Source organism: Bubalus kerabau, chromosome 17, assembly GCF_029407905.1.
Source record: "Bubalus kerabau isolate K-KA32 ecotype Philippines breed swamp buffalo chromosome 17, PCC_UOA_SB_1v2, whole genome shotgun sequence".
Classification (NCBI taxonomy): domain Eukaryota; kingdom Metazoa; phylum Chordata; class Mammalia; order Artiodactyla; family Bovidae; genus Bubalus; species Bubalus kerabau.
This window is the reverse complement of record NC_073640.1, coordinates 62,401,772-62,545,950: the sequence shown is the minus strand read 5'-3', so window position 1 is coordinate 62,545,950 and position 144,179 is coordinate 62,401,772. Positions and strand designations below refer to the sequence as shown.

The window sequence follows — 144,179 nt, the reverse complement described above, 5'->3', positions numbered from 1 at the left end:
CTTCCTGAGACGCCTTGTTTCGCAACTCTTTGCTGCTTAAACCAATTTTTGATCTCAGTGACTCCTCTGCCCTTCCTGCACCGCGTGAATTCTCTTGGGCGATGTGGGTTTATTCGCTCTGCGGTCCCCAGGCTCGCGCTCTCGCTCCCAGGAGGCCGCGCCGGCTCCCGCTGCCGGAGAGTCCCGGTTCTCTCCCAGGTACCGGGATTCTGGAGAGCCCGCCCCACTCCTGAGACTCCCAGCCACTCAGTCGTCGCGTCTCATCTGGCCGGTAGTTCTGTCCCTCAGGCATTCATTTCTTAGACCGTTTCCCCTGACCCCCTGTGGGGAGGTTCCTGGGCCAGCCACGTGACACCCATGGTTCTGTGTCCCAAATACAACCCGCTGGAATTTGGCTCTTGCGGGAGGGGGCTTCTTATTCAGTCGCCATCCTTGCAAATAGGAGGGCAGGAGGGTCAGGAGAAGCAGAGACAGCGACCTCGAGAGAAATAGAAAATTGAAAATATCATGAGGGAAAAGCGATGGCAATGAAGAGGATTGGTGAGGAACTTGCGAAGAGATAGCAACATGAAAGAGCCTTGAAGGTAACGGTGGGTAAAGGAGAGAAGTTTAAAGAAAAGCAGAATCTCCAGAAAGTTAAAGGTGAGCAACATATGGAGGTGGTGGTGTTGAGTGTGAGTCTTTGCGACCCCTGTATCTCCCAGTGAAGTGAAGTCGCTCAGTCATGTCCGACTCTTTTGGGATCCTGTGGACTGTAGCCCACCAGGTTTCTCTGTCCATGGGATTCTCCAGGCAAGAATACTGGAGTGGGTTGCCATTTCTTTCTCCAGGGGATCTTCCCAACCCAGGGATCGAACCCAGGTCTCCTGCATTGCAGGCAGACGCTTTAACCTTTGAGCCACCAGGGAAGCCCAAGTCTGCTCAAATTCATGTCCAGGGATGCTATGTAACCATCTGACCCTCTGCCGGCCCCTTCTATATCCTTCAAGGGAGACAGGCTGTAAATCACAGGTGCCAAAGAGGGCGACAGGGGAGACGCAGTTCACACAGAGAGCCGGAAAAGGGGATACAAGAGTTGGAACCTTGACCTACAGACAGGATCATGCTGGCAGAGAAAGGGGAGTACTAGTGAACAGCAACAGTGACAGACTTTATTTTCCTGGGCTCCAAAATCACTGTAGATGGTGACTGCAACTGTGAAATTAAAAGATGCTTGCTCCTTGATAGAAAAACTATGACCAACCTGGACAGCGTATTAAAAAGCAGAGACATTATTTTGCAGACAAAAGTCTATAGTCAAAGCTGTGGTTTTTCCAATAGTTAGGTGTGCATGTGAGAGTTGGACCATAAAGAAAGCTGAGCACCGAAGAGTTGATGGTTTTGAACTGTGGTGTTGGAGAAGACTCTCGAGAGTCCTTTAGACTGCAAGGAGACCAAATGGCTCAATCCTAATGGAAATGTGTCCTGAATATTCATTGGAAGGGCTGATGCTCAAGCTGAAGGTTCAATACTTTGGGCCCCTGATGAGAAGAACTGAGTCATTGGAAAAGACTGTTGCTGGATAAGATTGAAGGTGGGAGGAGAAAGGGCCAGCATCACTGACTGGATGGACATGAGTTTGAGCAAACTCCGGGAGTTGGTGATGGACAGGGAAGCCTGGCATGCTGCAGTCCGTGGTATCCCAAAGAGTCCGACTCGACTGAGCAACTGAACTGAGTGATTGGAGGAGCTGAGAAAGAAAGTGAGCTGAAAGGAAGCATTGCACTTGGAGGTGCCAGAGAGTTGGGAGGAAGAGAGGGCAGACGTGGAGGAAGAAAGGCAGAAATACAAGGAGATTTTGGATTATCAAGGAGGATGGAGAAAAAGGATCTTTATGAGGAACAGATGGCAGACAGGCCAGATGGGAGTCAGGGAAGAAGTAGAGAGGAGGACAGGCACAGCAGGAGAACCGAGGAGAAGACAAAGGGAGACAGAGAAAGAAGTAGGGAAACAGATAAATCAAATGAAGTGGAAACAAGTAGTGTGCAGGTGGTGGTGTGGACTAAATCCAGAAGAGTGCTGAATCGATTGGATAAAGAATTAAGTCATGATATATTAATGAAAGATGAAAGATGATGATGAAGATGAAAGAAGAAAGATGATGCTGTGAAAGTGCTGCACTCAACATGCCAGCAAATTTGGAAAACTCAGCAGTGGCAACAGGACTGGAAAAGGTCCGTTTTCATTCCAATCCCAAAGAAAGGCAGTGCCAAAGAATGCTCAAACTACCGCACAATTGCACTCATCTCACACACTAGTAAAGTAATGCTCAAAATTCTCCAAGCCAGGCTTCAGCAATATGTGAACCGTGAACTTCCTGATGTTCAAGCTGGTTTCAGAAAAGGCAGAGGAACCAGAGATCAAATTGCCAACATCCTCTGGATCATGGAAAAAGCAAGAAGAGTTTCAGAAAAACATCTATTTCTGCTTTATTGACTATGCCAAAGCCTTTGACTGTGTGGATCACAATAAACTGTGGAAAATTCTGAAAGAGATGGGAATACCAGACCACCTGATCTGCCTCTTGAAATATTTGTATGCAGGTCAGGAAGCAACAGTTAGAACTGGACATGGAACAACAGACTGGTTCCAAATAGGAAAAGGAGTACGTCAAGGCTGTATATTGTCACCCTGTTTATTTAACCTATATGCAAAGTACATCATGAGAAACGCTGGGCTGGAAGAAGCACAAGCTGGAATCAAGATTGCCGGGAGAAATATCAATAACCTCTGATATGCAGATGACACCACCCTTATGGCAGAAAATGAAGAGGAACTCAAAAGCCTCTTGATGAAAGTGAAAGTGGAGAGTGAAAAAGTTGGCTTGAAGCTCAACATTCAGAAAACGAAGATCACGGCATCTGGTCCCATCACTTCATGGGAAATAGATGGGGAAACAGTGTCAGACTTTATTTTTCTGGGCTCCAAAGTCACTGCAGATGGTGACTGCAGCCATGAAATTAAAAGACGCTTACTCCTTGGAAGGAAAGTTATGACCAACCTAGATAGCATATTCAAAAGCAGAGACATTACTTTGCCAACAAAGGTTCGTCTAGTCAAGGCTATGGTTTTTCCTGTGGTCATGTATGGATGTGAGAGTTGGACTGTGAAGAAGGCTGAGTGCCGAAGAATTGATGCTTTTGAACTGTGGTGTTGGAGAAGCCTCTTGAGAGTGCCTGGACTGCAAGGAGATCCAGCCAGTCCATTCTGAAGGAGATCAGCCCTGGGATTTCTTTGGAGGGAATGATGCTAAAGCTGAGACTCCAGTACTTTGGCCACCTCATGCGAAGAGTTGACTCATTGGAAAAGACTCTGATGCTGGGAGGGATTGGGGGCAAGAGGAGAAGGGGACGACAGAGGATGAGATGGCTGGATGGCATCACTGACTCAATGGACGTGAGTCTCAGTGAACTCTGGGAGTTGGTGATGGACAGGGAGGCCTGGCGTGCTGGGATTCATGGGGTCGCAAAGAATCAGACACGACTGAGCGACTGATCTGATCTGATCTGATATTGGTTTTTTGCTTTGCAATCTAATAAATTTAAATCTTGCTCCTTTAAATTATACAGAGGAGGATGGGAATTGCAATACTTCTGTCTGTAAGGCTTGTGGTTGTTGTAATTATTTGTATTAAAAGAAAACATCCATGTGCATAGTCTGTTGAATTGGGGAGTAAGGCAGTGACTTGACTCACAAAGGTGGGTCACCCGCTTCCCTTTTCCTGGCATTGAGTAGCAGTTGTGGGAGAGGAGAAGTGGTTGAAGAATTGACAGACTGTTACTTCATGGTACCTTTTCAAGGAACTTTAAACATGTTCTTAGTGATGGCTTTCCTTTTTGCTTTCTCCTTTGTTTACATTTAATTCTTTTTTTAGCTTGGCATTTGTAAACAACTATTGACATCTGAAAAGATTTGGTGGTCTCTTGAAATTAGTTCATGTTATCCTTTTGTAAATATGCTGTCTTGTCAATTGGTTTTTATTGTTTTCCACTTTCCACCAGAGTTTTTCAATGAAAAAAATTTTAATAAGCTGATTAACTTTGGTTTGTTTCCCATTTATTTGAAGCTCATTTCCTGTGTTCTCTTTACGTTATATCTTGGAAACATTTTTTTTGGTAACTAGTAAATAGTTATAAACTATTATGGTAAGTACTTAGCAAGGATGTCAGTCATCTTTTTTCTTGAAACAGAACCAGATTTAACCAGTTAGTATGATGGTCCATTTCCCTCTCTTTCATGTGGTCTGGTGACTAGTGAGCTATGAGTTAATCTGATGATGCTTCCTCAGGTCCAGAAGCTGAGCAAAAGTGACTCCTGAAATGATTGGCCAAATTGGGTGTGTGACTGTGTGTGGCAGTTTTTCTTGGAGGGAGTTCCCACTTGTTATTAGAATTTGAAATGAATCCCAGTTTTCCACAATGCAAAGGACAACTGTAGGATGGAGGTGGGAGCATAGGCTCAGAGTCAGAGAGACTTATGAGCTGTCTTCTGTGAATTAAGGTCAATGTGAAGGGAGGCCTCCCACCTCCACTGGCTTCCCTGTGTCCTCAGGGAAGCATCTTGACTCCTCAGGTGGCTCCACAGCCCTTTGTCATCCTCAGGTCGCTGCCAGGGTCTCCAGCCTCATCCTGGGAGCTGACCCCGTCCTATGGTCAGTCTGTTCTGGTCACATTTACTTAGTCCTTGTTCATAGACACCAAAACCTTCTCTGTCTCTGATCTTAGGTTTTTCTCCTACCTTTGGTCATTAAATTGTGACCGTGGCTCGCTCTCTCTCTCTGTTCCTTCAGCTCTAGGCTAGCGAGGTCTCCGCATCTCCTTCTGATATTCGCTGTTAAGTTAGCCATATTTACTGCCTCTGTATCACCCTCATCAGACATGCCTTTCTCCTTTAATTATTTGGGGTGGTTCCTGTTTTCCCTTCATGGAGGGTGCACCGTGTTCCTGTTCTTCCCAGGATGCTTTCAGCATTTCACTCTCGGGGTGAGGACTAGGACTGTGCGATGGGCACTAGGACTGTAGGCTCGGCACACACTTCTTGTTCTAGCTCCACCTTACTGCAGCAGGAGTCAAAATAAAGTCTTCCCTGAATTTCTCCTTTGGTCTCTTAACTAATGCAGTTGATTAAAAAGCCCAGGTTCCAGGTCAGTAACATACATACAAGCGCACACACACATATATAATGACGTATTGTGCACCCATAAAAATGATGATTTTTGTCACTTGGGACAATTGGGTGAATGTAGAAAACATTGTGTTAAGTGAATTAAGACAGACAGGAAAAGCCTGATTCTGTATGTGCTTCCACTATGTGGAATGTGAAAAAGTGAAAATCACTAGTAGCAGACAGGTGGATGGTGGTTATCTGGGGCTGGGAGGTTGGGAAGAAGGGGAGATGTTGGTCAAAAGGTACAGATTTGAGCTGTAAAATGAATGCATCCTGGGGAGGTGTGTGCAGCATGCTGACCGAAGTTAATCCTGTGTTACTGGAAATTTGACAGGAGAATAAATCGTCAGTGTTGTCACCACACGCAAAGCACGGGAATTTGGAGGTGATGGATGTGCTGGTTAGTGATCTGTGATAAATATTTCAAAGTGTATACATGTGTCACATGGTCACAACATGCATGGAATATATACACAACGCCTTCTTGATAGGCCGTTCTATGTCAGTAAAGCTGGTAAAGAAGAAAGTGGCATGTAGGCTGGACTTGAATCCTTGAGTGGTGTTCAACCCAGGCTTCACATGAGATCATGAAGCATTTTGCCTGGGCATGTTTTGTCCCCTTCCCCCATCAGACACACTCCTCAGGTTCTCGTGTGGGGCCTCGCCCCAGGAATGTGCACAGGCTGCAGATGATTTCGATCTACATTGAGCCCAGGACTCTTAGCCTCCACTTCTGAGACTGAGATCAGGCCCTGGGGGAGGGGAGAGCGCTCTGCTCTGAGTGGGGCTGGACCAGGGCCTGCTGTGTGGTCTGAGGGGATTGTGGGGTCAGCAGAGGTGCCCCCTGCTGCTGTGTACATGAGGCCTCACCAGGAGGGGAGTGTGATCCAAGGGAAAGCGTGGGAAAGTCCTGTGTTGGACTCTGTGTGGGAGTTGCCTGTCCTGAGTCCCTCATGAGACAGTGGGCACAGAGGACTGTCTGTTCCTCATGGTGAGGGCTTCCCTGTGTGTGGGGTTGGAGCTCAGGAAGGGAGTGTGTTGACTCTAAGCATTAAGCACCAGGTTTTCCACCTTTTTTGATACGCCTTGAAGATTCGTGTTACCTGAGGGTGAAGCCCAGAAGAAGAAGAAGATGAAAGAAAACAAGTCAGGCATGGCTCTTTCTCAGGTAAGGTCATATTCTCAGTTGATTCGCAATCTGTCCCTTCTGAAATACCTGTCTTTGGACTGGCTAATCTTCTCTGACTGCATACAGGTTTCTCAAGACGCAAGTCAGGTAGTCTGGTATTCCCATCTCCTTCAGAATTTTCCACAGTTTATTGTGATCCACACAGTCAAAGGCTTTATTTGGCATAGTCAATAAAGCAGAAATAGATGTTTTTCTGAAACTCTTCTTGCTTTTTCCATGATCCAGAGGATGTTGGCAATTTGATCTCTGGTTCCTCTGCCTTTTCTAAAACCAGCTTGAACATCTGGAAGTTCACGGTTCACGTATTGCTGAAGCCTAGCTTGGAGAATTTTGAGCATTACTTTACTAGCGTGTGAGATGAGTGCAATTGTGCGGTAGTTTGAGCATTCTTTGGCATTACCATTCTTTGGGATTGGAATGAAAACGGACCTTTTCCAGTCCTGTGGCCACTGCTGAGTTTTCCAAATTTGCTGGCATGTTGAGTGCAGAACTTTCACAGCATCATCTTTCAGGATTTGAAATAGCTCAACTGGAATTCCATCACCTCCACTAGCTTTGTTCGTAGTGATGCTTTCTAAGGCCCACTTGACTTCACATTCCAGGATGTCTGGCTCTAGGTGAGTGATCACACTATCGTGATTATCTGGGTCGTGAAGATCTTTTTTGTATAGTTCTTGTGTGTATTCTTGCCACCTCTTCTTAATATCTTCTGCTTCTGTCAGATCCATACGATTTCTGTCCTTTATCGAGCCCATCTTTGCATGAAATGTTCCCTTGGTATCTCTAATTTTCTTGAAGAGATCTCTAGTCTTTCCCATTCTATTGTTTTCCTCTATTTCTTTGTATTGATGGCTGATGAACGATTTCTTATCTCTTCTTGCTATTCTTTGGGACTCTGCATTCAGATGCTTATGTCTTTCCTTTTCTCCTTTGCTTTTCGCTTCTCTCCTTTTCACAGCTATTTGTAAGGCCTCCCCAGACAGCCGTTTTGCTTTTTTGCATTTCTTTTCCATGGGGATGGTGTTGATCCCTGTCTCCTGTAGAATGTCATGAACCTCAGTCCATAGTTCATCAGGCACTCTATCTATCAGATCTAGTCCCTTAAATCTATTTCTCACTTCCACTGTATAATCATAAGGAATTTGATTTAGGTCGTACCTGAACGGTCTAGTGGTTTTCCCTACTTTCTTAAATTTAAATCTGAATTTGGCAATAAGGAGTTCATGATCTTAGCCACAGTCAGCTCCTGGTCTTGTTTTTGCTGACTGTATAAAGCTTCTCCATCTTTGGCTGCAAAGAATATAATCAGTCTGATTTCAGTGTTGACCATCTGGTGATGTCCATGTGTAGAGTCTTCTCTTGTATTGTTGGAAGAAGGTGTTTGCTGTGACCAGTGTGTTCTCTTGGCAGAACTCTGTTAGGCTTTGCCCTGCTTCATTCTGTACTCCAAGGCCAAATTTGCCTGTTACTCCAGGTGTTTCTTGACTTCCTACTTTTGCATTCCAGTCCCCTATAATGAAAAGAACATCTTTTTTGGGTGTTAGTTCAACCAGGCTTCAGCAATATGTGAACCATGAACTTCCTGATGTTCAAGCTGGTTTTAGTAAAGGCAGAAGAACCAGAGATCAAATTGCCAACATCTGCTGGATCATAGAAAAAGCAAGAGAGTTCCAGAAAAACATCTATTTCTGCTTTATTGACTATGCCAAAGCCTTTGACTGTGTGGATCACACTAAAATGTGGAAAATTCTGAAAGAGATGGGAATACCAGACCACCTGATCTGCCTCTTGAGAAATTTGTATGCAGGTCAAGAAGCAACAGTTAGAACTGGACATGGAACAACAGACTGGTTCCAAATAGGAAAAGGAGTTCGTCAAGGCTGTATATTGTCACCCTGTTTATTTAACTTATATGCAGAGTACATCATGAGAAACACTGGACTGGAAGAAACACAAACTGGAATGAAGATTGCCAGGAGAAATATCAATAACCTCAGATATGCAGATGACACCACCCTTATGGCAGAAAGTGAAGAGGAACTCAAAAGCCTCTTGATGAAAATGAAAGTGGAGAGTGAAAAAGTTGGCTTAAAGCTCAACATTCAGAAAACGAAGATCATGGCATCCGGTCCCACCACTTCATGGGTAATAGATAGGGAAACAGTGGAAACAGTGTCAGACTTTATTTTTCTGGCCTCCAAAATCACTGCAGATGGTGACTGCAGCCATGAAATTAAAAGATGCTTACTCCTTGGAAGGAAAGTTATGACCAACCTAGATAGCATATTCAAAAGCAGAGACATTACTTTGCCAACAAAGGTTCCTCTATTCAAGGCTGTGGTTTTTCCTGTGGTCATGTATGGATGTGAGAGTTGGACTGTGAAAAAGGCTGAGCGCTGAAGAGTTGATGCTTTTGAACTGTGGTGTTGGAGAAGCCTCCTTAGAGTCCCTTGGACTGCAAGGAGATCCAACCAGTCCATTCTGAAGGAGATCAGCCCTGGGATTTCTTTGGAAGGAATGATGCTAAAGCTGAAACTGCAGTACTTTGGCCACCTCATGTGAAGAGTTGACTCATTAGAAAAGACTCTGATGCTGGGAGGAATTGGGGGCAGGAGGAGAAGGGGACAACAGAGGATGAGATGGCTGGATGGCATCACTGACTCAATGGACGTGAGTCTCAGTGAACTCTGGGAGTTGGTGATGGACAGGGAGACCTGGCGTGCTGCGATTCATGGGATTGCAAAGAGTCAGACGCGACTGAGCGACTGATCTGATCTGATCTGATCTGATCTAAAAGGTCTTATAGGTCTTCATAGAACCGTTCAGCTTCTTCAGTGTTACTATTTGAGGCATAGACTTGGATTACTGTGATATTGAATGGTTTGCCTTGGAAACGAACAGAGATCATTCTGTCATTTTTGAGATTGCATCCAAGTACTGCATTTCGGACTCTTGTTGACCATGATGGCTACTCCATTTCATCTGAGATTCCTGCCCACAGTAGTAGATATAATGGTCATCTGAGTTAAATTCACCCATTCCAGTCCATTTTAGTTCTCTGATTCCTAGAATGTCGACGTTCACTCTTGTCATCTCTTGTTTGACCACTTCCAATTTGCCTTGATTCATGGACCTGACATTCCAGGTTCCTATGCAATATTGCTCTTTACAGCATCAGACCTTGCTTCTATTACCAGTCACATCCACAACTGGGTGTTGTTTTTGCTTTGGCTCCATCCCTTCATTCTTTCTGGAGTTATTTCTCCACTTATCTCCAGTAGCATATTGGGCACCTACCGACCTGTGGAGTTCCTCTTTCAGTATCCTATCATTTTGCCATTTCATACTGTTCATAGGGTTCTCAAGGCAAGAATACTGAAGTGGTTTGCCATTCCCTTCTCCAGTGGACCACCTTCTGTCAGACCTCTCCACCATGACCCGCCCATCTTGGGTTGCCCCACGGGCATGGCTTAGTTTCATTGAGTTAGACAAGGCTGTGGTCCTAGTGTGATTAGATTGACTAGTTTCTGTGAGTAAGGTTTCAGTGTGTCTGCCCTCTGATGCCCTGTTGCAAAACCTACTGTCTTACTTGGGTTTCTCTTACTTTGGACGTGGGATATCTCTTCACGGCTGCTCCAGCAAAGCACAGCTGTTGCTCCTACCTTGGACGAGGGGTATCTCCTCACTGCCGCTCCTCCTGACCTTGAGCGTGGAATAGCTCCTCTAGGCCCTCCTGCGCCTGCGCAGCCACTGTTCCTTGGACATGGGGTTGCCCCTCCCGGCCATCGCTGGCCTTGGATGCTGGAAAGACCTTTATTTGCAAACAAAGCCATTCACTTCATCAGATCCTTCATACTGGAGAAAAACCATATAAATGTGATATGTGTGGCCATAGATATACTCGAAAGTCACGACTTGCAATTCATCACGGAGTTCATACTGGAGAGAACCCTTATAAATGAGATGTATGTGGCTGTGATGTGACTGGAAAGAGACAACAGAGAATTCATCGGAGAATTCATAGTGAAGTGAAATCTTACAAATGTAACAGCTGTGGCAAACGTTTTTTTGCACTGTCATCCTTAAATAAACATCAGGCAGCTCAAACAGATGAGAAAGCATGTAAATGTAATTTGTGTGGCAAAATGTTCAGTTCCAGGTGTTATTTAGCAGTTCATCAGAGAACTCATACTGGAGAGAAACCATATAAATGTGATGTGTGTGGCTGTGGCTATACTCGAAAGTCACAACTTGGAATTCATCAGAAAGTTCATACTGGAGAGAAGCCATATAAATGTGATGTATGTGGCTGTGACTTTACCGGATGGAGACAACTTAGAAATCATCAGAGAATTCATACTGAAGTGAAATCTTACAAGTGTAACAGCTGTGGCAAACTTTTTTTTGCACTGTCATCATTAAATAAACATTAGGCAGTTCAATCAAATAAGAAAGCATGTAAATGTAATTTGTGTGCAAAATGTTCAGTTCTAAGTGTTGTCTAGCAGTTCATCAGAGAACTCATACTGGAGAGAAACCATATAAATGTGATGTGTGTGGAAAGGCCTTTACTCACAAAGAAAGCTGTGCACTTCATCAGATCCTTCATACTGGAGAGAAACGATATAAATGGGATGTATGTGGCCATGGCTATACTCGAAAGTCACAACTTGAAATTCATCAGAGAGTTCATACTGGAGAGAACCCATATAAATGTGATGTGTGTGGAAAGGCCTTTACTCGCAAAGAAAGCTGTATACTTCATCAGATCCTTCATACTGGAGAGAAACCATAAAAATGTGATGTATGTGGCCATGGCTGTATTCGAAAGTCAAAGCTTGGAATTCATCAGAGAATTCATACTGGAGAGAATTTGTATAAATGTGATGTATGTGGCTGTGGCTTAACCGGAAACAGACAACTTGGAATTCATTGGAGAATTCATACTGAAGTGAAACCTTTCAAATGTAACAGCTGTGACAAAAGTTTTTTCACTCGGGCGTCCTTAAAAATACATGAAGTAGTTCATACATGGAGAAGGCACAGACACCGCATTCCAGTACTCTTACCTGGAAAATCCCATGGACGAAGGAGTCTAGTAGGCTGCAGTTCATGGGGTCGCTAAGAGTCATGTCATTTTCCCTTTTCCCTTTTATGCATTGGGGAAGGAAGTGGCAACCCACTCCAGTGTTCTTGCCTGGAGAATCCCAGGGATGGAGGAGCCTGGTGGGCTGCCATCTGTGGGGTCGCACAGAGTCAGACATGACTGAAGCGACTTAGAAGCAGCAGTTCATACAGATGAGAAAGCACATAAATGTACTTTATGTGTCAAAGTCTTCAGTTCCAGGTGTTACCTTGCAGTTCATCAGAGAACTCATACTGGAGAGAAACTATATAAATGTGACATGTGTGGACAGGCGTTTACTCGAAAAGAAAATCATGCAGTTCATCAGATCCTTCATACTGGAGAGAAACCATATAAATGTGATGTATGTGGCTGTGTCTATACTTGAAGCACGCAACTTGCAGTTCATCATAGGGTTCATACTGGAGAGAAACACTATAAATGTGATGTATGTGGCAAGGCCTTTAGAGTAAATGGCAGCCTTACATCTCATCAGAAAATTCATTGCTGAGAGAAACCATATAAATGTGATGTATGTGGCAAGGCCTTTAGAGTAAACAGAACCCCTACATTGCATCAGAAAATACATACTGGAGAGAAACCATATAAATGCGATGTATGTGGCAAGGCCTTTAGAGTAAATGGAACCCTTACATCGCATCAGAAAATTCATACTGGAGAGAAACCATATAAATATGTTGCATGTGGTAAGGCCTTTACTATAAATGGAAGCCTTGCAACTCATTGGAAAATTCATTCTGGAGGGAAACCATATAAATGTGATATATGTGGCAAGGCCTTTAGTTTAAATGGAAGCCTCATATATCAGAAAATTCATTCAGACGAGAAACCATACAAATGTGATGTATGTGGCAAGGCCTTTAGAGTAAAAGGAAGCCTTACATCTCATCAGAAAATTCATACTGGATAGAAAGCATATAAATGTGATGTATGTGGCAAGGTCTTTAGTTTCAATTCAGCCCTTGCATTTCATCAAAGAATTCATATTGCAGAGAAACATTACAAATTAGCAATGGTGACAGAGGTTTTAGTGCACAGTCATTCTTATCTCTCTATCAGGCAGTTCATACAAGAGAAAAGCATAGAAATGTATCTATGGGGCAGAGTCTTCAATTACAGCTGTTACTTTGCTGTTCATTGGAGAACTAATATTTGAGAGAAACCATATAAATGTGATGTATGTGGCAAGGCCTTTAGTCAAACTGCAAACCTTGCAATTCATCGGGGAATTCATATTGGAGAGAAAGCATATGAATGTGTTGTCTGTGGCAAGGCCTTTAGTCATATTGGTAAGCTTGCAGTTTATCCAAAATTCATACTGGAGAGAAACCATATAAATGTTTGTGGCTGATGCTTTACTTGATGTGCACAACTTGGGATTCATCTGGAGATGAATTCATACTGGAGAGAAAACACATAAATATGATCTCAATGTCAAGGCTTGTAATCTAAATGCAAACCTTACGGTTCATCAGAAAATTCATGTTGGAGAGAAACCTTACAATTGAAACAATGGTGACAAACGTTTTAATGGACAGTCAGTCTTACTTAGCTCACCATCAGGCTGTTCGTACAGGAGAGAAAGCATAGAAATGTGATGTATGTGCTTTACTTGAAATGACCATCATAAGAAGTATCAGATAATTCATAGTGGAGAAAACTGTTACAAATGGAAGAATTGTGAGAAACATTTTAGTGCAAATGTAATGAGTATGGCAAAGCCTTTAATCTTAGTTCAGGCCTTATAATTCATCAGAGAATTCATACTCTATTGAAAGCATAAAAATGAACATGGCAAAGTTTCTAGTTCACGTTCAGCCACAACTGACCATTCGGCCGTTCATACAGGAGAGAAGCCACATAAATGGGATTTATATGACAAAGCCTGCAGTCACAAGGAATGACTTTGCAGATCATCTGAGAGTCAGTAGTGCAGTGAAAACTTACAAATGTAGTGAATGAAGTAAAGTATATGAAGTTTTAGGCCTTCAGGAAAGTCAAACTGGAGGAAAACTGCATGAATGTGGTAGATGTGGTAAAGTTTTGATTTTTGTATTCAGACCTAACTGATCCTCAGGTAATTAATGTGAATTGAAATCTTATGCACGTAGTGCATGTGGTAAGTCTTTTGGAAGGTGTTCAGTTTTTTACAAAACATGAGAAAATACCTACTGGCAAGAATCCGTACATTCAGAGCACAATCAATCCCTCCACTGGAGGAAATCATATGTCTGTGGCCAGGATTTCAGTAATGGGCTGATCATTCCCTTCATCAGGAAAATTCATTATTCCTTCAGGTGCCATTCAGGCCTAAAGATATCAGGCGATGCATACTCGAGAGACCTTCCAAATGTTATCAGTGTGGCCAGGCCTTTTGTTTTACACCTTAAGCTTCTTGAGAATATTCACACTAGATAAAAACTGTATCAATGTAATAATAAATGTGTCAGGGTTTTTAGGCAACAGTCTGAAGTCAGGTTTCAGTAAAGAACTAATTTTGTACAGAACGCTGACAAGTGACATGAGTATGTAAACCTTAACTTGGGATCACATCTCACCATTCATCAGTTTATCCATACTAGAGAGAACCTTACCAGTGTAGAATATGTGGCAAGGCTTTTAGGTACTCTCTGTATCTCGGTTTTCACCAAATATTTTATACTTGGAAATGCAAATTTTATGGCAGTTGTGATAATTATTGCTCACTCTTTAGGTATCTAAGAACATATACCCTGGAGATAAACCACTAATACAATATTTGTGGAAAGCTATTTTGAAGAAACTTGAGTCAAAAGAACCAGAAAAATATGTGTGTGTATCTGTTTTATCATTGATAGCTGCCATTTCTGTTGTACCGTTGTTTTCTTCAGAATGTATCATAAGTCTTGTGCTCTAATAAAATTTGTGTAATTTTCCCCATAACCCTGAATGGATCCTGTTTCTTCCAACAACACAGTTTTCGCCATCTCAGTACTTCATAACAGAAACTAGCAACACACCAAAGGCTCTCAAGGTTGAAAGAATGTAGAAGAATTTCTTTTCATGATTAAATCAAACAATAGCCAATTTTGGGATTATAGTCTAATAATTTTCACTTGAGTTATTCTTTCCACACTCTGAACATAACAGTGCAGTTATATTTCCTGAGTCCTCTTGTGCTAAAATGAAACTAATGGCATGTGCCTAATTTACATGAAGTGAAAATAGGAATAATAACTGTGCAAAAATTAGGAAATAAAAAACTTTGGCAATAAGGTTAAAAGTGAGCTGGGAGCATTCTGAAATATTTTTTTATTATTCACTTGTTATTGGTCATATAGTTGTGGCTCATGGGATATCTACAAAACATGTAGGAATTTCCCAGACCAGGGATTTGTCCCATGTTTCCTCCTTGGCAGGCAGATTCCTTACCACTGAGCACCAGGGAAGATTCGGAAATACTTTACAATCCACACTATATGATGGGAATTTTTTTTGTTAACTAGAAATTTCATATATTCAGTTCCCAACATGTTGGTTCTTGTTACTTTGCAGTCACTGAAAAAAGAAGGTGGAATCACACCCAAAGTTTGGTTTGGATGTTGAGACAGATGAAGCCATACGCTGAAGTCTTATGAAAATGTTTAACTGCTGAAGCTTTCTAGTTGAATCATGGTAGACTTCCAAGTTGTTCAGTTTAGTCACTCAGTAGTGTCCGACTCTTTCCGACCCCATGGACTGCAGCATGCCAGGCTTCCCTGTCCATCATCAACTCTTGGAGCTTGTCAAACTCATGGCCATCAAGTCGGTGGTGCCATCCAACCTCTCATCCTCTGACATCCCCTCCTCCTCCTGCCTTCGATCGTTCCCAGCATCAGAGTCTCTTCAAATGAGTCAGTTCTTCTCATCAGGTAGCCACAGTATTGGAGTTTCAGCTTCAGCATCAATCCTTCCAATGAATATTCAGGTCTGATTTCCTTTAGAATGGACTCTTTGGATCTCCTTGCATTCCAAGGGACTCACAAGAGTCTTCTTCAACACCACAGTTCAAAAGCATGAATTCTTTGGTACTCAGTGTTCTTTATAGTCCAAATCTCACATCCATACATGACTACTGGAAAAACCATAGCTTTGACTAGACAGATCTTTGTTGGCAAAGAAATGTCTCTGCTTTTTAATGTGCTGTTTAGGCTAGTCATAACTTTTCTTCTAGGAAGCAAGCGTCTTTTAATTTCATGGCTGCAGTCACCATCTGCAGTGATGTTGGAGACCAGGAAAATAAAGTCTGCCACTGTTTGCAATGTTTCCCCATCTATTTGCCATGAAGTGATGGGACCAGATGCCATGATCTTAGTTTTCAGAATGTTGAGTTTAAGCCAACTTTTTCACTCTCCTCTTTCACTTTCATCAAAAGGCTCTTCAGTTCTTCGCTTTCTGACATAAGGCTGGTGTCATCTGCATATCTGAGATTATTGACATTTCTCCTGGCAATCGGAGAAGGCAATGGCAATGCACTCAAGTACTCTTGGCTCGAAAATCCCATGGACAGAGGAGCCTGGTAGGCTGCAGTCCATGGGGTTGCTAAGAGCCGGACACGACTGAGTGACTTCACTTTCACTTTTCATTTTCACACATTGGAAAAGGAAATGGCTATCCACTCCAGTGTTCTTGCCTGGAGAATCCCAGGGACGGTGGAGCCTGGTGGGCTGCCATCTGTGGGGTCACACAGAGTCAGACAGGACTGAAGCAACTTAGCAGCAGCAGCAGCTCCTGGCAATCTTGATTCCAGCTTGTGCTTCATGCAGTCCAGCATTTCTCATGATGTAGTCTTCATATAAGTTAAGTAAGCAGGGTGATAAAATACAGTCTTCGTGTACTCCTTTCCCTATTTGCAACCAGTCTGGTGTTCCATATCCAGTTCTAACTGTTGCTTCCTGACCTGCATACAGCTGTCTCAAGAGGCAGGTCAGGTGGTCTGGTATTCCCATCTCTTGAAGAATTTTCCTGAGATTGTTGTGATCCACGCAATCAAAGGCTTTGGCATAGTCAATAAAGCAGAAGTAGATAGTTTTCTGGAACTCTTTTGCTTTTACAATGATCCAACAGTTTGGTTCAGTCGCTCAGTCATGTCCGACTCTTTGTGACCCCATGAACCGCAGCTTGCAAGGCCTCCCTTTCCATCACCAACTCCCGGAGTCTACCCAAACTCATGTCTATGAGTCGGTGATGCCATCCAACCATCTCATCCTCTGTGGTCCCCTTCTCCTCCTGTGCTCAATCTTTCCCAGCATCAGGGTCTTTTCAAATGAGTCAGCTCTCCGCATCAGATGGCCCAAGTATTGGGAGTTTCAGCTTCAATATCAGTCCTTCCAATGAACACCCAGTACTGAACTCCTCGCAGTCCAAGGGACTGTCAAAATTCTTCTCTATCCCCACAATCCAAAAGCACCAATTCTTTGCTCTTCTTTGTTTTTGGACCTACTCTCACATCTGTATCTGCTACTGGAAAAACAATAGCTTTGACATTAGGGACCCTCGTTTGCAAAGTGATGCCTTTGCTTTAAAATACACTGTCTACTTTTATGATACCTTCCCTCTCAAGGAGCAGGCCGTCTTTTCATTTACTGACTGCAGTGAGACCCCGGCCGCCTCACCATCCCACTGGCCTCACGCAGGCCTGATTTCTCTCCAGCCCGCGCCCCGCCTCCAGGCCGCTACGGCTTTTCACTGCGCGTGCGCACAGCGTCACACACCCGTAATCGGAGAGTAGAGAGCGGAGGTCTCAGCCAAAATTGAGTTTCTGTCTTTCCTTTTAAATTTTCTTCTGGTTGTTAGCTTTCCTCTGTAATGTGAGTTGAGGGTCGCTACTGAACCTAAATTCCCGCGGCCGTCCCACCACCCCAAGCAAATTCAGATGTCCCTGTGTGGCGAAGAGGCGCCTCCATTTTGCTTTCAACTCGCTCTGAAACGGATGCCTGCGTTTGGTCTGAGACGCTTCGTTTCCCACCTCTTTCCTGCTTAAAACCAATTTCTGAGTTCAGTGACCCCTCTACCCTTCCTGCACCACGTGAAATTCTTTTGGACGATGTGGGTTTATTCGCTCGGCTGTCCCCAGGCTCGCCCTCTCGACCCCTGGAGGCCGCGCCGGCCCCCGCTACCGGAGAGGCCGGGTTCTTTCCCCGGTCCTGGGATTCTGGAGAGCCCGTCCCGCTCATGAGCCCCACGCGCTCCCAGCCGTTCAGTCATCGCGTCTCATCAGGCCGGTAATTCTGCCCCTCAGTCATTCCTTAGCGCGTTACCTCGACTCCGTGTGGGGGGAGGTGGCCTGGGCCAGCCATGTGACACCTATGGTTCTGTGTCCCAAATACAACCCGCTGGAATGTGTCTCTTGCGGGTGGGTGCTTCTTAATCAGTCGCCATCCCTGCAAATAGGAGGCCAGGAGGGTTAGGAGGAGCAGAGAGAGCGACTCCGAGAGAATTAGAAATTGAAAAAAACATGATGGAGAAACGATGGCAGCAAAGCGGATTGGTGAGGAACTTGGGAAGAGATAGCAACATGATACAGCATAAGCCTTGAAGGTAACGGTGGGTAAAGGAGAGAAGCTTAGAGAACAGCAGGGTCTCCGTTTAGTTAAAGATGTGCAACATAGGGAGGTAGTGTTGAGTCTGCTGCTGCTACTGCTAAGTCGCGTCAGTCATGTCTGACTCTCTGCGACCCCATAGATGGCAGCCCACCAGGCTCCTCTGTCCCTGGGATTCTCCAGGCAAGAATACTGGAGTGGGTTGCCATTTCCTTCTACAATGCATGAAAGTGAAAGTGAAGTCGCTCAGTCTTGTCCGACCCTTAGCGACCCCATGGACTGTAGCCTACCAGGCTCCTCCGTCCATGGGATTCTCCAGGCAAGAGTACTGGAGTGGTTCGCCATTGCCTTCTCCAGGTGTTGAGTCTAGGGATGCTATCTAATCATCTTATCCTCTGCCGCCCTCTTCTATAGCCTTCAAGGGAGAAGGGCTGTAAATCAGCGTTCCCAAAGAGGGCAACAGTGGAGAGGCAGTTCACACAGAGACCCCGCAAAGGGGATACAAGATTTGGAACCTTGACCTACAGACAATATCCTGCTGGCAGAGAAAGGGGACTACTAGTGAATGGAATCAGCGATGCACTTTATATTCCTGGGCTCCAAAATCACTGCAGACGGTGACTGCAGCCATGAAACTAAAAGACACTTGCTCCTTGAAAGAAAAGCTATGACCAACCTAGACAGCATATTAAAACGTAGAGATATTAATTTGCAGATGAAGGTTTATATAGTCAAAGCTATGATTTTTCCAGTAGTTATGTATGGATGTGAGAGTTGGACTGTGAAGAAAGCTGAGCACCAAAGAACTGATGCTTTTGAAGTCTGGTGTTGGAGAAGACTCTTGAGAGTCCCTTGGACTGCAAGGAGATAAAACCACTTAATCCTAATGGAAATCAGTCCTGAATATTCATTTGAAGAATTGATGCTGAAGCTGAAGCTCCAATACTTTAGCCAGTTGTTGCAAAGAGCTGACTCTTTAGAAAAGACCCTGATGCTGGGAAAGACTGAAGGCGGGAGGAGAAGGGGATGACAGAGGATGCGATGGTTGGATGGCATCACCGAGTTGGGGTGCATGTGAGTTTGAGCAGACTGTGGAAGTTGGTGAAGTGAAGCCGCTCAGAAGTATCCGACTCTTTGTGACCCCACGGACTGTAGCCTACCAGGCTTCTCCATCCATGGGATTTTCCAAGCAAGGGTACTGGAGTGGGTTGCCATTTCTTTCTCCAGGGGATCTTCCTGACCCAGGAATCGAACCTGGGTCTCCTGCATTGCAGGCAGACGCTTAACCCTCTGAGCCACCAGGGAAGCCCAGGGAGTTAATGATGGACAGGGAAGTCTGGCATGCTGCAGTCTATGGGGTCGCAAAGAGTCCGACACGACTGAGCAATTGAACTGAACTGAATGATTCGAGGAGCTGAGAAAGAAATTGAGCTGAACTGAAGCATTGCACTTGGAGGTACCAGAGAGTTCGGAGAAAGGGAGGGCAGAGATGGAGAAAGAAAGGCAGAAATACAGGGAGATTTTGGATTATCAGGGAGGTTGGAGAGTAAGCATCTTTATGGGGAACAAATGGCAGAGAGAGGCAGGATGGGAGTCAGGGAAGAAGTAGAGAGGAGGACAGGCACAGCCGGAGGGCAGAGGGGAAGAGGAAGGGAGACAGATAAAGAAATAGGGAAACAGATAAACCAAATGAGGTGGAAACAACTAGTGTGCAGGTGGGGGAGGGGACTAGATCCAGACGAGTGCTGAATTGGTTGGATAAAGAATTAAGACGTGATACATTGATTTTTTTAGCTTTACAGTCTAATAAATTTATATCTTCCTTTAAATTATACAGAGGAGGATGAGAATTTCTAAACTTTCTGTAAGGCTTGTGGGTGTTATCATTATTTGTATTGAAAGATAACATCCATGTGCAGAGTCTGTTGAGGTGGGGGCTAAGGCAGTGACTTGACTCTCAGAGGTGGGTCACCCACTTCCCTTTTCCTGGTGTGGAGTAGAGGTTGTGGGAGAGGAGAAGTGGTCTTAGAATTGACAGACTCTGTTACTACATGGTACCTTTTCAAGGAACTTTAAACATGCTCTTAGTGATGGTTTTCCTTTTTGCTTTCTCCTTTGTTTACATTTAATTCTTTTTGTAGCTTGGGTTAACAGTTAGTTCATTTGGTACCTACTTTCTTTTCAACAACTATTTGCTTCTGATAAGATTTCATGGTCTCCTATAATTAGTTCAAGTCATTCTTTTCTAAATATATGCTATATTAACAGTTTTTTTTTTTTCACTTTGCACCAGAATTATTCAAGGAAAAAATTTTAATAAGCTGATTAACTTTAGGTTTGTTTCATGTTTATTTGAGGCCCTTTTGCTGTCTTCTCTTTATGTTATATTTTGGAAATGTTTTTTGGTAACTAATAAATAGTTATAGACTATTTTGATGAGCACTTAGTAAGGATGTCAGTGATAATTTTTATTGAATCAAGACCTAATTTCAGCAGGCAGTATGATGGTCCATTTTCCTCTCTTTTATGTGGTCTGGTGACTAGTGAGCTATGAGTTGATCTGATGATGTTTCCTCAAGTCCAGAAGGTGAGCAGCAGTGACCCCTGAAATGATGGCCAAAATGGGTGTGTGACTGTGTGTGGCAGTTCTTGGAGGGAGTTGCCGCTTGTCCTTAGAATTTGAAATACATCAGTTTTCCACAATGCAACAAGGACAACAGTAGGATGGAGGCAGGAACATAGGCTCAGAGTCAGAGAGACAATCGTGAGCCGCCTTCTGTGAATAGAGGTCAATATGAAGTGGTGCCTCCCACCTCCACTGGCTTCCCCGTGTCCTCAGGGCAGCATCCTGACTCCTCAGGTGGCTCTACAGCCCTTTGTCACCCTCAGGTCTCTGCCAGTGTCTCCAGCCTCATCGTGGAAGCTGACCCTGTTTTCATGGTCTGTCTGTCCTGGTCACATTCACTTAATCCTTGTTCATAGACAACAAAACCTTCTCTGTCTCAGATTTTAGTTTTTTTCTTCTACCCTTGGTCATTACATCACCGTGGCTCTTGCTCTTTATGTTCCTTCAGGTCTAGGCCAGAGAGGTCTCCCCATTTCCTTCTGATATTTGCTGTCACATTAACCAGATTTACTGCTTCTATATCACATTCATCAGAGATGCCCTTCTTCCTTAATTATTTGTAATCTTTCCTCTTTTCCCTTCACTGAAGGATGCCCCATATTCCTCTTCCTCGCAGCATGCTTGCAGCATCTCACTCTGGGGGTGAGGACTGGGAATGTGGGTTCGGCTGAAGAATTCTCAGAGGAGACAGAGGAGATAGGGTAGGTGATGATGGTTGCTATATCTGTTCTAGACATTTCAAGTCTAATTGATCCTTACCCCATGTGTTCACTTAATTACTCAATAAAAAACAGATGTGAGGAATCCTGAAAAGCCTGATAGATCTAGTGTCTTGAAGTGCCACCTTGTTTTAGTCTGCTGTGTCTACTCACTGCAGCCCCCAGGTCTTCCAACCTCTGTCCATCCAGGGACCGTTTGCCATCTTGGACAGCAGCTTTGCTTTCTAGCAGTTCATCTACTCAGAGCAGGGGATGCTGAGTTTACTACTGTGGCTAGAGCGGCCAGAAGATATGGAAGTTAAATGCATATGAAGGAGACATCTCCCCATCCAACAACGGCACACCCCCTTAATGACCTGAAGTATCTGGCAGTGAGCTGTGAGCACGGAGAAGAGGAGCCAGTGAGATGGGACCTTTCTCTTGTGACTTCTTTACCAACCATCCCTCATTCGCCATTGCTGCCAGGTTTTCCCAAGAGGACCAGGTTCTTGGTCTCCATTCTGAATGCTCAGTGTTCTTGGATTTACAGCTTGGGTGTGTTTCTGTTGTGATGCCCACGCCCAGTAGTCTCTGCTCTTTAGCCCTCTTGTTCAGCTGTACTGGAGAAGAGGCAGTGAAAAGGGTTTCAGGTCAGCTGAGGTGCCCCCTGCTGCTGTGTACATGAGGTCTCACCAGGAGGGTAGTGTGATGCCAGGGAAAGTGTGGGAAAGTGCCTGTGTTGGATTCTGTGCCAGAGTTGACTGTCCTGTGTCCCTCCTGAGACAGCGCGTGACAGAGAACTGTCTGTTCCACATGGTGAGGTCCTCCCTGTGTGTGTGGTTGGGACACAGGAAGGGGCTGTGTTGACTCTAAGCATTAAACAGCATGTTTTCCACTTTCTTGACACCCCCTCTGAAGCTTCCTGTTGCCCCAGGATGCCCAGAAGAGGAGGAAGAGGAAAAAACAGTCAGGAATGGCTATTTCTCAGGTAAGAAGTATTTCTTACTGTATTTTCAGTTGATTCTCAGTCTGTCCTTCCTGAAATACCCGTCTTTGGACTCGCTAATCTTGTCTGACTCTGGAGTATCCTGTCTCACACCTTTACATGCACACTCAACCAGACACCTTCCGTCAGGGTCTGTCGTCCTCACTTAGATCCCATCTCCCCATGACCCTGTGACCTGGACCCTGTGAGGAGGCTCCCCTGGGCACCACCCTGGGCAGGGCTTCACACCCACGGGTTGGAGACAGGGTCTCAGTGCTGTTGGGCAGCAAGGATTGCTAGGGCCCATCTGGATGTGCTGTCTGCTCTCTGTCAACCAGGGTAAGGAAGCTGCAGGTGGATGTCAGGTATTAACATGCACAGTATGTTGTAAAATATGGATAGAGACCACTAAGGGGAAATCAGTTCTGACTTTGTGTAGTACATTTAAAAGTAATTGAGCCTCCTTGAAAATCTTAAGGATTTGGGAATGGAATGGAAAATTCAGAAAGGGACTTCGGGGCTAGGGTATGTTTCATTATACCATCTAATTGAAACTATGAAATAAACATTTTTTGTTTTTGTTTTTTTACTTTATTTTCTGGCCACATGATGCAGCTAGTGGAGTCTTAGTTCCCTGAGTAGGAATTGCACCTGAAACCCTGCAATAAAATATGAGTACTTAACCACTTGACCTCCAGGAAATTCCCCAACTTTCCTAATTTCAATGCAATATTTTGTTCATGGAATAAAAAGATAAACTTTGGCTTTGTTAATAACTGAATACCTAACATTAAGGATTAAATCATATCACTGTGTTTTAAATATTTTTATTGGCTGTACTGGCTCTTCATTGCTGCAGTGGCTTTTATCTAGTTCTGTGTGGTGGCCACTCTCTAGTTGCAGTGTGTGGGCATTGTTGGGGCTTCTCTTTTCTTGCAGCATAGGCTCTAGAGGAGGCTGGCTTCAGTGGTTTCACCTTCTGGGCTCTAGAGCCTGGCTCAGAAATTGAGGCTCATGGGTTTAGTTACCCTTGGCATATGGGATCGTACCGGAGCAGTGATCAAAGCCATGTCTCTTGCACTGACCAATGGATCCTTTACCACTTTGCTACCAGGGAAGCCCTCATATTATTTTTAAATATAGGTATTTTATAGAGATTGTAGTTAAAGTCTTTTGTATGTTACTTTATGCTTACACTACTTTTTATTTTTTTGAACTAGTATAAAATAATGTTGAGGACTCCTCCTAGTACAGTGGAGAAGAATGTGCCTGCCAATGTAGGGTGCACGGTTCCACCCCAGGTCCAGGAAGATCCCTCAAAGCAACTAAGCCCATGCGGCACAACTACTGAGCCTGTGCTCTAGAGCCCGGGACCATCACTCCTGAAGCCTGCACACTCCAGAGCCTGTGCTCCAAAACAAGAGAAGGCGCTGCAGTGAGAAGCCCGTGCACTGCAGCCTCAACTGGAGAAAACCCACTCATAGCAACGTTCTGTGTGGCAAGGGCTTTAATCAAACTGCAAAGTTTGCAGTTCATCAGAGATATCATACTGGGGAGAAACCATGTAAATGTGTGTGTGGAAGGACTTCAGTCAAACTTCAAGCTGTGCAGTTCATGGAAGAATTCATACTGGAGAGAAACCTGACAAACGTAACAATTGTGACAAACGTTTTATTGCACAGTCATCCTTAACTCCGCATCAGGCAGTTCCTATAGGAGAGAAAGCATAGAAATGTAATTTGGTGGAGGAGTCTTCAGTTCCAGCTCTTACTTTGCATTTCATCAGAGAATTCATACCAGAGAGAAACCATGTAAATGTGATATCTGTTGCAAGGGTTTTAGTCATATTGGAAAACTTGTAGTTTATTGAGGAAGTCATACTGGAGAGAAAGCATATAAATGAGATCTCAGCGGCAAGTCCTTTAATCTAAATGCAAACCTTGCAGTTCATTGTAGAATTCATACTGGGGAGAAACCTTAGAAAGGTAACAATTGTGCCAAACATATTAGTGAACAGTCAGCTTTAACTCACTGCCATGCAGTTCATATAGGAGAGAAAGCGTAGAGATGTGATGTATATGGGCAGTGTTATATTTGAAGTGACCATGTAGAAATCATAGATAATTCATAGTGGAGAAAAATGTTAAGAATGGAACAATTGTGAGACATTTAGTGCAAATGTAATGAGTATGGCAGAGCCTTTTATCTGAGTTCAGGCCTTATAATTCATCAGAGAATTCATACTGTATAGAAAGCATTCAAATTTGGCAGAGCTTCTAGTGCTTGCTCAGCCTTAACTGACCGTTAGGCGGTTCCTAGAGGAGAGAAACCACATAAATGTAATTTATGTGACAAACCCTTCAGTCACAAGGAATGACTTTGCAGATCATCTGAGAATCCATATGGCAATGAAAACTTACAAGTGTAGTAAATGCAGTTAAGTATATCTACTTTTTGACTCTCAGAAAAGTCAAACTGGAGGAAAACCACATGAAATGTGCTAGGTGTGGCAAAGCTTTGATTCTGTGTTCAGATGTAACTAACCATCAGATAATTAATTAGAATTGAAGTCTTACTCACCTAGTGCCTGTGTTATGTGTTTCGGAAGCCATTTGGTTTTTACAAAATTCATGCTGGTGAGAAGCCATACATTTAGAGCGCAGTCAATCCCTCCAGTCTAGATTGGAGGGAATCATAAATATAATGTGTGTGGTCAGAGCTTCAGTAATAGGCTGATCATTCCCACCATCAGATTATTCATAATATAGAGAGACTTTACAAGTGTACGAGGGTGGCAAATCCTTCAGTTGGCATTCAGGCCTGAAAAGACATCAGGTGATCCATACTGCAGAGACCATACGAATGCAATCAATGTGGCCAGGCTTTTCAGGTGTTTACACCTTCGGCTTCTTGAGAATATTCCCTAGGTAGAAGCTATATCACTGAAATGAGTGCATCAGGGGTTTTAGACAACAGTCTGAAGTCAGGATTCAGTAAAGAACTCATTCTGGAGAGAAAGCGTACATGTGACATGAGTGTGTAGAACCTTTACCTCAGGGTCACACCTTACCAACCATCAGATGATCCATCCTAGCGAGAACCTTGCTAGTGTACAGAATGTGGCAAGGCCTTCAGGTACTGCTTCAAACTCATGGTTCACCAAACACTTTATACTTAGAAATGCAACGACTATGATAGCTTTCAAAATTGCGTTTCACTCTTTAGGTATTCTGGAATTATATATGCCTTTTCCATACAATGTCTGGGTTTATCATAACTTTCCTTGCAAGGAGCAGACCTGTTTTAATATTCCGGCTACAGTCACCTTCAGAGGTGATTGCAGTAATGAATTGTTTCTCCCCGCCGCCCCGCCCCGCCCACTGCGCCCGGAGGCCCGGCCCCCCCATGCCCCGAAGCTGCTCCTAACACTTCCGCTGTCCCCACGCGTCTTCTGCTTCGCTCAATGCCCCGCCCCCCGGCGACCAGGTTCGGCTGAGTCCCCGCCCCCAGGCCGCTCCGCCCTTTCAAGGCGCGTGCGGGCAGCGTCCCACAAACCAGGAAGCGGAGCGCGGCGAGTGGCGGTCTCTCAGGTCAGCGTGAGTTTCTCTCTTTCTAATTAAACCTGCGGCCTGCTGCCTCCTTTCCTCGGTACCACGAGCCTCAGGTTCGCTAGTGACTCTCAATCCCCGCGCCCGTCCCACCATCCCCAGCAAGTTCAGACGTCTTGGTGAGCAGCAAAGGAGCGCCTCCATTTTGCTTTAAAGTCGCTTCCAGCTTTTGGTCCACAGCGACGCTTCGTTTCGCAGCTCTTGCCTGCTTCAAACCATTTACTGACCTCACTGACCCCTCTGCCCTTCCTACACCGCATACGGTGGGTTTATTAGCTCCGCGGTCCCCAGCCTCGTCCTCTCGGCCCCTGGCCGCCCCGACCACCCCGCTCCCCGGTTCTGGGATTTTGGAGAGCCGGCCCCGCTGCTGAGACCGCTTCCCTCCCAGTCCCTCTCACCTCAAGTCTCCTCAGGCCGGCCCTTCCGCCCCGCAGGCCATGCCTTCATAGTGACGTTGCCCTGTCCCGTGTCGGGGAGGTGACCTGCGCCAGTCACGTGACACCCGAGGTTCTTCCGTTCCAAATTCCACCCGTTGCGATTTGGCTTTTGCGGGAACCGGGCTTCTTATTCAGTCGCCATCCCTGCATATTTGGAGGCCGGGGGGTTAGAAGCAGCAGAGACAGCGACTCCTAGAGAAATATTGAATTGAGAAAAGGATGACGGATAAGCGATGGCAATGAAGAGTATTGGTGAGGGACTTGTGAAGAGACAACAGCATGAAAAAGAATCGGCCTTGAAGGTAGCGGTTAGGGAAAAAGTTTAGAGAAAAGCAGAATTTCCTGAGAATTAAAGGTGAGCAAGATAGGGAGGTAGTGGTGTTCATTCCGAGTCTTTACGACCCCTCTATTTCTCAGAGTTTGCTCAGATTCATGTCTGTTGAGTCCAGGGATGGTATCTAACCATCTCATCCTCTGTCGCCCCCTTGTATAGCCTTCAAGGGAGAGGGGCTGTAAATCACAGGTCCCAAAGAGGGCAACAGTGGAGAGGCAGTTCACACAGAGAGCCCGCAAAGGGGACACAAGAGTTGGGATCTTGGCTTACAGAGCAATATCCTGCTGAGAGACAAAGGGGACTCCTAGTGATTGGAGAAGGAAATGGCAACCCACTCCAATGTTCCTGCCTGGAGAATCCCAGGGACGGCGGTGCCTGGTGGGCTGCCGTCTAGGGGGTCACACAGAGTCGGACACGACTGAAGCGACTTAGCAGTGATTGGAGGAGCTGAGAAAAGGAAGCTGAGAGGAAGCATAGCCGCTTGGGGGTGCCAGGGGAGGAAGGGAGGGCAGAGATTCTTGGAGATTTAGGATCATCAAGGAGGTTGGATTAAAAGCATTTTACAGGGAACAGATGGCAGAGAGAGGCCGGATGGGAGTCAGGGAAGAAGTAGAGAGGAGGACAGGCACAGCAGGAGCGCAGAGGGGAAGAGAAAGGGAGACGGAGAAAAAAGTAGGGAAACATAAACTAAATAAAGTGGAAACAAGTAGTGTGCAGGTTTGGGAGCGGATTAGATCTAGATGAGTGCTGAATTGATTTGATCAGGATTTTTAAGTCGTGATACATTGATTTTTGGCTTTAGAATCTACTAAGTTTAAAACTTTCTTTTTTAAATTATACAGATGAAAATGAGAATTGCAAAACTTCTGTCTTTAAGGCTTGTGCGTGTTGTAATTTTCTGTATTAAAAGATAACATCCACGTGCAGAAGCTATAGAGGTGGGGGTTGCGGCAATGACTTGACTCTCTTAGAGGTGAGTCACCCCCTTCCCTTTTCCTGGTGCAGAGTAGAGGTTATGGAGAGAGGTGGGGCAAGAACTGACTCTCTTACTACATGATGCCTTTTCCAGGCACAGTAAAAATATTCTTTGTGATGGTTTTACTTTTTGCTTTCTCCTTTCTGATGATGAAATTTCATTATTTTGTATCTTGGATTAGTTCATTGAATTAGTTCATTGAATAGTTCATTGAATACCCATCTTCTTATAAACAATCATTCATTTGTGAAATAAGATTTGGTGGACTCCTATAACTAATTCATGTCATTCTTTTCTAAATACTCTATATTCTGAAAAATTTTTTAAACTTTACACTGGAATTCTTCAATGAAAAAAATTTTAATAAGCTGATTCACTTTAGGTTTGTTTCACATTTATTAGAGGCCCATTTGCTGTTTCTTGTTTATGTTTTATTTTGAAAACATTTTTTGGTAACAAATAGTTATAGACCATTTTGATAAATGTTTGGTAAGGGTGTCAGTGATCTTTTATATTAAGAGTCACAACCTAATTTAAGCAGTTAGTCTGATACTCCATTTTCCTCTCTTTTATGTGATCTAGTAACTAGTGAGCTATGATTTGGTCTGATGATGCTTCCTCAGGTCCAGAAGCTGAGCAACACTGACCCCTGAAATGATTGGCCAAATTGGGTGTGTGACTGTGTGTGTGGCAGTTCTGCTTGTAAGGAGAGCCCACGTGTTATTAGAATTTGAAATAGGTCCCAGTCTTCCAAAATGAAAAGACAACAGTAGGGTGGAGGTGGGAACATAGCCTCAGAGCCTGAGAGGAAATCATGAGCCATCTTCTGTGAATAAAGCTCAGTCTGTAGGGAGGCCTCCCACCTCTTGCCAGGGTCTCCAGCCTCATGGTCAGTCTGTCTTGGTCGCATTCATTTAGCCCTTGTTCATAAACACCAAAACCTTCTCTGTCTTGGATCTTAGTTTCTACTCCTACCTTTGGTCATTATATCACTGTTGCCCTAGCGCTTTCTGTTCCTTCAGGTCTAGGCCAGAGAGGTCTCCCCATCTCTTTCTGATATTCTCTGTCATGTTAACCAGGTTTATTGCTTCTGTATTAATTACCCTGATCAGATATGCCCTTCTCCTTTAATTATTTGGAGTCTTTCCTCTTTTCCCTTCATTGAAGGGTTCACCGTATTCCTCTTCCTCCCAGGATGCTTGCAGCATCTCACTCTGGGGGTGAGGACTGGGACTGTGGGCTGGGCTGAAGAATCCTCAGGGATGATGGAGGTTATAGGCTTGGTGGTTATGGCTCCCATATTTGTTCTGGACATTTCAACTCTGATTGATCCTTACCCCATGTGGAGACTGAATTACTCAAAAGCTAAAGGATGTTGGAGTCCTAAAAGGCCTGGCAGATCCAGTGTCTTGAGGTGTCCCCATGTTTTAGTCTGCAGTGTCACTGCTCACTGCAGCCCCCAGGTCTTCTAAGCTCTGTCCATGCAGGGACCAGTTGCCATCTTGGACAGCAGCTTTGCCTTCTAGCAGTTCATCTGCTCAGTGGCAGATGCTGAGTTTCCTGTGATTAGACTGGTCAGTATCTTAGGGGAGTATGTAGGAGACGACACCTCCCTATCCCCAAACCACCTTCCCCTGGGGTATCTTCCAGTTAGCTATGAGCAGGGAAAACAGGAGCCGGTGAGATTGGGGCCACTCTCTCTTTGTGACTTCTTTACTGAACTCAGTCCAACCATCCCTCAACTACATAACGTCCTTGTTGCTAAGTGGTTTCCCCAAGAGGACCAGCTTCTTGGTCTCCATACTGAGTGTCCAGTGTCCTTGGATTTGCAGCTAGGGTGCATTTCTTTTGCAATGCCCACGCCTAGAGGTCTCTGTTCTTGTTCAGCTGTGCACAGAGAAGGGATGGAAAAATAGGAGAAAGTGAGGGGGAGCGTGTTGGGGTTTCCAGGAGGGTTGTGGGAGCAGGAGTGCACCTTTTAATGAACCCAATGAATGGTGTGTTTGTGTGTGTGAGAGAGAGAGACAAGCATAGTTGTGGGATCACGGAGCATGTGGACCTGTTGACAAAGGGGGTCCCAGTTCTGGCTGGAGGTCCTGGACGTGGGCTCATGGCTAATTGTGGGCTGCGTGGAATGGTGGGCGTGCCAGTGTCTTAGCTCAGTTTTCCGGGGACACAGATGCTGTGACTGAGGTTTGCATGACTGGGTTTAATTGGGAATCTCGTGATCACACCTGTGGAGGAAGAAAGGCTGTGGGATTGGGAAGAAGAATGTTATCCTGCAGTGTGTTAGAAGCAAGGGCTGAGCTGAGCCCACAGGGAGGTCTGGGTGCAGGAGGATGGGGACAGTGGTCCCAGAGAAGGGGGGCGGGATCCAGGAGGTGCCTCACAGCACCCCCTCCACACTGGATTTTTTGTGGTCTTTAGGGAGGGTGAGAATTAAGTATGCAACCCATAGCATAACTGCCGGTAAAACTCCAGAGATCACTTCGTGTGTTACCTTTGGTATTTCTGTTATTTTGAGTTGCTCATAAAGTTTCAGATGCATTTGGAAGTTAAAAAAAACACAAAACTTGCAGTGTTTCTGTGGAAGATATTGAAGTCGCATTGAGATATGTGCATCAGCCTACACATCTGTCTTTTATTATTAGAATTTGGAGATAACAGTTTGGGGACGGGCTGGGATCACTCATTTCTGACTCTTGTAACCCCTTGGCCTGTAGCCTGCAGGCTCCTCTCCATAGAATTCTCCAGGCAGGAATACTGGAGTGAGCTGCCATTCTCTTCTCCAGGGCGTCTTCCCAACCGAGGGATCGAACCCGGGTCTCCAACATTGGCAGCGGATTCTTTAACGTCTGAGCTACCAGAAAAGTCCTGGTAGGTAGCATACACTCAGAGAAACACAAACACGTATATAATGACATGCACCCATAAAAATGGCGATTTTTGTCACTTGGGACCACTTGGATGAATGTAGAGAATATTATGCTAAGTGAATTAAGGCAGGTAGGAAAAGACTGATTGTGTGTGCTCGCTTCTATGTGGAATGTAAAAATCTGAAACCACTAGTAGCAGACAGTGGGATGGTGGTTATCTGGGGCTGGGAGGTGGGGAAGATGGGGAGATGTTGGTCAAAAGGTAGAGACTTTTGAGTTGTAAAATGAGTGCGTCCTGGGGAGGTGTGTGCAGCATGCTGACCGTAGTTAATCCCGTTCTGTTACTGCCTGCTGGGAATGTGTCAGGAGAGTATGTCTTGAGTGTTATCACCATACACAGAACATGGGAATTTGGAGGTGATGGATGTGTTGGTTCGTGGATTGTGATAAATATTTCAGTGTAGACATGTGTCACATGGTCACATCGTGCATGGTATGTGTACACATCCCTTCTTGTTAGTCCGTTCAATGTCAGTCAGGCTGGAAAAGAAGAAAGTGGGAGGTAGGCTGGACTTGACCCCTTGAGTGTTATTCAGCCCAGGCTTCACATGAGATCATGAGGCATTTTGCCCGGGCATGTATTGTACCCCTCCCCCAACAGACACGCTCCTCAGGTTCTCATGTGGGGCCTTGCCCCAGGAATGTGCACAGAGCCACAGATGATTCTGGATCCTGCATTGAGCACCAGGGCTCTTAACCTCCACTTCTGAGACTGAGATCAGGCCCTGGGGGAGGGGAGGGTGCTCTGCTCTGAGTGGGGCTGGACCAGGGCCTGCTGTGTGACCTGAACGGCATCATGGGTCAGCGGAGGTGCCCCCTGCTGCTGTGTACATGAGGCCTCACCAGGAGGGGAGTGTGATCCGAGGGAAAGTGTGGAAAAGTCCCGTGTTGGACTCTGTGCTGCAGTTGACTGTCCTGAGTTCCTCCTGAGACAGTGGCCATAGAGGACTGTCTGTTCCACATGGTGAGGGCTTCCCTGTGTCTGTGGTTGGGGCTCAGGAAGGGGATGTGTTGACCCTAAGCATTAAATACCATGTTTTCCACCTTCTTGACACTCCTCTGAAGACTTGTGTTAGCTGAGGAATAAGCCCAGAACAGGAGGAAGATGAAAGAAAACGTGTCAGGAATGGCTCTTTCTCAGGTAAGGTCATATTCTCAGTGGATTCTCAATCTGTCCTGCCTGAAGTATCCATATTTGGACTCACTAATCTTGTCTGACTCTGCAGTGCCTTGTCTGACTCCTGTACATTCACACTCACCCGGGGCTTTCCCTCAGGGTCTGTCGTCCTCATTTAAATCCTGTCTCCCCGTGACCCGGTGACCTGGCCCTTTTGAGGAGGTTCCCCTGGGCACCGTGTTGGGCAGGGCTTCTCACCCACGGGTTGGAGACGGGGTCTCAGTGCTGTTGGGCAGCAGGGATTGCTTAGGGCCCATCTGGATGCACTGTCTGCTCTCTGTCAACCGGGGTAAAGAAGCTGCATATAGATGTGAGATATTAAAATGCATAATACGTGCCAAAATCTGAAAAAGAGTCCAATAAGGGGAAATCAGTCCTACTTTTTATAGTACATTTAAAACTAAGTGAGGACCTCCTTGAAAATCTTAAATGTTTGGGAGTGAAATGAAAAGTTCAGAAAGAGACCTCAGGGCTAGAGAGTGTTTCATTAGAGCATCTAATTTAAACTATGAAATATAGTTTGCTAATTATTTATTCTTCCTTTTTGGCCACACGATGCAGCTTGCAGGGTCTTAGTTCCTTGAGGAGGACTTGAACCTGAAATGCTGTGGTGTAAGTGCAAGATCTTAAACCCTGGACTGACAGGGAATTCCCCCAACTTTCCTAATCTTGATGCAATATTTGGTCATGGAATGAAAAGATAAACTTTGGGTTTTGTTAATAACTACATACCTAACAATAAGAAGATAACATTACTATATTTAAATATACTTTTCTGCTGTACTGGCTCTTCATTGCTTCACTGGCTTTATCCAGTTCTGGTGAGTGATGGCCACTCTCTAGTTGTGGTGTGTGGGCTCCTCATTATGGTGGCTTCTCTTTTCTTGCAGCCCAGGCTCTAGAGCATGCTGGCTTCAGTAGTTTCACCTGCTGGGCTCTAGAGCTCTGGCTCAGAAATTGAGGCTCACAGGCTTAGATGCCCTTTGGCATGTGGAATCTTTATCGACCAGGTATCACACCTGTGTCTCTTGCACTGCCCAGTGGATTCTTTACCACTGAGCCTCCAGGAAAGCCCTCATATTATTTTTAAATATAGCTATTATATACAGATTAGAATAAGTCTTCTGTATATTACTTTCTGCTTGTATTTTCATTTTTTTGAACTAGTATAAGATAATGTTGAGGACTTCCCTGGTGGTACAGTGGATAAGAATGTGCCTGCCAATGTAGGGTGCATGGGTCCCATCCCAGGTCCAGGAAGATGCCTCAGAGCAACGACGCCCAGGCGCCATAACTACTTAAACCCACACACTCTAGATTCTGTGCTCCAAAACAAGAGAAGCCACTGTAATGAGAAGCCCGTGCACTGCAGCTGCACATACAGAAAGCTTCCTCATAGCAAGAAAGACTCGGCAAAACCAAAATAAATAACTTGAAAAAGACATAGAATGCAGACAAATTACTGGAGTACAAACTGATGCATTTTTAATGTCCTAAAGATGCTGAAATACACGTGAATAAAAGAAAACGAGAGTATCATCCCAGAATGTGTCAAAAGGCATCACCTTGGAGTAGGAGATGGCCACTCACTCCAGTATTCTTGCCTGAAAATCCCATGAACAGAGGAGCATGGCGGGCTACCATGAGGTCGCAAAGATCTGACCCGACTGAGCAACAAAGCAACAACAACCTCCACACACAGCAGAGTGAGCTCTGAAAAACAAATCTAAACCTCTGCTTTACCTCCTGCAGATTCTTCAGTGACTTCCAGTTACTTTTGGAATAAAGTCCTAAATCCAAAGACCTTGTAGAAAGCGGCCTCTACCTGGCATCACCCCTCTTTGTTCCCTGTGTCCCAGTTAGACTGACTGACTTGCTGTTCACTAAATACCTTCCTGCCTCAGAGCCAGCACTCAGGCTGTTCTCTCTGCTTGCAACACTCTTCCATTTCCCACCTTGCCAGTCCTAAGTGCTTCCTCCTCATGGAGACCTTGTGTGATTTCTTGATGTACGTCAAGACTTTCTGATAAATCTTCTCTTAGCACCAGGCCTGTTTCAGAGCACATGTTGCAATAGTAACTTTAAAATTATGGATGTAATTGGGTGGCTGGCTGCTAGACTGCAAGCTCCATTATGTTCACTGCTGTACTCCCAGTTTGGGGCCCATGTTGGCACTCTGTAAATTTGGATTGAAAGAAAAAATAGGTCTTCCTTGTTTCAACCAGTTGTGTGTTTACATTTGCATGTGTGAGTGCATGGATCTGTAATTCCATGGTTTTATTACAGAACATCATCTCATAAACATGTTTTATGCTTTGTAGCAGTTGAAATTGTATCTTAAGTGTTTTCCATTCCTTTAAGTTTTTTCTACCTCATTACGTGAATGATGGAAACAGTAGTAAGAGTATTGACATTGTGTGGTTGGTGGGAAGAGCGGGTGACCCTGTACAGTGACCATTTGTCCTATAGTCGTGTCCGACTCTTTGTGATCCAATGGGCCATAACCCTTCAGGCTCCTCTGTCCCTGGAATTCTCCAGGCAAGAATACGGGAGTGGGTTGCCATGCCCTCCTCCTCCAGGGGGATCTTCCCCCTGGAGATATGAACACCATGTCCCCTGCATTGCAGGCAGATTCTTTACCGCTGAGCCTTAGGGCAACCCAGATACCTACATATGATACTGCATATTATAATGTTCCCTGTGCATTCAGAAGGAGGTAGATAGTAAATTAATTTGTGAATATTTTTCTGTCCATCTATCATGTCTGTCTTTCCTTGGCTGACAAAAGATCTGGGATTCTACACCTCCATTGCACTTCAGCTTTCTTGAACTTGTTTCAGGTATTCTTGGAACTCTCTCTGGATATACTTTGCTGCTCTGGTATTTCTGTTGCCAGTCCCAACCACCTGACCTCAGGTGCTGTTGTCTCATTTCTTAACTGTTTCATCTGCGAACATTCTTAGAATGACAGAGTTTTCATGGTAAGATGGACCCAGATCTTCCTCTAATGTGCTGTTATGTTGACGATAAGTTCATCTGTGTAAAGTCTTAGAGTAATGCTTAGTGTGTCGGAAGTGTTGAGATACCTGTCATCAGTGTGATGATGTCATAATCAAAACAATGTGTGTTCTTTAAAGCCGCTGTGGACTTTGTCGTCTCTGAAGACACCAGTCTTGTAACTCATCTAGATGGTGAATGTCCCTCGGTGTGTATAGTGTAACACTTATGCATAAAGAACTCACTGGTTGAATTTATTTTTATATTCTGCATGTATTGTCCATACGAGTGACAAATTCATGCTTATTGAAAGATGTCATAGTCTTATGAAAGAACAGGAAAATTACCTGAATTGATCATTACCCCTCTAACCTCTTCTCATTTTGTGTGAAAATAAGAATCCTCCCGAGCGCCTGTTAGTGAAATGTGCTTTCATTTCAGACACAGTTGACCGTTGAGGATGTGGACATCAAGTTCACTCCAGAGGAGTGGGAATGCCTGGACCCTGCTCAGAGGGCCTTGTACCGGGATGTGATGGTGGAGACCTACAAGAACCTGCTGTCTGTGGGTGAGGATCACTTCCCTGTGAAGTTGGATTCTGGTTTGGGGGTATCTCTGTGTTTTCCCTCTGTGTCTCTTGCCAGCCCCCGTTTTGCTTGACTGAGTTCATAGCCTTGTCCTTTCTTTGGGTGATCTGCCCACTGTGTGATACACAAACTTGTACACAGCTTAAGTATTTATAAAGCTGATTTCGAACTTTAAAATATCCAATTCCCTGTTTTCTACCCTTGTATTCTTGGTTCAGTAGTTCTTGGAAAGAACTAGATACATGGATGCCTGTGTGCTCAGTTGGTACAGTTGTGTCTGACTCTGCAACCCAGTAGACCGTAGCCCTCCAGGCTGCTCTATCCATGGGATTCTCCTGGCAAGACTACTGGAGTAGGTTCCCATGCCCTGGTCCAGGGGCTTTTCCCTCGCAGGGATTGAAGCCGTGTCTCCTGCGTGGCAGGTGGATACTTTACCTTTGAGCCCCAAGGAAGTCCAGGTATCTGCATATTATACTGTATATTATACTGTTTCCTGTGCATTCAGAAGGACACAGATATTAAATTAATTTGTGAATGTTTTTCTGTCTGTCTATAATGGCCATCACTTCTTGGCTGACAAAAGAAGTTGGATTTTACACCTGGCAATGCAGGAGGCACAGGGTCTAGGTCCTCTCTAAAGCAGGCTGCCAGGAGCCGGCATATTGCATATTGAGTGCATATTGCATATTGAGTGCAGCACTTTCCACAGCATCATCTTTCAGGATCTGGAATAGCTCAACTGGAATTCTATCACTGCCGGGAGCCAGCGTGAGGCACTCCGCCCATGACAAAGGTCATGAGGAAGGAGGCTCGGCATACGCAAAGGCGGGATCGAGCCTCAGGAGTCCCCCTGGAAATTCTCGAGCATCTACCCCCAAAACCAGAGTCTGCCTACTTTCTGCTTTGTGCTTTCACCTACACCTCTGACTTTACAGGGGGCTGTCCTCCACTACCTCTCTCTGAAAAAAGAGTTAGCTTACAGCTCCAGTTAATAATTCTTGGATGTGACAGTGTTTCAACCTACAAACTCCTTTGGAAAAAATCTAGCCTGCCTGAATAGGTTTTTCCGGCCACATGTGATTGTTCAGAGCCTCCCAACTGTGAGAGGCAGGAGATGTTCTAAACTGCCTAAACACAGATTCCTTTGAGTAGTTAAAAGATTGATTAGAAAATGTATTGGTGAAGGGTTTTTCACTTGTTGGGCCAATGTTTGCTGCTAAGTCTCCATACTCCTTACCTACTGTGTCCTTGGCAGTGTATTGATTGATATAATGGGTGTATAGAAATGTAAAATGCCGCTTTGTCCAATGCTTTTTGGAAGGCTGGCGCCTGACTTTGGAATAATCACCTTTAGAGAAAGATAAGTTTCTTAAAATGTTAACAGGCCTCCGGGCCAGAAGATGATGTCAATCACCTGAACTTTTGCATATGATAAGTTTGCAGGAAGAAAGCCTGGCTTGCTGCATGACTCTACCCCTTCCCCCATTATCCTCTATGCATACCTTAAGGTATAAAAACTACTTTGGAAAATAAAGTGCGGGCCTTGTTCACTGAAACTTGGTCTCCCCATGTCACTCTCTCTCCCAAATTCCAGCTGAGCGTCCATCTGGAGCGCGGATGTCCTCTGCGACCATTTATTTGCCTGGGCTTCTAAGACCCACTCGAGAAGGTGTCTAAGGCGGGGCACCTTCCGCTATTCGAGAGGGCGCCTGCGGCCTCCGTGGTCAGAGCTAACCTGGTGTCACGGGTTATATTGATTTTCCGCGTAAACCAAGCCACTCAGCTTCTTTTCTCCACTGAATTTTCCTACTGAGCTATCCTTATTTCAGCCGCTTTTCTCCACTGAATTTCCTCACTGAGCTATCCTTATTCTATTACTCTTTGTATCCTTAATTAAAGTGTAATTAAACAGTTATTCCCTGACCCTCGCCTAGCCGTCTGTCCTTCGAATACCCTGGATCAGCCGGGGCTGGTCCCCGGCAGCAGGCCTGTGAGCTTGCTTCTAACCTGGCTGGACACTGCCCTGACTGTGAGTGCCCTGACTGCTTGCTGTGAGTGCAAAGCTTGCAGCACCAGAGATAGATCGGGGACAACTCTTGAGATTGTTGAGCCCTTGGAGGTGCCCTGGCCTACTCAGCTGTAGGCTTAGCAACATTATAAGTTTTGTAAGACAAACAAATAGTATTAACATGCAACCAAAGCTGCTATTTGCTCACAGATTGCTGATGATATCAATTAGCGTCCTGGGATTATAAGGGCGAACCCAAAACTGCAATCTTTGAAGTCTCACCCATGACTGTAACATGCTGCCTGGGACCTTTTCCCCACTAGGGCTCCAGATGGGCTGTGTCCCGATACTTCCCAGCACTGTTTGAGTCTGGATGTTGGTCAGAACCCAATTTGGTTATGTATCTTCTGCTGTTTCTACTTTGCTTTTCTTTTATTGTTAGCATATTGAAAGTCAGCTTGATAATTCTATAATAAGTATTTGTATTATTTATTTCTACAGAACAAGTGGCTTATTTTGTTAACAAATCTTTGAACTTGAGGTGAAAGTGACAACATTTGGCAAAACTTTAATTGGCCCTGTGAGCAGTATTTGTGAGACAAAATGCCACTCTGTAAGAAAAAAGAGGTTAAGGTTGATGAAGTTTTTATTTCCTAATAGGAAGATTTGCGTTACTACTAGTTCGCTGATACCGGAGAAGGCAATGGCACCCCACTCCAGTATTGTAGCCTGGAAAATCCCATGGACGGAGGAGCCTGGTGGGCTGCAGTCCATGGGGTTGCTAAGAGTCGGACACGACTGAGCGACCTTTCTTTCACTTTTCACTTTCATGCATTGGAGAAGGAAATGGCAACCCACTCCAGTGTTCTTGCCTGGAGAATCCCAGGGACGGGGGACCCTAGTGGGCTGCTGTCTATGGGGTTGCACAGAGTTAGACACGACTGAAGCGACTTAGCAGCAGCAGCAGCAGCAGTTAGCTGATACATGGGATGTTTTCACTGGATAGTGTGAAAATTGGAACCTTAAAGAGGGCTGTACCCTTAGAAGTTACTGAATATTTGTGACTCTCACCCATTGAGAAAGGATAAGAATGCCATGCTGGATGAGAGGCTGGATCCTTCTCTCTCCTACTGTGAGGTACATAAAATGAAAGGGAAACTCACTCAGTCATGTCAGAGTCTTTGCGACCCCATGGACTATAGAGTCCATGGGATTCTCCAGGCCAGAATTCTGCAGTGAGTAGCCTTTCCCTTCTTCAAGGGATCTTCCCAACCCAGGTATTGAACCCAGGTCTCCCCTTTATTGCTGGAGGATTCTTTACCAGCTGAGCCACCAGGGAAGTACAGGAGGTACATAAAATGATTTTAAAATTGTCTGAAGAGAAGTTACAACTGGAAACAGAATTATGCGATTAGTGATAATGGTTGTCCATATTACAATGTCAAATTATATATTAGCTGATCAAATTCTCACATTTTAAGTGGGCGCTCTCCTGTGCTGGCCCACATCTCTTAACAGTGTCCCCCACTGCCTTTCTGTCTCCATTATCTTTGTCCTGTTGTGGCCTTTCACCCCTCCTACCTCTCTGTCTCCCTCTCCATCAGCTAGTCCCCTTCTAACTTACCCTGTCTCTCAGTGGGGAGGGGGAGCCCAGCTTCCCCCACTCCTGCCCCCACTCTAACAAATGTCTTTACCCCTTCAGATTCTTCTGATCAAGAGAGGAGCCCCATTTCCCAAGATGGACAATCTATGATTTTTATCATCCATCTGCCCCGGTTAATCACAGTCAATTTGAACACTGTTTACTCTGTATTTTAGATATAAGACTGTGACTATTGAAAAGGAAGATAAGTTTTTTGACACAGGGATTGCTGTGATATTCTTTAGACTCTGGAGAAAACTGGTTAAAATGATTTTTCCTTTTTTCTTTTGAAACTAAAAAACCATTTCTTTTTGCATATGGAATAAAAACAGCTAGCTTCTTAAAAAGCCCTGCCTACAGAAAAGCTTGAAGTTAACCTTTACCAGGGATCCCAGATGACTAGTGGTAAAGAAGCTGCCTGCCAGTGTGGGAGACACTGGAGATGAACCCACAGGAGATGTGGGTTCAATTGCTGGCTTGGGAAGATCCCCAGGAGGAGGATACCAACTCCAATAGAGTCAGAGAGACATTTTAAATCTGTCTGGATTTATGCATGTCTCAGTGTGTGTCTTTGATTTTGGATAATATTGCTGAGGTTTATTTGTAAATGAGCTCTTACTCAATTGGCTTTAAAAGAAAGGAAGCACTTGGGCTTCCCTGGTGGCTCAATGGTAAAGAATCCACCTGCCAGTGCAAAGCACAGGTTCTATCCCTGGTCCAGGGAGACTCCACATGCTGCAGAGCAGCTAAGCCCATACACCACCACCACTGAAGCCCACGTGCTCTAGAGCTCATGGTCCACAAGAGAAGTAGCTACAATGAGAAGCTCATTCACCACAACTAGAGAGTAGTCCCCGCTTGACACAACGAGAGAAAGACAGAGCAGTGATGATGACCCAGTGAAGCCAAAAATAATAAATGAATTAAAAAAAAAACAAACAGTAAGTGCATACAAATCAATTAGAAGGGACATTAACCTAAATGAATTTCAGGTTCATGTGAACTGGGAAATATTCAATATTAAATATCTAGTATTAATGTTTACTCATCTAATTATGACTTATCTTGAGTCATCCACATTGTGTAATACTTCTGTTGTGTTACATTGAGAGATTTAGGACTATTGATGAATATGTTTGGTGCTACTCTGAGATGCTCTCTATAAGAAAGCAAATGTTTTTAGAAGTTATCGGTAGTATTTATGTTCACTAATCTAGAAAATGCAATATAAAGCACAGTTCATGGTTGCTTAAGGAAGGTAAGATGTGTGTTTTCAGTGAGAAAGGTGTGAGAAATGAAATTGAGTTTGGATGCTCATAGCAATGAGTGGAAGCTGGAAGGAAGGTCTTCATTTCCCAGGCCAAGAGTCCTGACCATTGGACCACAGCAGCCAACAATTAGGGCTAAGGTCCCTAGTGTTGCCTAGTCAATAATGTTGTTGCTTATTGTCCCTAGTCAATAAAGAATTCAGATGAAGAAGCACAAGGTAAAGAGTAAAGGAAAATGTTTATTAAAAGGAAAAGTACATGCAGAAAGGCGCATGGGCTAGATCAGAGAGAGCGCCCCACCTTTGGTAAATGTCAATTCTTTTTATTTATTTTTTTTATTTATTTTTTTTTTCTCTTGCTCTGCGTTATTTATTTCTTAAGTTAGAGTATACACCGAGTCCAGCCAGGATATAACAGGCACGCAGCTCCACCTGTCGTTACACCACATTAAGAAAATAGCTTTTCATATTGCATTCCAACCGGAAACACCATTCTGGAAGGAGACAGTCCCCTTGAGCAAAGCTGTCTACATAAGAGAGAGGTTTAGAGGGAGTGTCCCGAAAAGATCCTTTGTTCTTTGTTAAGTGACCCCTTGATGCAAGGAGTGATTCTGGGGGGGACTCGCAGCCAGAGGACAGGGATTCAACACACTCAGACTTAAGGGAGACAGAGTTCTTGTCTCATGTGATGCCAAACTGACTGTCCTGAGCAAATCCAAGCCGCGGTTGCCACAGAGAGTCCCCAGCACAGGACAGCCGGCGCTCTGTCTCTGGTTTCCCTCTTCCTCGTGGCAAGGGGTGCCCATGGGTTCTGGCACCGGGTCGTGAGCACAGCTGCACTCGCCCTTCCACGCCCACTAGGCAGCATGGCACACCTCTTATAACGGCCTTAGGGGAAGGAACAGCTGCACACGCGAAGCCACAGTGATGCAGTGTGGCCACAGAAGCTCCGTGACCGAGGGCTGCCCCGGCACCCGGCCCTCACCTGCTCGGCCCCAACGTCCTGCCTCTCACCCGAGGCTCGAGGACTGCAGAGGAGAGCGCGGGACATCCAGCAGCACACCGTGCGGGAGCTGGTACACACGGCAGGACATCAAGTCACGGTCTCCCCGGATCCCTTCCCCCATAATAAAATAATCTTAATAAAAACATAATTTAAAGGAAGTGTCAAAAGCTGAGTGTAAAATCAAAGCTGTAAACTCCTGAAGTCCAAAGGCTCTCTTCAAGAATTATCCCATCAGTCATGGTTTATTGAAGGAAACTTCAGTTCAGTGATTTCAGAGTCAGGGGAGCTGCTTCCACTTCTGTCACTGTAGGTGTCCCTGGGCGAGAGCCTGCAGCCTTTCTGGAGGTAATGCGGGAGCCTTCCCACGGAGGCTAGGAGGAGACCAAAGTACGGTGGGGAAGGCTTGATAGGTCTGGACAGAAACTCAGGGTGATACTGCACTCCGACGAAAAAGGGATGATCTTCCAACTCCACAATTTCCATTCTCTCTCCTTCAACATCTTGGCCAACGAACTTCAAGCCTTGCTCCTCCAAACACTTTTTCAAGACTGGATTCACCTCAAACCTGTGGCGGTGCCTCTCCTCCAGGTAATCTGGATCTCCGTAGAGTTTCCTCATGACGGAGTTCTTGGTCTGGAACAGAGTTCTCCTCTTGCCCAGCCGCATGGTTCCACCCATCTGGCCAGGGTTGTGTTCCGGCATGTCTATGACCACGGGATGATTGGTGTTGGGGTCAAACTCTGTAGAATTGGCATCTTGCCATCCCAGCACATTTCTTGAAAATTCAACCACTGCCAACTGCATTCCTAAGCACACACCCAAAAAAGGCTTCTTCTGTTTCCGAGCCCAGGAGATGGCTTGGATTTTTCCTTCAGTCCCTCGTACACCAAATCCTCCTGGAACCAGCACGCCATGAGCGCTACAGAGCTTCTGCCAGGCCTCGTGGTAGCGCACTGGCTCCTCCTGCAAGGTGCTGGGCTCCAGGTCCGTGGAATCTACGTACTTGATTTCCAGTTTGTGGTTGATGGCCAGTGCAGAATGCTCCAGAGCTTTAATGACAGAAGCGTACGAGTCTGAGAACTTGGTGTATTTTCCCACGAGGGCAATAGAACAGGTCTCCAGCAAGCGATCATATCTGTCGGCCATCTCTTTCCACTTCATCAGCATTTTTCGTGGCTGCCTCTCAATAGGAAGGTCAAGTCTCCGGAGGAAATAATCTACAACCCCCTGCTCCTCTAACAATAAGGGGACTCGGTAGATGGACGAGACATCATGGACACAGATCACTTGTTCAGGTTCCACATGGCAGAACATCGATATTTTCTCTTTCACTGACGTGTCAAGAGGATTTGAGCACCTGCGCACAACCAGATCTGGGGAAAGCCCAAGCCCTCTGAGTTCCCGAACACTGTTCTGGGTGGGTTTAGTCTTCTGTTCCCCTGTTGAACTTGGCTGCGGCACGAGGCTGACGTGAATATTACAGAAGTTCTCTCTTTTGACCTTGAACTGGAATTGACGGAAGGCCTCAATAAAGGGCATGCTTTCTATATCTCCTACTGTCCCACCGAGCTCGATAACACACACTTGAGGTTCCAGACCATCTTCATCCACAGGTATTAAGGCCTGTCTCATTACCCACTCCTGGATCGCATCTGTGATGTGCGGGACCACTTGGACGGTTTTCCCCAAATAATCTCCTTTGCGTTCCTTGTTAATGACGTACTGATAGATCTTGCCAGTGGTCAGATTATTGTCCTTGGTGAGGCGGATATCAAGGAAACGTTCATAGTTACCCAGGTCAAGGTCTACTTCCCCACCATCATCCAGCACAAAAACCTCACCATGCTCATAAGGAGAGAATGTGCCAGCATCAATGTTAATATACGGGTCAATTTTAATGGAGGTCACATGTAAGCCACATGACTTAAGTATCGTGCCCACGCTGCTGGCAATGATTCCTTTTCCAATTCCTGATATGACACCGCCAGTAACTAGAATGTACTTCATTTTACTTGTTGACCAGCAATCTCTTCCAGGTATGTCATAAGGAGAGACTGTACATACTGGAGGAAAAGGACATCAGATAATAAACCAGTCTGAAGCACATACTGGGCAGAAGACTCAGAGAGGGAAGAGAAGATTAAATCTTAAGAGCAGGGGTGGCAAGGAACAGAAGATTCAGACTTGGTGAGAGAAAAAGGGGTGGATAGATGCAAGAACTGCAGAGGAGAGAGGTGAGCAGACAAACAGCGACAGGCTCACCAGGGAGAATTTACCACTGGCTCCGGCTTCAGAGGCTCAGAAATGTCACTGGGTCAGTAAACCCGAATGTGATCAAAACAAGAAACACAATCACAAGTAGAATGTTTTGGCATGGTCCAGGACATTTTCCTCCTCTGGAAACACTTCCATGTGAAGCCAAATTATAATAAAAATAAGCTAAGAAAGGAACAAGGAAACTGGGGAGTTCTGCTTGAAACATTCCCCTGCCCCGCTGTGTTCCTCCCCAAGGCAGGAATGAACATACTTGGCAAAGAGATGAGAATGCTTAGAATGTCCTCCCTACTTGGACAGCAAGAAAGACACCCAACCATGTCCTGCTCTTTCTATTCTGTTGCAGCATTCCCAAAAGCATGCTCCTTGGTTTTGTCAAAATGTACACAGGACTCCCAAAAAGGGCTTTATGGACAGATAAATCAGAGAAATGCTGGTTAAGCAGTCAACTGGCTTCTTTAATGCAAGACCCATGGGAGCCTTTAATAAGTCAATGTGTACTGTGATTTCCCAAAGGGATATACAGTCTGCAGTTTCTCCAAACATGTTTGACTCCAAGTCCCTAGTATTTGAGAGACACCCTGCTCTCACTTCACACCTGAACAGTGCCTTACTGACGTGTGAGTATGGCACCCCACTCCAGTACTCTTGCCTGGAAAATCCCATGGACGGAGGAGCCTGGTAGGCTGCAGTCCATGGGGTCGCTAAGAGTCGGACACGACTGAGCGACTTCACTTTCACTTTTCACTTTCATGCATTGGAGGAGGAAATGGCACTCCACTCCAGTGTTCTTGCCTGGAGAATCCCAGGGACGGAGGGGCCTGGTGGGCTGCCGTCTATGGGGTCGCACAGAGTCGGACACGACTGAAGCGACTTAGCAGCAGCAGTAGCAGCCAGGCTATGGTCTAGTCTCACTGATTAAATTTTGGATGTTCCTAGAAATTCCTCAACCATTCTGAGTGGGTACAGAGTGGATTACTTCTATAGAAGACTCATCTCATCCATTTGCATTTAATTGGCCTTGATTTTACTCACAGAGGATAACACCTCTCTTTAGGGGAGATTCCTGTAGCCCTTAACAGTGCCTGACAATAAATATCCCAACGTACTCAGAGACCAGGCAGGAGATGCTGATGGGAGATACTGACGGGTTAGTCACTCCCATGGATGGCCTACCCAATAGCTAAGTGCTACTGTGCTAGACACTTTAGGGACCACAAAAATTACTCAGATTTGGGCCCACAGCTCAATTTGCAGTCCAGTTAGAGAGACAGAACCATTTACAAATAAATGAGTAATCTAGTGATGGCAGGTAGCAGAGGGATGATATGTGACAGGTATAAATGGGGAAGACAGAGCAGAAAGCTGTCAATAGCAAGACAAGAGTAAGTACCATGGACATCACAAAAAGGTGGACGTAGCGAAGAGAGGATCCAGACACCTCCTGCTACGTGGACCTGACAATGGCTTTGAAGGGCAAGGGAACAGAGTGGACAGGAAGGTGACAGCTATCTACAGAACACAGACGCAGGGCCAAGAAAAGAGACTGAGAGTGAGGGGGGTCTGGGGATGGTGGGAAATAAATTGCAAATTTAGACAAGGGCCTAAACCATGTGGCAACTTTGAGTGCTCAATCTGAGCTTCAGTCGGAAGGTGAGGAGACACGGGAAGATTTTCAAGCACAGAAGTAACATATATCAAGATGCATCAGAGGAATTCAACAAAGATGAAACAGCAACAAAGATGTTGTTGGTAAATGTTGAGATCCAGCTGCAGCTCCACCGGTCATGTACTGGGACCTGTCAAGTCACGGAAGCCGCCTGAAGCCCGAATCCTTACATCTGTTAAACCGGGCTGAGAATCTCCGCATCGCCCGTGTCACAGGACTGCTGAGGCCGGCTTTAAATCCTGCCGTCGGCTAAGAAGCTAAAAGAGCGACGCTCACACTGAGCCCCGGCAGCCAGTCCAATTCTTTTTAAAGGTACAGTTTTCCAGGTCTTCGTCTCCCCTTGGGCCAGTCACCTTCCTTTGTCCCCTCTGGTTAATTTGTCTCAGGACCTCCCCCTGGGGTGTGAACGCACACCCTAACCAAGATGTATCTCGAAGTGAAGGCTTCTGGGAGAAGCAAGACTCATTATGGCCTGAATTATCCTCTGACTTGACCTCAAGCGACCTTTCTGCACATGTGTAGTATCTCCGTTAATAGGGTTTTTTCCTTTCTTTGTCATTGCCATGATTATTCCCTTGAGGTAAGAGACAAAGACTGGCTATTTACCCTGTATTTGTTAGCTATAGATTCCTCAAGTGGAGCCCAGCTATCTCTTGTCTCAGGGAATGCAGAGAGAAGGGTGACTGATTGTAGATATCCAATCTGGAGCACATCTGTCTCCTACGTAAAAATTACATTTTATTAGGGAAGAAGAAATTCAGTCTGACTTACAGGTGGCTGTTTACAAATGAAAAAAGTGATTTAAAAAAAAAAAGGAGAGAAAGGTTTATGGAAAGTGGACCCCAAGAAAAGAGGTGTCAAAGGGTAGGTCTTTTTATGATCTGTAGCAGTGTGTCATTTGACTCCTGTCAATGTTATTGCTTGATTTTGGGGAGCATGTGATGAGGTGTTTCAAAGGGATCTAATTCCTCTCTTTCCCCCTTCTGTGCTGGATTCCGTGGGATGTCCACTTTTTGGTCCATGTAGAGCAATAGTAATACCTCCAGAGCTGTAATCCCTGGAGCCAGCCTGATTCTCTTCCTATTCGCTGCACTTGGGAGACCTCATTGGAAGAAGGGAAGAGAATGGCCAATCTTTGATTGCATTTGGTATCTCAGATCCTACACAGAGCTGCCTTCAACCTGTTTTCCTGTTCAGAACCCTCAGCTATTCCTTTTGTTACTGCTTTTGCCACAACCTTCAGCGGTATGTGTGGGAGAAGGCAATGGCATCCCACTCCAGTACTCTTGCCTGGCAAGTCCCATGGACAGAGGAGCCTGGTAGGCTGCAGTCCATGGGGTCGCTAGGAGTCGGACACTACTGAGCGACTTCCCTTTCACTTTTCACTTTCATGCATTGGAGAAGGAAATGGCAACCCACTCCAGTGTTCTTGCCTGGAGAATCCCAGGGACGGGGGAGCCTGGTGGGCTGCCGTCTCTGGGGTCGCACAGAGTCGGACACGACTGAAGTGACTTAGCAGTAGCAGTAGCAGTCAGTGGTATGTGTAACAGGAATGTGGTTTTTATCTTCTGTTGTTGTAACTCAGGAAGCCTGTAAGAACGATGGACTCTGAGATCTTCTCTTCGATCCCCAGTCTTGCATATGTGAATCATGCTCCAGGTTCCTTCCGTCCATGCTCATACTGTACAAAATGACCCGTGCTCATCCACTGAACCACATTTTCAGGACATGGATTGATATGTGGGGGAGTGGTACTTGAGAAACCATTTATAGGTGAGATGGCTGAGTAAGGCTGTTTGTTACGCAGATCAGTTCTTGTGTCTCACTTGACCTTATCTTTTTAAAGTCATGAAGTTTGTTGTAACCTTTTGTAATCTGTTCTGCCCAAATGGGTCCTGGTGGTTAAGAACATGTATGAATCTGTAAGTCTGGGTTTCAGTCCTGCTTTGCTCATTACTTTCATGTGCCATAGAATTATGTTCATGAACCCTGGGAATCTACTACTTTTATTTGAAAAATTGAGGTAATTCATGCTTTTAGGTGTCATAGAATTTTGACTGTTTTACTGAAAAGGTCAGAAGTTACTTTTTATTTTTTTCCTGATCCATGTGGCTGATGGGATTTTAGTACTCCACTCAGGGATGGAATCTGTACCCCCTACAGTGTAATCATGTAATGCTATCCACTAGACCATCAGGAAATTTGCCTCAAAGGTTACTTATGCTTAAAATGCATACTTACTTCATGTCATGGTTATTGTGACATATCTTTTTGTCTGCATTACATCCTGTATATTGTTAATTTACATTTCGTTCTGAAGAGTTTGTCTCTGACTCTAGTTAATAAGTTTTCAAATAACATTCCTCTTTTATAGCGTATTCTTTACCTCTCAGCCATAAGGAACGCCCCAAAGCTTGTTCCTTTACATGTATCTTAGAGCCGATGAACCGAGTAAGTGAAGGATACTGTATAGATAGGCAATTGCTATATTGAGGGGCTGTTATTTAAGTAGAGATTTTTTCATTTATTAATTCTTTGTCATTTAAAGATGACAGTATTTTTTACACAGTATAACTCACACGAACCACTTGTTATAAAATGCCGTATGTCTGTCTAGTTATTGATTTATAAGAAGTATTTAGAAAAGTGTTCTTTCTTTTTTGTAAAAATTATTTTAGGGAATTCCCTGACAGTCCAGTGGATAGGATTCAGCACTTTCACTGCAGTGTCCTGGGTTTAATCCATGGTTAGAGAACTAAGATCTCATAAGCCCTAATGGGGAGGGGGGCTGTTTTACTAAATTCTTTATTTTCACTATGCAGTGTTTGTTGAACTGTTGTCAACTACCATTTATGTTTTACAGTTTTCGTTAGAATGCTTCCTTTGGATTATTTACCATTACAGTGTATTGCCTTGTTGATCCTTTCTTACTTAGTTGCTCAGTCCTTTCTGACACTGTGGTGTCATGGACTGTAGCCCGCCAATCTCCCCATCCATGGAATTTTTACTATTTTTTTATCCTCAATTATGAGACAGAAGTGTGTTTCTATCAAGTAGAATGAGCTTTGAGATAATCGTGGGAAAAGATCTTTTCCTTTGAGAATTGACATGGGTTTGCATAAAATGAATGTTTTCCTGATTGTGTCTTTCAAACTTGGGTACCCTAAAATTAATTTGAATTCTGTGTGATTGCTCTTTTCTTTTTTAAGGAGTTCTATTCCTTTAGTGTTCCTTATATTTTTAGTTCATCATTGGGAAGATTCAAAATACTGTTCAGGATGGGTATGACTTTTGGTATATCATGTGTTCAACAGGAAAAAATTTATTTATGAATTGTAATTAATACGATACCTGTGGTTCTTTATATCTTGTAGATGTGTCTCGTATAGATATGACCATGAAATTACAAGCAAAAGGAAACAGTGGAAAAGGAGAAATTTTTCAAAGAGTGATATTTGGGAGAGCTGAAACTTCTGAAATTAAAGATTTTTTCCTCGGGAAGATACAGGAAACTGTGGATGGTTTTGAGAGTCTGTGGACCGATAATGAAAGAAGAGACTACGGAATATCTATATCCTATAACAAAAATCTCACTGATGGAAGAGATCATCAGAGTAGAAATGATGCAGGAGATAAGCCTGTTGAAAGGCAGGGATCAAACTTTCATGATGAATTGCAGATGCTTCAGTCTGAAGGGACGATTTTTGAATGTAGTCAAGTCGTGATGCATATGAACAGTGGTGCTTCAGTTTTGCCAACTCATAGTGTCCACAAAGGCAATTCTCATAATAATGAGTGTGCTGTTATGCATCCCTCAGAACAGGCCCCAGACCCAGGACACAAGAAAAAATCTTACAAAAGTAATGAGTGTGGCATAACCATGCTTCAGGACTCAGAACTCACTAGACATCAAAGAATCCATATAGGAAGATTACCATATAAAGCTGACGTATGTGGCAAGGCATTTAATGATAATGTGAGGCTTGCAGTTCATCAGAGAAATCATACTGGAGAGAAACCGTATAAATGTGATGTATTTGGCCACTGCTTTAAGCACAATGCACACCTTCAAAACCATGGGAGAACTCATACTGGAGAGAAACCATATAAATGTAATGTGTGTGCAAAAGCCTTTACTTGCAAAGAAAGTCGGGCACTTCATCCGATCCTTCATACTGGAGAAAAACCATATAAATGTGATATATGTGGCCGTGGCTATACTCGAAAGTCAGACCTTGGAATTCATCAGAGAGTTCATACTGGAGAGAAGCCATATACATGTGATGTGTGTGGCCGTGGCTATACTCGAAAGTCAGACCTTGGAATTCATCAGAGAGTTCATACTGGAGAGAAGCCATATAAGTGTGATCTCTGTGGACAGGCCTTTACTCGCAAAGAAAGCTACACAGTTCATCAGAGCCTTCATACTGGAGAGAAACCATATAAATGTGATGTGTGTGGCTGTGGCTATACTCGAAAGTCACGCCTTGGAATTCATCAGAGAGTTCATTCTGGAGAGAAGCCATATAAGTGTGATCTCTGTGGACAGGCCTTTACTCACAAAGAAAGCCACACAGTTCATCAGATCCTTCATACTGGAGAGAAACCATATAAATGTGATGTGTGTGGCCGTGGCTATACTCAAAAAGCACAACTTGTAATTCATCAGAGAGTTCATTCTGGAGAGAAGCCATATAAGTGTGATCTGTGTGAACAGGCCTTTACTCGCAAAGAAAGCCACACAGTTCATCAGATCCTTCATACTGGAGAGAAACCATATAAATGTGATGTATGTGGCCGTGGCTATACTCGAAGCAGACAACTTGCAATTCATTGGAGGCTTCATACTGGAGAGAAGCCATATAAATGTGATATATGTGGCAAGGCCTTTAGTGTAAATAGAAGCCTTAGAACTCATCGGAAAATTCATACCGAAGAGAAACCATAAAAATGTGATGTATGTGGCAAGGCCTTTAGAGTAAAAGGAAGCCTTACATCTCATCAGAAAATTCATACTGGACAGAAGGCATATCAATGTGATGTATGTGGCAAGGTCTTTAGTTTCAAATCAGCCTTAACTCTCCATCAGGCAGTTCATACAGGAGAGAAAGCACAGAAATGTATCTATGGGGCAAAGTCTTCAATTCCAGCTGTTACTTTGCAGTTCATTGGAGAACTCATTTTCAAGAGATGTTTGTGGCAAGCCCTTTAGTCAAACTGCAAACCTTGCAATTAATCGGAGAATTCATACTGGAGAGAAAGCATATGAATGTGTTGTCTGTGGCAAGGCCTTTAGTCATATTGGTAAGCTTGCAGTTTATCCAAAATTCATACTGGAGAATAACCATATAAATGTGTTGCGTGTAGCTGATCCTTTACTTGAAGTGCACAACATGGAATTCATCAGAGAATTAATACTGGAGAGAAAACAAATGTGATCTCAATGTCAAGGCTTGTAATCTAAACACAAACCTTGCAGTTCGTCAGAGAATTCATATTAGAAACCTTACAATTGAAACAATGGTTACAAACTTTAGTGCTCAGTCAGCCTTAACTCACCATCAGGTAGTTCATATAGGAGAGAAAGCATAGAAATATAATGTATGTGGCCAGTTTTTTACTTGAAATGACTGTCATAGGAAGCATCAGATAATTCATAGTGGAGAAAACTGTTACAAATGAAACAATTGTGAGAAGCATTTTAGTGCAACTGTGATGAGTGTGGCGGAGCGTTTAATCTGAGTTCAGGCCTTATGATTCACCAGAGAATTTGTACTGTATAGAAAGCATACAAATGAAATGAATGTGGCAAAGCTTCTAGTTCATGTTCAGCCTTAACTGACCATTCGGCAGTTCATACAGGAGAGAAGCCACATAAATGGGACTTATATGACAAAGCCTGCAGTCACAAGGAATGACTTTGCAGATCATCTGAGAATCAGTACTGCAGTGAAAACATACAAATGACTACATTTGTATGTAAATATAGTAAACAACTGCAGTAAACTACGTGAAGTTTTTGACCTTCCGAAAAGTCAAACTGGAGGAAACTGCACAAATGTGGTCGATGTGGCAAAGGCTTGATTCTGTGTTCAGATCTAACTAATCCTCAGGTAATTAATTCTGAATTGAAATCTTACCCACGTAGTGCAAGTGGTAAGTCTTTTGCATGGCATTCAGTTTTTTACAAAACATGAGAAAATGCTTCCCGGCAAGAATCCATACATTCAGAGCACAGTCAATCCCTCCAGTGGAGGAAATCATGTAAATGTCTGCAGCCAGGATTTCAATAATGGGCTGATGATTCCCATCATCAAAGAATTCATAATGCAAAGAAATCTTAGAAATATGAGTGTGGAAAATCCTTCAGGTGGCATTCAGGCCTAAAAAGACATCAGGTGACCCATACTCCAGAGGACTTCCAAAGATAATCAATGTGGCCAGGCTTTTTCTTTATACCTTAGGCTTCTTGAGCATATTCACACTAGGTAAAAACTGTATCAATGTAATAAGTGTCGGGTTTTTAGGCAACAATCCAACTTTAGGCTTCATTAAAGAAGTCATTTTGCAGAGAAAGCTTACAAGGGACATGAGTATGTAAAACCTTTACTCGGGGGTCACATCTCACCAACTATCAGATCTTCCATGCTACAGAGAAGCTTACTAGTGCAGAATATGTGGCAAGGCTTTTAGGTGCTCCCTGTATCTCAGTGTTCAGCAAATACTTTATACTTAGAAATGCAACTTTTATGGCAGTTGTCACAATTACTGCTCCCTCTTTAGGTATCTAAAAACATATATCCTATAGATAAACCACACAAATACAATATCTGGAAAGAATTTTACCCAAACATCGAAGTTGGGAAACATTCTGGAGCAGTGCTTTACAAATGCAATGGAGGTGGAGAAAGTTTCAGCTTGAGTTGAAGTATTAGACAACAAGACTCCATAGTAAAGAGGAGTCTTGGAATTGGATGGCAAAGGCCTTTCTGCAGGCTTCAGAGTGCACTAGGCTTCAGAATATATGTTTCAGAGAAACCACACAAGTAATGTGCTCACTAAATCCTTAAGGCAAAGATCAAAATGATGGAACCTGAGGGCAAGCTTACGGAAGTAATGAATTTTTTCATGAGATATTCACACCTTGGGTGTGATTTATGCAGGTCAGAAACTACAGATAAACTGAATTTGGAAATACATTTAAGAAAATTTATTTCCTCAAGATTCTCCCCAAGATTCATATCGGGGCGAATCCTTAGAATTGTAATGACTTTCATAAAATTTTGGGACAGTTCTTACAACAGATCACATGAGAAGATTCATTTTAGGATTAAATCTTTAGTTTTCCAACAATGAACCTCCTGTGTTATGGCAGTATAATTATGTTAAGTATGTTGAAACTTCCTGATCTGTTGAAATGATCACTAATCTTCAGTGTATATTTAATTACTTGAGTTTTCTTGAAAAGGTGATGTTATTTTTTAATGACATTTCTGCAAGGTTTGAAAGCTTTTATAGCTTTCTTAGGGAGTTTCATGATGGTTTCTGCAGAGAAATCAGTAAGATGAAGGAGCAGACTTCATTAGGTGTGCTTCATTAATATCCATCTTTCGTGGGTAAACAGGGACACTAAAATATCGAATTCAGTGGTGTGTGAATTAGGATCAGCAAGGGACAGAGAAGCATGTCAAACCATGACAGGACTCAGCATGCTCATTATGTTCAGGATGCCCTTCTGTACACAGGCCACCGTGATTATAGGACTGAATGATGTACCATCTGCCTATGCAAAGAGCAACCTGGACATTAAGGGACTTGGGCTTTTCATGGGAGGGGAGTTGACAGGTTACTGAAGACTGATTATGTGGGAGAACTTATAGCAGGGGAATGCTGGTCATTTTCTCCCTTAACTGGCTGTTTCCATTGCATATAAATGATTAATGGAAACTTCTTGGAAATTGAAGAAAATGGGATCAAAAGAACCAGAAAAGTATGCGTGTGTATCTGTTTCATCACTGATTGCTGCAATTTGTGTTGTACTTCTGTTTTCTTCAGAATATTTCCTAAGTCTTGTAATCTAATAAAATTTGTATCATTTTCCCCATAACCCTGAATGGATCATGTTTCTTCCAACAACACAGTTTTTCACCACCTCAACTTCATAACAGAAACTAGGAATGCACCAAAGGCACTCCAGGTAGAAAAAATGTAGAATTTCTTTTCATGATGACATCAAACAATAGACAATTTTGGGATTATATACTTATAATTTGCACTTCAGTTATTACAGCACACTCTGTCCATAACGGAACAATTAATATTTCCGATGTCTGCTTGTGCCAAAATGAAACTCATAGCATGTGCCTAATTTACATGAAGTGAAAATATGAATAATAAATGTGCAAAAACTAGGAAACAAAACACTTTCGAAATAAGGTTAAAGGTGATAGCTCTTTTTGAGCTGGGAGGATCCTGAAATAAATTATATTTTGTTATTCATTTGTTATTGGTCGTATAGTTGTGGCTTATAGGATATCTCCAAAGCATGTAGGAATTTCCCAGACCAGGGCTCTCTCCCATGTCTCTATTTGGCAGGTGGAGTCCTTACCACTGAGCACCAGGGAAGACCCAGAAATAGTTTAGAGTCCACACTATATTATGGGAATATTTTTGTTTGATAAACTAGAAATTTCATATATTCAGTCCCCAATATGTTGGATCTTGTTACTTTGCAGTCACTGAAAGAACAAGATGCAACGAAACCCAAAGTTTGGTTTGGACTTTGAGACAAATGAAGCCATATGTTGAACTCTTATGAGAATGTTAACTGCTGAAGCTTTCTAGTGGAAGCATGGTAGCCTGCCAAACTGTTCGGTTCAGTTCAGTCGCTCAGTCGTGTCCGACTCTGCGATCTCATGGACTGCAGCATGCCAGGCTTCCCTGTCCATCACCAACTCCTGGAGCTTGTCAAACTCATGGCCATCGAGTCAGTGATACGATCCAACCATCTCATCGTCTGCCGTCCATTTCTCCTGTGCTCAATCTTTGCCAGCACCAGGGTCTCTTCAAATGAGACCGTTCTTTTCATCGGGGGGCCAAAGTATTGGAGTTTCAGCTTCAGCATCAGTCCTTCCAATGAATATTAGGACTGATTTCCTTTAGGATAGACTGGTTGGATCTCCTTGCAGCGCAAGGGACTGTCAAGATTCTCCAACACCACGGTTCAAAATAATCAGTTCTTTGGCGCTCAGCTTTCTTTATAGTCCAACTCTCAAATCCATACATTAATACTGGAAAAACCATACGTTTGATCAGACAGATCTCTGTTGGCAAATAATGTCTCTGCTTTTTAATATGCTGTCTAGATTGGTCATAACTTTTCTTCCAAGGAGGAAGTGTCTTTTAATTTCATGGATGCAGTCATGATCTGCAGTGATTTGGGAGCCCAAGAAAATAGTCTGCCACTGTTTCCACTGTTTCCCCTTTAATTTTCCTTGAAATGATGGGACCAGATGCCATCATCTTAGTTTTCTAAATGTTGAGTTTCAAACCAACGTTTTCACTCTCGTCTTTCACTTTTCTCAAAAGGCTCTAGTTCTTCACTTTCTGCCATAAACGTGGTGTCATCTGCATATCTGAGGTTATTGACATTTCTCCCGGAAATCTCGATTCCAGCTTGTGTTTCCTTCAGCCCAGCATTTCTCTTAATGTATTTTGCATATAAGTTAAATAAGCAGGGTGACAATATACAGTCTTCACATAACCCTTTCCCTATTTGGAACCAGTCTGTTGATGTCCAGTTCTAACTGTTGCTTCCTGACCTGCACACAGATTTCTCAAGAGGCAGGTCAGGTGGTCTGGTATTCCCATCTGAAGAATTTTCTAGAGTTTGTTGTGGTCCACACAATCAAAGGCATTGGCATAGTCAATAAAGCAGAAGTAGATACTTTTCTGGAACTGTCTTGCTTTTTTGATGATTCAACTGATGTGGGCAATTTGATCTCTGGTTCCTCTGCCTTTTCTAAATCCAGGTTGAAGATCTGGAAGTTCATGGTTCACATCCTGTTGAAGCCTGGCTTGGAGAATTTTGAGCATTACTTTACTAGTGTGTGAGATGAGTGCGACTCTGCAGTAGTTTAGCATTCTTTGGCATTGCCTTTCGTTGGGATTGGAATGAAAACGGACCTTTTCCAGTCCTGTGGCCACTGCTGAGTTTTCCAAATTTGCTGGCCTATTGAGTGCAGCACATCCACAGCATCTTTTAGGATTTGAAATAGCTCAACTGGAATTCCATCACTTCTACTGGCTTTGTTCATAGTAATGCTTCCTAAGGCCCACTTGACTTCACATTCCAGAATTTCTGGCTCTAGGTTGGTGATCACACCATTGTGTTTATCTGGGTCATGAAGATATTTTGTGTATAGTTCTTCTGTGTGTTCTTACCACTTCTTCTTAATACCTTCTGCTGCTTTTTGGCCCATACCATTTCTGTACTTTATTGTGCCTGTCTTTGCATGAAATATTCCCTTGGAATCTCTAATTTTCTTGAAGAGATCTCTAGTCTTTCCCATTCTATGTTCCTCTATGTCTTTGCATTGATCCCGAGGAAGGCTTTCTTATCTCTCCTTGCTATTCTTTGGAACTCTGCATTCAAATAGTATATCGTTCCTTTTCTCTTCCATGCTTTTGGGAAAAGCATACTTAAAAAGGAATGGTGACATTCTTGGAGTGTTAAGATGATTACTGGATGGCAAGGAGGGGAGAGTTTTTGCTCTGGTGAACTACTAGTTGGTATCAAAGGAAGGAGGCCTTAAATTTTTTTCTCAGCCTGCCCAGAGAGGCAGCACAGGAAGTGGTTGTTTTTAAAGTCTAAAGGAGTCAGTAGTCAAACATTGGAAAACCACAGTGAGACTGTTTAAGAAAACAATGAATGTTTACACATGCTATGAATTTATAACATTCCTGTATGGTACACATATGTTCCATTGTTCATATGGTTGAAGATGATCATAGCTTACTATTTATGTTACTAAACGGATAAATTACTAAACGAAGATCATGGCATCTGGTCCCACCACTTCATGGGAAATAGATGGGGAAACGGTGGAAACAGTGTCAGACTTTATTTTTCTGGGCTCCAAAATCACTACAGATAGTGACTGCAGCCATGAAATTAAAAGACACTTGCTCCTTAGAAGGAAAGTTATGACCAACCTAGATAGCATATTCAAAAGCAGAGACATTACTTTGCCAACAAAGGTTTGTCTAGTTAAGGCTATGGTTTTTCCTGTGGTCATGTATGGATGTGAGAGTTGGACTGTGAAGAAGGCTGAGCGCCGAAGAATTGATGCTTTTGAACTGTGGTGTTGGAGAAGACTCTTGAGAGTGCCTTGGACTGCAAGGAGATCCAACCAGTCCATTCTGAAGGAGATCAGCCCTGGGGTTTCTTTGGAAGGAATGATGCTAAAGCTGAAACTCCAGTACTTTGCCACCTCATGCGAAGAGTTGACTCATTGGAAAAGACTCTGATGCTGGGAGGGATTGGGGGCAGAAGGAGAAGGGGACGACAGAGGATGAGATGGCTGGATGGCATCACTGACTCGATGGACGTGAGTCTGAGTGAACTCCGGGAGTTGGTGATGGACACGGAGGCCTGGCGTGCTGCGATTCATGGGGTCACAAAGAGTCGGACATGACTGAGCGACTGATCTGATCTGATCTTTTACCTAAGGTATTTTTACAGTAGCCTAATGAACATTACATATCTATACAAAAAAGATCTTCATGACCCAGATAACCGTGATGGTGTGATCACTCACTTAGTTGAAGTATTGCAAATCCTTAAAGTGTTGCACTCAACATTCCAGCAATTTTGGAAAACTCAGGGGTGGCAATAGGACTGCAAAAAGTCAGTTTTCATTCCAACCCCCTAAAAAAGCAATGCCAAATAATCTTCAAACTACCTCGCATTTGTACTCATCTCACATGCCTGCTCAAAATTCTCCAACCCAGGCTTCAACAGGTTGTGAACCATGAACTACCAGATGTTTGAGCTGGATTTAGTAAAGGCAGAGGAACCAGAGATCAAATTGCCCATATCCATTGGATCATTGAAAAATCAAGATAGTTCCCCAAAAATAGCTACTTCTGCTTAATTGACTATGCCAAAGCCTTTGATTGTGTGGATCACAACAAATTCTGGAACGTTCTTCCAGAAATGGGAATACCAGACCACTTACCTGCCTCTTGAGAAATCTGTGTGCAGGTCAGAAAGCAACAGTTAGAACTGGACATCAACAAGAGACTGGTTCCAAATAGGGTAAGGATTACGTGAAGACTGTATATTGTCACCCTGCTTATTTAACTTAAATGCAGAATACATTAAGAGAAATGCTGGGCTGGAGGAAGCCCAAGCTGGAATCGAGATTGCCGGAGAAAATGTCAATAACCTCAGATATGCAGATGACACCACCCTTATGGCTGAAAGTGAAGAACTAAAGAGCCTCTTGAGGAAAGTGAAAGATGAGTGTGAAAAAGTTGGCTTAAAACTGAACATTCAGAAAACTACGACCATGGCATCCATGGTAAATAGGTAGGGAAACAATGAAACAAGTGAAAGATTTTATTTTCTAGGGCTCCCAGATCACTGCAAATGGTGACTGCATGCATGAAATTAAAAGATGCTTGCTCATTGGAAGAAAAGCTATGACCAACCTAGACAGCATATTAAAAAGCAGAGACATTACTTGGCCAACAAAGGCTTGTCTAGTCAAAGGTATGTTTTCTCTAGTAGTCATATATGGATATAAAGAAAGCTGAGGGCCAAAGAATTGATTGTTTTGAACTGTGGTGTTGGAGGAGACTCTTGAGAGTCCCTTGGACTGCAAGGAGATCCAACCAGTCCATCCTAAAGGAACTCGGTCCTGAATATTCATTGGAAAGGCTGATGCTGAAGCTGAAACTCCAATACTTTGACCACCTGAGGCAAAGAAGTGAGTCATTTGAAGAGACCCTGATGCTGGGAAAGATTGAAGGTGGGAGTAGAAGGGGACGACAGAGGATGAGATGGTTGAATGCCATCAACAACTCGATGTACCTGAGTTTGAATAAGCTCTGGGAGTTGGTGATGGATGGCAGGGAGTCCTCCCGTGCTGCAGTCCATGGGGTCACAAAGAGTCAGACATGACTGAGTGACTGAACTGAACTGAATGAACATTATATGATTGGAAATATTTATTAGATTGAATACTAAATAGAAGTTCTGTTTTCCAGAGGATATTAAACTGTTGATGTCACATTATAGAAATAAGTAATATGCTCCATGGTTCAGTGTCAGCTGTAGTAAAATTTCTGTGTTTTTTTTTTTTTTTTTTTTAACAATATTGTGATGGTTTCTGCAGTACACCAACATGAATAGGCTATAGTCATACATATATTCCCTCCCTCCTGAACCCACTTCCCTACCCACCCTATCCCTCCAGGTCTTCAGAGAGCAGTAAGTCTGGGTGCCTTGTCATACATCAAACTCCCATTGGCTATTTTACACATGGTAATATGTAAGTTTCAATGATTTTCTCTCAAATAGTGCCACCCTATTTTGTTTTTTTCAGTAGGTTTTCCTTACCTTTTTTTTTTTTGGTCCACATGTGATTTAGACTTAGTGTCTAGTTTACATTTCTTCCCTGCCTTACACTATCAAATACATTTGTGGGTTATTTTGAGATGTTTAAGATTAAAATGCACATAAGACAATGAGAGGGGACATAGTAAATGCCCTAAAAATATGAAGAAATTTCCTTTAGGACTTGAGCTCTGTACATTAATACATATGGAAATATTTTTAAGTGGTGCAAAGCTGATAATTTTGGTGAAAATAAACTGTCTTCTGAAGACTTTATATTTTACATTCTGCTTTGTTGTCCACATCTGACAGAGCTTCCTGAAACAACAAAGAAAAGGAAGAAAATGCATTCAAATTTTGAAACAAAAAATAAACTGCCTAATTACCATCAAATGATCATCTAGTAATTTTGACTTTCCATTTCATTGAGAAGTATAGACTTAAGTATTATATATTTTGATGTAAACAAGTTTATCTCAAACATATTTGAAGCTAAGTCATCACAAGCATAGAATAGAAACACTTTTTATAAAGAAGAATGCAGTTTTCATTACAGGAAATTTTTTCTCTCTTTAACAATTTTTAAAATTTACTTTTGCCTGTAGATCTCCATTGTTGCACTGGCTTTTTTCTCTTTGCGGCGACCAGGGGCTATGAATTCTGTACATAAAATACATAAACCTGGCTGGGGCTTGCTTGGAGACAGGAGTGCTGACCCTCCTTGTTTTGGTCAGTGCACAGCACTCAATGTATTTTCTTTTCCTGCTGTGCTGATTTGGTTTTGCTGCACATGGTCTTTCTCTAGTTAGAGAGCAGGAGCTACTCTCTAGTTGCTGTGTGCAGGCTTACTGCTGTAGCTACTCTTGTTGCAGAACACAAGCTTTAGAGCACAGGCTCAGTACTTGTGTTGCATAGGCTTGTTGCTCCAAGACACGTGGTATCCTCACAGACTAGGGATCAAACCCTTGTCCAATGCATTGGCAGGTGGATTCTTTACCACTGGACCACCAGGGAGGTACCACTAAGTGTCTTTCAACTGAGGAAATCCCAGTATCTTTCAACCAGGATCCTCATGTATCTTTTCACTGGGGCCTATGTATGTTAATGCATTGCCATATAAAGTTTGGTGTCCTCAACCAATAACTGGGTGATCTGAAACCAGGAGAGAATCGCCCAAATTTATCTAGACTTCCTGAGGAGGAGGATGGGCCCAAGCAGCCCTTCCTGAAATACCAAGGCCAGAATTTCCAAAGCATTGAACGGTGCCTGATTTTCTCCATCCTGCATTCCCCTCAGGGTGCACTGTCGCTGGGCCACTTCAGTGACTAATAAGCTTGATCCTTGAAGAAGTGGAATGTCAAGACATTTTTCACCTTAGAACTGTTAGTATGAAGTAGTGCATTCTAAGAGTTGTGTGTTCTATATTCTAGCCTGTCATTCCCACACAAAGTTAGTTCTTATTTACTTAAACTGCTAAATAATTCTAATTCCTGGAATATTCCTGGGTCCAGCCACCGCCCTACATTAATCCCCACCCCACTCCCACCTACCCCCAGCCCAGTGGCCACACCTGGTTTTAGTTCCCAGGCCTCTGGATTGCTTCAGCCTCATCAGCAGGAAACCTTACTTTTGACAGTTATTATCCCACAGAATTCCAGCTTTTATTTTGAAACTGTTACAGTAGTGTTCGGCTCTTGGCGACCTCATGGACTAAAGCAGCCAGGCTTCCCATCCTGCATCTCCTGGAGCGTGCTGAAACTTGTCCATCCAGTCGGTGATGCCATCCAACCATCTCGTCCTCTGTTGTCCCCCTTCTCTTCCTGCCTTCAGTCTTTTCCAGCCTCAGGGACTTTTCTGATGTCAGGTTTTCCTATCAGGTGGCCAAAAGTACTGGAGCTCCAGCTTCAGCCTCACTCCTTCCAATGAACATTCAGGACTGATTTCCTTTAGGATTGACTGGTTTGATCTCCGTGCAGTCCAAGGGACCCTCAAGACTCTTCTCCAGCACCACAATCCAAAAGCACCCGTTCTTCTATGCTGAGCCTTCTTTATGGACCAACTCTCACATCCCTACCTGACTACTGGAAGAACCATAGTTTTGAGTATAGGGACCCTTGTTGGCATAGTAATGCCATTTCTTTTTAACACTTTCTGGTTTTATCATAACTTTCCTTGCAAGGAGCAGGCCTGTTTTAATATTCTGGCTGCAGTCAGCTTCAGAGGTGATTACAGTAATGAATTGTTTCTCCGCGCCGCGCCCGCACCGCTCTACCCACTGCGCCCGGAGGCCCGTCCCAGAACGCCTCGAAGCCCCTCCTCACACTCCCGATGTCCCCACGCGTGTTCGGCTTAGCTCAACGCCCCGCCCTCCGACGACCCGGCTCCGCTGAGTCCCCGCCCCCAGGCCGCTCCGCCCTTTCACTGCGCGTGAGCGCAGATTCGTGCAAACCCGGAAGCGGTGCGCGGCAAGTGGAGGTCTCTCAGCTCAGCGTGAGTTTTTCTGTCTAATCAAACCTGCGCCTTCAGTCTCCTTTCCTCGTTACCCCGAGTCTCAGGTTCGCTAGTGACTCTAAATCCCTGCGCCCGTCCCACCATCCCCAGCAAGATCAGATGTCTTGCTGCTGCTGCTAAGTCGCTTCAGTCGTGTCCGACTCTGTGCGACCCCATAGACGGCAGCCCACCAGGCTCCTCCGTCCCTGGGATTCTCCAGGCAAGAACACTGGAGTGGGTTGACATTTCCTTCTCCAGGCGTCTTGGTGAGCGCCAAAGGGGCGCCGCCATTTTGCTTTAAAGTTGCTCTGAAGCCGCTTCCAGCTTTTGGTCCATAGAGACGCTGCGTTTCGCACCTGTTTCCTACTTCAAACCATTTACTGACCTCACTGACCCCTCTGCCCTTCCTACACCGCATACAATTCTCTTCGGCGAGGTGGGTTTATTAGCTCCGCGGCCCCTAGCCACGCCGACCGCCCCGACCTGTCCGCTGCCGGAGAGGCCGCGTTGTCTCCCGGGTCCTGGGATTCTGGAGAGCCCGCCCCGCTGCTGAGACCCCTTCCCTCCCAACCCGTCTGTCCTCGCATCTCCTCAGGCCGGTGTTTCTGCCCCGTAGGCTTTCTCTTCATAGTGACGTTGCCTTGACCGGTGTCGGGGGAGGTGACCTGCGCCAGCCACGTGGCACCCGAGGTACCGTCCCAAATTCCACCCGTTGCTGGTTGGCTTTTGCGGGAACCGGGCTTCTTAATCAGTCACCATCCCTGTAAATAGTGGGCGAGGGGTTGTCAGGAGAAGCAGAGACAGCGACTCCTAGAGAAATAGAAAATAAAGAGAAACATGAGGAAAAAGCGATGGCAATGAAGAGGATTGTGAGGAACTTGTGAAGAGACAACAGCATGAAAAAGAATGAGCCTTGAAGGTAGAGGTTAGGGAAAAAAGTTTAGAGAAAAACAGGATTTCCTGAGAGTTAAAGGTGAGCAAGATAGGGAGGTGTTGTTCGGTCCCAGTCTTTTCCAACCCTGTTTCTCCCAGAGTTTGCCTGATCAGATTCGTGTCCGTTGAGTCAGGGATGCTATCTAACCATCTCATCCTCTGCCGCCCCCTTCTATAGTCTTCAGGGGAGAGGGGTTGTAAATCAGGGGTCCCAAAGAAGGCGACAGTGGAGAGGCAGTTCACACAGAGAGCCCTCAAAGGGGATACAAGACTTGGGACCTTGACCTACAAACAATATCCTGCTGGGAGAGAAAGGGGGTTCCTAGTGGTTGGAGGAGCTGAGAAAGGAAGCTGAAAGGAAGCACAGCCACTTGAGGATGCCAGAGAGTTGGGAGGAAGGGAGGGCAGAGATGGAGGAAGAAAGGCGGGAGATTGAGGATCACCAGGGAGGATGGAGAGAACGCATCTTGATGGGGAACAAATGGCAGAGAGAGGCTGGATGGGAGTCAGGGAAGAAGTAGAGAGGAGGACAGGCACAGCAGGAGAGCAGAGGGGAAGAGAAAGGGAGACGGAGAAAGAAGTAGGGAAACAGATAAACCTGATGAAGTGGAAACAACTATTGTGCAGGTGTGGCAGGGGACTAGATCCAGACGAGTGCTGAATCGATTGTATAATAATTATTAAGTTGTGATACATTGATTTTTGGCTTTAAAATCTACTAAGTTTAAGACATTCTTTTTTAAATTATACAGATGAAAATGAGAATTGCAAAACTTCTGTCTGTAAGGCTTGTGCATTTTGTAATTATCTGTATTAAAAGATAACATCCATGTGCAGAGGTTATAGAAGTTTAAACTGCGGCAGTGTCTTGATTGTCTCAGAGGTGGGTCAGCCCCTTCCCTTTTCCTGGTGTGGAGTAGAGGTTAAGAGTCACGACGTAATGTAAGCAGTTAGTCTGATACTCCAATTTCCTCTCTTTTATGTGATCTCACATCTAGTGAGCTGAGTTGATCTGATGATGTTTCCCTCAGGTCCAGAAGCTGAGGAACAGTGACCCCTGAGATGATTGGCCAAATTGGGTGTGTGGCAGTTCTTGGAGGGACTGCCCAGTTAGTATTAGAATTTGAAATGGATCCCAGTCTTGCAACATGAAAAAGGACAATAGTAGGATGGAGGTGAGAGCATAGGCTCAGAGAGAGAATCATGAACCGTCTTCTGTGAATAAAGGTCGATGTGAAGGGAGGACTCCCACCTCTGCTGGCTTCCCTGTGTCCTCAGGGCAGCATCCTGACTCCTCAGGTGGCTCCACAGCCCTTTGTCATCCTCAGGTCTCTGCCAGTGTCTCCAGCCTCATCCTGGGAGCTGACCCCTTTCTCATGGTCAGTCTGTCCTGGTCACATTCACTTAGTCCTTGTTCATATAACCAAAACCTTCTCTGTCTCTGATCTTAGTTGCTACATCTACCTTTGGCCATTATATCATTGTTGCCCTTGCTCTTTCTCTTCCTTCAGGTCTAGGCCAGCAAGGTCTCCCCATCTCCTTCTGATATTTGCTGTCATGTTAACCAGATTTACTGCCTCTATATTAATCACCTTCATCAGAGATGGCCTTCTCCTTTGATTATTTGGAATGTTTCCTCTTTTCCCTTCATTGAAGGATGCCCCATTTTCCTCTTCCTTCCAGGATGTGTGCAACATCTCTTACAACATCTCACAGACTATGAATGTGTGTTTGGCTGAAGAATTCTCAGGGGAGATGGAGGTTACAGGGTAGGTGATGATGGTTCCCATGTCTGTTCTGGACATTTCAACTCTAATTGATCCTTACCCCACGTGGAGACTTATTACCCAAAGCAAAAAGATGTGAGAGTCCTAAGAAGCCTGACAGATCTAGTGTCTTGATGCTATGCTATGCTATGCTAAGTCACTTCAGTTGTGTCTGACTCTGTGTGACCCCATAGATGGCAGCCTACCAGGCTCCCCTGTCCCTGGGATTCTCCAGGCAAGAACACTGGAGTGGGTTGCCATTTCCTTCTCCAATGCATGAAAGTGAAAAGTGAAAGTGAAGTCGCTCAGTCGTGTCTGACTCTTAGCGACCCAATAGACTGCAGCCTACCAGGCTCCTCCGTCCATGGGATTTTCCAGGCAAGAGTACTGGAGTGGGGTGCCATTGCCTTCTCCGAGTGTCTTGAGGCGTCCCCATATTTTAGTCTGCAGAGTCACTGCTCACTGCAGCCCCCAAGTCTTCTAAGCTCTGTCCATCCAGGGGCCAGTTTCCATCTTGGACAGCAGCTTTGCCTTCCAGCAGCTCATCTGCCCATTGCAGCAGATGCTGAGTTTACTGTGGTTATCTTGCATTTAGCTGTGAGCAGGGAGAACATGAGCCAGTGAGATTGGGGGCTCTCTCATCTTGTGACTTCTTTATTGAACTCACTCTGTGTATTTTTCAGCTACATAATGTCCACAGTCGCTGATAGGTTTTCCCAAGAGGACCAGGTTCTTTTTCTCCATATTCAGTCCCAGTGTCCTTGGATTTGCAGCTTGGGCAGATTTCTGTTGCACTATGCATGCCTAGTGGTCTCTGCTCTTTTTCAACCATGCACGGAGAAGAGGTAGAAAAATGGGAGAAGCTGAAGGGAAGCTTCATTGAGGTCTCCAGGAGGATTGTGAGAGCAAGAGTGGACCTTTTGATGAACCAAGTGAATGGGTGTGTGTGTGTGTGAGAGAGAGAGAGACAAGCGTTGTTGTGGGAGATGTTGGTCAAAAAGTACAGACTATGTGTTGTAAAGTGAGTAAGTCCTGGGGAGGTATGTGCAGCATGCTGACCATAGTTAATCCTATTCTATTACTGCACAGTGGGAATATGTCAGGAGAGTGCATCGTCAGTGTTTTCACCACACACAAAACATGAGATTTTGGAGATGATGGATGTGTTGGTTCGTGGATTGTGATAAATATTTCATGGTGTACACATGTCACATGGTCACATGGTGTATGGTATGTATACACATACCCCTTTGGTTAGTCGATTCTCCCCCATCAGGCACGCTCCTCAGGTTCTCCTGTGGGGCCTTGTCCCAGGAATGTGCACAGAGGCGTAGATGATTCCGATTTGGATCCTGCATTGAGCACCAGGGCTCTTAGCCTCCACTTCTGAGACTAAGATCAGGCCCTGGGGGAGGGGAGGGCACTCTGCCCTGAGTGGGGCTGGACCAGGGCCTGCTGTGTGACCTGAAGGGCATCGTGGGGTCAGTGGAGGTGCCCCCTGCTGCTGTGTGCATGAGGCCTCACCAGGAGGGAAGTGTGATCCGAATGAAAGTGTGGGAAAGTTCCATGTTGGACTTCGTGCGGGAGTTGACCATCCTGAGTCCCTCCTGAGACCGTGGGCACAGAGGACTGTCTGTTCCACATGGTGAGGGCTTCTCTGTGTGGGGGATTGGGGCTCAGGAAGTGGGTGTGTTGACTCTAAGCATTAAACAGCATGCTTTCCACTTTCATTATAGACCTTTGAAGACTTGTGTTGCCTGAGAAAGAAGCCGAGAAGATGAAAGAAAATGTGTAAAGAATTGCTGTTTCTCAGGTAAGGTCATATTCTCAGTGGGTTCTCAGTCTGTCCTTCCTGAAATGCCCTTCTCTGGACTTTCTAATTGTGTCTGACTCTGAAGTGTCCTGTCTGACTCCTGTACATGCACACTCACCCGGGGCCTTCCCTCAGGGCCTATCATCTCCACTTAGATCCCGTCTCCCCATGATCTGGTAACCAAGCCCTTGTGAGGAGGCTCCCTTGGGCACCGTCCTAGGCAGGGCTTCACACCCACGGGTTGGAGACGGGGTCTCAGTGCTGTTGGGCAGCAGGGATTGCTTAGGGCCCATCTGGATGTGCTGTCTGCTCTCTGTCAACGAGGGTAAAGAAGCTGCATGTGGAAGTCAGGTATTAGTGTGCACAATACTTGTTAAAATCTGGAAAAGAGGGGGAATCAGATCTGACTTTTTATAGTACATAAATGCTGGAGAGGGTGTGGAGAAAAGGGGACCCTCTTACACTGTTGGTGGGAATGCAAACTAGTACAGCCACTATGGAGAACAGTGTGGAGATTCCTTAAAAAATTGGAAGTAGAACTGCCATATGACCCAGAAACCCCTCTGCTGGGCATACACACCGAGGAAACCAGAATTGAAAAAGACACATGTACCCCAATGTTCATCGCAGCACTGTTTATAATAGCCAGGACATGGAAGCAACCTAGATGTCCATCAGCAGACACATGGGTAAGAAAGCTGTGGTACATATACACAATGGAATATTACTCAGCCATTAAAAAGGATACATTTGAATCAGTTCTAATGAGGTGGATGAAACTGGAGCCTAGTATACAGAGTGAAATAAGCCAGAAAGAAAAACACCAATACAGTATACTAACGCATATATATGAAATTTAGAAAGTTGGTAACAATAACTCTATATGCGAGACAGCAAAAGAGATGCAGATGTATAGAACAGTCTTTTGGACTCTGTGGGAGAAGGCGAGGGTGGGATGATTTGAGAGAATAGCACTGAAACATGTATATTATCATATGTGAAACAGATCGTCACTCCAGGTTTCATGCATGAGACAGGGTGCTCAGGGCTGGTGCACTGGGATGACCCAGAGGGATGGGATGGGGAAGGAGGTGGGAAGGGGGTTCAGGATGGAGAACACATGTACACCCATGGCTGATTCAAGTCAATGTATGACAAAACCACTACAATATTGTAAAGTAATTAGCCTCCAATTAAAATAAATAAATGTTTAAAAAATAATAATCAGTTCAGTTCAGTTGCTCAGTCGTGTCCGACTCTTTGCAACCACATGAATCACAGCATGCCAGGCCTCCCTGTCCATCACCAACTCCCGGAGTTCACTCAAACTCACGTCCATTGAGTCGGTGATGCTACCCAGCCATCTCATCTTCTGTTGCCTCCTTTTCCTCCTGCCCCAATCCCTCCCAGCATCAGAGTCTAATAAATAAAATTAAATATGCATCTCTTAAAAATCTTAGTGTTTGGCAATGGAACGGAAAGTTGAGAAAGAGGCTTCAGGTCTAGAGAGTGTTTCATTACCTTTCCTCATTTAAACTGTGAAATCAAGTTTACTAATTTTTTTTCTTTTTTTGGCTGCATGGTGAGCTTGGGTGGTCATAGTTCTGTGAGTAGGGATTGAACCCAAAATCATGCAGTGGAAGTGTGGGATCTTAACCACTGGACCTTCAGGGAATTCTCCAACTTTCCTAATCGTATTAAATATTTCATTAATGGACTATAATAATAAAATTTTGATTCTGTACTCATACACATACATAACTACATACCTCAAATTAAGGAAAAAGTCACTTCTTTTTTTTTTTAATATATTTATTTGTCGTACTGGGTCTTCAGTGCTTCAATGGCTTTTCCGTCATTCCGGCAAGTGGTGGCCACTCTCATTTTGCAGCACAGGCTCTAGAGTGCATTGGCTTCAGTAGTTTCACCTGCTGGGCTCTAGAGCTCTGGCTCAGGAATTGAGACTCAGGGATCTAGTTGCCCCTCAGCATGTGGGATCTTACTGGACAAGGCAACAAGCCATGTCTCTTGCATTGGTCAGTGAGTTCTTTACCATTGAGCCACCAGGGAAGCTTTGATATTATTTTTAAACACAGGTATTTTATACACATTAGAATAAATCTTCTGTATATTATGTTCTGCTTGTATTACTTTTTATTTTTTTGAACTACAATAAGATAATGTTGAAGACTTCCCTGGTAGTACAGTGGATAAGAATGTGGCTGCCAATGTAGGGTGCACGGGTTCTATCCCAGATCCGGGAAGATGCCTCAGAGCAACTAAGCCCATGTGCCACAACTACTGAGCCTGTACTCTAGAGCCCGGGAGCCATAACTCCTGAAGCCCGCACTGTCTAGAGCCTGTGCCCCCAAACAAGCGAAGCCACTGCAATGAGGAGCCGGGCACTGCAGCGGCAACTAGAGAAAGCCCGCTCACAGCAACGAAGGCCCAGCATAACCAAATAAGCTTTAAAAAAGACATAGAATGCTGACAAACTTAATGATGTAGAACTGATTGGCTTTTAATGTCCCAAAGATGCTGAAATATACAAGTAAAAGAAAATGGGAGTATCATCCCAGAATGTGTCAAAAGGCAACACTTTGGAGTATGAAATGTCCACCCTGGCAAGCTACCATGGAGTCACAAATAGTCTGACACGACTGAGCAACTGAACAACGACCTTCACACACAACAGAGTGAGCTTGAAAAAACAAATCTAAACCTCTAACTTTCTTCCTACAGATTCTTCAGTGACTTCCAGTAGCTTTTAGAATAAAGTCCTAAATCCTAGACCTTGTAGAAATCAGCCTCTACCTGGCATCACCCCTCTTTGTTCCCTGTGTCCCAGTCACACTGGCTGCTTTCTGTTCACTAAATATCTTCGTGCCTCAGAGCCGGCACTCAGGCTCTTCTCTCTGCTTACAAAACTCTTCCATTTCCCACCTTGCCAATCCTAAGTGTTTCTTCCTCATGGAGACCTCATCTGACGTCTGATTTCTTGATGTAGGTCAAGACTTTCTGTTGAATCTTGTCTTAGCACCAGGCCTGTTTCAGAGCACGTATAACAATAGTGATGTTAAAATTATGGATGTAATTGGCCAGCTGGCTCCTGGATTGTAAGCTCCATCATGTATACTGCTGTATTCCCAGTTCGGGACACAGAGTTGATGCTCACTAAATTTTGATTGAATGAAAGAAAAAAGACAACTTTTTTTTTTCCAATCAGCTGTTTGTTTACATGTGCATGCATAAGTGCATGGATATGTAACTCCATGGTTTTATTATAAAACATCATCTCATAAATATGCTTTATGCTTTGTAGCAGTTGCACTTGTATCTTAAGTGTATTCCATGACCTTAAGTTTATTCTATCTCATCACATGAATGATATAAATAGTACTAAGATTACTGACATTGTATGGATTAGTGGGGAGAGGGGGTGATTCTGTATAGTGATCGTTTTACTGTTCCATTGCACTACAGCTTCCTTGAACTTGTTTCCTGTATTCTCTGGGAACGTTCTGTGGATGGTCTTTTACACTGTTACTTAACTGTTTAATTTCTTCGGTTCAGTTGTCTCTCCCAGCTACCTGAACTCAAGTGCTGTTGCTTCATTTCTTAACTGTTTAACCTGAGTAATTTCTTAGAGTGACAGAGTTTTCTCTCCCATAAGGTGGACACAGATCTTTCTCTAACGTGCTGTTATGTTGATGAGAAGTTCATATGTGTAAAGTGTTTAGAGTAATGCTTAGTGTGTATGAAGTGTTGAGACACCTCTGGTCAGTGTGATGATTCATCCTCATCACAGTGTGTGTTCTTTTAAAGTCACTGTGGACTTTGTTGTCTCTGAAGACACCAGTCTTGCTGTAACTCATCTAGATAGTGAATGTCACTCAGTGTGTTGAGTGTAACACTTCTGCATAGACAACCCACTGTTGATTGTAATTGGTTTTTCATGTCTTGTCCACGCATATGACAAATTCATGTTGATTGGAGGATATCATCAACTTATGAAAAAACAGGAAATTAAATTAGAGACCACCAATTTGCTCCAAATAGATTTGCATGGATCTATCAGAATATTACTTCAGCTGAATTGACCTTACCTGTCTCACTGATCCTTTTCTGTGAAAATAAGAACCCTCCTCAGGGCCTGTTGGTGAAATGTGTTTTCATTTCAAACACAGTTAACCTTCAAGGATGTGTTCATAGATTTCACTCCTGAGGAGTGGGAATGTCTGGACCCTGCCCAGAGGACCTTGTACAAGGATGTGATGGTGGAGACCCTCAGGATCCTGCTGTGGGTGAGGATCACTTCCTTCCGAAGTGGTGATATACTTTGGGGTACCTCTGCATGTTCCCTCTGTGTCTCTTGGGAGCCCCTGTTTTTCTTACTGAGATCAGAGCCTTGTTGACTCTCACATGTAAGGCTTCATGATTGGCATCGGGAGTTCAAACTTGTCCTTTCTTCAGGTGACCTGCTCACTGTATGATACACAAGGAGCTTTTCCCGTGCTTGAGTGTTTATAAAGCTGATTTCAAACTTGTGAAGGATCGAACCCATGCCTCCTGTATTTGCAGGCATAGAACCACCAGGATGTTAAGGAAATTAAATAGTCTTGTTTAGGCTTCAAGACAAAGTAGTGCATTCTTGTGACCTTCCTTCTAACCTGTCTGGACACACCCTGACTGTGAGTGCCTTGACTCCCTGCTGTGAGTGCAAGGCTTGTGGCACCATAAATAAGTTAGGGAACAAATCTTGAGTTTGTTCAGCCCTTGGAAGGGGCTCTGACCAACCAAGCCCCAGGCTTAGCAGCATCCAAGTTTTATAAGACGAAACAAACAGCATTAAGATGAAACCAGAGCTGCTGTTTCCTCACAGATTGATGATGATATCAGTTCATGTCCTGGGATTATAAGCAGTAACCTCGAACTGCAATCTTTGAAGTCTCACCCACAGAGTAGACACACTGCCTGGGACGTTTTCCCAATTGAGACTCCAGATGTGCTGTGTCCTGGGATTTGCCAGCGCTGTTTGAGTCTGGATGTTGGTCAGAAGCCAATTTGATGATGTATTCTCTGCTGTTTCTATTTCTCTTTGCTTTAAATGGTAGTGTATTGAGAGTCAGCTAGATAATTCTCTATCTGTATTATATATTAATTATTTGTATAGGGATTCCCTGGTTTCTCAGATGGCAAAGAGTCTGTGTGCTATGCGGGAGACCCATATTCGATCCCTGGGTTTGGAAGATCCCCTGTAGAAGGAAATGGCAACCCACTCCAGTATTCTTGCCTTGAAAACCTTGTGGCCGGTTGAGCCTGGTGGCCTACAGTCCGTGGGGTCACTAAGAGTCAGACACGAGTGAACACCTTCACTTTCACTTTTTTCATTTGTATAGCACACATGGCTTATTTTATTAACAAATTCTTTAACCCTAAGATGAAAGTGAAAACTTTTGGCAAAACATTAATTGGTGCTTTGAGTAGGATTTGTGAGACAAAATGCCACTCTGTAAGAAAAGAAGAGATTAAGATTGATGAAGTTTTTATTCCGAGAGGAAGGTTCATCTTTACTCATTAGCTAATAAATGGGATGTATTCACTGGATTATGTGAGAATTGGGACCTTAAATTCAGTGGGCTGAACCCTTAGAAGTTACTGAATGTTTGTGACTCTCACCCCTTGAGAAAGGATAAGAATCTGCCCTGCTGGATGAGAGGCTGGATCCTCTTCTCTCCTACTGTGAAGTACATAAAGCTAACTTAAAACTGTCTGAAGAGAAGATACAAATGGAAACAGAATTATGTGATTAGTGAGGATGATTGTCCACATTACAATGTCAAATTATATTTTAGCTGATCAAATCCTCGCTTTTTAAGTCGGCTCTCTATTGAGCCAGCCCACAGGTCCAATAGTGTCCCCTACTGCCCTTTCTGTCTCCATTCTCTGTCCTTTTGTGGCCTTTCACCCCTCCCAACCCTTCTATCTCCCTCTCTATCAGCTGGTCCCCTTCTAACTTCCCCTGTCTCTCAGTGGGGAGGATGAGCCCAGTTTCCCGCACTCCTGCCCCCATTGTAGGAAGTTTCTTTACCCTTCAGATTCTTCTGATCAAACCAATACCCCCATCTCCCCAGATTGACAATCTAAGATTCTTATCAGCCCATCTGTCCCTCTTATCACAGTCAATTTGAGCACTATTTGGTCTGTATTTTAGCCATGAAATTATGACTTACAAAGGAAAGTACCTTTTTTGATACAGGATGGCCATGATATTCTTTAGACTCTGGAGAAAACATAATTCCTATGAGTCTACTGCCTTTATTTGTAAAATTGGAATATTAGTGCTGTTAGGTTGCATAGAATATTGCCTCTTTTACAGGAAAGATCAGGAATTTTTTTTTTTTTTTGGCTGCAGCGTGCAACAGGCAGTTGCATCTTAGTTCCCCATTCATGGATGGAATCTGCGCCCCCTACAGTGGAAGCACAGAGTCCTAGCCATTAGAGCACCAGGGAATTTCCCTCAAAGATTACTTTTGGGTAAAAAATATATTAACTTTTTGTCATGCTTATTGTGACATGTCGCTTTGTCTACACTACATCATGTATGTTGTTAATTTGCATTTTATTTCTGACAGTGTTGTCTCTGACTCCGAGTAAAAGTTTTTAAAGTATATTCCTTTCTTGTGATAAGAATACATTTTTAAAATAATTTATTTTTTATTCATTTTTGGCTGTGCTGGGTCTTCGTTGTGATTCGGGCTTCTCTGTACTTCTGGCAAGCAGGGTCTACTCTCTGGTTACAGTGAGCAGGCTTCTCACTGCAGTGCCTTCTCTTGTTGCAGTGTGTGGGCTCTAGGTACTCAGGCTTCAGTAGTTACAGGTGCTAGGCCCTAGAGCATAGGCTTAGCTGCTCCGAGGCATGTGTGATCTCCCCAGACCAGCACTTGAACCTATGTGCCCTGCACTGGCAGGTGCATTCTTTACCCCTGAGCCACCAGGGAACCCCAAAGCATGTTCCTTTACATGTATGTTGGGGCCAGTGAACTGGATAAGTTGTATAGATATGGAATTGCTGTATTGAGTGGCTATTGTGTAAGTAGAGAATATTTCATTTACTAATTTTTTTAATTTACAGATGATGGTCTTTCTGACTGTATCCAATGTAACTGGTATGAACTACTTGTTAATGTCATAAAATGGCCTATACATCAGTAAACTGATAGATTTATAACAGATGTTTATAAAAGTGTGTTTTGTTTTGGTTTTAAATCATATGAGGGAATTCCCTGGCAGTCTAGTGGCTAGAATTCAGTACTTTTACCTGCTTGGGCCTAGGTTCACTCCCTGGTCGTGGAATTAAAATCCCTCAAGGGATGTGGTATGACAAAAAAAATTGTTTTAAATGAATCCTTTATTTCCTAATGCTGTTTGTTGTGCAATTGTAAACTGCCCTTTTGTTCTTTTTTTTTTGTTCACCACTGAGTCATGCTTGATACTTTGCAACCCCAGGAACTACAGCACGCCAGGCTTCCCTGTGCTTCACTATTTCCCTGAGTTTGCTCAAACTCATGTGCATTGAGTCAGTGATGCCATCCAACCATCTCATCCTCTGTTGCCCCCTTTTTCTTCTGCCCTTGACCTTCCCCTGCATCAGGGTCTTTTCCAGTGAGTCAGCTCTTTGCATCAAGAAGTCTTAAGTATTAGAGCTTCAGCTTCAGCTTCAGCATCATCCCTTCCAATGAATATTCAGGGTTGACTTCCTTCAGGGCTGACTGGTTTTATCTCCTTGCAGTCCAAGGGACTCTCAAGAGCCTTCTCCAGCACCACAGTTCGAAATTATCAATTCTTTGGCATCAGCCTTCTTTATCATTCGACTCTCACATCCATACATGATGACTGGAAAAACCATAGCTTTGACTCTATGGACATTTGTTGGCAAAAGTGATGTCTCTGCTTTTTAATATGGTCTCTAGGTATGTCATAGCTTTTCTTCCAAGGAGTAAGCATCTTTTAATTTCATAGCTGCAGTCATTACCCATGGTGATTTTTGAGCCCAAGAACATAAAATCTGGCACTGTTTCCTTTTTTCCCCCATCTACTTGCCATCAAGTGATAGGACCAGATGCCATGGTCTTAGTGTTTTGATTGTTGAGTTTTAAGCCAGCTTTTTTTCCTGTCCTCTTGCACCCCATCAAGAGGCTGCCTAATTCCTCTTTTCTCTCTTCCATTAAAGTGGATTCATGTCCGTATCTGAGATTGTTGATATTTCTCCTGCCAATCTTGATTCCAGCTTGTGTTTAATCCAACCCAGCATTTTACGTGATATACTCTGCATATAAGTTAAATAAGCAGGGTGACAATATACAGCCTTGACGTACTGCTTTCCCAGTTTTGAACCAGTTAGTTGTTCCATGTCCAGTTCTAACTTTTGGTTCTTGTCCTGCATATAGATTTCTCAGGAGACAATAAAGTTGGGTATTCCCATCTCTTTAAGAAACTGCTCTTTAGTTTTTACATTATTCATTATTTAGTTTCTTTAGGATTATTTACTATAACAATATATTGTCTAGTCTTTGCATGCATACTCAGTCTTTCAGAGGTATCTGACTCTTTGTGACCCCATGGACTGTAGCCTGCCAGGCTTCTCTGTCCATGGAATTTCTTTCAGGCAAGAATACTGGAGTGGGTTGTCATTTCTGTCTCCAGAGATTCATCCAGATCCAGGGATTGAACTCTAGTCTTTTGCATCTCCTGTAGTGGCAGGCAGATCATTTACCACTGAGAAACTTGCGAAGCCCTGTCTGTTCTTTAGCATGTAATTATGTATAAGTATGTGTATATTGTGTATAATGTATTTTTTTCCTCAATTATGAGACAATAGTATGTTTACTACTAATTCGAGTGTGCTTTGGGGTCATGGTGTCATAATACCCTTTTCTTTGAGAGCTGACATAGGTTTGAACTATGTGAATGTTTTTGTCATTGTGTGTTTGAAACTAGCCTACTGTAAAATTAATTTGAATTACAGGTGATCACTTTTTAAAAATTTTTAAAAATTTTATTTATTTGGCTATGCTGGGTCTTTGTTGCGGCACAAGGTTTTCTCTATTTGTGTAGAGCAGGTGCTACTCTATAGTTGCGATGTGTGAGCCTGTCATTGCCTTGTCTTCTCTTATTTTGGAACACAGGCTCTAGGTTGTGGGCTTGTGTAGTTGTAGCATATGGGCTCAATAGTTGTGGCTCCCAGGCTCCCAAGCATAGGCTTAATAGTTGTAGCTCATGGGCTTAGTTGCTCCATGGCATGTGGGATCTTCCCAGGTCAGGGACTGAATCCATGTTTCCTGCATTGGCAGGCGGATTCTTTACCACTGAGCTACCAGGGAAGCCCAATTACTCTTTCTTTATTAAACACTATTCCTTTAGTGTTTCTTTTATTTTGAAAATCATCACTGGGAAGATTCATAATTCTGTTCAGGATGGGTACTACTTTTGGTGTAAGATCATGTGTTCAACATGTAAGAATTTATTTATGAATTATAATTAATAGGATACCTATGGTTCTTTATATCTTGTAGATATGTCTCATACACATATAAGCCAGAAATCACCAACAAAAGCAAACAGTGATAAAGCAGAAGTATTTCACACAGTGATGTTGGGAAGACCTGAAAGCCATGAAATCACAGATATTTTCCTCAGAGAGATCCAGAAAAATTTGCATGAATTTGATTGTCAGGGGAGAGATGATGAAAGAAATTACAAAGGAATGTCTATAACCCAGATCAAAAATCTCACTAATGAAAGTGATCAGCACAGTAGAATTGCAGCGGGAAATAGGCCTGTTGAAAATAGGCATGGATCAAGGTTTCAAGATGAACTGCAGATACTTCAACCTGAAGGGAAAACATTTGAATGTATTCAAGTTGTGAGGAGTATCAACAGTAGCACCTCAGAGTTACCACTTCAGAGAACTAGTTTCTGCACCAGCATTTCTAATATATGTGAGAGTGCTGTTATGCACCCTTCAGTACTGGCACAAGACCAGGAAGCACACACAGGAAGACCTTACAAATGTACTGAGTGTGCCATGACCTTTGTTCAGGACTCAGAACTCACTGGACATCAAAGGGTCCATAGAGAGAAACCATATAAATGTGATGAGTGCAGAAAAGCTTTTAGTGCACATTCAGACTTAAGTAAACATCAAGCACTTCATACAGGAGAGAAACCATATACATGTAATTTATGTGGTAACGCCTTCAGTCTAAAGTCTTACTTTACACTCCATTGGAGAATTAATACTGGAGAGAAACCATATCAGTGTGATGTATGTGGCCAGTGTTTTAGTCGAAATTCATATCTTAGGAATCATCGGAGAATTCCTACTGGAGAGAAACCTTATAAATGTAATGAGTGTGGCAAAGCGTTCAGTCATAGTTCAGGCCTTATAACTCATCAGAGAATTCATACTTTAGAGAAACCATATAAATGTGATGAGTGTGGCAAAACTTTTAGTGCACATCCAGACTTAACATCAAGCAGTTCACACAGGAGAGAATCCATATAAATGTAATTTATGTGGCAAAGCCTTCAGGTACAGGGCTTCCTTTGCAGTTCATCACAGAACTCATACTGGAGAGAAACCATACAAATGTGAAGAGTGTGGCAAAGCTTATAGTGCACGTTCAGCCTTTATTTACCATCAAGCAATACATACAGGAGAGAAACCATATAAATGTAATTTGTGTGGCACAGCCTTCAGGTACAGGACCAACTTTTCAGTTCATCAAATAATTCATAATGGAGAGTAACCTTACAAATGTCCTGAGTGTGGCAAAGTCTTGAGTCAGAGTTTAGTCCTTACAGTCAATCAGAGAGTTCATACAAAAGAGAAACCGTGTAAATATGATACGTGTGCCTTACTTAAATTGCACACCTTGGAATTAATTGGAGAATTCATACTGGAGAAGAATCTCACAAATGTAATGAGTGGCAAAGCCTTTAGTGCATGTTCAGCCTTAACTGACCATTAGGCAGTTCATACAGGAGAAAAACCATAGACATGCAATTTATGTGCAAAGCTTTCTGTCACAGGAATCACTTTTCAGATCTTCTGAGAATTCATACTACAGTGAAAACTTACAAATGTAACGAATGCAGTAAAGCATATCATCTGTTTGACCCTCAGAAAAGTCACACTGGAGGAAAACCACACAAACGTGTTGTATGTGGAAAAGCTTTGATTCTATGTTCAGACTTAAGTAACCATCAATTAATTAATTCTGAATTGAGATTTTACCCACATCGTGAGTGTGGCAGGTGTTTTGGAAGGCATTCATTTCTTACAAAGCAAGAGAAAATTCATGCTGGAGAGAAGCCATACATTTAGAGTGCAGTCAATCTTAAGTGACCATAAGGTAACTCTTATGGAGGGAACCATATAAATGTAAAGTGTGGCCGGGTCCTTAAGCAACAGGTCTCATCATTCACATCATCAGAGAATTCATAATGCAGAGACACCTTACAAATGTAAGGTGGGGAACATACTGGAGCAGTAGTTTACAAATGCAATGGGGGTGGAAAAAGTTTCACCTTGAGTTGGATGCATTTGACAACAAGAGTCCACATTGAAGAGGAGTCATGGAAATGTGTGGGCAAGGGCCTTCTCCAGGCTCTGCGTGCACTAGACCTCAAATTACACGTCTTTCAGAGAAACTACACAAATATAATGTGCACGGTAAAACTTTAACGCAAAGTTCAAATCTGTGAAACATGAAAGGATTTATATTGGAGAGCAAGCTTGTACAGGTAATGAGTGTTGTATAGTTTTTTTCACCAGATATTCACACTTTGGGCATAATGAGGTAATTTATGCAGATCAGAAACTGAACAGATATACTGAATATGAAAACACTTCTAAGAAGGCCAATATGTCTTCAAGAGTCACCCAGAAATTCATTTGGGGAGAATCTTTATAGATGTAATGAATTTGCCAAGTTTTTAGACCAGTTCTTGCAGCAGGCCACATATCAGACAATTCATATTAGGAATAAATAAATCTTTAGTTCTCCAACATTAACCTCCAATACTATTGCAGAATAATTACATACATACAAATACTATTGCAGAATAATTACATTAAATATGTTGAAACTTATGACATGAGGTGTATGTTGAAACTGAAGGACGTGTAGGAATATAGCCCAGTATCTTCAGTGTGTAAAGTATTTAATTAGTGGAGTTTTCTTGAGAAGGCCATATTACTATTGAGAGGGTAACAGGCAGGAAGGCCAGGGGTCTCCAAACGGAAGAAATAGGCTGCAAGTGTCAGACATTTTTATCTCTTTTAAGCAGCAGGAGGAAATAAACAAGCGATACTTTTTTCCTTCTCTACACAAATTTAAAAGGAGGTTTCTCTTAAAATACTGTGTTGCCATAATGACATCTGGTTTCACCTGAAGTTAACTATTCTCAAACCATGAGTTAACCAATGCATTTTTCTTATGGAAATGTTTGTCTTAAGCTATGTTAATGTACTGTGCATTTACCCCAGACTCTGTCTTCAAGTCGGTTCTGCCTAATGGCTCAGAACCTACTTGACAAACTGGTATGTTATACTCAGATGTTGTTCCCCTAATCTGTGTAAACAAAACTATTTGTATCGTATTCTGCCCTTTCTACAAGATTCAAGTCAATCCTTTTATGGCCTGGGATGAATCATCTGGTGCCAAGATTATCCCAAAATACACCTTATGGATGAGGGGCCTGGTGCCATTCTGAGTTTTAAGACATCCCTTTCTTTCATTAACAGACTGCTAGTGACAATGGCACCCCACTCCAGTACTCTTGCCTGGAAAATCCCATGGATGGAGAAGTCTGGTAGGCTGCAGTCCATGGGGTCGCTAAGAGTCGGACACAACTGAGCGACTTCTCTTTCACTTTTCACTTTCATGCATTGGAGAAGGAAATGGCAACCCACTCGTGTTCTTGCCTGGAGAATCCCAGGGACAGCAGAGCCTGGTGGGCTGCCATCTCTGAGGTCGCACAGAGTCAGACACGATTGAAGCGACTTAGCAGCAGCAGCAGCAGTGACTATATATGAAGGCAATGGCACCCCACTCCAGTACTCTTGCCTGTAAAATTCCATGGATAGAGGAGCCTGGTGGGCTGCAATCCATGGGGTCGCTAAGAGTCAGACACAACTTCACTTTCACTTTTCACTTTCATGCATTGGAGAAGGAAATGGCAACCCACTCCAGTGTTCTTGCTTGGAGAATCCCAGGGATGGGGGAGCCTGGTGGGCTGCCGTCTATGGGGTCGCACAGAGTTGGACAGGACTGAAGCAACTTAGCAGCAGCAGTGGCTATATATCCAACTGAAGACTAGCCAGGGGGGTACTCTTTCTGTCCCCTTCTGATGCCTATGTCAGAAGCTTTGTCTGTCTCCTTTATAGTTTAATAAAACTATTACACAAAAGCTCTGAGTGATCAAACCTTGTCTCTGGTCCCAGATTGAATTCTTCTCCTCCAGAGGCCAAGAATCCTGGCATCTTTTCGTTGTTCAGCAACAGCCTTTCACTATGACTTTTCTGCAGTAGTTTGAAAACCTTCTGCAGCTGTCTTACAGGCCTTTCATGATGGTCTCTGCAGAGGAATTAGTAAGATGAAGAGCCTAACCTGATTAAGTGTGGTTCATTCATATCCATCTTTACTGAGAAAACAGGGATACTGCATTATTCAATTCACTGGTGTGTGAATTGGCATCAGATAAGGGCAGAGAATAATGTAAAACTGTGCCATAACTTACCATGTTTGTTCAGGGCGCCCTTCCATACACAGACCACAGTGTGTTGTAGGACTGGGTGCTATACCATCTGACCATCGAGAGAGCAGTTATCTGAGTGGAAATTTAATCAAAAGAAATCAAATAGTATGTGTATGATTGACATTTAACTGTTGCCATTACCATTTGCTATTGTTTTATTCCGAATGTATCATGGTTGTCCTCTTGATTCATAAAATGTAATCACTTTCTCCACAACCCCAGATGAATCATGTTTTTCCCACCAACAGGGTTTTATCTGACCTCAGTATTTTGTAACATATAATAACAATGCAGTGTTAGGCTCTTGGGGCTGAAACAATCTATGAGAATTGCTTTCCACAGTGGAACCAGAGATCACGCACTTTGGGAATTACATATTCATAATTTGCACTTGAGTTACTCTGCTTCAGAACATTCAGACAGCTGTAATTAAAATACCATAGCAGTGCATTTTCAGACTCAAAATATATATAAATAGAAAAATTGTGGACTTCCCCAGCAGTCCAGTGGTTCAAACTCCACACTTCACTGCAGAAGTCACAGGTTTGATTCATGGTCAGGGAAGTAAGATTCTGCAAGATGCCAGGTAGGGCACCCCCCCCCCCCCCGCACCTCCCGCCATACACACACACACACACACACACACACACACACACAGTACAAAAATTTGAACTTAGAAATATTAAAGATCTAATTGAAGTTGAATGATTCATGAGTCAGGCGGCACCCTATCTAGTTCATTCAGAGGTGCTCAAAGGAGCTGTACAACATGGAAGGCTTCCATAGGTAGAAACTAGATAGGACAAGAAAATTATTCGCAAACACATTGCTTCAGGTCTGGTGTCCTATGCAGGGGTGTGTGCAGGAGGAGGGTGTAGCCAGCGTCTGGCCCTGCAGATTACAGCACTATTGTCCTGGAAATTCCAGTCAGTGACTCCTGGTCACGTTTTTAAGCAGGCAGACACTGCAGTGAAGTGTTGTTTGCCCTCCTGGAGGCAGTGGCTCCAGCTTGGGCCTGTCTCCTTTTTAACATGGCCTGAACCTTGCCATGCATCACCATGAATAAGTGTCTTCATGTTCTTTCTGTAGTGCTTGACATAAAGAGAAAATAAGCATATAGTTGTTTAGTCATGAAGTCGTGTCCAACTCTGTGACCCATAGACTGTATCCCGCCAGTCTCCTTTGTGGAATTTCCCAGGCAAGAATACTGGAGTGGGTTGCCATTTCCTCCTCTAGAGGATCTTCTTGACCTGGGGATCAAACCTTCGTCTCCTGCATTGACAGGCAGACTCTTTACAGTTGAGCCAGCTGGGAAGCCCCAAATAACAAGGTGAGTCTTTAAATTTTAATGATAGATATTCTAATTCTAGCATCAAGGCAAGGAAATGAAAAATACCCATTTTTGAAATGTCATTTGTACCACTCTACCTGAAAGTGAGAGATAAAGGCTTGTAGTTGGGAAATTACTTTAAATTTTTATTGCGTAAACTTTTAGGTTTGTTTTGAAAGACATGAAACAGTTTTTTCTTACAGTCTTCAATTTTTTTTCTTTTTTATTTCCACATATAAATTTTCAGTAAAGATCACTCCAATGTAATGACTTCCTTCACTTTTATGATAACTTGACAAACATAGCCATGTGTATTCTTAATTTCTCAGCTACTGTGCAGCAAGGCAAGGCCATGACACCAGTTTTGCCAAATACAGTGTGAGTGCAAGTAATGCATTACTCATCTGAATGATGTTATACATAAATCACCCAGGGAACTCCCTGATGAACCAATGGTTTGATTTCTGTGCTTTCACTGCCCGGAGGGCCTGAGTTCAAGCTCTGGTCAGGGAACTAACATTCTGCAAGCTGCATCAGTTCAGCCACTCAGTAGTGTCTGACTCTTTGCAACCCCATGAACTGCAGCACGGCAGGGCTCCCTGTCCATCACCAACTCCCAGAGTTCACTCAAACTCAGATCCATCGAGTTGGTGATGCCATCCGGCCATCTCATCCTCTGTCGTCCCCTTCTCCTCCTGCCCCCAACCCCTCCCAGCATCAGGGTCTTTTCCAATGAGTCAGTTCTTCGTATGAGGTGGCCAAAGTATTGGAGTTTCAGCTTCAGTATCAGTCCTTCCAAAGAACACCCAGGACTGATCTCCTTTAGAATGGACTGGTTGGATCTCCTAAGGTCTGTTTAATGTGGGGATGATTCATTTGTTTATTTTTGGCTGTGCCAGGTCTTATTTGTTGGGCTCAGGGCTGCTCTCTAGTGGTGCTCAGACCTCTCATTGTGGTGACTTGTTGCAGAGCATGGATCTAGGTCATGTGGGCTCAGTAGTTGTGATGCTCAGACTTAGCTGCCTTGTGATATATGATGTCTTGCTGGACCAGGGAGCTAACCCGTGTTCCCTGGCAGGTGGATTCCTAACCATTGGGCCTACAGCGAAGTCTCTCATCTAATGTTTGTATAAGCACCTGTGAGATCCACTGAGGGGAAGCTGAAACCACAAATACATTCTCCCAGACTGAATTTTTTGTTCATTTGTTTCATTGGTTGCTGTAAATTATGGGGGTTCTTAAATGTTAACCATTATATGTCTTTGTATTCACCTTTTAATTTGATCTTTTCAGAGATACAAATAAAACTATAAGAAAGCTGTTTCTGTGTGTGTGTGTGTTTGTGTGTGCACGTGCATGTGCATGCTAGGTCACTTCAGTCCTGTCTGACTCTTTGCGATGCTAAGGACTGTAGCTTCCCAGGCTCCTCTGCCCTTTTGTCTCCTGCACTAGCAGGCAGATTCTTTACTACTAGTGCCTCCTGGGAAGCCGAAAGCTGTTGCTAATGAGTTCTAAAAATGTCGCAGTTTAAAAGTTTCTCTTATTTCAAGGATCCACCATCTGTCTATTGAGTAGTAAGAGCCCAACAGCCCCTCAAGGTGATAAGACACAAGACAGGTCACCACATGAGGGTGCAAAGAATGCAGCCTTCAAAATAGTCTAAGAAAGTGAAAGCCCTTGTCCAAGCAGACAAAAGTAAGGTTAAAATAATGGCAGGGACCATTAATGGCTGGGACCCCTTATGACAAATTCCCCTGAGAGCTGGTCCAGTCTATTCGACTGGCTGCCAAATATAACCCTGTGTGTACCTTCCAGACCAAGTTCTCAGAACAAAATGCCTCAAAGGATGGGTAGAACATTGATATCACAAAGGTACAAGGAAAGAAATGCAGGTTCGTCTTAGAAGGACTTAATCCTTTAGGGTGAATTCTGAGAAAATGTTTTACAAAACTGGCTTTCTCTAGCCAGTTTTGGAATGTCAAAAAGAGCTCCCATGTTGGCCAGACATAATTTAAAGCAGCTCCCATTTTTAAAGCAGAATTTCCTTAGTACCCAGTTAAATACCCCCAAGTATAAATTCCATACCTACATAAAGCTGGCTTAGGTTTGCTTGGAGGTTGGAGTCCTGATGCTTCTTATCTTGGTCAGTACAGATCACTCAGTGTTTGTTTTTCTGCTGTGCTGGATCTTTTGCCTTGCATGGGCTTTCTTTAGTTCCAGCAAATGGGGGCTACTCTGTAGTTGCTGTGTGCAGGCTTCTCATAGCTATGGCAGTGAGCCTACTGTGGCCCACTAGGCAGTAGGAGAAAAAATGAAAGTCACTCAGTCGTGTCCAACTCTTTGTGGCCCCATGGACTGTAGCCCTCAGAGGAGCCTGGCAGGGTCACAAAGAGTTGGACATGACTGAGTGACACTTTCACTTTTTCTCCTAGTTTTCAGACCTCCCAGTTATTTGTTGATCACCCTGAATTTTACTTGGCAGTGTATTAACGGGACTCTCAAACTTAATCTGGACTTGCTGAGGAGGTGGATGGCCCCACGAGGCGCTTACTTATGTACCAAGGTCAGTATCTCCAAAGCACAGACTGGTGCCTGTTTTTCTGCACTATTGGTCTGGCGCTGTAGTGTCTAACGAGCTTGATCCTTGAAGAACTGGGATGTCAAGACACTTTTCTCCTTACAGATGTTAGTAGAAAGTGGTTGTAAGAGTTGTGTGTTTCACATTCTAGCTTGTCATCCCTACACAAATCCAGTTGTTTACTTAGACTGCTTACATTCTAATTGCAGGAATATCTGGGTTTCTGGGTCCAGCCACCACCCTACATTAACCCCCAGCCCCGCCACCACACCAGGTTTCAGTTCCCAGACCTCTGAATCCCTTCAGCCTCATCAGCAGGACTCCTGTTAAGAATAAACCTTAATTTACAGTGTAATGATCCCACAGAATTTTAAGTTTTTACTTTAAAACTGTTCTGTGACAGTTACCTAAACTAGGGAAGAATCAATAGTGCAAAACAAGACACGGAAGACCATAAAGTGTTTCTAAACCCAGACAAGCTATGTTGGGAACCAAATGGAAGAACGTGCACCCGCCCCTCTCAGCAGGAAGCTGGCGAGTGCTCTACACCCCACCCTTCTCAGTGGCCTCTACTCAGGCCCCGCCCTTCTGCTCAGGCCCAGCCCCCAGCTCCTCTTCCCTCTTTACCCAGCTCTGAAGTTTCCAGCAAGTTCCGAAACCATGACTGCGGAGCTGAGGTCACTGTTGAGAACATGAGGTACGTTTCTTTCTTTCTTTTTTTTTTTGCCTAAACTGCTACCCCACATCCAAGGTAAGGAGCGCCGGCTGCACTTTGCTAGAGGAGCTGTGAAGATATATCCTAAATCCAAGGTAAGAGGAACCCAAGAAAGATGGTAGGCACTGAGAGAGGGCATCAGAAGGCAGACACTCTGAAGCCACAATCACAGACAACTATCCAGTCGGATCACACGGACCACAGCCTTGTCTAACTCAATGAAACTAAGCCATGCAGTGTGGGGCAACCCAAGATGGGCGGGTCATGGTGGAGAGGTCTGACACAATGTGGTCCACTGGAGAACGGAATGGCAAACCACTTCAGTATTCTTGCCTTGAGAACCCCATGAACAGTATGAAAAGGCAAAAAGATAGGACACTGAAAGATCAACTCCCCAGGTCGGTAGGTGCCCAATATGCTACTGGAGATCAGTAGAGAAATAACTCCAGAAAGAATGAAGGGATGCAGCCAAAGAAAAAACAACACCCAGTTGTGGATGGGACTGGTGATAGAAGCAAGGTTCAATGCTGTAAAGAGCAATATTGCATAGGAACCTGGAATGTTAGGTCCATGAATCAAGGCAAATTGGAAGTGGTCAAATAGGAGATGGCAAGAGTGAACCTCAACATTCTAGGAATCAGTGAACTAAGATGGACTGGAATGGGTCAGTTTAACTCAGATGACCATTATATCTACTACTGTGGGTAGGAATCCCTTAGAAGAAATGGAGTAGCCATCATAGTCAACAAAAGAGTCCAAAATGCAGTACTTGGATGCAATCTCAAAAACGACAGAATGATCTCTGTTCATTTCCAAGGCAAACCATTCAATATCACGGTAATCCAAGTCTATGCCCCAACCAGTAAGGCTGAAGAAGCTGAAGTTGAGCAGTTCCATGAAGACCTACAAAACCTTCTAGAAGTAACACCCAAAAAAGATGTCCTTTTCATTATAGGGGACTGGAATGCAAAAGTAGGAAGTCAAGAAACACCTGGAGTAACAGGCAAATTTGGCCTTGGAGTACAGAATGAAGCAGGGCAAAGTTAATAGAGTTCTGCCAAGAGTTTCTCTTTTAGTCCTCCATTAATAATATGATTTTGAATAGATAGTAAATTATTGTTACTCTAAAGTGTTTTATCTCTTATGTTTCTCTTCTAAACCTCAGCAACCACAATCTTGTCCAATTATTTCAGTAGTTGCCACCAATTTACACTTGTTCTTGGCTAAAAGGAAATGTGTCTTCTCTATCAATCAGAATGAACCACTCTTGCCTAAACAAATACAACTTCACCTTGGATAATCTCTCTTCTGGGATTATATGGTAATCTGTGCCTACATCTTATTAAACATTCATTGGCAACACTGACTGATGAAATGTAACTAAAGACATGGTCTGGAGATATTGTGGGTTCGTTTCCGGACTACCACAACAAGGCACTTATCACTGGGTCATGGTGATGCTAGTGGTAAAGAACAGTTTGATCCCTAGGTCAGCAACATACCCTGGAGGAGAGCATAGCAATCCACTCCAGTATTCTTGCCTGGAGAATCCCATGGACAGAGGAGCCTGGGGGTGCTACAGTCCATAGGGTCACAAGGAGTCAGGCACAACTGAAGTGCCTTAGCACACACACACACATGGTGCATATAAAAGTTACATTTTCAGTATTCTACAGACTATACTATGCAACAGAATTAGGTCTTAAAAAAACAGTCTAAATACATTAATGAAATGTTTATGCCTTGTCTTTTTCTTCTGGGAGGCAGCCCACTGGACACAGATATTTATTGGATTGACTGAACAGTTTGTTCAGGTTTTTCTGTTAAGTTATTCCAACAGATCTTTGTAAATACACTGAGGTCATCCTAACTGACCAGCATCGTTTGATTTTTGTGGGCACAGAGCTGGTGGATGGCCCTACTGTCTCAGAATTACTATATGCAGAGAGTCTACCTGCACTTGGTCTGCTGCCTGAGGTGCCACCTCAGGGAGCCTCCCCTCAGCTGTTCCCCCAGAAATACAACTGGGACAAGGTGACTCATCCCATGCTTTGTGCCTGCCTGCACCTCGGCCCTGTCAACTGCAACAAGAATTACTGTAGCCATGCCAACAACCTGGGCCTCGGTGTAACAACATGGTGAAGAGATCTTTGAAGCAAGACAACGTAGATTCAAGCTCCAATTCAGTCCCTTCCTGGGATGGGGTGATTTTTGTTGCATTCAAGTTCCTTCATCTGGGAAACGAGAAAGAACATCAGTACTTATTTTGGAGTTCAAATTCAAAAAGATTGCATGCATAAAGCATTAAAACAGGGACTTCCAAACTGTGATATAAAAGTGAATTTGAGTACAATTTAACACCAGTTGTCAAAGAAAGTATTTTCAGTTGGGAATAAAGAACACATCTCACTTTCTCTGCAAGATTGTCACGCTCTGAATGTGAACACAACACTGAGAAACAGCAGAATGACTTGCAGACATTTGGTACTGGAGACTAGTTCCCTGTCACAAAATACAGTTGGAATCCATAGTCATTCCCTTCACTGTGTGCTTGTGCAACTCTACTCACTTGACTTTCAAGCACCTGATCACAACCAACTCCCAAATTAAACATTTCATTTCACCATTTTGCCATTTTAGTTTTTTCATGGAAGTGAACCCCACCCCTAAAGAAACTCAGCTTCTTCGTGTTTATGCTGCACCTACTTTGTACACATCATGGCATTTATGAGCATATTCAGGTCACAAAAGTTTGAAAACAATCCACTGATTCATATATACCTTGGTGTAAAGAGGACAGACAGCTTCTGGGAGCACATTTTTATTTACCAGGTGGGATGCTGACCAACCCATGAATCAATGAATAAGGCCAAAGAGATCTTTAACATTTACGTCTGAAGACCAGTGGGCCCTGACTGCAGGAGTCTGACAGGAATGGGGCAAACAGAGACTTCACTCTTAACAGGTGCAGATGAAGCCTCTTGCACACTGAGACGAAGCTGAGATGAAGGGCAAAACACAATCTTTTGCTAGGATCCTGGATGGTGAGACCTGCCTGCTGGTCTTGAAGGATCTCCGGGGGGTAGGGGGTGGGCTGTGGCTCACCGAGGGGACACAGATCCTGAGGGCAGAACTACGAGAGAGCACTCCTCTGCGTGAGGTCTCCATCTTGGCCTGACACTGGCTCCACTCAGAACCTGTAGGCTACAGAAATGGGACCCCTAAGGCCAAAGGATGAAAGGGCCAGGATGCGACCCTAACCATCAGCAGACAGGATGTCCAAAGGCTTCCTGTACACATGCCTTTCGACAAACTCTAACTACAAAAGTGTCAAGACCCAGTTCTAACCACCACTGTGCAGGCACAAGCCTCCAGACCAGCCTCACCCAGCAGTGTTGTTGTTCAGCCACTCAGTCGTGTTCGACTCTTTGCAACCTGATGGACTGCAGCACGCCAGGCTTCCCTGTCCTTCAACATCTCCTGGAGTTTGCTCAAAGTCATATCCATTGAATCAGTGATGTCATCCAAACCTCTAGTTCTCTGTCGCCCCTTTATCCTCCTGTCCTCAATCTTTCTCAGCATCAGGGTCTTTTCCAATGAATCAGCTCTTCACATTAGAGGGCGGCCACCAAAAGCAAGAAAAGTAGAGTCCCACAGCTTGAAAACCGAGTCCGCAAATACACGTGGACACCACCCTGGGATTAGATGTCCAATGGCCCTTGGATCGGGAGAAGGATGCCTGGGATATCTCCTGCAGGGGGCCACTTCTCCAAGGTCAAGAAACGTAACTACACTACCAGATAGATTAAAGTTCAAATAGAAATTTACACAAAACGAGGTGACAGAGGAATATGTTTCAGAGGGAAGAACAAGACAAAACCCCAGAAGAACTAAGTAACGTGGAGATAGACAATCTACCTGAAAGAGTTCAGAGTAATGGTAGTAAACATGATCAAAGAACTTGGGAGAAGAATGCATGACCTGAGAAATGAGAAGTCTTTAGCGAAGACTTAGAAAATATAACAACCAATGAAACAGAACTGAAGAATATAGTAAATGAAAAAACAAACAAACAAACAAAAAACAGAAACTAAAATGAATCAGAACAGGCTAAATGAGGCAGAGAACACATCAGTGAGCTAGAAGAAAAAGCACTGAAAATCACCACTACTGAACAGAATAAAAAATAATCAAAGGAGGACATTTACAGAGATCTCTGGGATAAGAAGCCACTAATATTTGCCCTGTAGGAGTCCCAGAAGAAGACAGGAAGGATCTTAGGAGAAGAAAACAGCTGAAACCACTCTAACCTGGGAAAGGAAACAGCCACCCAAATCTAAGAAACACCAAGAGCCCATATCTAAATAAAAACTTCATAGTAAGGACAAGCCAAAAATCTGTAAGAGATACACAATCAAAATGCACATGAAAATACCCTCAACATCCTGAGACTGTCCACTGTGTAAGGCTCCTTGGTGCACCCATTTACCAGGTTGAATTCTGCCCAATGCATCAGTCATTCAATAAAGCTAATTAGGGACTTCCCCAATGGTTCAGTGATTAAGAATCCGCCTGTCGATGCAGAGGATACAGGTTCCATCCTTGGTCTGAGAAGATTCCACATACCACAGGGCAATTAACAGCATGTGCTGCAGCTACTGAGTCCATGCTTTAGAGCCTGTGAGCTGCAACTACTGAGTCCTCGCATCTAGAGACTGTGCTCCCCAACAAGAAAAGCCAACACTCACAGCAACTAGAGAAAGCTTACACGCAGCAACAGCACAGCCAAAAAGAAAAAAAAAAGAAAAAGCAAATTAGACCTTCAAGTTTATTTGATGCAATTTTTGCACATTAATGGAAGTCAGTCTAAAATGCACTGCTGTGCTATTTGGATTACAGTCATATGAATGCTCTGTTATAGGGTGTAGAGAGAGTAACTTTAGTTAAAAATTTTGACTATGTAACCCCCAAATTTCATGTTGTTTGATTCCATGGTGACAAGAAATTGTTCTATATTTATTTAAACCTGAGAGTCTAATGCTGCTTTCTTAGCTGCTGTTATAAAGTACTGAAGTGAGATGAAACTGTGTTGATGGAATAAACACAATTCATCCAGGGCCGTTTCAGAAGTGTTTATATTTTATTCATGGAAACAGGAAACCTTGATACATTCAGAATGTAGTTCTTTGAATACAACACTAGCAAATGGTAATGACAGCTGTTAAATGTGATTCATACACCTACACATATTATCCTGGTTCCGATCAAATTTGATGTTCAAAATAATTGCTCTGTGTCAGGGGACGTTCAACTTTAAGGGATCCAATATATTATTTTCTTTTTGTGTCCCGTTTCTCAAGAACTCTTATTCCTTACCAGTTCCTGGAAATTAGGAATGAGCAGAGCTTCACGCAGTTCTCAGGACTGATATCATGAGAAAGAGCACCTGCTTGCACTCCTTTCAGTGACTCCCTTCAGTGACCTTTTACTTAAAGGTAATCTATTCAGTTATGCCCCTCTTCCTCAGGATATGGAATGCTTTCTGGCCCTTTGAAGATTGTTATTGGCTTGGCTTTGTTTTTCCTCAATTATTTTACTGCCTAAAGCTGCCTTGTATGAAGATATAGAAACATACGTTTCTGCAAATAAAGCACCCTTGTTTCACTCAAGACCTGGGTTCCCTGCGTCCTTCTTCTCGTTGACTCCAGTCCCCAGGTCCCAGTCTACAAAGACCGTGACAAGTGGCGCCTGAACAGGGAGCTGGTGAATGCCCTAGGCAAGCGGACGGAGTGACTGTTAGGACCTATGGTGGTCGTTAAGTGCAGGGTTATAGGACAAATGGCTGGAAAGCCCCACCACTTTTCTGCTTTATCATTTATTTAAGGTTCAAGGACTTGTAGTTTTGTGTTAACAGATAGAGCCTTGTCTCCAAACAGCGGTTAAATATAATCCCTGGTTCCCTGATGAAGGCAGTTTCAATTTAGAAATTTGGAACTGGGTTAAAGAAAATGTTGAACAAGCTGCAAGATGGGGAAAAAATATTCCAATAAATTTCTGGCCCTTGTGGGCCCTCATTAAAGCCGTGATCTTGCCATTTTAAGGCAGTTCTAGCCCCCCTGATATTTGTCAACAAGCGGAATGCTCATTATACGAATATAAATTAGATGATAAGACTTTACAGAAGGCCCAATTACAGAAACAAAATGTTTCAAAACTTTCCCACCATCCCTGCTCTGGCTGTCCCAAGCACTCCTCCTCCTCCTCTTGTAATGGGCACAAAACCGAAGGTCCCCTCAATTAGAGGACAAAATTAATCTGATGATAATTCTTCTGATGCTCTCTCTGACACTAAAGCCAACAATGCTTTTTTTGATGACAATGACAAGCCCCTAACACACACTCATATTTATGAAAACAGATGATCCACTCATTCTCCTTCACGACAAAGGCTTCTGATTTACTGGATTTGCAATCTCGAGTCTCTGAGGCTGATGATCTTTTTGCCTTTCCTGCGTTAGGAAATGTTTATGCTCAAGGGCAACTAACACCACAATACGAAGACATTGATTTTTCTCACATGCAACAGATGAAAAAGGCTGTAACTATGTACGGCCCTCATTCACCTTTTACAAAAAAACTTCTAAATGCTATGGCATCTTCTATTGGAAATTTTATTCCTTATGATTGGTGAATTTTTAGAAAAGCTCTTCTTAAACCAGAAAAATATCTTCAATGGATAATGTGGTTTCATGATGTGACCTGAGATCATGCCAATTTTAACGCTCGAGCTGGCACTCCCCAAAACCAAATTACTTTCAAAATGTTAACCAGTATGGGGCAATTTGATTTGGTGAGAGCTCAGATACAATGGCCTCCTTTGTTGCATGAGCAATTGAAAGAAGTTGCCCTTGAAGCCTGGGATCGAATTACTCCTTAAGGGGAACCTAAAAGTAACTACACAAAGATATTACAAGGGCCTAATGAAGCCTAATGAAGACTAGAGATCTCTTCAAGAAAATCAGAGATACCAATGGAACATTTCATGCAAAGATGGGCTCAATAAAGGACAGAAATGGTAGGGACCTAACAGAAGCAGAAGATATTAAGAAGAGATGGCAAGAATACACAGAAGAACTGTACAAAAAAGATCTTCACGACCCAGATAATCATGATGGTGTGATCACTGACCTAGAGCCAGACATCCTGGAATGTGAAGTCAAGTGGGCCTTAGAAAGCATCACTATGAACAAAGCCAGTGGAGGTGATAGAATTCCAGTTGAGCTATTCCAAATCCTGAAAGATGATGCTGTGAAAATGCTGCACTCAATATGCCAGCACATTTGGAAAACTCAGCAGTGGCCACAGGACTGGAAAATGTCCGTTTTCATTCCAATCCCAAAGAAAGGCAATGCCAAAGAATGCTCAAACTACTGCACAATTGCACTCATCTCATGCTAGTCAAGTAATGCTCAAAATTCTCCAAGCCAGGCTTCAGCAATATGTGAACCGTGAACTTCCTGATGTGCAAGCTGGTTTTAGAAAAGGCAGAGGAACCAGAGATCAAATTGCCAACATCCGCTGGATCATGGAAAAAGCAAGAGAGTTCCAGAAAAACATATATTTCTGCTTTATTGACCATGCCAAAGCCTTTGACTGTGTGGATCACAAGAAACTGTGGAAAATTCTGAAAGAGATGGGAATACCAGACCACCTGACCTGCTTCTTGAGAAATTTGTATGCAGGTCAGGAAGCAACAGTTAGAACTGGACATGGAACAACAGACTGGTTCCAAATAGGAAAAGGAGTTCGTCAAGGCTGTATATTGTCACCCTGTTTATTTAACTTATATGCAGAGTACATCATGAGAAACGCTGGACTGGAAGAAACACAAGCTGGAATCAAGATTGCCGGGAGAAATATCAATAACCTCAGATATGCAGATGACACCACCCTTATGGCAGAAAGTGAAGAGGAACTCAAAAGCCTCTTGATGAAAGTGGAGAGTGAAAAAGTTGGCTTAAAGCTCAACATTCAGAAAACGAAGATCATGGCATCCGGTCCCATAACTTCATGGGAAATAGATGGGGAAACAGTGGAAACAGTGTCAAACTTTATTTTTCTGGGCTCCAAAATCACTGCAGATGGTGACTGCAGCCATGAAATTAAAAGACACTTACTCCTTGGAAGGAAAGTTATGACCAACCTAGATAGCATATTCAAAAGCAGAGACATTACTTTGCCAACAAAGGTTCGTCTAGTCAAGGATATGGTTTTTCCTGTGGTCATGTATGGATGTGAGAGTTGGACTGTGAGGAAGGCTGAGCGCCGAAGAATTGATGCTTTTGAACTGTGGTGTTGGAGAAGACTCTTGAGAGTCCCTTGGACTGCAAGGAGATCCAACCAGTCCATTCTGAAGGAGATCAGCCCTGGGATTTCTTTGGAAGGAATGATGCTAAAGCTGAAACTCCAGTACTTTGGCCACCTGATGTGAAGGGTTGACGCATTGGAAAAGACTCTGATGCTGCGAGGGATTGGGGGCAAGAGGAGAAGGGGATGACAGAGGATGAGATGGCTGGATGGCATCGCTGACTCGATGGATGTGAGTCTCAGTGAACTCCGGGAGTTGGTGTTGAACAGGGAGGCCTGGCGTGCTGCGATTCATGGGGTCGCAAAGAGTTGGACACGACTGAGTGACTGATTGGTCTGATCTGAATGAAGCCTATGGTGATTTTTTAACTAGACTGGAAGTTCCTATCTCCCATAATGTTGACGGAATAGAGACAAGAGTGCAATTAGAAAAACTACTTGCATATGAGAATGCGAATCAGGAGTGTTAAAGAGCTATCACTCCAATTCGTGAGACTGGGAATGTTATTGATTATTTGAAGGCTTGTCGCAACTTAGGATCAGAAACTCAGACAATGCAAATGTTAGCTGAAGCAATGGCTGCTGCCTTTAAAAAGGGGAATGAAGGATGTTTTGTTTGTGGAGATAAGAGCCATTTAAAAAAGAACTGCCCTAAAAAACACACAGAAAAAATTAAAACTACTAAAAAACCTCCAGGAGTCTTTCCTCAATGTCATAAAGGGGTACATTAGGCTAAAAATACCGATCTAAGTATGATGTTGAAGGGAACCCTATTTCAGGAAACTAAAAGATGGGGACTCCCCGGGTGGGTCCCCATCAACAAAAACCAGGGGTAAATGCCATCTTTTCCCTCAAACCTTCAACATCCAGCAATGCTGCCATCAATATACCAGCCCTAAATGATTTTCTTCTCTTTCCTCAAGCAGTCCCTTCTAGAATACCTACTGGACTTTATGGACCCCTACCCCCACAAACCTTCTGCCTTATACTTGGCCAATCTAGTCTGACTTCTAAAGAAATGGCTATCCACCCTGAAATAATTCATTCAGATTATAAAAAAAAAAAAAATTCAAAGTATGATGTCATCTCAGATACTATGACAATTCAAAAAGGGGGACAAAATTGCCCAATTACTTCTTTTACCTTACATTTCTATTAACTCCTCTAATGGTTTAAGGACAGGTGGATTTGGTAGTACAGATGAAAAGCAATCCTTATGGACATCAACAGTATTTGAATATGCACGACCAAATATAAATATGAAAATTAATGGCAAAAGATTTTCTGGTCTTCTTGATACTGGATCTGATATTACCATTATTTCCAAACATTTGTGGCCCAAATCTTGGCCTATACAGGAAATTTCTCACCAAATTGCAGGGATTTCTCAAACCAAAATACAAGAGGTTTATATATGAGGGACCAGAAGGCCAGCCTGCAACATTATGACCTTATGTGATGGATGCACCCCTTAATTTAATAGGAAGACATTTACTTATGCAATGGCAAACTCAAATATATATTCTACATTTTTCCTTTGGGCCATTGCTCATTTAACAAACAATACAATTATTAAAATAACTTGGAAAAATGATAAGCCTATTTAGACAGAGCAGTGGCCCCTTGCAAAAGAGAAAGAGGCTGCTAAGGAACTTATAGATGCACAATTGAAATTAAAACATATTGAGGAATCTTATTCTCCTTGGAATTCTCCCATTTTTGTAATAAAAAAGAAATCTGGCAAATGGGGTCTTTTAACAGATCTTCGAAAAGTTAATACATCTATGAAACCTATGGGTGCATTACAACTAGGAATTCCATCACTTACCATTTATTCCTCAAAACTGGAATATTATTATTATAGATTTACAGGATTGCTTTTTTACTATACCTTTACACCCTCTAGACCGAGAGAGATTTGCTTTCTTTCTTCCTTATCATAATCATATCGGGCCTCATAAACATTATCAATGGACTGTGTTGCTTCAAGGAATGATGAATTCTCCCACCATGTGTCAATATGATGTAGCCAAAGCTCTTGAACCTGTGAGAAAACAATTTCCTGACTGTCTTGTTATTCATTATATGGATGATACATTGTTTTCAGCTCCATCTATTTTAGAAACTCAACAGATGCTTGACATAGCTCAACAATGCTTAAAAGCTTCTAAATTAATCAAAGCCCCTGAAAAGATTCAAACATCTACACCTTACTATTACTTATTGTTAATTACTAATTGTTAATAGACAACATATTACTCCCCAACTAATACAGATTTATGTTAATAAACTATCAACCTTGAATGATTTTCAAAAACTTTTAGGCAATATAAATTGGATTATATCCTCTTTAGACATTACAAATTATCAACTAACTAATTTATTTAACACTTTAAAAAGAGATCCGGATTTAAATAGCCCTCCATCACTTTAACAAGAGGCACGAGAAAAACTCTATTTAATACAAAATAAATTGCAAAAACAATTTCTTACTCGTATTAGACTTGATTTACCTCTAGAATTATTTATACTCCCCTCTCCCCATTCTCCCACAGGACTTCTTACCCAACAAGCATACCCAATAGAATGGATCTATACCCATTTCAGAGGGATAAGGTCACTTACACTCTATATCTTGATTCGATCACTCTAATCATTATCAATGGAAGAAATAGAGTTAAGGCTATAATTGGCCCCAATCCTCATAAAATTGTAGTACCTATTAATAAACATCAATTTGAGAATGCATATAGATGGGACTAAAAACACCAAAGCCTCATTCTGATCTCTCAAAGAATATAATGTCTTTTATACTAAATTTCACTCTGCTCAACAAATCGAATTATATGCTCTCATTCACGTTATTCACCTACATACTTATTCTATTAATATAGTTTCCGACTCCTTATATTCAGTTTTTGTATTAAGAAATATAGAAATTTCTACCATAAATTCTAATCATTCTATAATCCAACCACTTTTTCTTGAACTACAATTTATTGTTAAGAACCACACTTCCCCTATTTATATTACCCGTATTCAAACACATTCTTGTCTTCCTGGCCCTATGGCTCATGGTAATGAACAAACTGATAAACTTCTCTCTCTTGCTACTCCTGAAGAGCATCATGCTCTATTACACAATAATGCTGGCTCATTACATCAAATTTGGAAAATTCCATACTGACATGCTAAAGAAATCATTAATAATTGCTCTACTTGTAGGCCCTTACATCTTCGACCCTTTGCACAAAGTATCAGTCCTCGAGGATTACAACCCAATGAACTATGGCAAATGGATGTAACTCATTGCCCTGAACTTTCTCCCTCTTCCTTCTTACATATCTCAATCGGTACGAGTTTTTCTTTTATATGGGCCACACCTCCCCAAGGTGAAACTACACATGTTATTACCAACCTATTAACTTGCCACTCCAGTGTTCTTGCCTGGAGAATCTCAGGGATGGAGGAGCCTGGTGGGCTGCCATCTATGGGGTCGCACAGAGTCGGACACGACTGAAGTGACTTAGCAGCAGCAGCGGCAGTAACTTGCTTTACAATAATGGGAACACCTAGTTCTATAAAAACAGACAATGGCCCTACCTATATTTCTAGGCAATTCAAACAATTATTACAATCATTTTCTATTAAACATTTTACAGATATTCCTTATAATCCACAACCACAGGGCATAGTTGAACGAGCATATCACACACTGAAACTACAAATAAAAAAATTTTAAAAAGGGGAATACACAGGAACATGTCTATCTTCCTTATCTGTTATGGTCTTTACAGACCAGGACCTGGGGACTGGAGTAGATGAAAAGAAGGCGAAGAAAAGAAGGATGTGGGACACCCAAATCTCGAGTGAAACAAGCGTACTTTATTTGCAGAAACACGTGTTTATATATCTTCAATAAAATGATTACTCAGCCATTAAGAATGAAATTCCATGAGTTGCAACAAAATGGATAGTCCTGTAAGTAAAAGGTCACTGAAGAGAGTCACTGAAGGGAGTCACTGAAGGGAATCCAAGCAGGTGCTCTTTCCCATGATCTCAGTCCTGAGAACTGCATGGAGCTCTGCTCGTTCCTGTTTTCCGGAACTGATAAGGAACAGAGAGTCCTTGAGAAATGGCACACAAAGGAAGAAAAGACAACATACTGGATTCCTTAAAGTAGAACATCCCCTGACAATTCCCCCCTTTTTAATTTTTTCATAATTGGGGGTGACTGTAGATACTTTTGTGAAAAAGGCCCTGACCAATTGAGTTTGTTTAGTTTGAACAATTTTAGTTGAAAGGCATTGGTATACTACAAATATAATCACCAGGATAATTCTCAGCATTACAGTTCCAGATCCAATACTATGTGTAATGCTTTGAAACCATCCTCGAGGGTCTAGCCCAGATAATTGATCAGCTAGCTGTTCAGCTAAGGTTTTCAAACTGTTGGAAGAGTGTAACTATTCCTTCCATTATAATCATTCATATTTTATACAAGCTTGTGTTCCCTTTCCTTTTGTTATTGCCATAGGAAACTTACAATTCAATAAGACTTTACGTTCTGTGACTTGTATAGATTGCACATTGTATACTTGTCTTAAATCCTCTATTTCTCAAAAAAACAAACAAACAAAAAAACACACAACTAATCCCTTTTGATTCTTCAATCTCGACATAGTCTGTGGTTGCCAGTAGATCTCCAACGACCCTGGAAAGAAAAGAGGGTCCCATGGCTAGACTTATCTCTCAGTTACTCATTAAATTATTCCGACGAGCTAAGTGATTCATCAGATGATTGATTCTTGGCATTTGGGGTTTAATAGCCATTTACACCATTGCTGCTGTCGCAGACATTGCTTTACAAACTTCAATTCAAACACAAAACTTTATTCAAAACTGGACTAAAGATGCTCATAGTATATAGGACACAGATTCAGATAGATGAAAAAGTTCAAGATAAAATTCAGGATTTAAAAAGAGCCATCCAATGGACTGGAGATCAATTAATAGATTTACAAAAACAAGTATTATTAAATTGCAATTGGAATTGTACTCAATTTTGTATCACTCCTCTTGGGTTCAACCATAGTGCTTACAATTGGGAACAAACCAAATTGCATTTGCAAGATACACATAATAGCACTTCCTTAAATCTACAGCCTGCCACCGCCATCTTGAATTGAGTGTCGTGTGCAGCACATCTGTACACCACCCTCCGAACTGAGGTATCTGTGCAGTCATTCTGCACCAGGAACTCTGGCTTGAGGTCTGAAACGTTTGAAACCTCACCATGTGACTCTCTATGAGTGAGTGAAACTAAGCACAGAGGAAAAAGGGGAAAAAAGGTGGGGGGGGGGGGGGATGGATTTGACTCTTGGTTGGGGAACTAACTGCTCCATCAACAGGCTGCAACAGCACAGGAGCAGCCTAGAGGAGCTACCACACATCCAAGGTCAGGGGCGGCAGCCGAGAGGAGCTACCCTACATCTGAGGTCAGGGGCGGCAGCCAAGAGGAGCTACCCCATGCCCGAGGTCAGGGCGGTAGCCAAAATGAGCAACCCTACATCCAAGGAGTGGTGGCTGAGCAGGTGCAGTAGGGCCGAGAGGAGCTCTTCCATGTTCAAGGTCAGGAGGGGTGGCCGTGAGGAGATACCCCTCGTCCAAGGTAAGGAGCACCGGCTGTGCTTTCCTGGAGCAGTCATGAAAGATACCACACATCCAAGGTAAGAGAAACCCAAGTAAGATGGTAGGCACTGAGAGAGGGCATCAGAGGGCAGACACTCTGAAACCACAATTACAGACAACTATCCAGTCTGATCACACAGACCACAGCCTTGTCTAACTCAATGAAACTAAACCATGTGGTGTGGGGCCACCCAAGATGGGCGGGTCATGATGGAGAGGTCTGACAGAATGTGGTCCACTGGAGAAGGGAATGGCAAACCACTTCAGTATTCTTGCCTTGAGAAACCCATGATCAGTATGAAAAGGTAAAATGATAGGATACTGAAAGAGGATCTCCCTGGGTTGGTAGGTGGCCAATATGCTACTGGAGATCAGTGGAGAAATAACTTCAGAAAGAATGAAGGGATGGAGCCAAAGAAAAAACAATACCCAGCTGTGGATCTGAATGATGATAGAAGCAAGGTTCAATGCTGTAAAGAGCAATACTGCATAGGAACCTGGAATGTCAGGTCCAGGAATCAAGGCAAATTGGAGGTGGTCAAATAGGAGATGGCAAGAGTGAATGTCGACATTCTAGGAATCAGCAAACTAAAATGGACTGGAATGAGTGAATTTAACTCAGATGATCATTATATCTACTACTTTGGGCAGGAATCCCTTAGACGAATTGGAGTAGCCATCATGGTCAACAAAAGAGTCCAAAATGCAGTACTTGGATGCAATCTCAAAAATGACAGAATGATCTCTGTTCGTTTCCAAGGCAAACCATTCACTATCACGGTAATCCAAGCCTATGCCCAAACCAGTAACACTGAAGAAGCTGAACGGTTCTATGAAGAGCTTCAAGACCTTTCAGAACTAACACCCAAAGAAGATGCCCTTTTCATTATAGGGGACTGGAATGCAAAAGTAGCAAGTCAAGAAACACCTGGAGTAACAGGCAAATTTGGCCTTGGAATACAGAATGAAGCAGGGCAAAGACTAATAGAGTTTTGCTAAGAGAACGCACTGGTCATAGCAAACACCCTCTTCCAACAACAAGAGAAGACTCTACACATGGACATCACCAGATGGTCAACACCGAAATCAGATTGATTATATTCTTTGCAGCCAAAGATGGAGAAACTCTATACAGTCAGCAAAAACAAGACCAGGAGCTGACTGTGGCTCAGATCATGAACTCTTATTGCCAAATTCAGACTGAAACTGAAGAAAGTAGGGAAAACCACAAGACCATTCAGGTATGACCTAAATCAAATCCCTTATGATTATACAGTGGACATGAGAAATAAATTTAAGGGACAAGATCTGATAGAGTGCCTGATGAATTATGGACGGAGGTTCATGACATTGTACAGGAGACAGGGATCAAGACCATCCCCATGGAAAATAAATGCAAAAAAAGCAAAATGGCTGTCTGAGGAAGCCTTACAAATAGCTCTGAAAAGAAGAGGAGTGAAAATCAAAGGAGAAAAGGAAAGATATAAGCATCTGAATGCAGAGTTCCAAAGAATAGCAAGGAGAGACAAGAAAGCCTTCCTCAGCGATCAATGCAAAGAAATAGAGGAAAACAACAGAAAAGGAAAGACTAGAGATCTCTTCAAGAAAATTAGAGATACCAAGGGGACATTTCATGCAAAGATGGGCTCGATAAAGGACAGAAATGGAATGCACCTAACATAAGCAGAAGATATTAAGAGGTGGCAAGAATACACAGGAGAACCGTAAAAAAAAAAGAGCTTCATGACCCAAATAATCACGATGGTAATCATTCACCTAGAGCCAGAAATCCTTGAATGTGATCAAGTGGGCCTTTGAAAGCATCACTACAAACAAAGCGAGTGGAGGTGATGGAATTCCAGTTGAGCTATTTCAAATCCTGAATGATGATGCTGTGAAAGTGCTGCACTCAATATGCCTGAAAATTTGGAAAACTCAGCAGTGGCCACTGGACTGGAAAAGGTCGGTTTTCATTTGAATCCCAAAGAAAGGCAATGCCAAAGAATGCTCAAACTACCACACAATTGCACTCATCTCACACTCTAGTAAAGTAATGCTCAAAATTCTCCAAGCCAGGCTTCAGCAATATGTGAACCTCGAACTTCCAGATGTTCAAGGTGGTTTTAGAAAAGGAACCAGAGATCAAATTGCCAACATCCTCTGGATCATGGAAAAAGCAAGAGAGTTCCAGAAAAACATCTATTTCTGCTTTATTGACTATGCCAAAGCCTTTGACTGTGTGGATCACAATAAACTGTGGAAAACTCTGAAAGAGATGGGACTACCAGACCACCTGATCTGCCTCTTGAGAAACCTGTATGCAGCTCAAGAAGCAACAGTTAGAACTGACATGAACAACAGACTGGTTCCAAATAGGAAAAGGAGTTCGTCAAGGCTGTATATTGTCACCCTGTTTATTTAACTTATATGCAGAGTACATCATGAGAAACGCTGGGCTGGAAGAAGCACAAGCTGGAATCAAGATTGCCAGGAGAAATATCAATAATCTCAGATATGGAGATGACACCACCCTTATGGAAGAAAGTGAAGAGGAACTCAAAAGCCTCTTGATGAAAGTGAAAGTGGAGAGTGAAAAAGTTGGCTTAAAGCTCAACATTCAGAAAATGAAGATCATGGCATCTGGTCCCATCACTTCATGGGAAATAGATGGGAAACAGTGCAGTCAGTGTCAGACTTTATTTTTTTGAGCTCCAAAATCACTGCAGATGGTGACTGCAGCCATGAAATTAAAAGACACTTACTCCTTGGAAGGAAAGTTATGACCAACCTAGATAGCATATTAAAAGGCAGAGATAATACTTTGCCAACAAAGTTCCCTCTAATCAAGGCTATGGTTTTACCAGTGGTCATGTATGGATGTGAGAGTTGGACTTGAAGAAAGCTGAGTGCCAAAGAATTGATGTTTTTGAACTGTGGTGTTGAAGAAGACTCTTGAGAGTCCCTTGGACTGCAAGATCCAACCAGTCCATCCTAAAGGAGATCAGTCCTGGGTGTTTAGTGGAAGGACTGATGCTAAAGCTGAAACTCCAATACTTTGGCAACCTCATTCCAAGAGTTGACCCATTGGAAAAGACCCTGATCCCGGAAGGGATTGGGGGCAGGAGGAGAAGGGGATGACAAAGGATGAAATGGCTGGATGGCATCACCGACTCAATGGACATGAGTCTGAGTGAACTGCAGGAGTTGGTGATGGACAGGGAGGCCTGGAGTGCTGCAGTTCATGGGGTTGCAAAGAGTGGGACACGACTGAGCGACTGAACTGAACTGAACTGAAACGTGTACAATTGTTGCAAAAGGAAATCCTTGAAACCTTCTCTAAGAGTCTACCCTCTTCCAACAGTTTGGAAAGCTTAGCTGAACAGCTAGCTGATCAATTATCTGTGCTAGACCCTCGAAGATGGCTTCAAAGCATTACACACAGTATTGGATCTGGAACTATAATGCTGATAATTATCCTGGTGATTATATTTGTAATATTCCCATGCCTTTCAACTAAAATTGTTCAAACTAAACAAACTCAATTGGTCAGAGCCTTTTTCACAAAAGTATCTACAGTCATCACCAATTATGAAAAAATAAAAAAGAGCAAACTGTCAGGGGACGTTCAACTTTAAAGGATCCAATATATTATTTTCTTCTTTTGTGTTTCTCAAGGACTCTATTCCTTATCAGTTCCTGGGAAACAGGAACGAGCAGAGCTGCACGCAGTTCTCAGGACTGAGGTCATGAGAAAGAGCATCTGCTTGGATTCCTTTCAGTGACTCCCTTCAGTGACCTTTAACTTGAAGGTAATCTATTCAGTTATGCCCGTCTTAATCAGGATATGGATTGCTTTCTTGGCCCTTTCAAGATTGTTATCTGCTTGGCTTAGTTTTTCCTCAATTTTTTTACTGCCTAAAGCTGCCTTGTATGAAGATATAGAAACATGCGTTTTTGCAAATAAAGCACCCTTGTTTCACTCGAGACTTGGGTCCCCTGCTTCCCTCTTCTCGTCGACTCCAGTCCCCAGTCCCGGTCTACAAAGACTGTGACAGCTCTGTCTTCAATTTCCACAAATAAGAGTAACTCTTCTTTAATCATACATACAACAGTTATTTCTATCCAATGGAGAACATGGCCATTTTCCTATGCATTTTCCCTAGCACACCATCAGTCCCTGGTAACTGTCCCTCTCCTACGAAAAGCCCAGTCCTTTTAACATCTTGCCTACTCTGTTCAAGGTCAGTTGGTAGAACATTATGTTTTATAACAGGCTGGACTATGTACGGAAGGGCTTCCTGATCCTACTGACCATGATGAGTCCTGTCCTAGTTTTACATTATTTTCCACCCTCCCTGTTGCTAATTCACACACACTATTGAATTTCATAATTCAGGCTTCCAGGAAACACGGATGTGAATGAATTGTATCTAATGAAGTCAGCCCCTTCATCTCACTGATTCCTTCCCTGAGACCATTATGAAATGCATGTAGCAAATGCATTTGATCAATGTATCACCAAAGTGAAGATCTTAGAGCTCACCACACAACAGGCCATTAACTGAGAGACTACTTGTTGGGCAAGGAATAGTGACTTTATTCAGAAAGCCAGGAGACCAAAAAGATGGTGGGCTACTGTCCCAAAGAATCATCTTTGCTGAGTTAGAATTTGGGTTTCTTTTACACGAAAAGATCTCTATAGCTTCTCTTCAAATATGGACTTACTGCAATTGCTGAGTACATGAACTAAAGTCATCAGAGACTAAATATAGTGAAAAAGGTAAAGGATTTGCCACAACCACTGAGTCTGGGAAGTATGGCTCCACTATGTTCCTATCTTGTGACTTTTGGGTAAGATCCTTGCCACACACATTACATTGCTGTGTGTTTTCTCCAGGATAAATACTCTGATACTACTGTTGAGATGTGAGCAGTGAGGATAGGGTTGTTGTTTTTTTTTTTTTCCCCACATTTGTGAAATTGGTGAGGAATCTTTCTAGAATGAATTCATGTTCTAAAGACCTGACTAATAAATACATATGTATCTGGCTTCTATCCAGTATGAATTTTCTCATGAAGCCTAAGATGTTGCCAGACTCATGATATTTGTATGGTTTCTCAGTAGTGTTAATTCTCTGACCAAGAGTAGGGTGTAAATTTTGAACTTTGAATTTTGTAGACTTCTAATATATACCACATTCACATGAGTTTCTCTCATGTATGGATTTTCTGATGTTTAGTGAGTGCTGAGACCTGAATAAAGGATTTTCCACACTCGAAACATTTGAAAGGTTTCTCTATATGTATTCTCCGATGACTTGTAAGGTGTGAATTTCGACTGAAGAACTTGCCACACTCATCACATCTGAAAGGCCTCTCTCCAGTATGAATTCTCCAGTGAAGTCGAAGATGTGGTTTTTGACCGAAGACTTTTCCACACTCATCACATTTGTAAGGTTTCTCACCAGTATGAACTGTCTGATGACTTAAAAGGATTGACTTTACACGAAAGGCCTCGCCACACTCATCACATTTGTAAGGTTTCTCTCCAGTATGAAGCATCTGATGACTTAAAAGCTTTGACTTTACACAAAAGGCCTTGCCACACTCATCACATTTGTAAGGTTTCTCTCCAGTATGAACTGTCTGATGATTTAAAAGGTATGACTTTAAACGAAAGGCCTTGCCACACTCATCACATTTGTAAGGCTTCTCTCCAGTATGAACTGTCTGATGCCGTAAAAGGGTTGACTTTCCAGAAAAGGCCGTGCCACACTCATCACATTTGTAAGGTTTCTCTCCAGTATGAAGTGTCTGATGCCATAAAAGGCCTGACTTTACACAAAAGGCCTTGCCACACTCATCACATTTGTAAGGTTTCTCACTAGTATGAACTGTCTGATGAATTAAAAGGGTTGACTTCAGACGAAAGGCCTTGCCACACTCATCACATTTGTAAGGCTTCTCTCCAGTATGAACTGTCTGATGACCAGCCAAGTTTGAGTTTCTGCTGAAGACTTTGTCACATATATCACATTTAAATAATTTCTTTCCTGTATGAATTTTCTTATGTCTCCTGAGTTGTGAGCTGTGAGTAAAGGCCTTGCCACACTCATCACATTTGTAAGGTTTCTCTCCAGTATGAACTGTCTGATGACTTAAAAGGGTTGACTTCACACGAAAGGCCTCGCCACACTCACCACATTTGTAAGGTTTCTCTCCAGTATGAACCCTCTGATGACCAGTAAGCTTTGCATTTCGCTTCAAGACTTTCTCACATATATCATATTTAAATAATTTCTTTCCTGTATGAATTTTCTTATGTCTCCTGAGTTGTGAGCTGTGAGTAAAGGCCTTGCCACACTCATCACATTTGTAAGGTTTCTCTCCAGTATGAACTGGCTGATGACTTAAAAGGATTGACTTTCCACGAAAGGCCTTGCCACCCTCATCACATTTGTAAGGTTTTTCCTTGTGTGCTTTGAGTTCTTGTGTTATTACTGAAGGATTCATAAAACCATTCCCATATATATTAGAAACACTGGTTTGGACACAAGGAGGAATTCTTTGAAGTGGTGAAAATGAGAAACTCTTGTTGACAGACCTTTCAACTTCATAATATTCAGAAATTATCCCGCCAGTTTGAAATATCTGCAGTTTATCCTGAAAGTTAAATCCAAGCCTGTTTCCAAAGGGCTTGATTCCTGCATCCTTTCTATGATGTGAATCTCTTCCATCAGGCACATTTCCATTAAGGCTTACAGGTGTCCCTTTGTAGTTTCTTTTGTCATCTCTCCCCTGACACTCAAAGTCACATATATTTTCCTGACTTTCCCAAAGAGGAAAATGTTTCATTTCACAGCTTTCAGGTCTTCCCAGCATCAATGTTTGGAATGTTTCTAGTTTATCACTGTTCGCTTCAGGTTGTAAATACTTGATCATATGTGTAGGAGAGATATCTACAAGATAAAAAGAATCATAGGTATCCTGCTCACAATAATTCAAAAATAAATGTTTCATGTTGAATATATGTTATACCAAAAGTAATACTTATGCCAAGTTATGAAACACCAAAATGATGACCTTAAGTTTTTAGAAACACTAAAGGAATAGAATTCTTCACCTAAGAAAGCATAACATAAATTCACCATTAAGGTAGCCTAGTTTTAAAAACCATATGCCAAACACACTCACATTGGACAATCTTATGCCAACTCTCAAAAACAGAATATTTTTCTACCAGGACCATCAACAGTTGTCTCAAATTGAAAAGAAAAATATTACACTATCACTGTATTCTGCATATTTACAATACATAAATAAATTCTAAACAAAATATTATATATTGTAACAGTAAATAATCCAAAACCAAGCTTACCCAATTAATAACTATTCATAATTGGTTGTTTACAATTGAAAACAAATGAGAAAATGAATATGACTAAAACAATTTTTTGGAAACAACGTAGTTTTCTAAATCTGCTATAGAACTATGAACCCAAAAAGAAAAGGCATTTTACAACGTTAACAAGTAGTATGTGTCAGCTGTATTGCAGAATACACGCTAAAAGACCATCATCTGTAAATGATACATAAATTAAGATGTAAAATATTCACCGGTTTTCTAACAGCCAATAAACAAAGCAGCCCCTACCTATGTTGTTGTTGTTCAGGCGCTCAGTCGTGTTTGACTCTTTGCGACCCCGTGGACTGTAGCTGACCGGACTCCTCTGTCCATGGGATTTCTCAGGAAAGAATAGTGGAGTGGGTTGCCATTTCCTTCTCCATGGGATCTTCCTGACTCAGGGATCAAACCTGCATCTTCTGCATTAGCAGGTGAATTCTTTACCACTGAGCCATCAAGGAGGGCTAATCTCTAGCCATGCACTATTCTTAATTACCTAGTTTAATGGCACCAAAATAAACTAAATAAAGAGTGCTCTTTGTGTATTTATTGACTAGGGTCAGACACAATATTGCTGAAAAATGTTGCAACTGAAAAGCATACAAGATATAATGCAGTTGAGGTCTGACAGAAAACAAAATTCTGTAAAGCCATTATCTTTTGATTAAAAAATAAATAAAAATTTAAAAAGATATAATATAGATAAAGTCATATCATAAATAATATGACAGAATATAGATATTACCTTTTTTAAACAAAAATACATTTTGAGTATTTACTATAAAACATGTACTACTGACAGCACTAATTTGCTTTAAAAGGCTTGAGGTAAATTAACATGTTTTTCTCTAATCAGAGCAGGGGACACACCCAATTGGTGCACAAAGTGGTAAGAGAACCATGATATGAATCTGAACCTACAGACTGAGAAAACTTATTTGTAAACATGACCACCCACCAAATGAATAGACTAGAAAATATTAGAAAAGAAAAGAACACACACACACACACACACACACACACACACACACAAGGAACTTGGAAAGAAAATGTCAAGGAAGATACAAGACAGAAGTAGTCTGTTTAACTATTATTCAACCATCCCATCTCAAAATGGGTTGTGAGTCATCATGGATGCACAGAGTGATTTAGGTCATGTCCTGAGAAACTTGTTCAATAAATGACCAGACATTATCTTTACAGTGAGAGTATGTAGAAGGTGGAGGGATGTGGTAGGTACGAACAATGTTTCCATCCATATCAAGGTACTATGGGAGGAATGGTCAGGATGAAGAAAGGGCCTGTGTGGAGCATAGGGTACACAGGTTTATGTCAGATATCAGCTTGTGACTCCATGTCTTTGTGAAAATAACTGAGAGCGCAAACTAATATACTGACCTTAAAAGAAAAGAACTGGTTCAGCAAGTTTATGGGCATTATACTATGGGTATGGGACAGAAACAAGAGAGATTTTAAAAGTGACTGTGATATATGGAGAAAGCAGGATAATACCTGTTATACTATTTACAATGTAATGTATCCAACTATGAATTTTGTTAGTTACAATGGAATGCTTATATTCAAGAAAAACATACACAATATTCCAGGTTATTGTGTAAGAATCTTATTAGCAGAAATCAGAAGGAAAATCCAGGAAAAGGCTATCTAAACCTGGGTTCCTCTGTCAAGTATGATTAACCTCTCTATTGGACATTTATTTCATTTCTTCTTCCACACATGTTCATCTCAAGATTGAGGAGTATCAAAGAAAAGGAGGGATTGAAACTGACTCTGGAAGACCTTCCCAGTTACAAAAGCCTTTCTGAGGCATCCAACTCTTTTTTGTAGAAAAAGGCTTTATTCTCCTAGACCTTCCCTGAGTTCGAAAGAGCAGATTCAAACAGTTACTAATACATAAAAGGACATAAAAGGATCATACCATGATCAAGTGGGATTTATTGCAGGGATGCAAGATTTCTCAATATCCACAAGTTAATCACTATGATACACCACATTAACAGTAGAAGACTAAAAACCATATGATCATCAATAGATGCAGAAAAGGTTCTGACAAAATTCAAGTGCCATTTATGATAAAAAAAAAACCCTTCAGAAAGTCAGCACAGATGGACCCTACCTCAACATAATTAAGACTGTATATTTCCAACACACAGCTAACATCATACTCAACAGGGAAAAACTGAAAGCATTCCCCTTAACAACATGAATAAGACAAGAATGTTCACTATTGCCACTTTTATTGAACATATTTTTGGAAGTCCTAGCCACAACAATCAGAAAAGAAAAAGAAAAATAAACAAAAGGAATTCAAGTTAAAAAAAATTAAAAAGAAGTAAAACTGTCAGTATGATGCTACAGACAGAAAATCCCGAAGATGCCACCAGATGACTACTAGACCTCATCAATGAACAGAGTCAACTTGCTGGATACAAATTATATAGAAAACTGCTGCATTTCTATACACTAATAATGATATATCAGAAAGTGAAATTAATGAAACAATCCCATTCACCATCTCATAGAAAAGAATAAAATTCTAAGGAATAAACCTACCTAAGAAGTCAAAAGAACTGTACTCATAAAACTATAAGATGCTGATGACTGATACCAAAGATGACACAAACAGATGGCATAAACATATACCATGTTCTTGGATTGAAAAAAGTAACACTGTCAAAATGACCATACTATCCAAGGCAATCGACATATTCAATGCAACCCTTATCAAATTAACAATGACATATTTCATAAAACGAAGAAAAACTTAATTTGTACCAAAATACAAAAGACTCTGATATCTAAAATGATCTTGACAAAGAACAGAGCTGGAGGAATCATGTTCCCTGAGTTCAGACTACACTACAAACTGACAATCAACAAAGTGAAAGTGAAGTCGCTCAGTCGTGTCCAACTCTTTGTGAGCCCATTGACTATAGCCTACCAGGTTCCTCTGTCCATGGGATTCTCCAGGTAAGAATACTGAAGTTGGTTGCAATTTCCTTCTCCAGCAGATCTTCCTGACCCAGGGACTGAACTTGGACCTGGGTCTCCTGCATTGTAGGCAGATGGCTTTACCGTCTGAGCCACCAGGGAAGTGGTATGATGGTGGCACAAAACAGAAACACAGATCGGTAGAACAGGATAGAAAACCCAGAAATAAACCAATTTACTTAGTGTCAATTATTCTATAACAAAGGAGGAAAGAATATAGAATGAAGAAGTCTCTTCAATAAGTGATGCTGGGATAAATGGAGTTACATGAAAAAGAATGAAATTACAACATTCTCTAACACCACATACAAAAATAAACTCAAAATGTGTTAAACATCTAAATGCAAAACCAGATACTATAAAATTCATAGTGGAAAACAAATGCAAAACACTGACATAAATGTCAGCAATTTTTTTTTGGATCTATCTCTTCGAGTCATGGTAATAAAAGCAAAATCAAACAAATGAGACCTAATTAAATTTAAAACCTTTTTGCAAAGCAAAGGAAACCAAAAAAAGAACAAAAATTCAATTTTTGAACCAGGAGACTATATATGCAAGTGATGCTACCTATAAGGGATTTATTTCCAAAATATACAAACAGTTCATACAGCTTAATATCAAAACAAACAAACAACCCAATCAAAAACTGGGCAGAAGATCAAAACAGATATTTCTTCAAAGGAGACAAACAGATGGCCAACAGTCACCTGAAAAGATGTTTGAGGTCTCTACTTATGAGGGAAATGCAAATCAAAACCACAAAAATGTATCACCTCACACTGGTCAGAATGACCACCATCAAAACGTCTACAAACAATAAATGCTTGAGAGGGTGTGGAGAAAACAGAACCCTCCTACACTGTTCGAAGGAACATAAATTGGTACTGCCACTTTGGAGACTAGCATGGAGGTTCCATAAAGAACTAAAAATACAGCTATCACATGAACCAGCAATTCCAATCCTGGGCATATATCCAGAAAGGATGAAAACTAATTCAAAATGATACATGCACCCCAATGTTTTAGCAGCACTATTTATACCAGCCAAAACATGGCAGCAACCTAAATGTTCACTGACAGACAAAGGGATAAAGAATATGTGGTACATATATACAAGGGAATATTGTGAAGTGGAAGTAGCTCAGCCGTGTCCAACTCTTTAAGACCCCATGCCCTGCAGCCTGCCAGACTCCCCTGTCCATGAAATTCTCCAGGCAAGAACACTGGAGTGGGTTGCCACCTCCACAGCATAAAACACAATGAAGTAATGCCTTTTGCAGAAATATAGACAGACAGGGATTATTCTAAGGGAAGGCAGACAGAGAAAGACAAATATCATAGGATATTATATGTTGAACTGAAACAAATGATACAAATGAACTTATTCACAAAATAAACTCACCAGCATAAAAAACAAAGTTATGGTTACCAAAGGGGATAGTACAGGATGCTTATGGGGGCAGGAAAGGGAGAGATAAATTAGGAGTCTAAATATATACAAACTAATATATATACAAAATAGATACACAACAAGAACATACGATATAATGGCTCAAGGAACTATACTGAGTATCTTGTAAACTGCTGTATACCTGAAACACAACATTGTAAATTAACTATACTTAAAAAGTGGAGAAGGAAATGGCAACCCACTCCAGTATTCTTGCCTGGAGAATCCCAGGGACACAGGAGCCTGGGGGGCTGCCGTCTATAGGGTGGCACAGAGTTGGACATGGCTGAAGTGACTTGGTGTACATGCATGCATGCATTGGAGAAGGAAATGGCAACCCACGTCAATGTTTTTGCCTGGAGAATCCCAGGGACAGAGGAGCCTGGTGGGCTGCCGTCTGTAGGGTCGCACAGAGTCACACACGACTGATGCAACTTAGCAGCAGCAGCAGCATCATACCTAAAAAGAATGGTTAAAACAAAAACAAAAACAAAAACACCTCTTGTGCAGATGTTCAAAAGATGTTTCCCAAGGGTATAAAAACTACTAAATGGGGGAAGCAGTCTATGAAACAAGACATGTTGACAAAACTGAATACCCACCAGCAAAAGAATTTACTTGGAACATTATCTTACACTATAGACAAAAATGAACTCAAAATGGTTCAAAGACCTAAACCTAAGTTCCAAATGTATAAAACTCCTAGAAGTAAATGTGCAGGAAATGTTTCTGGAAATTGGACCCACAAATGATTTATCAGATATAACACCAAAAGCACAGGCCACAAAATAAAACCAGATAACAATAAATTGAACTATATCAAAATTAGAAACTACTGTGCATTAAAGTGCAGTGAGTTTGAAAAGACAATCAACAGTAAAAGAGAAAATATGTGGAAATCATACATCTGATAGTAAATGAGTACAAAGAATATTTCAAGAATTTTAAGACGGACTGATCACCAGTTCCACCATAGGGACCATTTCCCAATCAACCATCCAACGCATTGCAAATACAAAACAGAAACACTAAGAGTAACACAGAAATTTGAACTCAATGATAAAATAAAAAATACCTACAATGCCCAGAACAACAGTGCAGCCAATAGCCTCATAGATATGAGAATGTGAACTTGGACAAAGTTGTCCTGGGATAAATTCCCATACCATTTACAGAGGCTAAAATATATGGTCCTTGATACACATGAACAACACTGTCATGGTGCCCTTGACAGAGTCTCCAAAGCCAGAAAATAACCTGGAAAGATGTATCGGGCTCTCGTGATACTTTCTCTCTCATAATCCTAGAACATACTGACCACTCTACTGGATAGCTTCAAGTGGTGACTTGGTACAGAGCAAGAAAATAACATTAGGAATAGTGTCTCCATCACAGTTTTCTGTTACCTAGTAAATCCACTCCACAGAGACTCAGCAGAGGCTGCCAATTAAACATAGGTGGATTATCACAGAAAGGAAACCAGATAAAGTTTCAGACCCTCAGGAATATATTTCAAAGAAATTTAAGAGGTAAAAGGATACAAAATAAGGAGAATGTAACATCAGGAACAGTTGACATTCCCAGACTGGGTAGGGCAGCACAAGAGTAAAAATAATACAACATGAAGGTCAGATATCACAGCATCTTGAGACGGGACCATGCCCTCAACCTACAGATGGCAAGCTAAGAGCCTATGAGACCCCTGTGCTCCCCTCGTAGGATCTAGGGTCAAAAAGACGATCTCTCTACCCACTCTCCTTACATTTTCCTAAGTAACAACCACAGAGGATCCAATCCACCAACTTGTCCCACTCCTAAACAGAAAAAAACAGCCCTTTTGAGATACTCGTTTTTCTTTATACATTGCAATTTTGTCTACTTTTACATCACTCCCCACTGTCCAGAGCTTTTTCTCATGCTCCAATGTGGAGATACTATTCAGATCAGAAACAGAAATTCTGGGACTCCCCTGGTGATCCAGTGGTTAAGACTCTGCATTTCCAATGCAGGGGATGCAGGTTTGATCCTTCATCAGGGAACTAAGATCCCATATGCAGAATGGCTCAGCAGAAAAAAAAAGTAAATAAGCAAGCAAAAACAAACAAATAGATATTCAGCATTATCAGAAGAAAGAAATCTAAAGTGCTGTGCATTTTTTAAAACACTGAGCCAAAAGTCAAAGGTAGAAAATAGGAAATTGGGTTTTTTGGTATTTTTTTTATTTGCCAGTGAGCTTTCTACATGATTAAGCTCTGGGACAACCTCAGATATGACATGAAACAGACACAGCATCTGAAGAGGGTCAGTTTAACCCTGTGAAGCTGTGTCATGCCCCAGTCACCAGAACTCTCAGATGAAAGACATCAGGGCCTCCCAAGGGGGCACACAGGGAAAATGCAGATACCCAAGGGCAGCTCTGGAAGGAAGTCATCCTCACCCACAGATAGCAGGTTCCTGTACGTCTCCAGCATCACGTCCCTGTACAAGGCCCTCTGAGCAGGGTCCAGGAATACCCACTCCTCTTGAGTGAATTCGATGGCCACATCTTCACAGGTCAGTCGTTCCTGAAATGAAACCACGTGTCACCAAAAGGGCCATGAAAAGTTCTCATTTTCATGCAAAAGACAAAGGGTAGTAAGGGTTAAAGATTGACTTGGTTGAAGTGTGTGTTCTAACAGATCCATGAAGGGGTATCTGGAGAACTTATGGATCTATAATTTTAATTTCTTATGCTTTTTCCTAGTCAAGGCTATGGTTTTTCCTGTGGTCATGTATGGATGTGAGAGTTGGACTGTGAAGAAAGCTGAGTGCGGAAGAATTGATGCTTTTGAACTGTGGTGTTGGAGAAGATTCTTGAGAGTCCCTTGCACTGCAAGGAGATCCAACCAGTCCATTCTAAAGGAGATCAGCCCTGGGATTTTTTTGGAAGGAATGATGCTAAAGCTAAAACTCCAGTACTTTGGCCACCTCATGCGAAGACTTGACTCATTGGAAAAGACTTTGATGCTGGGAGGGATTGTGGGCAAGAGGAGAAGGGGACGACAGAGAATGAGATGGCTGGATGGCATCACTGGCTCGATGGACATGAGTCTGAGTGAACTCCAGGAGTTGGTGATGGACAGGGAGGCCTGGTGTGCTCCAATTCATGGGGTCTCAAAAGAGTCAGACACGACTGAGTGACTGATCTGATCTGATGCTTTTTCCTAAGACCTTATGAGATCCTCCAATTAATATGGATTTTTCATCATTGTTCAAAATCCATGAAATATATAAACATATAGCTCAACACTGTTTTGGCTATACAGAAGTGTCAGATATTATGTTCTACCCAGTGAGTCCAATTCATTATCTAGATGAGGTACAGCATGAGTGGTGTCTTCAGAGATGCCAAAATCCACGGCACTTTTAATGGAAAGGTCAAAATTTTCAGTTTTGATGTTGATAACAGCAGCAAGGACCAAAAGTGTCTAAAGGCTTCCTGTTGCTCTAAATTACTGTAATATTACTCTAAACATTAAATAAGTACTTTACAGGCAAGAACCTGTCATCAATTTAATAGCTCATTAAAGAATGATCTGTTCCCACCTTACAGAAGAAAACCTGTGTCACAGACACTCTGAGAAACTCGACTCAGATTAAGAAGGTAAGAAATGTTACATGAAGCAGCTTAACTCAGAAGCTTGGGCTCAGCAACTGAAGCTTAAGCATCTAACAGTTAAGTAATACAGAGAACATTAAAAGTCCTTTGACAGAGGGCTCCTAAAGAAAACGTGAAAGAAGTCCAAGGTGAGCCTCCTCCCTGCCCCTCTGTCTTCTCTGCAAGGGGAGCAGCTCTCAGGCCTTGGGCCTTCATCCCTTGAAAATGGACAACTGTGCCAAGTTAGTCTCTACCCTCTCCCTGATCGGGAGAACCTCCCCCCTGTTGAGTGATCACTGTCCGCAGTGGTGGTGAAGGACTGGAGACACTGACTGATGAGAGCCACAGCAGCTTGGCAGCCCCAGGTCCCCGGACCATCTCACTTATTCCTAGTCACAGCTTCCAAACCAGTGCCATTTCAAAGGACTCTGACACAGCAGACAAGTTCCCTGCCACAGCAGGGGTGGCTGGGTCCAGGGCTTGAAGTGGGACTGTGTTCGGGAGCTTCATCACTGTTATGCCAGGAACCCTTCTCTCAAACAGTAGCTCTTCTAAGCCATGGGCTTGGCCCTCAAAGGCGATGGGGCTCTTTTGCCTGATGGTGGTCTAGCTCATCTTCTTCACAATGTGAAGGAGCTGTTTCCACCTCCCATAGTTCTTTCTCCTGTGTCTGCCCTGTATGTTCCCTTTCCTGTAACTCCTCAGGCAGCCTGGGGAAAGTGGTGGGCTCAGGGTTTGACAGAAGGAAAACAAATAAATATTGTATTAATATAAAAAAAAAAAAAAGTCCAAGGTGAACAATGTGGAATGGCATGAAAGGTCATTATAGACGTGGATACAGAAACACAACTGTTAGTAATTTACTACTTAAAACACTAACAGGATTGTTTAGAAAACTCCAAGGCCACAGATTATACTGATAACATAATTTCAACTGAAAAAAAAAAAGGTGATATGTAGTTTTTAAATCATGATGTCTTCTATCTAAACCACAGACTTGCACATGCATGCAGGCTTATATATAAAAAATTAACTGACACGAGAGGATTCATCTTTTGACAGATTTTTTGGACAATTTTATATCATCCTTTTATTTACATGTATTTCAACATCTTTCAGACAATAAAAATGTATCCTTTGTACTCAGCTGAGTTTGTCAACAGGATTCTATACTAGGCTACCAAAAGAAAACTGGTAAAAACATTAAAAAAAAAAAAAAAAAGAATACTTGAACTCAATTCATAATAAAATTACCATATACAAAGATACAAATACAATTTTATCCATTTTAATTTACATAGCAAGGCATTAACAGAAGCCAAAGACTTTCTTTGCCTTTTTTTTCCCATTAATAAAACAGTGATTTGAAATTAGAAGAGTCATTAGATTATGACAAAAAAAATTATCACAATAGCAAAGTAAAAAAAACTTCTTGGAGAATTAAAAATTATGGCAAAAAAGAATATGGAAAAAAATATAGTTATTAAGCAAGACTATCTTAAGAAACATCATGATAGGAAGGAAACATTCAATACATTCCTTCTGAAATTAGAGCGGCATGAAAGGAGCAGTCCAGGGGACCTGTCTTTCACCAGTATATGATGCACATGAGCAGGGGCCACCAGAAGTAACAGGAAGAAAATCCCAGGGTAAGAGACACAGAGTTTGTCAGAGAGGTGAAACAGGTAGTACTCACGTTTGTGAGGACATGGAAAGGTGAAAAGTGAAAGGATGGAAAAACATAGAACATCCTAAAGAGAGCAGGGGAGACTGTTATATCAGACAAAATAAACTGAAGAAAAAAAAAGTGCAATGAGATAAATATTGTATAATGATAAAATGGTCAATTTACCAATAAGCTGGAACAAGTAAAAATATATATACATCTAACATTAAATATCTCAGAAAAATGAAGCAAACATTGAACAGGCATGTACAGATCACACGACCCAACAGAAGCATAAAACACATGCATCTCAAGGACACATAAAGCATTCTCTATGAGACACCACATGTTAGGCCAAAATTAACCATTTTAAGAGACTGATACCAGAAAAGTATCTTCCCTAACAACAACGAAATAAACACAAGAAGAAAAGAAAATTCCTCAAATGTGGACATTAAACAGATCATTCTTACACCACAAATGGGTGTAAGAAAAAAATCACAAATTTTTAAATACATGGATGAAAACGAAAAGACAACATCACAAATTTATAACACACAGAGAACACTGTACTAAAAGGAAAGTCTGAACTGTTAAATGCATACAGTAAAAAAGAGAAAAGATCTGAAATCTATTTTTAGACCTCTAGGAAGCAGAAAATGGAAAATAAACTAAACTCGTTTAGCAGAAGGAAACATGTAAATAAGAAAGATTAAGCCAGAGATACAACAGAAAGTAGAAAAATATAAAAATCAACAAACCAAGAGTTGATGTTTTGAAAAAAACTGTATAGGAAAACCCCCACCTAGACTAAGGAAAAGAGAAAAAAAGATTCAAGTAACTAGAAACAGATATGAAACAGGAGTGAATACAAATGAGGTCAAAGAAAGTTTCTAAAGATAAGGAAGTACTATGACCAATAATGCCTATAAATGACAGAATATAGGAGATACTGGCAAATTCTCAGAAACATACAAACTCTTTTACTTATTAAGAAATAAAAAAAGTGAGAAGTGTTGAAAGTGAAAGTGTTAGCCACTCAGTCGTGTCTGACTCTTTGTGACCTCATGGACTGTAGCCCACAAGGCTCCTCTGTCCATGGAATTTCTCCAGACAAGAATACTGGACTAGACAGCCATTCCTTTCTCCAGGGAATCTTCCGACCCAGGGATAGAACCTGGGTCTCCCTCACTGCAGGCAGATTCTTTATGATTTGAGTCACCAGGGAAGCCCATTATAACTAGAGAGATTTAAAAAGTAGTCAGAAACCTCTAAGAAAAATACAGGACCAAATTCTACCAAACATTTACAAAAGAATTACCACTAACCCTGTAATTCTATGGAGCAAGCATGATTCTAATGGTTTGCTGATTTCCCAAAGACACAAGAAAGGAAAACTAGAAACCAATACCCCTGATGAATACTGATGCAAAATTAAAATACTTGCAAACCAACTTCAACACATATTAAAAAGATCTGGAGAAACAGACACAGAGATCAGACGGAGGGGGGAGGGGAGGAAGGAGAGAGTGAGATGTATGGAGAGAGTAACATGGAAACTTACATTACCATATATAAAGTAGAGAGCCAATGTGAATTTGTTGACTGACTCAGGGAACTCAAACAGGGGCTCTTTAACAACCTACAGGGGTGGGATAGGGAGGAAGATGGGAGGGAGGGCACATATGTATACCTATGGCTGATTCATGTTGGTATTTGGCAGAAAACAACAACTTCTGTAAAGCAATTATCCTTCAATTAAAATAATTTAAATAAATAAAAAGATCTGACACCATAACCAAACGGATTTTATTCATATAAGGCAAGGAGAAGTCAACATACAAAAATCAATTAATATGACACACTACATTAACAGATTAAAGGGGAAAAAAACAGGATAATCTCGATGCAGGAAAAACCATTCGACAAAACTTTGACAACCTTTCAAGATGGAACACTCAACAAACTACAAACAATACATTATACCAACATCAACATAATAAATGCCATTACGAAAAGAGCACAACAATGGGGAAAGAATGAAAGCTTTTCTTCTGAGGCCAAGAAGAAGGCAAGGACGCACACTCTGCACTACAATTCAACAAAGCACTGAAACCCTTACAGCAATTAGATGAGAAAAAGAATTCAAAGGTGCCCAAATTGAAAAAGAAGTAAATTTATCTTCTTTCCCACAAGACAAAGTTTCATCAGTAAAAATCATAAAGAAACTTAAACATAAACATAAAGAAAACATAACGAAAATTACAAAAGAAAACATGCTATATGAAAGATACAAAGAAAACATAAAGAAAATTACAAAAGAAACATGCTATATGAAAAAAGATTCTTTAACAACCACACAAAGGATCAATCAACCAATTAATTCATTATCAAAACTGCCATGACAATCTTTATAGAAGCAGAATAAAACATGCTGAAAGTCATAGAACTATTCAAAGAGCAAACAGCAAAACTCTTGAAGAAGGAAGATGGAGGTCTTTGTATTTCAACACCTATTACAAGGCAATCAAGGTGATGTGGTACTGGTATAAAAACAAATAAACCAACTGAACAGAACACAGTACTCAGACATAATTCTTTGTGTATATGTAAAGTATATTCACAAGGATGTCAAGATACACAAAAGGGAAAGCACAGGCTCAACTGATCTGATTCCCAGATTTGACCAGCTTTTGTGCATACTAACACTTGACTTCCACATGCAGTTTCCTTACCCTGGTTGACAGCAGACAGTGCATCCAGATAAGCCCTAAGCAATCCCTGCTGTCCAACAGCACTGAGACCCCATCGTCAACCTGTGGGTGAGAAGCCCTGCCCAGGATGCTGCCCAGGGGAGCCTCCTCACAAGGGCCAGGTCACCGGGTCATGGGGAGATGGGATCTAAGTGGAGACCACAGGGCCTGAGGGAAGGCCCTGGGTGAGTGTGCATGTACAGGAGGCACACAGGACACTCCAGAGTCAGACACGATTAGCGAGTCCAGAGAAGGGCATTTCAGGAAGGACAGACTAAATATGACCTTACCTGAGAAAGAGCCATGCCTCACTCCTTTTCTTTCCTCTTCCTTAACTTCAGGGCTTCCTCAGGCAACACGAGTCTTCAGAGGTCTATCAACAAAGTTGAAAACATGCTGTTTAATGCTTAGAGTCAACACATCCCCTTCCTGAGCCCCAACCACACACACAGCGAAGCCCTCTCCATGAAGAACAGACAGTCCCCCGTGGCCACTGTCTCAGGAGGGACTCAGGATAGTCAACTCCCGCAGAGAGACCACCATGGGACTTTCCCACACTTTCCCTCAGATCACACTTCCCTCCTGGTGAGGCCTCATGTACACAGCAGCAGGATGCACCTCCGCTGACCAGGCAATCTCCTTCAGGTCACACAGCAGGCCCTGATCCATCCCCACTCAGAACAGAGCATCCCCTCCTCAGCCAAGATCTCAGCCCTCAGGACCGGGAGGACTCAGAGTCCTGATGCTCAGTGAGGGATCCAGACTGGAATCAACTGGGGCATCTTAAACATTCTCAAGCTGTGGACCAACACAAACTACCTGAAGGGGAATCTCTGGTCAGAGGGTACAAAACATGTGTGTCGGGAGCCGCGTTAGGCATTACTGACAAAATGGAGGTAAGGCCCCAACCCCCTCTCCTTGTCCCGCAGGCATGGACCTGGGATGAAGGAGTTAGGTCTTGTGATCCTGATTTGTTTTTTCATTTCCTAGGTTGAGTTGACTGAAAAGAATGTTAAGGTGCTTATTGTCCTTGAGAGGAGCATGAGAAGGCACAAAGCCTTCTGCAGTTGTGCCCAGAGAAGAATCCATAAAGTTAACCATTGACATTTGTTCAAGGATCTTTACAAAGAGTGTTCCAGGATGAGCACGTAGGCTGCAGCTTGAGGCCATGGGAAGGATTGTCATCTGAGACCTATTTGTGAGGGAAATGTTTATGGCAAAGGAAGTTTGCTGAATTTAGGGTTTAGGAATAATTAAGAATAGTTAGAAGCTAAAAATTTAAGGAATGTTGTAGTGCTAGCGTATTTTACTATAGCTTATAGAGATTAGGAATTTCAGAGATATTAATAGCTAGAAGCCATTTCAGGAGATAGTGAGCTTAGGATGCTAGGGGCAAACAGGATTTACAAAGATAAGAAATAAACTGAGGAATGTGGTATGCAGCCCAGACATAAGCATGAGTTACAATGTAATCACAAGTTAAAGTAAACAGGATTCTGAGAGAATCGCTGAAGCAGAAACTCTGTTTGAAGGGCAACAATGTTTTATGGAGACAATAAATCTGGGTGAAGGGAAACTTAAAATGCCCTGACCTCTGACCTAATGCTTTTGTCAAAGTATAAAAGAGAACCTGAAGCTTGAAATAAACATGCAGTCCCGTACCTTGAGTCAGAGGCTGCATCATTCTCCACTGACACTGCTCATCTCTTCAGGCTGATTCCCTGGCTGCTGGAGCTGGACTCCGGCACATGTGTATGCAAAATGCATCATCAATGAAACGTGAAGCCTGGACTGAGCACCATTCAGAGGAGAAAAGCACCCCCCACCTCTTTTTCTTTCCCAGCCTTACTAAGGTGTAACTAACAAAAATGGTATAAATATACTGTGTACAAACTGATCCTATCATAGACTTATACACTGAATAATTATTATACTCGAGTAAGTTACATGTCCACCTATGAGTAAACTGTATTATTTCTCTCTGGGCGAATTTCAAGGATATAGAAACACTACGGGCAGCATGCAGTACCTCAGATCCCCAGAACTTACTTATTTTACAACTGAAAATCTCTACTCTTTGACTACCAGTGCCCCATTTCTCCTTCCACTCAGCTCCTGGTAACAGCCTTATTACTCGATGGCTCTATGAGCTTGACAATTCTAGTTTCTACATAGTGTCTGTCCTCCTTTGTGGGGCTTATTTAACTTGGTATAATGTTCCCTAGGTTCATTCATTCTGGCATAAATGCAGGATCCTTGATTTTTATATTTATATACAGAGAAAAAATAGTTCATGAATATACAGTATATAATAAATACTTCCATACCACACTTTTGTTACCTATTCTTTTGTCAAGAGACATCTGGGTTGTGTCTATGCCTTGGCTACTGCAAATCCAGTCACACTCATGGGACTGTGGACATATCCCTGAAAAACTGATTGCTTTTCCTTTGGATATCTGTCAGAAATGGCTTTGACAGACTGTAGGCCTGTTCTATATTAATTTGTTAAGGAACTTCCATTTTATTTTCCAACATAGCAGTACCATTTACATTACCACCAACAGTGCAGTTAAGATTCCATGTTTTCTGTACTGTGCCTGTATGTGTGCTTATTTGGGGAGGGACAGGAGTGGATAACAGAATGCAGCCTGGCAGCAAGACAGTTGCAGCTGCATCTTCTAGAGGACAAGCCTCCAGGCTGCAGATCACTGTGGCATTGCTGCCCTCTGATTTTTTGGAGCCATCCTCCCCTACATCACAGGACTTTATGACTCTTCTCAGGTTGGGCCCAGAGATCCCTACCGAGCAGGACCACCTTATAACAAGCATTCTGTGATCTTAACCTTAGTAGTCCTATTTTCCCAGCGGGACTCAAACAAACTTACAAATTTTCATGGTGTCCAACAGAGTGTCCACAGAGCCCACAATGAGCCTCTAACCCTCTTATACAAACACAAAGCATTCCAAGCCCTGATAACTCATGCATGAGGCAAATACAAAAGAGGACACCCAAGGATTCACAGACACAAGACCCCATATTTTCATTTACAGTGAGTGATCCAGGTCAAACACCGAAATTTCCAGACTATGAAAAAGACGGATCATTCCAATGATGCACATGGCCCACTGACACCTTAGCATCTTCAAAGGAAACACTCCAGATTCTCTTGGTATCTTCCCAAATGCACATGAACCTTTCTTCACCGGCAACCCCAAGTACACAATGATACCAAAGTTGATGCAAAAAATGACCTGAGATTTTCCCTGTTACTCTATGGTGCCTGCCTGCTAAAAGAGCCAACAAAACCCAGGGAGTGGAGTGGATGCTGGGGGCACCTGCTAGAACCAGCCCCTCAAGCCCAAGGCTCCCATCCTCCTACACCCACAGGTGCCTGTGGGCTCAGCCCAGGCCACAGTTCTAACAGTGGAAAAGACTTGGCTGAATTCCACATCCTTCATTGGTGCTCACGTGTGGTCACGAGTTGTCAAATCAAACCTCTGCAGGCAAGTGTCAGCCTCAGCACTGCTGTCCTGGGAACACGAGCTAAGCATTGGAACCTCAAACCATTCCATGCGGGCTCTCCAATAAACCCGCTCCCAGGTTCTCCAGCCTGAACTGAGACATTCTTTTCCAACAGATCCACACCTGCCTTGTCCCTGCAACTACACTTGGGATGAGCGCACGCTCCATTCACTGGGCTCACCTTGATGCCCCCAAGTACTGTCACAAGCCTCCTGCAGACCCCACCAGGCTCCCTCCGCTTTCCCCATTTGTCTACCTCTCCTCTCTGCATGACTGGACTAAGCAAGGCTAAAGCACACCGGGGTTTCTTGGCAAAGGGGATCATAAGAGGAGTGCCCAAGAGCTACCACCGAAAGGACACTGAACATTCAGTATGAAAATCAAGAGACTGGCCCTCCTGGGAAAGTCTGCCACCACCTGGGGACACTATGGAGTCCAGGTACAAAGGTATTTGAGATGAGGAAGTCTCAAAGCAAGGGTCTCCAGGTCTCATTATCTCCTGTTTTCTCCACCCACACCCACTTGGAATATATTCTACCTCTTGGGGGGTGCAGGGGGGTGGGGGTGGGCAGCATCTCCTTCCTGCCCCATTAGGTTTTGGATTTCTGCTCATCCTTAGCACACTGAAATCACAATCGCTGACACTGAGCACATGAACTCCTAGATGGCACAGCTGCTGTCCACGATGGTGACTGGTCCCTGGATGGACAGAGCTTAGATCTGGGGGCTGCAGAGGACTAAACCCAACAGACTAAACATGGGGATATCTTAGCTCACTGCTTGAAGACACAAGTTCTGTAGGGCTTTTCAGGATTTCCTATATTTCTTAACCCTCCTTTTGAGTAATTAAGTAATCACATGGGGTAAAGATCAATTACAACTGAAATGTCCAGAACATGGGAAACATCTTCATCACCTGCCCTGTTCTCTTGGTCTTTCCTGAGGATTATTCAGCCCAACCCATAGTCCGGTCATCTAAAGACATTTCCAGCATCAGGTACTGCAGCGACACTGGGAAGAAGAGGAACACTATGAGCCCTAAAAAGAGGGGAACCAGGAAGGACTCAAATTAACCCATGAAGAAGGGCATTAATTTCTGCTGAGGGCAACTGATACAGAGGCAATAAACCTGGGTAACATGAGAGAGACTGTTAGGAGGGGATGGGGAGACCTCTCTGAGCCTAGACTTGAAGGGTGACAAAGGGCCTCAGCCAGGGTGACCTGAAGGTGAGAAAAGGAACTACGATGTCAGACAGAAATGGTTTTGGTATTTGGAAACAGAGAAAAGGTAAATGAGGCCAGGACAGGCTGAACCATGAGCAAAGGGTCAGCTCCCAGGATGAGGCTGGAGACACTTACAGGGCCCTGAGCTTGACAGAGGGCTGTGGAGCCACAGCAAGGAGTCAAGCGTTTGTCCCAAGAACACATGAAAGCCAGTGGAGGTCTGAAAGTCAGGACGTAAAAAAAAAATCTCCCTTCAGATTTAGCCTTATTCATAGAAGTCATCTAATTCTGAGCCTGTGATCCTGCCTCCATCCTACAGTTTTCCTTTTCGTTTTTCATTGAGGGAGGACTGGGATCTATTTAAAATTCTAATTACCACCAGAAACTCCCTCCAACCCAGAACTACCACACACAGACACATAGCCAATTTGGCTAATCATTTCAGGGGTCAGTGTTGCTCACGCTCAGAGTTTCCAGTCTAGTCTCTCATCTCCATGTTACAAGTGGGCTCCCTCAGGCCCAGAGAGAAGCCGTTTATGAGAAGGTCTGAGCTGAGTAAAGAGAACTGGGTATAACTGAATAATGAAATGGGAGGCTGAAGGGCAAGGGGGCCAAGTTAGTCCTTATTGCCCATCCCATTTAAGACCAGGAACATCTGTCATGTATCTGAGCAAAAGAAACTTTTCTTTCAAGATTGGGTCAAAGTGATACCAAGCAGGTAATTCTTTATTATAAGACTGCAGTAAAATATTTTAAAAATACAGAATTGCAAATATATATCCACTGGTACAAAAAACAGTGTAAGGGGTCAGCTTAGAAATAGGATCTGAGCAATCTTTTTCATTATGAATAGAGAGGCTCTGTTGGAAGGTTCCAGGTCAATCCAGCCCATCCTTCCTCATTTGCACAGAAAAGTAAAAAAGGGACCTGAGGGAAACATCTTCATATCATCACACAGCTCACTTTTTTTTTTTTTTCCACTGATCATAGAAAATGGAGAAAACAGACCACTAGACTAACCAGTTAAACTAGGTGTTTTTTTTTTCTTTTTTTGAAAGGAAAGAATGAAGCATGTTGGGAGCCGCATTAGGCATTACTGACAAAATGGAGGCACGGCCCCAACCCTTTCTCTTTGTCCTGCAGGCACGGAACCAGGATGACGAGGTTAAGCTTTGTGATTCTGAGTTGCTTTTTCCTTTCCTCGGCTGAGTTGACTGAAAAGAATATTAAGGTGCTTACTGGTCTTGAGAGGAGCATGCTAATGCTAAGTCGCTTCAGTCGTGTCCAACTCTGTGCAACCCCATAGATGGCAGCCCACCAGGCTCCGCCATCCCTGGGATTCTCAAGGCAAGAATACTGGAGTGGGTTGCCATTTCCTTCTCCAATGCATGAAAGTGAAAGTGAAGTCGCTCAGTCATGTCCGACTCTTAGCGACCCCATGGACTGCAGCCTACCAGGCTCCTCTGTCCATGGATTTTCCAGGCAAGAGTACTGCATGAGAAGGCACAAAGCCTTCTGCAGCTGTGCTCAGCAAATAATTCATAAAGTTCATCATTGACATTTGTTCAAGGACTTTTACAAAAGAGTGTTCCAGGGTGAGCACACAAGTCGCAGCTTGAGGTCATGGGAAGGATTGCTATCTGAAGCCTATTTGTAAGGAAAGTGTTTTTGGCAAAGGAGTTTGCTGAATTTAGGGCTTAGGAATATTTAAAATAGTTAGAGCTAAAGATTTAAAGAATATTGTAATCTTAGCATATTCTACTATAATTTATAGAGATTAGGGACTTTAGAGATATTAATAGCTAGAAGCCCTTTCTAAGAAATAGTGAGCAAGGATACTAGGGGCAAACAGGACTTAGAAAGATAAGAAATAAACTGAGGAATGTGGTATGCAGCCCAGACATTAGCATGAGTTACAAAGTATTCACAAGGACACCAGAGAAGTAAAGAAGAGAATTGCTGAGGCAAGAACTCCTTTTGAGGGGCAACAATGATTTATGGAGACAACAAATCTGGGTCAGGGGGAACTGAAAATGTCAAACCCCTGACCTCATGTTTTCGTAAAAGTATAAAAGAGAATCATAAGCTTGAAATAAATAGGCAGTCCAAGAAAACTGAGAGGCTGTCCCATTTCACGCCCACACTGCTCACCCCTTCAGGTTGAATCCCTGGCTGCTGGAGCTGGACTCCGGTAGAAGCATTTTATTTTATTGGTTTTATCATGTTAAATGTTCTTTTATTTTCCAATTTCTCAAAGAAATGCCTTTAATTTCATAAGATCTAATGTCATACCTCCATTATTCTCTGGTAAAGAGCTAAGACCAGAAATATCCATTTGTGTGTGCACACATAACAACGTACAAACAATTCATGTCTTTGGTAAAACCACAGTTGAAAATATGTCTGTTTTATTACACGATGTTGAGAGGGTAACAGGCAGGAAGGCCAGGGGGTCTCCAAATGGAGGAAAAAGGCTTCAAGTGTCAGACATTTTTATCTCTCTTAAGCGGCAGGAGGAAATAAACTAGTGATATTTTTTTTCCTTCTCTATACAAACTTAAAAGGAGGTTTCTCTTAAAATACTGTGTTGTCATACTGACACCTGGGGTCAGACTCTCAAGACAATCAGGACTGAAGGTGCCCAGGGGTCCCCACACAAGCTCCTGTCCTAATTGCACCTGAGGAACCCCAAGTATTAATAACTGTGGGGGGCCAATCCGTCGATTTCTTTTTAGATACTGGGGCAAGTTACTCCGTGCTTACTGAAGCCCATGGCCCACTTCCCTCCCAATCCGCTTCTGTAATGGGACTGTCTGGATGAGCCAAAGGGTATTATTTCAGTTATTCTTTACACTGTAACTGAGATTCTGTGCTATTTTCACACGAGTTTCTGATTGTGCCAGAGTCTCCGTCACCCCTTTTAGGGAGGAATATACTGATCAGTTTTCATTCCGATCCCAAAGAAAGGCAATGCGAAAGAATGCTCAAACTACCACACAATTGCACTCATCTCACATGCTAGTAAAGTAATGCTCAAAATTCTCCAAGCCCGGCTTCAGCAATATGTGAACTGTGAACTTCCTGATGTTCAAGCCGGTTTTAAAAAAGGCAGAGGAACCAGAGATCAAATTGTCAACATATGCTGGATCATCAAAAAAGCAAAAGAGTTCCAGAAAAACATCTATTTCTGCTTTATTGACTATGCCAAAGCCTTTGATTGTGTGGGTCACAATAAACTGGAAAATTCTGAAAGAGATGGGAATACCGTACCACCTGACCTGCCTCTTAAGAAATCTGTATGCAGGTCAGGAAGCAACAGTTAGAACTGGACATGGAACAACAGACTGTTTCCAAATAGGAAAAGGAGTACGTCAAGGCTGTATATTGTCACCCTGCTTATTTAACTTATATGCAGAGTACATCATGAGAAACGCTGGGCTGGAAGAAGCACAAGCTGGAATCAAGATTGCTGGGAGAAGTATCAATAACCTCAGATATGCAGATGACACCACCCTTATGGCAGAAAGTGAAGAGGAACTCAAAAGCCTCTTGATGAAAGTGAAAGTGGAGAGTGAAAAAGTTGGCCTGAAGCTCAACATTCAGAAAACGAAGATCATGGCATCCAGTCCCATCACTTCATGGGAAATAGATGGGGAAACAGTGGAAACAGTGTTGGACTTTATTTTTTGGGGCTCCAAAATCACTGCATATGGTGACTGCAGCCATGAAATTAAGACGCTTACTCCTTGGAAGGAAAGTTATGTCCAACGTAGACAGCATATTCAAAAGCAGAGACATTACTTTGCCAATAAACGTCTGTCTAGTCAAGGCTATGGTTTTTCCAGTGGTCATGTATGGATGTGAGAGTTGGACTATGAAGAAGGCTGAGGGACAAAGAATTGATGCTTTTGAACTATGGTGTTGGAGAAGACTCTTGAGAGTGCCTTGGACTGCAAGGAGAGCCAACCAGTCCATTCTGAAGGAGATCAGCCCTGGGATTTATTTGGAAGGAATGATGCTGAAGCTGAAACTCCAGTACTTTGGCCACCTTATGTGAAGAGTTGACTCATTGGAAAAGACTCTGATGCTGGGAGGGATTGGGGGCAGAAGGAGAAGAGGAAGACAGGATGAGATGGCTGGATGTCATCACTGACTCGATGGACATGAGTCTGAGTGAACTCCAGGAGTTTGTGATGGACAGGGAGGCCTGCCATGCTGCGATTCATGGGGTCACAAAAAGTCGGATACGACTGAGCGACTGAACTGAACTGATACTGAACAAGGTCCATGCCTCTTTTTTCATAAATATGGAGCCCTCCCTTTCTCTCCCTTTAGTTGAACAAAATATAAATCCTAGAGTATGGGCTGATGAAAAATCTGTGGGTCAAGCACAAAATGCTATTCCTGTAGTTGTCAAGCTCAAAGACCCACACTTATTTCCACATAAGAAGCAGTATCCACTGAAACCTGAGGTGAAGGAAGGGTTAAAACCCATCATCGAAAATTTAAAGGAGCAGGGACTATTAGTTTCCTGTAACAGTCCATGCAACACTCCTATTTTGGGTATAAAGAAATCAAATGGTAAATGGAGACTAGTTCAAGATTTATGAATAATAAATGAGGCTGTAGTTCCTTTACAACCCATGGTGCCTAATCCTTATACTCTATTGTCTGAAATTCCTGAACGAGCCAAATATTTCTCAGTAATTGACTTGAAAGATGCTTTCTATTCTGTGCCTTTGGCGGAGGAAAGTCAATTTCTATTTGCCTTTGAAGACCCTACGCCGCCAGCTTCTCAGTTAACCTGGACAGTTTTGCCCCAGGGATTTCGTGACAGTCCTCACTTATTTGGACAAGGTTTGTCACGGGATCTACAAAACTTTAATAGCTTCGAAGTGGTGGTGTTACAATATGTAGATGATATTTTGTTCTGTGCTGAGACAGAGGAAGCTTGTTCAGGAGCCTCAGAAGATTTCTTAAACTTTCTGGCAGGCTGCAGTTATAAGGTATCAAGAGAAAAGGCTCAGCTTTGTCAACAATCACTTACATATCTGGGCCTAATCATATCAGAAGGGACTAGGGCCATAGGCCCTGAGAAAATTAAACCCATACTAAATCATCCCCTACCTATGACTTTAAGACAATTGAGAAGATTTCTGGGAATCACAGACTACTGTCATATTTGGATTCCGGGTTATGGGGAACTTGCCCGACCTTGTATAAACTTAGAGCTGAAACTCAGCAGGCCCCAAAAGACAAACTGGTTTGGTCTCCAGATACTCAAAAGGCTTTTTAAGGTTCTTCAGACTGCCCTCCTGCAAGCTCCCGCTTTGAGCTTGCCCACAGGGTCAGGATTTAATTTGTTTGTCACTGAAAGAAAAGGTATTGCCTTGGGAATTTTGACACAAGCCTGAGGCCCACACCAGCAACCTATTGCTTATCTACGCAGAAAATCAGATGTAATTTCATGTGGGTGGCCCCACTGCCTAAGAGTAATTGGGGCAGCGGCTTTATTAGCACCTGAAGCTTTAAAAATAATTAATGGACAAAATCTTACTGTACTCACTTCTCATGATGTGAGAGGAATCTTAAATTCTAAGGTTAATATTTGGATGACAGACAGTAGACTTCTTAAATATCAGTCATTGTTGTTAGAAGGACCAGTAACTAAGCTTAAAGTATGTGGAAATTTAAATCCTGCCACTTTCCTTCCTGAGAAGGAAAATGAAACATCTGATCATGATTGTTCCCAATTTCTAACTTTAAACTATGCAGCTTGGGAAGATCTAATGGATACCTCATTAGACAATCCTGACATGGAAATATTTACAGATGGCAGCTCTTTTGTTTGGGATGGAAAGCATAAAGCAGGTTATGCCTTGGTGACTGCTGAATAGGTTTCAGAAACAAAATCTCTCCCCCAGGAAACCAGTGCTCAGTTAGCGGAGCTTGTGGCTCTGACCTGAGCTGTAGAGTTAAGCAAAGGGCAGCGAGTAAATATCTACCTGGATTCTAAGTATGCTTCTTTGACTTTACATGCTCATGCTGCATTATGGAAAGAAAGTTTAAAACAGCAACAGGAGAACCTATTATGCATTTCAGAGAGATCCAGAGACTTTTAACTGCTATATATTGTCCTAAAGAAGAAGCTGTTATGCATTGCAAAGGGCACAGCAGGGATGGGAGTAAAGCAGCTGAAAGTAATCAGCTGGCTGACTGTCAAGCCAAAAAAGCAGCACTTTAGGAAACCCCTTCACTGCAGAGGCCTTTGATCTGGACAGGTCTATGGAACAGGAAAAACCACACAATATACTGAGGAAGAATTAGAAAGATATGAGAAAAGAGGAACTAAGATTACAGATAACGGATGGTTACAGTCCGAGGATGGACGATTAATAATTCCTGAAAATGCTCAATGGAAAATTCTTAAGGGTTTACACCAGAGTTTTCATTTGGGTGCACAGAGTACTTACCAAATGGCTTTGCGTTTGTTTGAAAGTAAAAATGTAATGAAAACTTTAAAGAACATATCAAAACGTGTGAGGTTTGTCAGAAAAATAACCCAAAGACTGAGAACCTAGCAATATCTGGATTACAACGAAGTGGAAAGTATCCTGGAGAGGGCTGGGAAATTGATTTTACTCTTATGCCTAAAGCTAATTGATATTCTTGCTTACAAGTTTGGGTAGATACTTTTACTGGATGGATTGAGGCTTTTCCCTGTCGTAGTGAGCAGGCTAAGGAAGTTATACTGATTTTAATCCATGAAATTATCCCCAGGTTTGGGCTGCCACGGAGCCTTCAGGAGTGACAATGGCTCCACATTTAAAGCTGCTGTAACTCAGGGGGTATCTAAAGCTCTAGAAATAGAATATCACTTACACTGATAAATGAAGATTGGGAGACCCCAATCTTCAGGAAAGGCTGAAAAAGCTAATGACATTATCAAAAGACATCTGTGCAAATTAACTCAAGAGATGCAGGACAACTGGATTAAAGTCCTACCCATAGCTTTAGTGAGGGCTCAAACTGCCCCCAAAAAGGAGGGACTGTCCCCCTTTGAATCTATTTATGGAAGGCCTTTCTTGTGCACAGACATCGTTATAGACCCTGAAGCCTTGGAATTAACTAGTTATGTAACTCAGCTCTCAGCTTTTCAACAGGCATTAACAGAACTCCGGGAGATGACTCCTGACTCAGCCTCTGAGTCAAGCAAGCCTCTATTTGAGCCAGGAACCCAGGTCCTCATAAAAACATTGGGATCTGGGGGCCCATTCCTCAAGCCCCTCTGGGAAGGCCCTTACCAGGTTATTCTTTCTTCTCCCACAGCTGTCAAAGTGCCAGGAATTGATTTGTGGGTACATCACACTTGAGTTAAGAGGTGGCACCCTGACCAGAACTAAGTGACTTCATTTTATGTCTTTACTTTCTATGCTCTGACTTTGTACTTTTCAGATAGGCCTGTAATCTATGTGAGCCTACTTCTGCTGACTCCAAAAATCCTGAGTGTGCCGTTTGATCCTCAAGACAATGCCTTCCTGTCCTGGGCTCACCCCTACGCTGCATTCCACAATTGGTCTAACTGCTGGGTCTGCGGAGCACGCCCCTCTTCATCAGTGAAAGGCTTCCTGTGGTGGACATCTCCACTTCAAGAAAAAGACTTTCTCCAAGTCTGCGAATACCTTTGACAACAATCATATGTGATGCCTCTTCTTCATCTGATGACATCTACTAACCCTAAAATGGACTGGTGCAACACTTTGTACTTTAACTATGGACATAACGTGACTTTTAATTTTGATTATACATTGTCTCGGTTTAATGACTATTGCGCTACACATAAGGCAAATGGGTCTGGATCTAATGGTTTTTTACCTGACGTTTATCAAATATGGGATGAGGTTATATGGCTAACTCCTGAAAAAGGACGTCTAGTATCTACTGCCCCTATATGCTGGGAACAAACAGAGCCATACCCAAAAGTTGGCCAACTACTTAATTACAATGATTGGAAACAATTGGGATTTTTGCCTCAGGAAATATGCAATGTAATCATTCCTGCGTTTTCCAACCCCAATTCAGGTCCTCCCTTGTCTGGCCAGGCACTAATTGGGATTGGATATCTCAGTCAGCTGGCTTGCTCCAAACGGGACCTATTGGATATGCGGCTCTCACCTATGGCCATGGCTTCCCCTTGGTTGGATAGGGAGATGCATCCTGGGTCTAGCCTTTACTCACGGCTTTGTATTTTCAGAGCTTCCAGAAAAGCCTGCTAATTTACATCACCTTAAAACTCGGTGGGCAAGGTCTGTATTTCACTGGTACGATTATTTGGCTGAAGTCTTCGTTCCCTCTTTGGGAACTACAGATGTTATGCTACGAGTGGATGCTTTGACTAATTTTACTCAACAGGCATTACAAGATTCTCAAAAAGCTATTTCAGCTCTTAATGCTGAATAAGCACTAATTGGAAAGGTGGTTTTACAAAACAGATTGGCTTTAGATATTCTGACAGCTGCGCAAGGAGGAACTTGTGCCATTATTCATACCCAATGCTGTACATATACACCTGATATGAGCACTAATGTTACTCATTTTACTAAACACATGAACAAGATGACTGGGGCTATGGATATTCCTGAAGCCTCAACTGCCTCATTTTGGGAGATGTTAACTAGTGCCCCATGGTGGAAAACTATCTTACTTACAATAATTCTGATTGTTTTGTTTTTGCTGTTTGCTCCCTGCATCTGTAACTGTGTAACTGGATTTGTTTCTAGTTGCATGAAAGCTTTTAAGTGACAAATGGTTGTGTTAGGGGAAGCACACTGATTGAAACCGCCCACCTTGGCCAGGCACCATAGTAACCATTTGCATGAGTTGTTTTATGACAGGAGATCCTGATAAGGAATACGGAACTAATGAGCCACACCAACCTGAAGAGTTCGGGAAAGGTCGAAAGGAGACATGGAGTGTCTGTCCACTTCCCAGAATCCCTCTCGCTGGCATTCATCTTGGCTGAGCGATGTGTGCCCCACCAGGAAAGACTCCGAATTAGAATGATTGGCTAAAGACCACCCGGAAACTAATCTCATCACCATAAAACCCGAGACTACGAGCCACGTGGCAGAGCAATTCTCCTGGGTTCCCTTACCCTACTGGTCTCCACGCGGGTGCCCTTTCCCAATAAAATCTCTTGCTTTGTCAGCACACGTGTCTCCTCGGACAATTCATTTCCGAGTGTTAGACAAGAGCCCAGTTTCGGGCCCTGGCAGGGGTCCCCCTTCCTGCAATAGTTGGTCAAACTCCTGCTACTGCTGCAACTTCTTCCAACTACTATTTGGGGCCCCTGGATCAAACATCTTTGGTATGAGGGTTAGGAGAATATGTTGCCTCACCAATTTAGGGACAACGTCCCTTGTCAGCTCGAAAGCAGTTATGGAATGAGAACGATGCCCCTTTTCCCTAGGCAACATAATTCTAAAAGAAAAGGGGGCAATGAGACGGTAACAGGCAGGAAGGCCAAATGGAGGAAATAGGCTGCAAGTGTCAGACATTTTTATCTCTCTTAAGTGGCAGGAGGAAACAAACTAGTGGTATTTTTTTCCTTCTCTATACAAATTTAAAAGGTTTCTCTTAAAATACTGTGTTGCCATAATGACACCTGGTTTCACCTGAAGTTAACTATTCTCAAACCTTGAGTTTGAGTTAACCAATGCATTTTTCTTATGGAAATGTTTGTCTTAAGCTATGTTAATGGACTATGCATTTACCCCAGACTCTGTCTTCAAGTTGGTTCTGCCTAATGGCTCAGAACCTACTTCACAAACCAGTATGTTGTACTCAGATACTATTCCCCTAATCTATTTACACAAAACTATTTTTATGGTAATCTGCCCTTCTACAAGACTCAAGTTAATCATTTTATGGCCTGGGATGAATCATCTGGTGCCAAGATTATCCCAAAATGCATCTTATGGACCAGGGGCCTGGTGCCATTCTGAGTTTTAAAACATTCCTTTCCTTTATTAACAGACTGCTACTGACTATAATGACACCCACTCCAGTACTCTTGCCTGGAAAATCCCATGGATGGTGGAGCCTGGTAGGCTGCAGTCCATGGCGTCGCTAAGAGTCTAAGAGTCAGACACGACTGAGCAACTTCACTTTCCCTTTTCACGTTCATGCATTGGAGAAGGAAACAGCAACCCACTCCAGTATTCTCTCCCCCCTCCCCCCCCCACTCCAGTATTCTTGCCTGGAGAACCCCAGGGTCAGAGGAGCCTGTTGGGCTGCCGTCTATGGGGGTGCACAGAGTCGGACACGACTGACATGACTTAGCAGCAGCAGCAGCCCCCCCATTCTGAACCCTCTTCCACCTCCCTCCTCACCAGATCTCTCTGGGTTGTTCCAGAGCACTGGCTTTGGGTGCCCTGCTTCATGCATCAAACTTGCACTGATCATTCTATTTTACATATGGTAATTTACATGTTTCAATGCTCTTCTCTCAAATCATCCCACCCTCACCTTCTCCCACTGAGTCCAAAAGTCTGTTCTTTACATCTGTGTCTCCCTTTGTTGCCCTGCATGTAGGGTCACTGGTACCATCTTTCTAAATTCTATATATATGCATTAATATACAGTATTTCTCTTTCTCTTTCTGACTTATTTCACTCGGTATAATAGGCTCTAGGTTCATCTACCTCATTAGAACTGATAAACGAGGTGACATTTTTGTTAAGTATGGCACAAAATAGTCTAAGATGATTTACTACTTACCAAAGAAAATTTCAAATGTATGAGATGAAGGGAAGAAAGCACTCAGGCAAGGAATGGATCTGAAAAAAAGTTGAAACAAAAAACTGTGAATTATTTTTCATCTAAAAATCTGGTGTCAAAGTTTAAAACAATGTGGAGAATAACCATATTTAGAAAAGGATGATACGAGTAGAATACTGGAAACTAAAAAAGCTTATTTCTGAAGTTAAAAATGATTACAGAAACTGAATGAATTAAGACCTATTCCAAGCTACAAAAAGTACCATACAAAAAGAAAGGAGAAAATGTGAATCCGTTTAAAAAAAAAAGAAAAAAGTGTTACTTTAAAAACACTACCCAACAATGATACAGTGGATAAGAATCTGCCTGACAATGCAGGGGACATGGGTTCTATCCCTGGTTCAGGAAGATCCCACAAGTACAAGCAACTAAGCCTGTGCACAACTACTGAGCCTGTGCTTTAGAACCTGGGAGCCTCAACTCCTGAGCCCAGGGCACAGAACCGAAGACAGCACAGCCAAAAAATTAATTAAAAAAAAAAAAAAACTACCACAGAGTGACACTCTGTGAGTCATTTCTTGCCCCAGGTCTCTTCTTCCTTGACCTCTATCTCATGATAGGACAAGGGAAGGGGGTCACTCACAACTCAGTGAATCAAGCCACTGCCCCAGGCTCAACAGGGTTTGCAAATGAAAGTCATCTTCTGCCACAAGTAATAAAAAAAGACACAAGCCTTATAGACTGGAGTTTTTAAATTCTCAGCCTCCTCTGTATAACTAAAAAAATCATCTGTATCCAAACAACTGGCCACACCTGGATCGAGCTTATCTCTGTGTTCACCAAGCTCCTTATTTCATCTGGGTCTCGGTGTTTCTTTTTCTCCCCCTCTGCTCTCCTGTTGTTCCTGTCCTATTTCCTCCCTCACACGTGTCCTGTCCCAGGCTGCTGCAATTCGTTCCCCCTCGAAACGCTCTCTCTCCAACCTTCCTGAGCTTTTCAAAAATCCATACCTATGTCTGCCTCTTTCTTCCCCCATTTCCGCTCCCTCTCTGCGCTCCAGATTACTCCCCTTCTCTCGCTGTGACTCTCTCCCTTCCTCCCCACTCTCTGGTAGGCCATGTGGCTATGCTTCCTTCCAGCCCCTTTCTTCCTCTGCTCCTTACCTCTTTCTCTGCCAGCACCATGAAACCAGCCACCTCAGATTGAGACGCGAACCCTTGTGGCGGGACTCCAACCTGGTGAAAACACAACTCCGGACTCTAACCCAAGAGTCCTGGACTCAAACCCGGCCAAAACCCAGTTAGGGACTCTCCACGTCTGATGTCCCTCATCGCCCTTCGCCTCCCTGCTCCCATCACTGATACATGGCAGTTCTCCCTATGCTGTTTTCCAATCCCTGGAGATCTGGCTTTCTAATTTATTAATACTTTTCTATTTTACTCACTTGGCTATTTTCCCATGGACAGAGGAGCCTGGTAGGCTGCAGTCCATGGGGTCGCTAAGAGTCGGACACGACTGAGCGACTTCACTTTCCCTTTTCACGTTCATGCATTGGAGAAGGAAATGGCAACCCACTCCAGTGTTCTTGCCTGGAGTATCCCAGGGATGGGGGAGCCTGGTGGGCTGCCGTCTATGGGGTCGCACAGAGTTGGACAGGACTGAAGCGACTTAGCAGGAGCAGGAGCAGCAGCAGCCATTCTCAGTTTTCCTATTGGTTCTCCCTGATGCTTTTCTCCTCAGTTGCAGTTATTTCTCTCAGTCCTTCTGACTCTGCTTCTCCTGATCCTCCTGTCTCCTGAATTTACTGAGTGGGCCACAGAACGAGACGCCCCCGGACCGGAAGATCACCTTTTCCGACCGAGCCGAATTGGGCATGGAACAGCACTGGCTGTCACATGGCTGGCACAGGTCACCTACCCTATGCGGGGTGAGGGGACGGGCTGACAGGAAAGGGGCCTGCTGCTGGGCAGAAGGACCGGCCTCAGGAGACGCGAGGACAGACGGGCTGAGAGGGAGCGGGGCGGACTCACCGGAATCCCGGGACCTGGGAGAGGGCGCGCGGCCTATCTGGGCTCTGCCTCCAGCGGTCGAGAAGACGACGCGGCGGGCGCGACTCCAACTCGCGAGAGAGGGCTTTATTTGGCGAGGCCAGAGGTTAAAAAAGGGTTTTAAGCAGGAAAATGTCGCCAGAGGCGGTGTCTACGCGGACCGAGGGCCGAAACCGCCTCAGTAACACGTAAAACCCAAACGAAAAAATGACTGGTCCGCAACGGTAGCGGCAGCGTTTATTCGGGGCCGCGTACTGGGTACCAGGGCTTTCAGGTCGCTGGCAATTCCCACACCAAGAGGACGAGTGAGCGGGGGGGGGGGAGGTGGGGATTGGAGGGGTGGCGAGCTCTGCAAACTTACTTTAGAAGGAAGCTTAGGCGCCGCTCGGGCACCTCGGCTCCGCATTCTCCAACTTCCGGCTCTGTGTGAAAGGGCTTTTGGTATTAGAGCCGCGGCTTCCGACCAGGGGCGGGGCGAGCACCGGCTGTGCGCAGAGTTTGTGGGAGGGGCGGGCCGCGGAGGGGGGTGGGGCCTGTTACCTTGACAGCTTTAAGTTATCTTCTGTAACACTGCTCAGGTAACAACTTCAAGGTATGTCGGAAGCCAAGCTACTTCCTCTTAAGACTAAAAGGGTTTATTCTCAATAAAAAGCTGTTTTTCACAGCATGTTGTGCTCAGATCCTGCTAGTGAGGCTGAAGCAATTCAGGGATCTGGGAACTTGGGCAGTTTTAACAAACAAGAATGGGACTAGTCTCTTTATTACAAATACAAAACTCTGCCTGGGGAGAAATGGGCTTTTCCCTACTAACACCCTACAAAACAGCAAACAGTATAGTGCTGAGTTCAACAAACTCAGGATCAGTACCTGGGTGTCTGAGATGGAGGACTTGAGGGATGTGATCATTTGGGTCACTAACCACAGCCTTTTAAGAGCAAGACACTTTAAATGATTATAAACTGCGTTATTGTTTCTTTTATCCAACGTGTTTTAATTATTTCCCTTTCTAAACCCAACTCTTTAAACAGTGACATACAGGGGGTTGTATAAGCAACTCTTACAATGACAAATAATCATTGTGTAAGTTTAAGCTACAGAGAAAAATTAACTGATAGTATACTGTGAAACGATTATCACAATAAGTTTGCCTAGCATCCATAATTTCGTATAGATAACCTAAAAATGATTCTTGACAGTGGATTCACCAATGATTTATCAGATACAACACCAAAAGCTCACGCCAACAAAATAAAAAGAGGTAAATTGCACACATCCTAATTATCAAATATTGTGCAGTAAACCATCCTCAGCAGTGAAAAAAGCATGTACACTATAATACAAAAAAATTGCCAATCATATATTCAATAATAGTTTAACATCAAGAATACATAAAGAACTCTAAAAAGTACTGATCACCAATTCAACCATAGGGGTGGGGGAGCTTTCTTAACCAACCATCCCACATGTTGCAAATAAAATACAAAGAGTAACATAAAATAGAAACTTAATGACAAAAATAAAAGAAAATCTTTTATAATGCATAAAAATATTAAAAAAGAAAAGTAGCTATGCCTTGAAAAAAAAAATGATGGTTCATCACTGAAATTATCACTCCACAACATAAGCTCTGTCATTAAGTTGCTACAAAATTAAGTGTGGAGGCAGAATGATCAATAGCACCCAGGTGACAAGCATGCAGCATCAGCAACAGTTTAGTCAACAGTCTCACAAATATGAGGGTGTGAACCTGGACAATACCCTTGTCAGGAGAAGTTCCTACACCTCTTGGTGAGGCTCAGAGGGCATGGTGATAGTACACGTGAACAACACTATCACAGTGCCCTTCACGCAGGCTTTTCTGACATCAATCAAAGCCATAAAAAGATGTACAGGTCAAGGTCTTCAGATACTTTCTCATATCACAGAACACGCTGACCACTATACTAAGTAGCTTCAAGTGGTAATTCTGTATGCAGCACAGAAATATTACAACCAATAAGGGAAAGTATTCTCCTTTAAAAATTTTCTCTTACCCAGTAAACCCACACCACAGAGAGTTCATGAGGAGCTGCCCCTTAAACACAGGTGGATTACCACGGCAAAGAAACTGGACATGAATTCAGACCCTAGAGCCACATACTTGAAAATCAAACTTAAAAGGAAACATTATACAAACTAAGGAGAAAGCAAAGTCAGGAAGAGTCTACACTCCCAGACTAGACAGACCAGTACAAGAGCAGAAAACTATGACATGTGGGGGTCTCATATCCTAAGACCTTGAGATGGGACTATTTGGTCCATCCAGAGATGCCAAGCTAAAAGCCTGAAAGATTCCCACATTTTCCCTTTGTTGGACTGCTGTCCTTACAGTTTTCCTAACTAATAGGCACAGAAGATCCAATCCACCAACCTATTCCACACACCCTGACATGTATGGCAGCACAAGGAAAACAGCAGAAATGACTGAGGGATCTCAAGAGGCAGACAGGGACTGAGACAGTTCCATACAGGTTCTGAGGTGCCAGATAAAAATCAAAGAGCAGCCAGTACTTTCCCATTTTCCGATTATATCTTCAAACTATGACAACTGTGATGAAAGCAGCACCGGATCAGGGGTTAGATGCTTGGGCCATCAGCTCTGATCTATGTGGACTAAGAATTGAGTGGCCAATAGATCCAAGCCAACAAAGAGAAGAGGGCACAAGGCAGCCCAGTAAGGCAGCCCACCTCATGCTCCTCACACTCAAGACCAACCAGCTCACAGCAGGGAGATGGCGAGTGTTGTGGATACAAACCTTGCCTTTGTGTCTGATGGAGCTGCAGCACCACTGGTGGGTGAAAGAATACATGATACATGTTGAAGGACAGGCTGAGAACTCAGGGAAAGGTTAAGCTTCCTCTGGGAGTTTAATAAACAAACTTCTCTTCAGCCAAAGATCTGAGAGAGTCAATTCCTAGGTAGGTTGATAAGTCCGGGGTACCCGAGAAGGAGAAAAGGGTCTGGGGCTCTCGAGGAGGATAGAGAGCGGTCGGGAATTCTCAAGGAGGAGAAAAGGACAACCTTTGTTCTTTAAGCCCAGAGCTGATGATTACACAGCAAAACAACTCAGCTTAAACTCTGTACTAAGCAGAGACATTACTTTGCCAACAAAGGTCCGTCTAGTCAAGGCTATGGTTTTTCCAGTGGTCATGTATGGATGTGAGAGTTGAACTGTGAAGAAGGCTGAGCGCCGAGGAATTGATACTTTTGAACTGTGGTGTTGCAGAAGACTCTTGAGAGTCCCTTGGACTGCAAGGAGATCCAACCAGTCCATTCTAAAGGAGATCAGTCCTGGGTGTTCTTTGGAAGGAATGATGCTAAAGCTGAAACTCCAATACTTTGGCCACCTCATGTGAAAAGCTGACTCATTGGAAAAAACTCTGATGCTGGGAGGGATTGGGGGCAGGAGGAGAAGGGGACGACAGAGGATGAGATGGCTGGATGGCATCACCGACTCTTTGGACATGGGTTTGAGTGAACTCCGGGAATTGGTGATAGACAGGGGAGCCTGGTGTGCCGCAATTCATGGGGTCGCAAAGAGTCGGACACGACTGAGCAACTGAACTGAACTGAAAATAATATAACAACAATGTATCCTGCTTGAGGACATGTTTCTCCTTCTTGAAAACCTTCTGATTAATCCTGTCATCTTGAAATGTAAATTCTGGGCATGGGTCTGGTAAGACCTTTACAAACTTGAGACATTCTTTCGACTTACTGTAATAACCAATTGAGAAAGTATATAGCTCCCTTGCTAAGACTAGTGGGGGGGGGGCATTCTCCATCCCCCTTCTGATGTCTATGTCAGAAGCTTTCTCTGTCCCATTTCATACTTTAATAAAACTCTGCTACACAAAAGCTCTTGAGTGATCAAGCCTGGTCTCTGGTCCCAAAGCTATACCTTCTTCTTTGGAGATCATGAATCTGATGTTATTCACCGTAAGCTATCACCTCTATGTATGTTACAAGAGGTTTCCAACCACTATTAACGTTGTGCTTTCCTCTCTGCCCTGAGATCTCATCTCTGTTCGCACTTTTGATACATTCCCGTCCATTTCAGGGTTTTGTTTCATTTTCAAAGCAAGTATCTCAAACTAAAATATATGATGTATGAAAAGAGCACACCTAACATTGTTCTCGATGGTGAAAGACTGAAAACTTTTCCTCTGAGATCGGGAAGAAGGCAAGGATGCGCACTCTGCATCACTGTTCAACAAAGGACTAAAACTCCTAACCAGAGCAATTAGACAAGAAAAAGAAATCAAAGCTTCCCAAAGTGAAAAATTAGAAAGTTACCTTCTTCCCTAGAGGACAAGATGTTTTATGTATAAACTGTAGATTCCACACAGACACACACACAAAAAACCCTGCCACATCAAATAGCAATTTTAGCAAACTTGCAGGATACAAAAGTCAACATGCAAATCAGCTGCATTTCTGTACACAATGAACAATGTTAAAAGAAAATCACATAGCAATTTTATTTACTATTGTATTAAAAATGGGTGAAATGTTTAGGAATAATTCACCAAGGAGGCGAAACATATACACTGAAAACTACTTAACCATTTCTAAAAGAAACCCAAAATAAACAAATAAATCTAGTAGTCATGGACTGGAAATCTCAGTACTCTATATTTCCAAGTTACTCAAAGTGCTCCACAGATTTAATGAATTCATTATCAAACTTACAATAGAAATGTTTACAGAAATAGAAAAAACTTGCCAAAAGTCATAAAGAATCTCAAGGGGACCACAAACTGCAAAAATACTCTTCAATAAGTACAAAGATGCAAGATGAAGGCCACCCTTTTTAAAATTTCAGCCATATCACAATATAATCCAGATGGTGTAGTACTGGCATAAACACGAATTTATACACCAAGGGAACAGAAGAGAATGTTCAGAAACAACCATTTGCATATATTTAAAATCTAATGACAAGGATGCTAAGAAAACCCAGTGGAAAAAAGACAGTTGCCATAACAAATGGTGAATCTATGGGTTAAACAATGAAGAGGAAACCTCACCTGCATCAAAAGTAAAAACATCTCTGTGCCAAATCACAAAATGAACACCGTGAAAAGACAAAATCTGAAGAATGAAGGCAATGAAAGTGAATTTCCAGCTCTCAGAGATTTAGATTCATGTCACAGTTTCAAACAGATGATGGAATAGCACACCATCTATCACTGATACCTGATTCTGAACTTTCCATCCCATTTCCAATCAAGATTTTGAAGTCAGTGACTCACTCACTTAGCTTCAACTACCTTAGAACAAATTTCCCTTTTTAGGTCTACTTTCAGATTTTACCAGGTACTGTGCAGCGATGGCACTCCACTGCAGTACTCTTGCTTGGAAAATCAAATGGATGGAGGAGTCTAGTAGGCTGCAGTCCATGGGGTCGCTAAGAGTCGGACACGACTGAGCGACTTCACTTTCCCTTTTCACTTTCACGCATTGGAGAAAGAAATGGCAACCCACTCCAGTGTTCTTGCCTGGAGAATCCCAGAGACGGGGGAGCCTGATGGGCTGCCGTCTACGGGGTCGCACAGAGTCGGACACGACTGAAGCGACTTAGCAGCAGCAGCAGTGCATGTTAATACCTGACTTCCACCCACAGCTTCTTATTCCTGATTGACAGAGAGCAGACTGCACATCCAGAAGGACCCGAGACAATCCCTGCTGCCCAACAGCACTGAGACCCCCTTCTCAAGCCTGTGGGTGAGAAGCCCTGCCCAGGATGGTGCCCTCCACACAAGGTCCAGGCCACTGGGTCATGGAGAGATGGGATCTAAGTGGAGACGACAGGCCCTGAGGGAAGTTCCCTGGTGAGTGTGCATGTACAGGTGTCAGGAAGGATACTTCAGAGTCAGACATGACTAGTAAGTCCAAAGAAGGGATTTCAGGAAGGACAGACTGAGAATCAACTGAGAATATGATTTTACCTGAGAAAGAGCCATTCCTGTTTTCTTTCCTTTTTTCCTCCTCTTCCCAGCTTATTCCTCAGACAATGTAAGTTTTTAGAAGTTGATCTTGTGAGTGAAAAACAGGCTGCTTAAGGCTTAGAATCAACATCCCCCCTTCGTTTGCCACAACCACAAAAACAAGAAGACCTCACTGTGTGAAACAGTCCTTTGGTGTTCACTGCTGAAAGGTTGTTGTTGAATCACGCAAATACACTGGGATTCTTGGCCCCCGGAGGAGAAGAATTCAATCCGGGGCCAGAGACGAGGCTTGATCGCTCAGAGCTTTTGTGTAATAAAGTTTTATTAAAGTATAAAGGAGATAGAGAAAGCTTCTGACATAGGCATCAGAAGGGGGCAGAAAGAGTACCCCCTTGCTAGTCTTTAGCTGGATGTTATATAGTCACTAGCAGTCTGTTAATGAAAGAAAGGAATGTCTTATGATTCAGAATAGCACCAGGCCCCTCGCCCATAAGATGCATTTTGGGATAATCTTGGGCCATAAAATAATTAACTTGAATCTTAAAGAAGGGCAGACCACCATACAAATAGTTTCATTTACATAGATTAGGGGAACAATATCTGAGTATAACATACTGGTTTGTCAAGTAGGTTTTGGGCCAAGAGGCGGAACCGACTTGGAGACAGAGTTTGGGGTAAAGGCGTAGTACATTAGCATAGCTTAAGACAAACATTTCCATAAGAAAAAGGCATTGGTTATCTCTAGGCTCAAGAATAGCTAACTTCAGGCGAAACGGGTGTCATTATGGCAACACAGTATTTTAAGAGAAACCTCTCTTTAAATTTGTATAGAGAAGGAAAAAAATATTGTTAGTTTGTTTCCTCCTGCCGCTTAAGAGAGATAAAAATGTCTGACACTTGCAGGCTATGTCCTCCATTTGGAGACCCCTGGCCTTCCTGCCTGTTAACCCTCTCACTGCCTCGGGTGGGATGCTGTTTCTGCCCTCCTATTTCTTCCCTCACACCTGTCCTGCCCCACTGTGCAACTTGTTTCTCCTTTTGCTGCTCTTCTCCCCACCCCCACCCTTCTAATTGTCCTAAATATCTATACATCTGTCTCTTTCTCCAACTCTGCTCCCTCTCTGCCTTCTTGTCACACCCCTTCTCTCCCTGTTACACTCCCACTCTGGGGCACTCCAGGTGTCTAGGCTTACTTCCTTCTCTTCTATTCTAGTCAACACCTATCCCTGTTTCTCTCCTAGGATCACCCCTGTCAGCCCTCCTACCGCAGACGCAGGGCCCCTGTCTCCTTGTCTCCAACTCCTGGAGATTCCATGCCTTTGTCCGTTATTCTTTCACCCACCCGCTACTTTAAGGGCTAACTCTATTTCATTTTACCATCCCTTTGCAACTGCCTCAGCCATCCTGGGCGACCCCATCGGTTCTCTCATTGTTTTCCACTTCTGAGTTTGCCTTTCACTCTCAGTCACCGCTTCTTCTGATCCCCCTCGCCCACGTATCTACAGAAATCATGAGTAAATGAAACGTCCACCTATCAAAAGAGAACATTTTCCAACGAGACGGACTCGTGATGGAAAAACACTGAGCGTCACACGTCCAGCCCAGGAGTGAGGAAAAGGGACTGACCAGGAAGGCAGGCCTGCGGGGCAGAAGGATCGGCCTGAGGAGACGCGAGGGCAGAGAGGCTGGGAGCGGGGGTGGGGGGGTGGGGGGGGGTGGGGTCTCCGGCCGGGCGGGCTCTCCAGAATCGCAGGACAGGGGAGAGGACGCGGCTTCTCAGGGAGCGGGGCTGTCGACGCGACCTCCAGGGGCCGACAGGGTGAGGCGGTGGAAGTGGGAGTGCCCGAATCCCCCTCGCGCCAGGGGACTTTACAACGCACAGGAGTAGGTACTAATGGTTAAGTTTTAAGCAGGAAAATATCCCGAAAGGCGGTGTCTCTGGGGCCGAAGGCCGAAAAGCAAACGGCAAGGACAAGCCTCAGAGCGATTTCGAATACTCGACCTGCAACCGCGGCCTCTGGGTTTATTTGGGGCGGAAGGCGGGGTATTGGGATATTACTTCCGCAGAACCAGCGGGACCCTGAAGATGGGCGTGGCGAGGGCTGGTTGGACTGCTAAACGCGCAGCACACGTTTACACTCAGTTCAGTTCAGTTCAGTCGCTCAGTCGTGTCCGACTCTTTGCCACCCCACGAATCACAGCACGCCAGGCCTCCCTGTCCATCACCAAC

At 43.0% G+C, this 144,179-nt stretch overlaps 4 protein-coding genes, 2 long non-coding RNA genes and 1 pseudogene across 67 annotated transcripts in view; 4 read left to right on the top strand and 3 right to left on the bottom strand.

Moving 5' to 3' along the window:
- LOC129631274 (zinc finger protein OZF-like) overlaps positions 1-53,434 on the top strand; it is a 59,992-nt gene extending 6,558 nt beyond the window's left edge. The window contains exons 1-7 of one of the 15 annotated variants that reach the window (XM_055552185.1): positions 25,880-25,999; positions 30,557-30,641; positions 31,766-31,841; positions 32,439-32,489; positions 33,377-33,583; positions 35,316-35,442; positions 48,702-53,434. In XM_055552185.1, coding sequence (XP_055408160.1) covers positions 35,409-35,442; positions 48,702-50,275 — 1,608 coding nt within the window. In that variant the 5' untranslated portion in view covers positions 25,880-25,999; positions 30,557-30,641; positions 31,766-31,841; ... (1 more) ...; positions 33,377-33,583; positions 35,316-35,408 and the 3' untranslated portion in view covers positions 50,276-53,434. The other 14 variants (XM_055552187.1, XM_055552186.1, XM_055552184.1 and 11 more) reach the window with 14 other exon arrangements.
- Positions 17,258-23,771, top strand: LOC129631288 (uncharacterized). Of its 2 annotated transcripts, none has more exons than XR_008703975.1 (3): positions 17,258-17,782; positions 22,343-22,412; positions 23,630-23,771. It is a non-coding gene; the product is annotated as an uncharacterized LOC129631288 (long non-coding RNA). The 2 variants fall into 2 exon arrangements; XR_008703976.1 differs by lacking the exon at positions 23,630-23,771 and adding an exon at positions 23,025-23,233.
- Positions 23,899-27,131, bottom strand: LOC129631286 (uncharacterized). Of its 2 annotated transcripts, XR_008703973.1 has the most exons (4): positions 27,059-27,131; positions 26,416-26,598; positions 24,990-25,086; positions 23,899-24,119 (listed from the first exon to the last, which is right to left on the bottom strand). It is a non-coding gene; the product is annotated as an uncharacterized LOC129631286 (long non-coding RNA). The 2 variants fall into 2 exon arrangements; XR_008703972.1 differs by lacking the exon at positions 27,059-27,131 and having other exon boundaries at positions 26,416-26,803.
- LOC129631273 (CTP synthase 1-like) lies at positions 40,745-43,856 on the bottom strand. Its single transcript, XM_055552175.1, has one exon. The coding sequence runs from the start codon at positions 43,389-43,391 to the stop codon at positions 41,616-41,618; it is 1,776 nt and encodes a 591-aa protein (XP_055408150.1). The 5' UTR covers positions 43,392-43,856; the 3' UTR covers positions 40,745-41,615.
- Positions 53,435-60,966: 7,532 nt separating the features above from the next.
- On the top strand, positions 60,967-90,067 carry LOC129631279 (zinc finger protein 665-like). Of its 36 annotated transcripts, none has more exons than XR_008703967.1 (7): positions 61,272-61,438; positions 62,055-62,128; positions 65,874-65,950; positions 70,163-70,254; positions 72,366-72,487; positions 80,936-81,104; positions 82,183-82,424. XR_008703967.1 is itself a non-coding variant. In XM_055552200.1 (6 exons), the coding sequence occupies exons 5-6, from the start codon at positions 70,185-70,187 to the stop codon at positions 76,515-76,517; spliced, it is 1,062 nt and encodes a 353-aa protein (XP_055408175.1). In that variant the 5' UTR covers positions 60,967-61,438; positions 62,055-62,128; positions 64,055-64,140; positions 65,874-65,950; positions 70,163-70,184; the 3' UTR covers positions 76,518-78,172. The 36 variants fall into 36 exon arrangements, 18 of the variants coding, with proteins under 18 accessions (XP_055408175.1, XP_055408169.1, XP_055408170.1 ...); XR_008703956.1 differs by having other exon boundaries at positions 61,290-61,438; positions 70,138-70,254; XM_055552200.1 differs by lacking the exons at positions 72,366-72,487; positions 80,936-81,104; positions 82,183-82,424 and adding exons at positions 64,055-64,140; positions 75,526-78,172 and having other exon boundaries at positions 60,967-61,438.
- Positions 90,068-103,028: 12,961 nt separating this feature from the next.
- LOC129631272 (zinc finger protein 665-like) lies at positions 103,029-136,455 on the bottom strand. 11 transcript variants are annotated; one of them, XM_055552172.1, is made up of 8 exons: positions 136,320-136,455; positions 135,941-136,043; positions 133,911-133,969; positions 132,068-132,149; positions 120,044-120,115; positions 118,672-118,754; positions 112,763-112,889; positions 103,029-105,414 (listed from the first exon to the last, which is right to left on the bottom strand). In XM_055552172.1, exons 6-8 carry the CDS (start codon positions 118,684-118,686, stop codon positions 103,670-103,672), a joined length of 1,887 nt encoding a protein of 628 aa, XP_055408147.1. In that variant the 5' UTR covers positions 118,687-118,754; positions 120,044-120,115; positions 132,068-132,149; positions 133,911-133,969; positions 135,941-136,043; positions 136,320-136,455; the 3' UTR covers positions 103,029-103,669. The 11 variants fall into 11 exon arrangements, with proteins under 11 accessions (XP_055408147.1, XP_055408140.1, XP_055408138.1 ...); XM_055552165.1 differs by lacking the exon at positions 136,320-136,455 and adding an exon at positions 135,074-135,145 and having other exon boundaries at positions 135,941-136,312; XM_055552163.1 differs by lacking the exons at positions 120,044-120,115; positions 132,068-132,149 and adding an exon at positions 135,074-135,145.
- Positions 114,045-114,572, top strand: LOC129632066 (ATP synthase F(0) complex subunit C2, mitochondrial-like; annotated as a pseudogene).
- Positions 136,456-144,179: the final 7,724 nt, after the last annotated feature.

Coding starts and splice junctions, on each gene's coding strand:
- LOC129631273 (XM_055552175.1), bottom strand. CDS start 43,391: ATGAAGTACATTCTAGTTACTGGCGGTGTCATATCAGGAATTGGAAAA.
- LOC129631279 (XM_055552201.1), top strand. CDS start 70,185: ATGTCTGGACCCTGCCCAGAGGACCTTGTACAAGGATGTGATGGTGGA. Junction 70,255..75,525: donor CCCTCAGGATCCTGCTGTGG/GTGAGGATCACT, acceptor TATATCTTGTAG/ATATGTCTCATACACATATA.
- LOC129631272 (XM_055552163.1), bottom strand. Junction 105,415..112,762: donor CAGGAACCTGCTATCTGTGG/GTGAGGATGACT, acceptor TTTATCTTGTAG/ATATCTCTCCTACACATATG.